At 43.7% G+C, this 143,039-nt stretch overlaps 5 protein-coding genes across 7 annotated transcripts; 4 read left to right on the forward strand and 1 right to left on the reverse strand.

Moving 5' to 3' along the window:
* The first annotated feature begins 5,449 nt into the window (after nt 1–5,449).
* SLC25A30 (solute carrier family 25 member 30) lies at nt 5,450–18,185 on the forward strand. Its single transcript, XM_068424187.1, has 11 exons — nt 5,450–5,525; nt 6,796–6,828; nt 8,876–8,954; nt 10,361–10,508; nt 11,153–11,247; nt 11,524–11,609; nt 12,867–12,962; nt 13,855–13,979; nt 14,501–14,639; nt 15,653–15,733; nt 16,582–18,185. Exons 2-11 carry the CDS (start codon nt 6,796–6,798, stop codon nt 16,621–16,623), a joined length of 924 nt encoding a protein of 307 aa, XP_068280288.1. The 5' UTR covers nt 5,450–5,525; the 3' UTR covers nt 16,624–18,185.
* A 790-nt stretch (nt 18,186–18,975) lies between these two features.
* Nucleotides 18,976–21,270, forward strand: LOC137660449 (endogenous retrovirus group K member 8 Gag polyprotein-like). Its single transcript, XM_068395314.1, has 2 exons — nt 18,976–19,020; nt 19,858–21,270. The coding sequence occupies exons 1-2, from the start codon at nt 18,976–18,978 to the stop codon at nt 21,268–21,270; spliced, it is 1,458 nt and encodes a 485-aa protein (XP_068251415.1).
* Nucleotides 21,271–24,951: 3,681 nt separating this feature from the next.
* Nucleotides 24,952–60,611, forward strand: COG3 (component of oligomeric golgi complex 3). 3 transcript variants are annotated; one of them, XM_068421910.1, is made up of 23 exons: nt 24,952–25,278; nt 27,498–27,644; nt 28,189–28,250; nt 29,955–30,120; nt 30,907–30,981; nt 31,094–31,186; nt 31,492–31,617; nt 33,874–33,954; nt 34,164–34,207; nt 34,411–34,537; nt 35,053–35,144; nt 40,817–40,956; nt 42,241–42,401; nt 44,817–44,922; nt 46,910–47,034; nt 48,460–48,549; nt 50,470–50,590; nt 52,892–52,980; nt 53,080–53,214; nt 54,418–54,493; nt 56,155–56,282; nt 57,160–57,258; nt 58,497–60,611. In XM_068421910.1, the coding sequence occupies exons 1-23, from the start codon at nt 24,967–24,969 to the stop codon at nt 58,524–58,526; spliced, it is 2,625 nt and encodes an 874-aa protein (XP_068278011.1). In that variant the 5' UTR covers nt 24,952–24,966; the 3' UTR covers nt 58,527–60,611. The 3 variants fall into 3 exon arrangements, with proteins under 3 accessions (XP_068278011.1, XP_068278004.1, XP_068278008.1); XM_068421903.1 differs by having other exon boundaries at nt 25,084–25,278; nt 28,210–28,250; XM_068421907.1 differs by lacking the exon at nt 28,189–28,250 and having other exon boundaries at nt 25,084–25,278; nt 29,986–30,120.
* Nucleotides 60,612–62,527: 1,916 nt separating this feature from the next.
* Nucleotides 62,528–90,852, reverse strand: ERICH6B (glutamate rich 6B). Its single transcript, XM_068395315.1, is given in 14 exon segments — nt 62,528–62,674; nt 63,805–64,033; nt 67,238–67,390; nt 68,379–68,422; nt 69,740–69,864; nt 70,487–70,551; nt 72,038–72,192; nt 72,384–72,485; nt 75,247–75,368; nt 81,581–81,712; nt 83,915–83,996; nt 85,438–85,552; nt 87,658–87,715; nt 90,489–90,852. Coding segments are annotated over 14 exon segments (1,893 nt in total).
* A 27,738-nt stretch (nt 90,853–118,590) lies between these two features.
* On the forward strand, nt 118,591–119,569 carry CBY2 (chibby family member 2). Its single transcript, XM_068395565.1, is given in 2 exon segments — nt 118,591–119,288; nt 119,290–119,569. Coding segments are annotated over 2 exon segments (978 nt in total).
* Nucleotides 119,570–143,039: the final 23,470 nt, after the last annotated feature.

Here is a 143,039-nt window from a genome sequence, read left to right on the forward strand (position 1 = left end):
AATGGTATTCAAATGCTGATAGGAAAAGCTGGGTTACCCAAAGCCAGAATGGGGTAAACAGAAGAAAAGCCGGATTATTTGGGTAATGATTTAATGGAAAGTATTCTATAGACCCTATGGGAAAATGATCAAAACTTGGGAGTCGGGAAAGAGAATAGTGAGGCTTCTTTAAAAAATAACAGCACTGAAAGTTTGGAGTTTTGCTACATAGGCATTTCCATGTTTTGATTGGCCTAAATCCTGTACTGTGAAGGACACGGCTCGGGGTCACCTACTGCCACGTCTCCCTGTCCATCATCTTGTATGAGTCACACCGACCTCTCTGTCCTTCGTTCAGCATGGACTCATCTCCTCTTGTGGAAAAGGTTAGGCCAATCTTACACCACGTGCTGCCCGGTTTTTAAGCAGGGCGTAGAAACATGTTTGTTTTTCTTTGCATTGCACCTACTAGCATTCAAATTGGCATCGTTCCTTCCAGCGGCTACTTGTTCAGCTGCAGTGCCATGTTGGACAAAAGCGTCTGTGAAGCAATTCTGACTGATCTTTATTTGGCAAGCAGTCAGGGGACAACAGCCCACTTCTCAGATCACCTGTTGGGGTTGGAAAGTGCTGTATAGTAGTGAAAAGCCTTCTGTAGCGCCTTCCTATCTGAGAATCTTTAACAGCTTTTCATTTGCTCATTCAAATAACATCAAGTCCAGCACTGTGACATATGTAGGAATTATTTTCTCTGTAGAGAGTCTCAGAAATGAAGAGAAATCAATTTCCCAGGACCTGCTGAAAGATTGCAACACTTTCAGAAAGTTTTGTCTGGATTACAGGTTTACATTTACTAGAATTGCCTTGCTGGGAACTCATGCTGTATGACTCTCTCGTCTACTCAAAGCCCGGAATGATCCTCAGTTCCTTCACCCTCAAAATCCGTAACTGTCCTCAGTTCCTTCACCCTTTACACATTAAAAACAAATAACATGGTCCTTTTATATCCACAAAACTAGGATACGATAAAGACCTTTGGCTCTTGCCAGTGCCAGAGCACAAATCAGATTATCAAAAATATTTATTAACAAAAAGGCTACAAAATAACGTTTACTGTTATTCCTGCTTTCACTTTCCTTCCTCCTTGAACTCTGCACAGCAGAGTCTGTTACTAAGTTAGAAACTGTAAGACGTGCTGTCATTGTATGCCTATATGACATAGGCTAGAAGCTGGAGCAGGAAATGTCATCAAATAATTACAGAAAAAAGGGCTGGAAAGATCCTTCAGAGTCCATCCCTATGCTTGGGCTGGCTCATCCAGACTGAAACTACTCCTGAGAAACAGCTGCTTAACAGTTTTTAAAAGCTTGTGATGATGAAGGCACTGCAAGCTTCCCAGTCAGTCTCATCTAGCTCTGTCCATACCACTACAAAGTCTGTTCTAATGTCTAATACAAGTGGTGGAGAACAGATAATTCCTTTCTTCTGTATTTCCACCTTTCAGTCTTGAAGATTATGTTATCCTCAATCTTTCTTTAAATAAACAAGTCTACTTCTTTCAATCTTTCCTTGCAGATCATGTTTTGTATCCCCGGCCTTATTCTCCCTACTCCTCTCTACAGCCCTCCTGAAATGCAACACATGTAGCTGGACGTGGTGCTCCAGCTGAGGCTTTGCCCCAGCAAATACAATGGAAGGACTATTTAATGCATCTTGTATTTTTACACATGCCAATAGCACATTGAGTGTTTATTTTTTCCAAGTATGACTGGGGTCAGATTAACTGCTTCTCAGACAGAAACTGCAAACACCAAAGGTGAGACGGCTGTGCCAGGGCAGGGAGCAGTTGACTTCATGTGCCAGACTTGCTTTCGTCATGCAGCCAATGGGACATGAACAAAGCAAATGAATTATGTGACTAATAATGATTAAATTTTCCAAGGGACAGAGGAAACTCTCCAGTGGTTACAACTAGTGACAAGGCAGTTTGAATAATGCCCATAACTATCTGGGTTGCTTCACTAACCATTCATTTGAGCAGCAGGACACTAGGCAAAACTGTTTTCACCACTGCAGAGAGCAGAAGAGAAACGATTTTCCATTGTAAGTAGCAGTGGAAACAGTGAAACAAGAATCAATGCACAAAAAGCAGAGCTCTCTGGTAGAATTGTTTGAGGGTGACCCTCTTTTGTTTAAAAAAGAAACACAAAAAATGTGTAAGGAAACTCAGGAGCAGTAAGTTTAGGGGTCTGGGAACTAATTAATGAAACCTTAGCCCTACACAGCCCAGCAGTAAAGAACTGGCTTTTGGACAAAACTGTTGTAAGACTGTGTAACCAGGAGCACACCAGCAGCACATGGATCGTTCAGAGACACGTGAAAAGATGTTGAGCACCAAAGTCAACTGCTGATATGGCACTGATGTTAGGCTCAAGGCAGCTTGCCAAAAATAGTCTCTTGGCTGTTGATAAAAGCATTACGTATCTTGTAGTATGAATCGGGTTCAAAATACAGGAAAAGAGGTTATTCAGAGGACCCATCCGAAAGTCACTAGCAGTAACCAAAGTTAGCCTGCATTCCTCTTTATTCAGAACTACACGGTTGAGTACTAACAGGTACTTAGGAAATGTGATCAGGTGCAAGCTGTAATGTGTGAGCAGGAACTGGTTTGCATCAGAGATAATAAAAACCGGCTGCCTGCGGAAGGAGCTGGCCAAACTCCAGGGACAACTTAAGGTCAAACTGGAACTAAAGCCCTTCTTAAAAAGAGAGAGAAATTTGGGAAGCTGGAAAACAGAAGTGGCTGTCCTGCAAAATCACTCAGCGTTAGAATAAGTCCAAATGATCTCTGCAAAAAGAAAGAAAGGAGCCATTCAAAGTTTATCTCAGATAAGATGCCCTCTGCTGCATGTATAAAACCTGGAATGTACTAAACAGTTACTAGGAGTTTCAGGAGGGGGTCTGAACATGAGTACCAATTCTGAGGTGCCAGTTTGTACCCACCTTCCAACAGGCCCATCTGCAAAGACAACTTTGCAACACTGCGATTGGAGCACGAGCTCTGTGGGCTGCCCATGCTGTAACAACTGGAAAGTAAAATTTCTGGGAGGTCTGTAATGGACTTGGATGGTTGTAGAGAACTATTTTCACTGTATGAAGCATTTACAGCACACTGGGACCTAAATTTTGAATTCCTTATGTTTTATTGACAGATTCATGTAAGGCCACAGCCAGCTTCTTAATGAGAGCTGAACGGGCATTACCCCCTTCCTCCACCAGCCAGTAAGCTTAAATAAAGTTTCTGAGCTGCCAGCCTTGCCCTGAGATTAGTGAGGGGAACAATAACACAGGATGTTTTGACCTTTCAGGGGTAAGGCATGCCATCCACTTGCGAGGAAGCAGAGTGACAGCGGCAGCAGGGCTGCACCACGGCGGTAGATCCTACAAGCACATGGGGGTAGGTCCTACAAGCATGTCTGGCAGCTCTTCAGCCAGAAAGGGAAAGCGCAGAGCTGCCAGAAGAGGCTGCCTTTAGGGGCAGAGAAAGAGCTAGTTTCAACTCTTTCACAGGGAGTCCTCCGCTCTGAACCAAGGGAAGGGACTAGTTCTCATTCTCATCCAGTCTTTGTGGAATGGTCATTGTCACCTGTACAGCAGCTGAGACCTGCCCTTTTGGATAGATCCCGTGTTCCTCCTCTAGCCAGGCAGCGTTATGGTGGCCACAGCCGATGTCATGTACAGCACACTGTGATCCTTCTGGAAGGGCATTGGATATACATTTAGAAAGCAATGTAAAGTTTACATGCTGAGTGCATAATTTCAGCATTAGTAATGTGAAGAAACACAGTTAGAATTGCACAAAGCTGCATAATAATAATAAAAAAAAATCACCTGTGGAACTATTTTGTCGAAAGTGTTCAACAGGGTATTTTAAAGAGCAAAGAAGCTATTTAAACACACCCTGCCCCTTTCTGATCCTTCCCAGAGCAGATATCTACGGTTCCTGTACTGATTTAAGGAAGCTTAACCCAGATATTGCTCTCGTGTCACTAGGCAGCACAGGTGGCCATACAACTGTAAACTGAGGGACAGAATCAGTGTCGTTATAGTTAATGATGGGAAGAAACCCTGAAGGGCGAGTGACCTGTTCACCAACCGAGGAGCACTGAAATATCTGAACATACCTGTTCCGGTCTCCTGGGCTGGGATTCTTGGTGGAAAACACCGCCCTGCCCCGCCAGCCAGAACTCTCCCAAGGCCAGCGACGAAGGGAGACTTTTGACTGAAAGGACAAGGCGGTTAATTTTTTTCCCTGGTTTCATAGAATCATAGAATCATGGAATGGTTTGGGTTGGAAGGGACCTTAAAGATCATCTAGTTCCAACTCCCCTGCCACGGGCAGGGACACCTTTCCTCTAGACCAGGTTGCTCAAAGCCTCATCCAACCTGGCCTTGAACAATTCCAGGGAGGGGGCAGCCACAACTTCCCTGGGCAACCTCTGCCAGTGTCTCACTACCCTCACAGTAAAGAATTTCTTCCTCATATCTAACCTAAATCTACCCTCTTTCAGTTTAAAACCATTACCCCTCGTCCTATCACTACTTGTCCTTGTAAAAAGTCCCTCTCCAGCTTTTCTGTAGGCCCCCTTCAGGTACTAGAAGGCTGCTAGAAGGTCTCCCCAGAGCCTTCTCTTCTCCAGGCTGAACAACCCCAACTCTCTCAGCCTGTCTCCATAGCAGAGGTGCTCCAGCCCTCTGACCATCTTCGTGGCCCTCCTCTGGACTCGCTCCAACAGCTCCATGTCCTTCTTATGTTGGGGGCCCCAGAGCTGGATGCAGTACTCCAGGTGGGGTGTCACAAGAGCGGAGTAGAGGGGGAGAACCACCTCCCTCGACCTGCTGGCCATGATGCTTTTGATGCAGCCCAGGATACAGTTGGCCTGGGCTGCAAGCACACACTGCCGGCTCATGTTGAGCTTCTCATCAACCATCACCCCAAGTCCTTCTCCTCAGGGCTGCTCTCAATCCATTCTCCGCCCAGCCTGTATTTGTGCTTGGGATTGCCCTGACCCACAAGCAGGACCTTGCACTTGGCCTTGTTGAACTTCATGTGGTTTGCACAGGCCTGTCCAGGTCCCTCTGGATGCCATCCCTTCCCTACAGCGTGTCGACCGCACCGCACAGCTTGGTGTCGTCGGCAAACTGGCTGAGGGCGCACTCAGTCCCACAGGGTGCACTCAGTCCCACGACTGAGTGGGATTTACAGGCTTATTACAGGCCGGCTCGGCTTCCTCCTCAAAGTCCCCTCACGGCCGCGGCTCCTTTAAATTCACCCTTTCCACACACACCCCCACCCCCGCCGGGGCCCTCAGCCGAGCCCGCCCTTCCCCTCCTCACACACACACCGAGGGGAGCGGGACGGGGCGGGGCCGCGCGCGCTCCAACGGCCGCCCCGGCTGAGGAGAGCGGGGCCGGGCTTTATAACCGGCGGGGCTGGCAGCGGCCGGCACGGCACGGCGGGGCGGGGATCAAAGGGGTTCTCGGTGGTAAGTGGGGAAGGTGGCGGGTGTTTGCTCCTCAGAACGCGGGAGGGTGTGGGGAAGTGCCGGCCGGGTACAGGTGTTTCTCTGTGAGCTTCGCTAAGTGCTGTCTCTGAAGGAGGGCAGGGGTTTCCTGAGCTTTGCTCGGCACCCTCCAGGGCCCTCCACCCCTGAGCAGAGACATGCTGCTCCCTTCTCTTCGTTGTTTTCCCCTCCCGATGCTTTTTGCCTCCAGGTGAAGCCTGTGTTTCGTTTTGTAGGTGGTGGTCGCCAAAGGGGAGTTGGTCGGTGCAGTCGTTGTTGCCTCCCTTCTCCCCTTTACAGGTGTTACTGTGTCCTCCCCGCTCCAGCTGTTTAAATACTGCTGCTCCGGCAGGGAGTGCTGCAGGGCATCCCTCTGTTTGGGGGGGGGGGGGCTTCCACTGGCCTCCAGGCTTGTAAGGCAGTTGGTATTTGGCAAGAACTTGCCACGATGGTTGCTGGCTTTAGCCCTGATTTTTTTTTAATTTCTTTATGATGATTCTTCCCTGCTTGAATACGAAGTCTGAGCTGTCTGTCTGCAGTGTAATCTTTGCAGTTAGAAAGTATTACTGGGATAACTAGCTTATATGTCAATGCTTATATTACAAGTAATAACTTTTTAGGACTAATAACTAGTTTAGCATAAGCCTTTTGTAACATTCAAGGGTCAAATCCATTTTAAATAGTTAAATCTACTGTAAGCTGAAGTATGCTGTGTGCCTAGTATGCTAGCAATATTGTTAACCAATAAAGGATTTGATGTGTGACTTTCAAGGTCTGTTCTCTAACAGGAAAATATCTAAGTGATGCATTCTTTTATGGAACCTGGACTCTTGATTTTGTTTCAGTAATGCTGGCAGTTAAAAGGAATCAAACTTGCTTCTGACTTTTGCAAAAAGTGTGTGGATGAATCACTGTATTAATCTAATCCAGTGTCCTTAAAGGATAGTATCACCTCTGTCATCTTACTGATGTTTGGGGAGCAACAATATATATTTGATAAGGACAATTTCTTTCTAGTAAAATTGGGGACCTCAATTTATTCTATAATGAGGGCTGGACTCTGGTTTTTAAGTAGTTTACCAATTGAATTGCCAATGGAATTCTTCTAAGGGGATGCTTATTACTTTTATCAGTGTAGGGAGGAATTTCTGAGTAAGAAGCAAAACAAGAATTCAGAAAATGAGACAGCTGAGCTGAAAGGGCAAAGTTGCTTGCTGGTATGTTTTTTAGATATTTTTTTTTTTTTTTTCAGATGAGCTCTGCTGCTCGGCTTCGATTTCTTCGTGTAAGTATGGGAAGCTAGAAGGAGGGATGCAAGGTAGAAGTAAGTGGAAAGACTCGGATGGTTAGTTTGGCCTAAATAGCAGGAAAGGAGACTACTAAGCCTTTCAGAGGTATAGACCTTGACAGTGTTGTGTAAGGCCTTCACCTTGGGATATGTCAAAGAAACAGTGTGCTATAAAATTTTTGTATTAGGGTATCCTACACATATAGTGAAACTTCAGCTAATATTAGTAAATCTGTGTACAAATTGAAAACTTGATTTTGCTGTACTTGGGTTCTTCTACACAGTGTCAGTGCTCCAGCATTACATAGGAAAACTGAGTAGCCTGCATTGCCTCAGCAGAATGAAATACAAAACAAACAAAAAGGCAGATATGTTTTTGTTTTGTCAGTGTTATGGTATTTGTGATAGATGAAAATTTGTTTTAATGTGTTAAGGGGGAAAAAGTTAACTCTTCTCAATTTTGATAAGTTTCTCAAAAGCAAAGATCATGTGTGTGGCTGATAATGGAGACAAAGATAAGCTTGGTTTTTCCATTAATTAAATGATCTGCCATTAATCATTGCAGGACAGGAATATGAGGAACTTGGAGCTGGAAGTGGCCTCCCTCTGGCACAGTGTCATACCCACGTGTCTCTGCTGCTTTCATATCGAAAAGCTGGCATAGTCTATGCCTGTGGCTCCTGATCTCTGTACTGCACTCTTTTTGGCAGTGTAGTGGGTGCCCTTACTTGCCTTTTCATTGTTTTTTTTTTTTTTGTTTTTTGTGTTTTTTTTTTTTACATCAGTGGTGTTCTTTACAGCAGCCTAAAGAGTAAGATGGATTTGTGTGCAGTTGGTTGTTGAGCATTTGAAATTGTCTGCTTTGAGGCCCTATGGGTTTTTTATTGTATCGAGTGTCAGAAGACTGAAGACCTGGGTAACTCTGTGTGAAGTAAAGATGATGAAAGGAAGACTAGGGCTGTAGTAACTATTCAGGCATGCTCACTGTCTGCAACTTCTGTTAACTTCATTTGGACGCTGGATTATTGGCACTTGTAGAGCAAATGACCAAAGGAGGTTCATCTTTACAAAAGGCAGTGCTAAGTAGCTGGTGTATTTGCGATATTTTTCCAGCTGAGCAGTACAGGTGAATAAACAAAGTAACAGGGAATGTAAGTGCCAAGGGAAATAGTTTCAAGTACAATTATTCCACAAAATTAATTGGCAAAAGATAACTGTAGAATCCAGTCTTTAGGAGGATATTATAGAAAACAGGAAATAGAAAGTATTTCCATTATGAGGAAGGGAAAAAATAAGCTGTGGAGAGAGCTACTTGGTTTTGGGAAGGGCAATCTTGTATCAGCTGGACTAGTCTAGTTTTGCAGTTCTTGCCTCTTCTTGAAGATAATTGGATTGTTTCAGCATCTTGCAAAGCATATCCCATAGTTAATTACGATTTGTGGTCACTTTGTCAAATTCACTTAATTGACTTCTAAGTTAGAGCAGCCCTTTTTACTGTAAAAGGCCTCATGCACATGATTACACTATTTTCGTATAACGATCACAAGAATGAATATTGTGAACACTTGTGGCAGAAATAGGCCTTAATGGAAGCAAAATGTTGTATGCACCCTTATTTGCTGTCCAAGTGTACCAGCTCAGCTCATGTTAATACCGGGAAAAAAAGGAACAGAAGTTTGGTAATGACTACCTTAAAGTTCCATTTGATTGCAGGATGTAGTCAAACTAATTCAGCTTGGTAAGAATCGTTGGAGGGTGTTCACTGCAGTGCTCCTTTAGATCATGCCTGGGAGAGAAACTACTTTAACGTTTCATGGTGAGGATAGTGGTGGTCCAAATACATAGTAGAGACATTGATTTCAACCCAGATGCCTTTGTGCAGTATTACTTTCTACTGATTGTCAAAGGTATTAAATGTTTTTACCCTTAGTGTGTTTGGAAGGTCCCTCTTATATGGACAAGGCATAAAGTTTTATTAGATGTTAGCATATATATTTATGTAACAGATGAAATTACAGAAGTATTAAATTATCTTATTTCACAGAAAGAAGAATCAATAATGTCAGCACTAAACTGGAAGCCCTTTATCTATGGAGGTTTAGCATCAATCACTGCAGAATGTGGTACGCTTTTCCTTTAACTGTTCACATTATTTCCTTTGCTCAGATAGTCCCTTTTAAAACAAGTTTGGTTCCATGCTATCAGTGACAAAGTAGTATATGGGGGTCAACAGCATAGGAGTTTCTTCTTTAATGCTGACTGCGGAGTTGCTCAGAACTTTGTTACAATGACAGAACACTTCTGTCTGTAAATGCTCATCCCTTGAGTCTTGTTTTTATACAAACTTTGACCTATTCCTAGGCAGTGGTATGTATACACAGCTTTTGTTTTGCTAGAGTAGACAAGTTAAGCTCTTAACTTGTAAATTTTTTCTCTTAGCTTTTCTGAGTAGCTATGTTTCAGTCTAAATACCCTTTTCTTGAATGTGAGAGGGTGATTAGATTTGAACACTTAATTATTCTATGTTGCACACTACCTGAATTTGCTATAGTGAGACAGTGTGTCTGATGTTTTAGTACCTAAAGACAAACCTAAAATACCAAAATCCTTTTAAAGTCTTATCTGAAGTGCATGTACATGAAAATAAAGGAAATCTGGATTTTTGTAGTAGCAGAACAGTCTGACATGTGGTGGGCTTGCATGTGAAGTCTGACTAATAAAGTACATGTAGTATAAAATTACACTTAAAACTGCTATTTTATTTTCCTTTTCTACCTTCTCTTATGAATCTTGTTCAAACTTGAGTTTGAAACCTTTCTTATTTGACTTGATTAAATGTTGCCAATAAGCTTCATGAGGAAGACAAGCAATTCATAAAAGCCTTGCTTGTCTGGTGGACCTCGTTAAAACAGATGTGGTTAATCCTGACTCCTATTAGTGTTTAGGTGAGTACTGGATGTCAAGGTGTTCCCTTTCCTAAACATAAGCTCTGGAGAAATACGCTTTCTAAACCCTTTCGTAAAGGGAGCATGGAGAGTATGAACTTGACACAGCGGTAGGCTACAGTAAAGCAGTAACATAAATGAGCACTGCTGCTATTGCTTTTTTAGATTCTAGGCTAGAACCTGTATAACTTGTCCTATGGAATTTATTTCTTTGCCTTCAATGAAATGCTCTTCAAAGATGTTGGTAGAATACACACGCAAACTCTGTACTTGATTGTGGTTGCAGAGTCCTGTTCAGTGTAGCTGTTCACAACCAGGCAATACCATGTTGCCTGAAAACATGGTGAGCAAAACGTAATTGTAGGAAGTGGGCAGGGCCTCTGACAAGCTTTTAGAAGAAAAAAGGTGACATAAAATGAACCACTTTCTTTTAAAGAAAGTCTCAGTAAGAGACTTTTTTTCCCCATGGGAGTATTTTTATATATTTTGGTATGTCATAAAGGTTTCTGTTTCTTATATCATGTTCTTTGTCTTTGGTTAGGTAAGTACTTTATTAATTTTCTCTCTGTTTTTTTTTCTTTAAGGTACTTTCCCCATTGATCTGACCAAAACACGTCTGCAGGTTCAAGGTCAAGTTAATGATGCCAAATATAAAGAGATCCGCTACCGTGGAATGGTGCATGCACTAGTCAGAATATGCAGAGAAGAAGGACTGAAAGCCTTATACTCTGGGTAAAATTAACTGACTTGTAGTAATGGCTTATGAACAGTCTATTGATAAGTATAAGCCCATAGTGTGGGAATTTCTGGGTTTCAGATTTACAAGGTATTTGGTTAGCATCAATTAATCTGGAAATTGAAAGCCCAAGCTTAGATTGCTTCAGTCTTTGCACTCTGCAATAGCACTTCATGTTTAAAAAAACCCAACAAAACCTACTTGGAAAAAAAAAATAGCTAAGCATAAAGTTATTCTATACAATGCTGCTATGGTTGTTCCATCTCTCAGAAGAAAAGCTGAATTAACCTTTGTGTATGAATAGGCATGCTTTTCTTAAAACCTGCAAGATGGTGGGGGAAAGATGTAATCTACAGATTACATTTTAGGCACGCTTGCAAGCTATTTTATAGACCACAAGTTAAGGCATGCTCTAATAGTAATCCTTCCACAGTTTATTCATGTTCTTGCAGGCTTTATTTAAACAAAACAAACCAAAACATACCTTGTTTTGTCTATCTTGGGTTTAAATTGTTGATTTAAATTAACAAACCTTTCTCTGGTGGATATCTTGTGTTCAGTCTCTCCTGCTCTAAAAATGATTTGCTAATCAATCTTTCGCAATTTTGAGTGTAAATATTATCGCTGCCTATTTTTACAGGATTGCACCTGCAATGCTACGCCAAGCTTCATATGGAACTATAAAAATAGGCACTTACCAGAGCTTAAAAAGAATGTTTGTTGAGCATCCAGAAGGTGAGTGGGTTTTTTCAATTCAATGGAGGACTGTTTTGCTTGAAGCTGTTTGTTTCCATTTGGTATCTTACTGTAGTGGTTTGAACCAGGCTACTGAGAAGACATTCCTTGTACCCATTAGAACAAAGTCAGCAAGGAAAACTTGTCAGAGCAGTTTTTAAGGCTTCTGTAATTGGCACTCTCTCTGGTTAAAGGAAGGGTGGCATCATCCTGCCCTGATGCATCTTAAGCTTTGTGAATCGGCAGCTAAACTATCTTTCTTTGTTTATGGAATAGATGAAACCCTGATGATAAATGTTCTATGTGGCATTCTTTCGGGAGTAATATCATCATCTATTGCCAACCCTACAGATGTCTTAAAGGTAATTATGTCATGTGGAGTTTGTTCTTAGTTTTTGTCTTCTCCTTGAGGAAATGCAGAATCTCCTGATGAATATAGGATTTGTTTTGTAACCATATTTGTTCTCATCTGTTTACTTTTTTAAAATCAGTAACATCCTGAATTCTTGGAACCTCTTTCTGGTCCATACTAATTATTTGGAAGTATGCACCAGGAAACTGATGGCTGGGGAGGTAGCTGGAACCATATAACTTTCTCTGGGGGTGGGGAGAGAATAAATTTAAGATGACTCTTTTTAACCTTCATGCTATACTGTTTGTGTGGAAGCCGTGCTGCTTATTTCATCTATACTTATTGGTAACACTGTTACACTAGGATGTTTCTAGACCTCAAAATAGGTGAAGATCGATTCAGAGGCAAGAGTTTCAGTGAGTGCTACTTGTACTGTATGATTCTTTAAATCCTGTAGGAAGCTTTGCAATCCAGTGTCCCATGGAAATAATATTCCAGCATCAGTCATTTAAAGTGAATTGGTGAAATGATCACCTCTAAGACTGTTAGCTTAATGATTGTCAATGACCTCTTTTCCAGTTACTTGAAAGGGTTGATGGTAGTTAACTTACAAAACTGTAACGTGACTTACATGGCTGCTTCTAATGAAAAATTCAAGAAAACTTCCTGTTCTTCTAGAACTACTAAACCACACTAGCGCTATGAAGGATTATGTAGAGGCATTTCAAACATAAGTTTGTATTTCAGCTGTGGCTTCAATTAGTTATTTCGCAAAATTATGTCCATGTACCAACTTGCTTGTCACTAAACTTGTATTTCGTAGTTACTGTGGCAGCTTCCCAAGGACATTCTTAGAAATCCACAGCATTGAAGACCATGGTTCTCACTAGCTGAAACCGTAATCTTTTTAACCTTTCATTTTAACATGTTCTGTGAGAACACTGTAAAGGACATCCTGCAGAACCCATCTGTCACTCTAATCTAAATGGAGGAGTGAACAAGTACAGAAATAGACATGACTTACTGCAGGGAAGAACTACATCACGTACTTGTTCAAAATTAGCAGCTGCATTTGGGTAGTTAAGGCACTTCAAAAGATTTCATCATGGTTATGATAATGTCAGGTATTAATTTGTATTCAAAAAGAAATTGACTTTACTGCTTGAAAGATTGTTACTTAAAATGTTAGTAAAACTGTATTAAACTACTACCAGTTGTATGTTTGAAAAGTATTTATTTTCTAATTTTATCTTCAAATGAATCTCAGATCAGAATGCAAGCCCAAGGTAGTGTGATTCAAGGAGGAATGATGGGCAATTTCATACAGATCTACCAAAAGGAAGGCACTAAAGGATTATGGAAGGCAAGTTTTTTTAACTATATCCTACACTTTAAGTACACTTTCCTGCTCAACTGAATTTCATGTACTTCTACAGTATTCTCACCCAAAATACGGAGAAGTCAGTAGCTAACGTGTACATGGTTTGTCATAACTACTTCACTGCTGGTGTCTTGGTGTGTTTTGGCAAAGAGTTACTGCCAGTCTTGTGTTCAAGGATTAGCCACTTCTTAAAAAAGGGGAGACAAATGGAGGCTTAAACTAGGGTGACTAGCTCTAGGACAAGTTCAACAGCCCTTTGCAAGACACCTCTCGATCTGTATGCTCTGCTCTTTTTACAACATACACTAAAGAACATTTGGAAGTAAAGGTACTAATGAATATCCCCCCTGCTCAGGAATTCTCATACTCAGTCTTGTAGATTGTCTTTTATGCCAGTTAGTCAGTGGCTGTATAACAACTGAAGACCAAGAATGGACGGTTGTTCTGAAACAGCTGGAAAATAGAAATGTTTTTCTATTAGTGTGCTTTTCTTGGCAAAGCTGCTTCATCTCCTTTTTTTCTGTTCATCTTCCTTACTTGGTCAGTTTTTCAGTTAGCAGCGAGGGGAGCCAGTATCACGTGGCAGTTGAGGTCTTAGCTGACAGTTGATGTAAGAGTTCGGATGTTAAGCAGAGATGAAGTAGCATAAGGGAACTGAATCTGCTGTTCAGTGTGGAAAAGTGATTTATCTGTTAATCTGAATTTGCATTTTTGGAGCACATACATCTAAGACTTGTACTAATTAGCCTTATTTGAATTTACAATATTCTTAACATATTCTTGAGGTGTTGCTTTGTACTATAAAAGCCACGCTTTTCTGGTGTGGTGCTCACAGGTTAGTTTTAAACTTCAACTATATCCTTTCTTTTGCCAGGGAGTATCATTGACAGCACAGAGAGCTGCTATTGTTGTTGGAGTGGAACTGCCAGTGTATGACCTTACCAAGAAGCACATAATTATGTCTGGATTTATGGGAGATACAGTATATACCCACTTCCTGTAAGTTTGTGTAACTAACTGCTTGCATAGCTCATCATTGTTAGTTCTCATGATGGAGGATGAATCTTGATTTTTCTCTCATCAGTCTAGATGTAAATATACTTCTGATGTGTTTATACTTTTTAATGCAATAGCATCTCAAATGGTAGCACATAGCATGGAAGCTAATTTTATTTAGGGTTTGAGTTTCACTTTCTTTTGAATATGGAATTTTGTTTTGTGGATGGTCTGAATAATTCAGCTTTGCAAACTGAGGTTAGAGGAAAGTCCAATCAAATATTTACTATTCTCAGAGGCATAAACATCTGTTCAAGTATACAGAAACTGTATATAAGGGCTATATAGCAAATCTTCAAAATGATGCTTTATAGTAAATTAATTTTTCCACATCTATTAGCTGATGTAATTTTTAACTAAAAGCACTAAGCAGCAATTATTACTGCATGTTTTCTGGGGAGGGGGAATTCTTGTTCATCTTTAAATGTGGTAGGTCAAATTTCATTAACTCTTTCTTTTATTAGCTCAAGTTTTACCTGTGGGTTAGCTGGAGCCCTTGCATCCAACCCAATTGATGTTGTGAGAACACGCATGATGAATCAGAGAAGCCAACAACATGGGGGACACTCAAGCTACAAGGGTACTTTGGATTGCTTGTTACAAGTAAGTAGTTCACCTATCAACATAAAAAGAAACTGGTGCCATCAAGCAATGATTTTGGTATGGAACTCAAAATTGTTCTAAATTTCCCTAGAAATTAATCCAAGTAACTTAGATATGCTTTTTGCCTTTATGCTCAAAAGTACTATACTGCCAATAATGCACTTGGTGTGAAAATTATCTACTGTCTTGACAGAAAAGTGAGAAGAAAGGTAGTATGTACTGCAGGCACTTACTTCCTTTTGGTACTTGGATGAGAAGACTAAGTCTCTCAGCAGCACTGTCTCTTGCTTAACTTTGAACGATGTTGATAGGAAATTATCATTTCATAGGTCAGTTCTTGAAGAACAACATCTGGAGCAGATGTTTTTTTCTGTTGCTTACTGCATAATGGAAAGCCTAGTACAGCCAAAGGCAATGTTGCTCTCTGATTTTGATTATTTTGGCTTGGTTTCTTCAATCCCTAAATTGGGAATGAGGTGGGAACATGATGGTCTCTTACATGGAGAAGAGTGGATAGGAAGCTATTGGTGTCCAAACTGTTGACTGAACAGTCCAGTTTGTATAAGAGTCAAAGTCACACTGTCCAGGGCAATTTTGTGAAGTCCATAAAGCAAACTGAAAAATTTCAAGGGGGTGCCTAACGTGTGCTGCAGGTTTACATGCAGCAAATTTCAGGGAGGTGCCCAATGTGAGCTGCAGTTTACATGCAGTGCTCTGCAAGGTTTTTTTTGAGGGGGAAAAAAAAGTAATTCAGGAATGCAATTTGGATGAATCTGTGGGTACTAAAGGACATAGGCTGCATCTTCACCTGCCAGGTAATGCTGCAGGCATTACTAATCTTGGCTTTATCTAGTGAAAGTTTCCTTGTCCCATCATACAATATGTTTAAATCAAGGTTACAGCGCTAACCCATCCCCCGCAGTGGTATAGGATCTTGTTAGCTGAGATGCTGTCTAGATTTCTCACTAATAAAGAATTACATAAGTGTGTTCTTGCTGTGTATTTTTTTCCAGACGTGGAAGAATGAAGGCTTTTCTGCTCTATATAAAGGGTTTTGGCCAAACTGGTTGAGACTTGGTCCTTGGAATATCATTGTATCCTTTTTCAAAGGTGTGCAAAACTATTAAGCTAGCCATACAACAGCAAGTATTGACAGACAGCTTCAGAGTGCTCTGTGTGGGAAGTGTCAGGTCAGCATAAATATTCCTTTTTATGAATGGAACACTGTGTAGTTGACTGTTTTCTTAGTCAACTGCTGCTGGTCAGATTGAATTTGTGATTCACACAGTGAATATTAGAATGTGATCTTGCAAAACATTTTTTTGTTTCTCCAATTTCATGCCTGTCCATTTCCTTAGTTTGGAGCCTAGTTTTAAATAAAATTGACTAGAATGAGTTAGGAATGGGGGCTATTTCCAGAACTGGGGAAACTGTTGGCAGTTAGCCATGAAATCTTTTTGTATTTATCTTAGTCTCACCCAATTTTCTTTTTGTTTCAAGAGCCAGCTGATCAAAGCTCTGGGAAGTGTGTTGTTTTTTTGTGTGTGTGTGTGTGTGTGGGTTTTTTGTTTGTTTGTTTTTGTTGTGTGGGGTTTTTTTGTGTTTTTTGTTTTTGTTTTTTTACCATGAGTAAACCTACTTTAGCCCATCAAAGCTAAGTGAGTAAAGACTAAGGGCTTTTGTGGTATTCTCCTGCCTCTTCACTCCTGTGTTTAAGATCCTGAGGAATAGGGATGGGAAAGTAATTGGCATCACCAGCCTTAAAGCAAGTTTCATTGTTCTGCCTAGTACTGCATAACAAAAATGGCCAACCAGCAGCATTGCACAGGAGGGAACAAAAAGTGGAACAAGATTTCACACAGGTGCTGCTGTCCTTTAGTAGTGAAGTTGCCATTTTGCACTGTGTGAACAGGAAACAGTTTTCCTTAATCGGCTGTTCCAGTTCTTTGTGACATATGAGCAGCTGAAGAAACTAGACTTCTGACGTGAACTGTGCACTGAATGCTGTTAATGTACTGTTTGAGCTCAGAGCAACTTGTAAGTTATTCTGAGTATCTGCTCTTCGTTGTTTGAGATGTTGGCCACTACAGGACTCTTGTGAGTAAGAACAACCTGGAAGTGATTTCAAGGCAGACTGGCTCCTGTAACAACAGCTTGCTCACGTGATTCAGTGGATGATGTGCACTATTTTCTGGACTGAACCAAACATGGTGGAATACCTTCTGTCAACTGTTTAAGTGTTCTTGAATATGAAGATGTGTAATGTAGCTTTATGGCGTTGAGACTCAGATGCACAGTGTTCTGTAGGTGTAAGAGGTAAACAACAATCTTTAAAGGAAGATAGGTGGTACCAAGGAGCTGGGCTCTTCCTGTCTTCTCAGATGTATACCATTTGACTGTGGTAGTTTATAGTTTCCAATTAACTGGAAGTGTCACAAGACATTTTTGCAGGCCTTCAGTTTGGCAAAATACCTGCTGTAATACAAAATCTGCTTCTGGTTTTAGAGCTTTCCTGCGCTCTAAGTCCTTAAATGTCAGCGCAAGTTCCTGGGAAGAATCCAGCTTCATGTGAAAGTGTGGTTGCTACAGTTGTCAGTTTTAAATAGCTTGAGGAAAGTTGTGTTTTGTTTTGTTTGTTTTCCTGAATGTATCATTCTTGGTTTTCAGCATAAGTGATTCTTCAACATATTCATATGTAAATTGCAATTAGGAATGAAGTTCAAATGAGTCCATGCTCATGTGCCTATCTTCCAGAGAAACTTTCCATGCTGCTTCTGTTGTTGGGAAGAACTACTTGTAATGGTTACTGGCTGTTTGTACCATCTGAAAGATGCAAGTTTTACACTGGGCAGTTCAGGCTGTGCCATGGAGGTGCCTGCGTAAAAAGAACCAAACCCCTCCAAAGGTCAGTCTGCTATGAAGATTGCTTTCCTTCTTCAGAAAGACACCCAAACCCTGAACTACTGAGCGCTTTCATATAGCAAACAGGCTCAAGCTGCTGTTACATGCAAGTAAACTCTGTGTAGAAATCAGCCACAACTTCCTTACATTTAACCCAAAAAGTAATGCTTTATCTCAAAACTTCAGGGCCATTAATTAAACAGTTATGTTGAGGTTCTTACAAATGCTGCTGTTAATTCTAAGAAAGGAAACATGAGATGCAGGTCATACAGTGGTTCTTCGGTGTCCGCGGAGGGTAGCAAAGCAGGATGCATAGCTTTGCATTTTTGTGGCATTGTGTTAATCTCTTAAACGTTTTTGGTTATTCAGACATTCCACTTACAGAAATTTCATTGCGATTTCAAAATTACTATAATCACTTAAAATTACTAATTTTGAATTCACAAATGGATTTTTTTTAAACGCACAAGGCACTTTGTTTCCTAAGGTACAATGTTTTTTGTATGGGTATGCTTAAGTGCAGTGTTTTTCCTTACAGCTGTTTCTATGCTTTAATAGAAATATTTGTAAATATTTTTGTACACTATGTAAACTAAATGTATGTTTTACATTTTTAAGCTTATTAAACGTTTTGAAGATGTGTAATGACTCTGAACTACTTTCAGTTTCTAAGTTTCAAATGATGGGGGAGATGGGTGAGTTTTGAAACACGAAGGTGATAAACAAAGGAAAGTCATTGCTGGCATTGAACTGTGTGATGTTACTGGTTATTTAGCTGAGGCAGACTAAGGTTGCTGTAATGTAAAGCTTGTGTTCCTGTAACATACTGCCTGAATAACATGCATTAACCATAAGTTTTCACTGTTCTTCAGCATATCTTGCACTGCAAGACCATTTCCCTCTCTGATCTGTTCCAGACCATGCAATTTTCATAATACTCAGCTTAGCTTTGTGTAGCAGGAAAACTATGTTTATTGCTCAAGTAACCAACTCGACTGGGGTAATGTTACACTTGTAACCAGAGTGGGTTTCTAGCATTCATATATGGTAGCACAAGTCTGACAGATACAGCTCTTGAGGGGATGAGGAACCTGCCAGTTGGGAGTAACAGGGTGGCAGTACACTGCAGCAGGTACTCAGGGGGGATGCTGGAGAGGGACAGATGGATGAGATGGGCTCAAATTAACGGCTAAGCACCAAAGGCATCCAAACAGTGACATGGGAGTTCAGGATCTCAACTGAAGGTGACTGCTGCAGTGAATACCCCAAGTGATTTTCAAGCTCTTTAAGTCAGACATGCCTTAGTTAAGATTTATCATTACATATTAAAATAAAAGATTTAAGTTTACAAAAACTAATAGTGAACCAAAGCTAACAAAAGGTATTTCCAAAGTGAAGAATAAATCCAGCAGCAGTTTCTGAGGCATGGTGGAAAATGGCTGCAGAACAAATAAGAACCATCCCAGTAATGAGGAAGGGGGTGAGGATGTGTGTGGAAGCCCATCAGCCTGTAAACAGCTGTGCTTTACGTGAAGAGCAGAGGATTTGCTTGGGAATGCTCCATTGAGAATCGTTCTCGCTCGCTTTTAAAATAAAGGAGCTGCGACCAGTTCACAGGGCCCTTTGAGGCAATTAACAAGTAAACGTGTTGAAGGTCAGTTCTGAACACAGAACTGAAAACAAGGAATGGTTGTTGATGATTTGAGCCCAGAACACTGTGGCCCTTGCCAGGATGTGTGATGGGTGCTTAGCGTGTGAATGTTGATGTTATCTTGAACTGCATAGTCCGGCTCCTGCTTGTAGCCCTTAAATAGGGTAGCAGAGTAACAATAAAGGGCCTTTGGTCTTTGCTTCCTTGAGCAGCAGAGTCCGTGTCGTCTTTTCAGCTCGCCGCAGATGGCGCCTGAACAGGGCTGAAGATCAATAAACCGGCGGCGACTCTGCAATCAAACTATTGTCGGGGGATAGGTCGCACCAGCACTGGAGACTCCCTCAGGACCAGTGAGTCCCTCTGGGATGGGTGAGTTCCGCGATCGCAATAAATATGGGACAGTCTAGTTCCCAAGAGCACTAGCTCTACACTGAGGTATTACAGCGTATATTATGGGAACAGGGCTATAAGGTTCAATTAGTGGAACTGGTGCAGTTGTTAGCATGGATCAAAGACAGCTGTGCCTGGTTCCTTGTATCAGGGACCTACGATGCAAAGATTTGGGCGAAAGTTGGGGAAGAAATACAAAAACTAGGAGCAACGTGGAGGGTTGTTTTTACAGCACTCTCTGCACTTCAGCCTGCAGAAGAGTATTTGCAATCTCAGGCATCCACTCCTATTAATACCTTGGTGGATGTGAAGGAGCAACAGGAGTCTGTGTATGAAACAGTCTCTGGAGAATCAGACGATCCTTACGATCCTGATTTCACAGATCCAGAGATACAGTCCAATTTATACCCACCATTAACATCAGTAAAAGAAACGGCTGCTGCCGTCCCTTCGGTTCAAGAGATCTCACAGCCGGCAGCAGCAGCGGCTACGGCTAGAGCACGGTTAACACCAACAGCTCTTCCGCATCCTGTGTCTGCCGAGCCACCTATTGGCTTTTCTGAAAAGACACCAGAGTCTCACGTAATGAAATACAAAACACTAGCAGAAAGATGTAGAGAGGAAGCCGCTCGTAAAGGAGATCTTACCATGCTGATGGCGATGCCAGTAATCTATCGCCCAAATCATCCTCCTGAGTATCAATACCTTACTTATGAAATGATTAAGGAAGTACAGAACGCAGTGAGAGACTATGGTTTGCACAGTAACTATACTTCAAATTTAATAACAGTCATTGGGGAATCCTATACTATGACTCCACGTGATTGGAAGTCACTTTTACGGATCATTTTAATGCCTGCACAATATTCAGTGTGGCTGGCAGAGTACCAGGAGGCTGCTACAGTACAAACTGTGGACAATTTTGAAAATGTGGAAGCGGGAGGCTTAGATGAATATTTGGGAATTAATCGCTATGCGACACCAGAAGCACAGGCAGGGCTATCTCGACAGCGTTTACAACAGATCTCTCCATTGGCTTTAAAATGTCTGAAACGCGTTCCGGAGGCAGGGAAACGCCAGCCCTCTTTTACGGTTGTCAGGCAAGGAGCTCAAGAGCCCTATGTTACATTTATTGGTCATTTACAAACTGCATTGAGCAGGCAGATTGATGATGAAAATGCAGTAGAAATGCTGTTATTACACGTGGCTTATGAAAATGCAAATGCAGATTGTAAAAAAATTTTGGCCCCTCTAAGAAACTCTTCCAAAAGTATAGCAGAATTTATTAAAGCCTGTCAGAACATAGGTTCTGAGGAGCATAGGGCTACTTTACTTGCAAGTGCCTTGGCTCAGCAACTTGTTGTGGGACAAGCAGAAGTGAAATGTTTTGAGTGTAATCAAATGGGACATATTAGAAAGAACTGCCCAAAGCTGACAGTAAAGAAAAAAGATGAGCAGAAAGGATCAAAAGGACCTAAAAAACCCAAAGAATTATGTCCTAAGTGTAAAAAGGGCTATCATTGGAGCAATCAGTGTCGATCAAAATTTGATAAGGATGGAAACCCCGTGCAGGGAACTGGAAGAGGAGCGCAAGGCCCAGTGCCCCCCAATACAACAGGGTCTTGTGCACATGCTCAGTATCTGCAACAGCAAAGTCACAATTGCTGTTGCCAGCATGCCATGACATAAGGAAACCCACATTACTCTGATGAGGGACAGCCTTGAATTTCAGGCTGCTCTGGCTAATTATTTGAATGATATCTGTTTTACTTTGCCACAGAATAAAATCTTGCAAGCCTTACCTTCCCTCTGTTTACAACCACAGAGGATGATGGTGCCTCACCCTATACCAAATGCAAAAAAGGTTTTTACAGATGGCTCAGGTAAAACAAAGAAGGCCGTAGTGGCCTGGAAGGAAGAGGCACAATGGCAACACACTTCAGTTACTGTGGAAGCATCCACTCAGATTGTTGAATTATCTGCAATACATTTAGCTCTGACATTGTTTGCAAGCGAACCTATTAATATTGTATCAGATTGACTATATGCTGTTGGCGCTATTAACTGCTTAGAAGCTGCATTTATCAAAGAAATTAGCAATCAAGAGATGTATAAACTTTTCCTTGCTATTGCAACCCTGCTTCAGCAACGACAGCATCCTTGCTTTATCGTTCATATTCAGTCTCACACTCGCTTGCCAGGACCTCTGGTAGAAGGGAATGTGGCAGCTGATAAGTACACTGTTTTAGCCATAACATCATCCTCCCTTACTCAACGATTTCAACATGCACAATTATCTCACTCCTTTTTCCATCAAAATGCTCACAGTTTACAGAAAGAATTTGCTCTGACAAAAATGCAGGCCCATGGTATTATTCGGGCATGTAACAATTGTCAATTATACAATACTGCAACTTATCATGATGGTGTAAATGTCAGGGGACTGAAGGCTAATGAAATTTGGCAAACAGATGTTACACATTATCCACCTTTTGGCAGGCAAAAATATGTTCACGTTACTGTGGATACCTTTTCTGGTTATGTTGTTGCTTCTGCAGCTACAGGGGAATGGACTCAGGACCTTAAGAAACATTGGACAAGGTGCTTTGCGCTTATGGGCCTCCCCAAACAAATGAAAACAGACAATGGACCCGCCTATGTATCACAAGCAGTGGCCTTATTTCTACAACAGTGGGGTGTGTGTCACGTTACAGGTCTCTCGCACACCCCCACCGGACAAGCCAGAATTGAACGGACACATCAAAACTTGAAACACATGTTACAAAAACAAAAAAGGGGGAGTGTAGCCACAACTCCTCAAGAACAATTAGATATGGCTGTGTTCACTTTAAATTTTTTAAATCGGTCATCTTCTCAATTAGATACCATGGCAGTGGAACGACATTTTCAGGGTAAAGTACCCTTTACACAAAATCCTAAGGTTTGGTATAAAGATCTGCCGGGCCCGACTGATTGGCGTGGACCAGTAAAATTGTTGACATGGGGGAGGGGATATGCTTGTGTTTTACTCCCAACAGGTCCTCATTGGCTACCTGCGAGATACGTGAAGCCATACCATGAGCTGGAGAAACCACAGCCAGAACCCAGTACCAGAAATGCAGACGCTGAAAGTACAGGGACCACGCAAGCGACGTAGAACAGTCAACCCGACACCAGGCATTACTTGGGGAATGCTGCAATGACTGGATGAGCACGCAAGTAGCATGCTGCGAGGGGTCTTGGGTGGTCTCTGGTGGTCGTAGTCCCCCCATAGTTGTGCTGTCTGCTGTGTGACCCCGCTTCCACACAAGCGTGGTTAAGGCCTTTCTGTTGACACATGCAGGTGGCTCCGAGGAGAAGATACTGTTCTGGTTCTCACAGCATGTATCTCTTCTCCTGGTGCCAGAGCTTGTGAATCAAGTTAATTTAGACATTACAAAGATGTTGTTCACAGTCTTGTTTATCTTTGGCCCTTCTTTGTAATTAGTGAGGAATTTAACAGAGACCTTGGATTCTCTGGGAATAAGCACAAGCAAGAGTCAGTGATAGATATAACTTTAAGTGTTATCAGTCCCAGAGGCAGACACTGCCCACAGAACAAGCAGCTGGTTTCGGAAGGTGCAGTTGTTTTGGGTTAAAGGAAAATTGCTGGGGGGGGGTTGGTTCTATCTGAGGGTTGCACAGAGTGGGTCTTTTGGGGTCTGCTCTGAGGCCTGCTTTTGCTAAAGTGGTATCAGATTGAGGCTGAGCCTACACCCTGTAATACCCTTTTAGCTTATTTTGCCTTGATCTCTGCAAATTAAAAGGTGATTATAATAAGTTGTTTGTTTTGGGTCTGTCCTCAAGGGAGTATGGCAGATGATACCCTTTATTGGGCACACATGCTGGAACCCCTATTGTTTGCACCCATAACGTGGTGGGATCCTGAAATCCCTGTTTTGACCAATGATTCAAAATGGCCAAGTGCAAGACCTAAAAGCTGCCCGACAAAATCAATTATCTAATCTTAAGGAATTAGCAAAAAGAGTCTTGGATGATATATCGGACAATGTTAAGTGGTTAAATGTAAAGAATTGGTTTATGGGTCTAAACTTACGTTATGGATGTTTGTAATAGTGGGCGGTTTTATACTCTTATTTTTTTGTTATAGTCTTTCACTTTAACTGGTCTGCAATCAGAGGACTCTGAAAAGCCAAAACCCACATCATGACCACCCTTGTCATCGAAATAAACAAAAAAGGGGGAAATGTGGAAGCCCATCAGCCTGCAAACAGCTGTGCTTTACGTGAAGAGCAGAGGATTTGCTTGGGAATGCTCCATTGAGAATAGTTCTCGCTCGCTTTTAAAATAAAGGAGCTGCGACCAGTTCACAGGGCCCTTTGAGGCATGTAACAAGTAAACACGTGTTGAAGGTCAGTTCTGAACACAGAACTGAAAACAAGGAATGGTTGTTGATGATTTGAGCCCAGAACACTGTGGCCCTTGCCAGGATGTGTGATGGGTGCTTAGCGTGTGAATGTTGATGTTATCTTGAACTGCATAGTCCGGCTCCTGCTTGTAGCCCTTAAATAGGGTAGCAGAGTAACAATAAAGGGCCTTTGGTCTTTGCTTCCTTGAGCAGCAGAGTCCGTGTCGTCTTTTCAGCTCGCCGCAGATGTGTATGCTGTGAAAATGGCGGGCTGCCTCCCTGTACTGTGTCGGTGCTGTCCTGACCCCTGAGGGAGAGACACTAGAGCTTACACGCAGGGAAAGGAACGCTAGCTGCCCGCCCTGGCCTGCCGCGGCGCCGGCAGGTGCCAGAGCTCCCAGCAGGGAAGGGCGGAGGCAGCGGGGTGTGACACAGGGTCACGGCACATCCGGCTGCACCAGGGGCTCCCTTCATCCATGTCATGGGGACTTCAGTTGTGAGGTTAGCTTGAACCAGACCAAAAACACCGCTGCAAAAGCAAGTCTTGGTTATTAAACGTTCTGATCTGGTTGAGTTTGGGACAGAGAACTCCTGGCCCGGAGCTGCGCGGCTGGCTGCAGGGGAGGGTGGCCCGGCGTGAGGTGCCGGCACCGGGGCCGTCCTGCGGGCCCGCTGCCGCCTCGGGAGAGGAGGTTCCGGGGAAGGGACGGGCCGAGCCAGCTGCCAGCCCCGGCCCTTCTCCAGCCGCCCGCGGTGCACCGCGGTCCCTCCGCTGCCAGCCGGGAGCGCCGCGGGCCCCGCCGCGCGCGGGGGAACCTGGGGACACGGAGCGCGCGCCGGCGCCACACGGTGGCCAGGCCCAGCCCGGCGGCGCCGCAGCCGCCTGCGCTCCTCCCTGCCGGCAGGGGGCGCCATCCCGGCCAGCCGCCCCTCGCTCTCCCCCCTTCCGTCCCTCGCTGACGCACTTCTCTCCACCAATGACGCTGCTGCCACGCGACGCGGAGCGGTGCGTGCTGTGCCTCCCCCGGAAGCGGCGCCGCGCTCCCGAGCGTTCCGTTCCGCCCCGCCCCGCTCCGCTCCTTTCCTCGGCCCGGCCCGGCCCGGCTGCCGCTGTCCCCGCCGCCAGCATGGCGGAGCTGCCGCCCGCGGAGCCGGCGGGCAGGGAGCTGTGGGACCGCCTGAGCCTGTGGGACCGCCGCCCGCAGCCCGCCGCGCCGCTCAGCGACCGCCAGACGGATTCGGTGCTGGAGCTGAAGGCGGCGGCCGAGAACCTGCCGGTGCCGCCCGAGGTGAGGCGGCAGCGCTGCCCGGGCCGGAGGGAGGGAGCGAGGGAGGCGCCGCCGTGCCACGTCGCCAGGCGGCCGGGGGGTGGCGGCCCAGCCCGGCCCGGCCTGACCGGCTGGGGCCTGCGGGGCCGCCGCTCTCTCCCGGTATTTACGGGGCTCGGCAGCGGTTTGCGTTCCGGCGGGGCTTGGGGCCGTGAGCCCTCCCCTCTTCCGCTGCGTCCACAGTCGCCTCCCCAGCCCGTCGCCCCGGTTCGCCTCCGTCGGGAGGGCTCACTTCTTCTCCAGCCTGCCCGAGGGGCCTCCCGCCGCCGTGCTGCCCGCCCGCCCCGGCGTGCGGGGGGCCTGGGGGCCGCGGAGGTGGCTTTCCTCTTGAAATCGCCGGGGTTTTCGCTGCCTGTCCTTACTGCTTCCTCCAGTTCATCGAAGTTTGTCCTCTTAAAATTGAGAGGTTTAGTCATGGTTACATGGGCTTGGTCCTCTTAATTTCACCCTGATTAATTCATAGCTGCTGGCACCAATGCTATTTCCCGGTACAACTTACAGGTGATTCAATGAGCCGTATAAAGCCAGGAATAGTGGTAAAAAGCCTAAGAATTTGTTGTTACCATGGAAAACGTGGCCTCCCACCCGGTTATAAAATATCAGACTCTGACAAGGTGATTATTTATGAATGCTTCCTTGTCTGCGAAGGGGAGGGGAACAAAATGTTTGCATTCCTTAACAGCACTTTTCATGAGGTTTTGTGTTTGAACAAGATCGTAGCAGAAGGTACAGTGCCATAAAATCAACACAGTTGCCTCTGAAAGGTCAGAATACCAAAGGGGAGGGGGTAAAGCAGTTCCTTTCAGAAATGCACCCGTTTCATTTTATGCTTCCTGGTGTCTTTTTTGTGTAAGTTGGATGCAACTATACTAAAGTAAATACTGGCAGGCATCCCAAATGATTGTAGAAGGATGTGCTGCTGTTGGAGAATGTTCTTAAGGATCTAAAACAGCTTTGCAACAAGGCATTTGCCAGTCAGGACAACGGGGATGGCAAGACGTTGAGGACTTCAGCTGGTCTTGGCTCCATCTGAAGTGGATTGGGACAGTGGCGCCTTGGCTGCTCTGAAAAAGCAGGCTCTGATGGGCTCGTCTTTTCCTCAGTAGTAGGCAGGAGAGAAACCCTGGCTCCCAGCTGGAGTCCTGCCTGTTTTGGAGGGTGGGGGGCAGAGATAGGTTGAATTTGAACAAAAAAGGTCAGTCTGTGTTTTCTCAGATATCTGAAATCCCGACAGTTCTTTCTTTGCCAGACTAATATTACCAGGCAATGAATATTTTACTGAGTAATTTTGTAGAGGGATACCGATTTGTTTTTAAGTAGTATTTTCTGGTTTTATGCTGCTGATGTTCTCAGCAATAGAAAACATATTGTACTTATCAAGTGAATTAAAAAGGGTATTACGCTAATGAAGAGTATATAATGATATTTGTTTTGTTGAATTAGTTTCTTCCATATAAGATAATTAATAGTCTTCAATCATACTTAAATACAAATTCTTTCAAGTTACTTTTTTCCGTATTTTTCTTGCTTAAAAAATCAGCGTGGACAATAATTCCTGTTCAGCAGAGCTACTCCTTGTCTTCTAAAAAAGTCTTTCCTTTTAGCTTGGCTTCTTCATTAAAAAGCATTTGAAAGAATATGAAACACTATTTCCTGAATAAATTCCATCAGTGTTAAGTCTTGAATTTTCTCTGAATATCTGGCCAAAAAGATCTGACAGTTCCTGTGCGGTGGTGTTGCCATGTAGTGTAAACAATAGTGACATTTATTTCTGCTTCTGCATGTGTTCTGAATTCTTGTGTTCTCAGATAAATTTTCTAGTGCATTTCTCTGAGTATAGAACCAGTTAAATTGGAAATTAAAGTATAGCTCGTCAGTATGTCAGATACATGTACATTCAGTTTCTGTTCTTACATAAACGTGTACTTGTATAAAATGCTGTATATTTTCTGACTTTAATTGAAAAAAAAATTTGTTAGGTGTTTCTGAATATACAGATGTGGTAGTTGTTGGTGTATTATCATACTGATGGATAAAATGTCCGTTGCATTTGTTTCTTCAAAAGTGTGTGCCTGTGATTTTCTCAGGTTGACGCTTTGCATTGTGTTATCGTAGTTGAGATGAATACACTAATTCTTATTAAGTTCTCTAACTAAAGTTTTGTGTTTTTTTGTGAACAGCTTCCCATTGAAGATTTGTGCAGCCTAACATCCCAGTCGCTAACAGTTACGCTGACGGCTGCAGTGCCAGAATCCACAGAGGATGTCCTCTTGAAAGGATTTGCTGTACTGGGGATGGAGGATGAAAGAATTGAAACAGCACAGCAGGTAAGTGGTGCTGAATAACCTCCAAGTTACAGTAATCTTCATCAGAGAATTCTGTGAGTTTCTGTGTCTCTTGTCTAGCTTTTGGTGGGTTTATTAAATTTTTTTGGCTGTTTTCAAGTTGGATGAAGAAACTTGGTGGGGCAATCATTGAAGTCGTAGCTCTTAAGTGACAGATACTTTTCTCATTTCGAGTGCAGTCTTATGTGAAAGTAAGTCACCCCTTCAGTAGGGTGGTGTTGCTCATAATGTAGAAGAATGTCGTGCCCCCTCCTCCCTTTTCTAACGTGACAGCATTGTTCTTGTGCAAATAAAAATAGATGAAATCCAGTCTTTCCCACTTTAATTTAGTGGAGGAACAGAATAGAATATTTCAGTTGGAAGGAACCTACAATGAGGAGTTATAGTTTGTTTCCTTCATTAATAATTAAGTTCTGACACAGCTCTGTTTTTAACGAAAGCTCATCTTCATTTCATAGATCTGATTGTTTTTTTAAATTGGTTGCATGTGATATCTGTGTTGTTCACACCATAAAATCTCTTCTAGTTCTTCTCATGGTTTGCTCAGGTACAAACACAGATGGATCAAGATGAAGGTGCCAAGTACAGGTACGTGTTCTTTCTCAGTTCCCTTCATTGTACGCAATTTAAACCTTGAAGGACTTATCTTGTCTGTATAATGTTATCACGCATTTGGGTTCAGCTGGCAGGGAACGGAGGAATGTGTTGGAACAGCTGAAGGTTTCCAAGGCAGTATGCCCCACTCCCATCCTGAAGGCTATTGCCCTTGTGGCAGAGCAGTTCAAAGGGACACAGATTTTCTTCTGAAACTGCTCAGTATATTAAGACAGACTGAAATTAGTTTTGACTTATAGACAGGGTTGTAGACAAAAGCAGTCTAAGAGTTTTCGTATGCCTTTTCAGCTGCCGCTGCTATTGAAATGGCATCCTCTGAGGGAGAGACTGTAAGCAGGTGTGGCTGGTAGTCATTTCTCCTCTCGTCATTTGGTTCGCCAGTGACTGTGGCTGTGATTCTGTATCTGCATTCCGTGCATTCCTTGACACTTTGCTCAACTCCAGTTTTGAGACTTGGCATTCTCATCTATTTTTTTCTAACTGACTTTTCTGTCAGGCTCAGAAGAACCCCTTCCCACTGACTTTAGCAGTTGCCCCTCAAGAGTCTGAAGTACAGCTGAATGGCTTATCCAAGTCTGCTGATGGCTTTTATGGAAACTGGCCTGTGTTTTTAGACTTTACAAACTTGCCCTTGGCCACAAAGAGATGCTGCTGTATTCCCCTCTTCTGTTTTTTCTGCTTTTCTTTGGTCTGCCTCTTCCTCTTTTGCACTGACTTTGGAGGATGTGACAGTTCTTAAAAGCAGAGGTTTAGGCGTATACTAAACCCATGATCATATCATTAACAAACTAAAAAGAACAGCACCTTTGCACTTTGTCAGTTGATGTGTTAATAATAGCGCACACAGATACTTAAGCGTGCCATGGATGCAGAATGGTTTGTAGGGTGGCCAATGTGTAATTCTTTGCAGGAGGCCAGAGGAACAGGAGGATAATAAGTAAGTTTTTTGCCTGTTGTACACTAGAGGGTGTTGCACACGACTACAGAGAATTGTGATTTTACTTGCTGCTTTATATGTGGTAAAGTAGAGCTCAGAAGTTTTAGCTGACATCCAAGAGTAATTAATTTTAAACGGTGCTTTAGTCAAGCTGAATGTGTGACATATATTTAGTGATCATTTAGAGTTTATATCTGCATTGAGCCTTAGACAAACTTGGTGACATTACATACTGGATCTATTTCATTTAAGCCTCTTTCAGTCCTTACAGTAAGTTTTGAATCCTCTGGATAATTTCAGCTACTTTAGGAGAGTAAAAGTAATTTCTAAATGGAAACTGAAAATTGTATAGAAAAGACCCAAATTAACACCCCTGTTGGAAGCAAGGCAGGTAGAATTTGGCTGCTAGCAGTAGCCTGCAGTAGTCACTATGTTTATGCTGTCCATTTAGACAGTATTTGCGTGCTCTGTACTAGCTGTGGTGCATGCTGCTGCTGTCTGGGTGGGCTTGCTATAAGGAGTGTCGGGGAAATGGAGTTACTGCAGTGGCTGTTCCAAACCCAATAGATCTGTTATTTCTGTGGGTCACAAAACAGCTGCTTATTGTGCACTCTTCCTTGATGCAAGTGGTCTTTTATTCCTAGAGAGGGAAAGGTAGTGGCAGTATCCCTGCAGGCAGCTGCATTTGCAAATACAGCAAGTGAAATTTTACTTGTTATCTGTCAATTCTCTTTTTCTAGACAGATGAGGGATTACTTGTCTGGGTTTCAGGAGCAATGTGATGCTATCTTGAATGATGTGAATAGTGCGCTTCAGCACCTGGAGTCGCTGCAAAAACAGTATCTTTTTGTGTCCACGAAGACAGGAACGCTGCACGAAGCCTGTGAACAACTTTTGAAAGAGCAGGTAATCTTTGATAGGAGGATTACTGGAAAATTCTAAGGTACCATAAATGAAAGTTTCTTTTTCTTAGGCTGGGAAACCTTGTGAGCTGTGGTGACAGTCCCTCCAGTTTGCTTTGGACCTCGGTTTTTGGTGTGTTTCACCTGCAGCTAGGGTGTCAGGCGCTGTGCAGTAAAATGTTCATTTTTTGTTGATATGCACTTTAATCAAGCAGGATAGCTAGCTGAGGGGAGCTTTTGTAAGGGATGCCTGACAAGTGCAAACTTTATCACTTACGGAGGTATTTTGAGCTGGTTATTGCAAGAAGAAAGATTTTTTTAAAGTTAGGAGCTTATTTCCCAGATACTTTCTCCTCATGAACTGCTCCAACAGTGATATAAGGAACATGCCTTTTTAGCATCACTTGGTAAGAGAGAACTTTTAAAGGCTTCAATCCTGAAATACAGGATTTCTACAGTTCTCTGTAATACTGGTGGCAGCACTGCTGTTTGTGTACAATAGTATCCATGGAATGCCGACAAACTTGTAGAATATATGTTTTTAGATAGACTATTGAGAGTAGTGTGTCTTCCTCTGGTAAGAGAGAGCAAGAGAGCACTGCTGTATTCTGCATCTTTTGTAATACTTCCTTAGTTGCAAGTTATCTAGAGCTAGTTAACACTGGTGTGTGCTGAGAGCTGAAAGGGAGGCTGAATAATTCTTTATGTATATATTTTAAAAATATATAAAATATATATTTCAATGACTTGCTAGGTTGCTAATTTTCTTTTATTTGTTGTTTTTTAATAGTCAGAACTTGTTGACCTGGCTGAAAACATCCAGCAGAAGCTTTCTTATTTTAATGAGCTGGAAAACATCAACACAGTAAGTATTATTTCACTGTTAATAGTCTTAGAAAATGAAAGCGTACCAATCTTTTGAACTTCTTCGCCAACATTAAGTTACTCGGGGTAATGCTGTGTCTTGTTTTCTAAAGAAATTGAATTCACCTACGCTCTCCGTGAACAGTGAAGGATTCATTCCCATGCTGGCTAAGCTTGATGATTGTATTGCATATATTTCGTCGCATGTAAGTAATTCTGTATTGTTTTTAGTTAAATCTTAATAGTTTCAAAACTGTGTATTCATACTATTTTTATGGTGATTTTTTCCCTATAAAATGTTCTCTCTGCCAAATGCAGTAAGAAAGCAAAGATGACGGTTTATGAACTTAAGAAATTTTACTGAATATACGTAATATTCTGCTTAATTTTTATAAAATACTGGTTTTAGTTTGTACAAACTAGCTTTTCTAGCTAGTAAAAGAGTATTTTAAGTTTTGATAAATTTTTGGCTTATTGTTTGTATTTCAAATGGATTTTTTATTTCTTTCAGCCAAATTTTAAAGACTATCCTGTATATTTGATTAAGTTTAAACAATGCCTTTCTAAAGCTATGCACCTTATCAAGACGTATACTGTGAATACACTACAGAACCTCACAAGCCAGTTAATGAAAAGGGTAAGTTGAATCAGTAAGTGGTAACTTGAGCTGTACTGAAATGTCTATTGTAACACTATACAGTGCTCTTGTCTTTTATTTTTTTTGAGGGTGGGAGGTGTCAGCAGTTCTGTGTGGAAAATAGGTCAGTCCTATACCACAGTGTTTGTGTAGATTGGCCAAGTTTGAGCCGAATCTGATGGAGACCTAGTAATTACAAAGATTTAAAAATAATAGTAATTAAAAAAATCCTGGAAATTGAAGAAGATGAAGTAGGTGAATTGAAGTAGGTGAATAGTAACCTCAGTGAAGGCCAGAGATGGATAAAGAACTTGAGTTAGAGAGTCAGCAACCAGCTGGCCAGACGGCATGCTTTCCTGAACTAGTTTGCATGCTGTAGCTCTGAAACAGCTGAAGCGCGCGCTGCTGTCTGTGTTGCCAGACGGGGAGGGTGCACAAGAGAAATACAGGTACTGTCGGGGTCTGTTTTGGAGATGGATCATTAGAGACAGAGAGAGAGGTTACAGGGAATACTTGAATGAAGACAGGAGCTGGGTGTCGCAGGATAAAAACTGTTAAAGTACAGCAACTCCGAGTTCATGACGTGACTTTGTCAGTATTGTATTCCAGTATTTTCAGTGCTCTTGGTCATCTAAATATTTCTTTTTGATAAGTCTGCACTGCTTTGTGCAGCTGCAGAGAATAACTGTGACAGGTTCCTACTGGTTTTGGCAATATCTTCTGGTTTTAAAATGTTGACAGCGATGTTAAGAGAGCCACAGGGAAGAGTTGGGTGCTTTACTCCCATTCACTAGGGTGGGACTTAGGCATAAAGGTGAGTAGGGGCATTTTTTGGTCTCATTAAAATGTTAATAATCTCGTGCTGCGATACTTTGGCAGAGGAGAAAGGAGAGGGGAATGTCTCTTTCTACCCACTTCCTTTCTTTCTCCAGTTAATTGTTGTATGCCATATGCTCAGTCTGCTTACAGTCAAACTTGGTGTCATGAGGGATAACCAGTGAAATTGTCAGTTCTCAATTGTAGCATCTTTCGGACATAAAGAAAGTGATTTTAAACAATGTTCATGGAAACTTGCTAAAGGATACTCTGAGACTGAAGATCTTGGTTAAGTGGCATTGAACATTTTTTGTATTTGGTACAAAATTACTTTTAATTTAAAAAAGTATGGTAGCTTGGTTTGATGCCAACGGATTGCCATGACTGAGCTGAATTCAAACAGAATTGAACATCTCCGATAATAAGCATGTCTACAGAAAGAAGTGAAACCTCGTTTGTGCACTTGAATTGCTGCTTAGCAGTTTCAAGTCAGGAAGGGGACCTCTTTTAGGGGTCAGATGACCTCCTCGTTCCCTTCTACATGGGAGTTTTGTGGATGTTTACCTTACTTCTCTGAAATATAATGTCTGCTTTACTGGACCAGTAAGTGCAGTTACTGGACCAGTGGCCTTTAGTTGTGATCAAGTGTTGAGATTTCCTATTGCAACACAACAAGAGGTCTGGTCAGGACTGGAAAGGGGCTGATGAGATCTAGATGTTCTTTGTTACTCCTCACATGTGAGTGGGGATTTTGATCTGTGTTTGTAGAAGGATGATCAGATTGCTCACAGGGATGAAAGTGGAGCTGGGGAAGGTGGAAGAGTTTTCCCGTCCCCACCATGTTTCAAGGGAAGGCCATCTGCTTCTTTCTATGCCATCAGTAGGGATAAGGGGAAGAAAGCCTGGTGGGTAAATTGAGTCTCCGCTCTGCTTTGTTAGTGCTAGAATTTGTCTAAATTCAAACTGTCTGCCCAGATAAGCCGGGGAGCCGCAGGGGAACTGCCTCAAAACTTGACATTCCAGTTGAAGCTTGAATGTGAGCTGAAACTTAGCTTCTCTGTCCTGGGACTGACGGGTAAAAGGGAAATTTTGTTCCAGTTTTGTACTACAGATTAAGGAGCAGCAATCAGTACCACTGTGGCAGGTCCAGAGAAGATTCTTGTCTCTAATGGAGAATGCTGTAATTACTGAAAATGTTACTTTGCTGCAGAGACTGTTGGTTGAAACTTTTGTTATGGGTTTTGTTCTTCCATCTGGCTTTATCTGAGCTCTGAAACAAGCATGCCTTTCTGGATGGAAAGTGGCAAAGAGCTGTTCCAGTGGCAATATAAATGTAAAGAACTAATACCCTGTTTTAGAGCCTAATTATCTCAGCCATTTAATACTAGAAGCCAAATGTAGTATTTTCCTTTTTAACCAATTACTCATCTCTTCTTTCAGGATCCTTCAGCTGTGCCAAATTCTGACAATGCCTTCACACTGTTTTATGTAAAATTCAGAGCAGCTGCTCCCAAAGTCAGAGTAAGTAGGCTGGTAGCTAACTGTTAAAACGGAAGCTATGAAAATGGGATTTGGATTTATTAGTAGTGTGAATGCAAGGACTGCATATTGTGCAAGTGTGAATATCCAGAGATTGCATATTGTGTCCATGGAAAAATACTGCAAACTGTTTTCCAATTATTAGAAAAAATATCATTTGCTGATAATACTTTTTTCTTTTTATTGTGTAGACTCTTATTGAACAAGTAGAGCAAAGATATGAAAAAATGCCAGAGTGAGTACGTCTACATAACTTATTTTCAACAATTTTAAGTTTTGAAAATCTTCACTTTTGCTTAAATACTGTTTAACACATTATTAGTTTAAAAGAAAATTTGAAAAACCAAAATTATGTAGACCTAAAAGTGTTAGAATGAATTGTATGTTTACCAGAAAGTGAGCTTCAGGATGCAGTTACTGTTTTAATTTCTTGGCCAGGTATCAACAAGTTCTCAATGAAATCCATCAATGTTACCTTGACCAGAGGGAGCTTTTGCTTGGTCCAAGTATCGCTAGCACTGTTACAGAATTAACCAGTCAGAACAACAGAGATCATTGTGCTCTGGTAGGTAACAGAGTCACGTGTTGTGGGTTTTTGCTATGTTTTAATCCCCCCTCCCCCATGTAAAATGTACTTATTTAACTCAATTGTTTACATGCAGAATTGTCGCTTTTGTTTGTGGTTTTCAATCATTACAACTTTCCTAATATTTTCAAGTAATGTGTGTTTTGTGGAAGATTATTCTGTAAAAACTCTGCTCTGCAACAAACCTTACAAAGGGGTATTTGCAAAAGCATAAGATGTGGTTACTTAAATTTCATCAGAAACAAAAAGGGACAGAAATTACACAATGAGCTTTTATTTGGCTAGTAACATCTTTTCAGTCCTTAATTTTCTAGTTGATCTCAATAATTTTCAATTTCATGAAGCTTCAATTTAATCCTAGCTATAGTCATAATAATACAATATATAATATAATGATATAATATACAACAATAACAATATCTGTAATACTTCCTGTGGTACTGGTGCAAGGAAAATAATTTAATAACCAAGTATTTGTATTTCTGTGAATACAGGTACGAAGTGGTTGTGCCTTTATGGTCCATGTATGCCAGGATGAACACCAGCTTTACAATGAGTTCTTCACAAAACCAACACCAAAACTGGAGTAGGTGGTACATGCTGGTTTTGTTTTACTGCATGTTGTATTTACTATGCTGTGATATAGCAGACAATGTTATATATGGCAAATAGGGTTGTGTTGAAGAGGTTTGGTAAGAACCAGCAAGAAAAAAACCCTTAATCACTTTATGCGTCAGAATTTGATGTTCTTTTATTTTCTTTTTTTCTTCAAGGGAAGCTGATAGTTTACATTCTCTGTAAATAATCTAAGTAATGTAAATGCTCTGTAGATGGTCTGAAAGAGATAAAGATACACAGTTGCTTTGGAAATAGCTGTAGTTTGCAGCGCTACAGCTCTCAGCTGTTTTTTACTTCCTCTATGCCAATGGTTGAAGAAGTACTTTTCATTTACTTCAGTGTAAAATTAAGCTGATGAACTCCAGCCATTTTTCATCAAGGATATAGAGTTAGTGAGCTACCCTTACTGTCAAGGAGTGTTTGCATGTGCCTGTATGTATCACAGAATTACAGAATGTTAGGGATTGGAAGGGACCTCGAAAGATCAGCTAGTCCAATCCCCCTGCCGGAGCAGGATTGCCTAGACCATACCACACAGGAGCGCGTCCAGGCGGGTTTCGAATGTCTCCAGAGAAGGAGACTCCACAACCTCTCTGAGCAGCCTGTTCCAGTGTTCGGTCACCCTCACCATAAAGAAGTTTTTCCTCATATTTATGTGGAACCTCCTGTGTTCCAACTTGCACCCATTGCCCCTTGTCCTGTCAAGGGATGTCACTGAAAGAGCCTGGCTCCATCCTCATGACACTTGCCCTTTACATATTTATAAACATTAATGAGGTCACCTCTCAGTCTCCTCTAAGCTAAAGAGACCCAGCTCCCTCAGCCTCTCCTCATAAGGGAGATGTTCCACCCCCTTAATCATCTTCATGGCTCTGCGCTGGACTCTCTCTAGCAGTTCCCTGTCCTTCTTGAACTGAGGGGCCCAGAACTGGACACAATATTGCAGATGCGGCCTCACCAGGGCAGAGTAGAGGGGGAGGAGAACCTCTCTCGACCTGCTAACCACACCCCTTCTAATACAGCCCAGGATACCATTGGCCTTCTTGGCCACAAGGGCACAGTGCTGGCTCCTGGTCATCCTGTTGTCCACTAGGACCCCCAGGTCCCTTTCCCCTACGCTGGTCTCCAACAGGTCTGTCCCCAACTTGTACTGGTACATGGGGTTGTACTTGCCCAGATGCAGGACTCTACACTTGCCCTTGTTATATTTCATTAAGTTTCTCCCCGCCCAACTCTCCAGCCTGTCCAGGTCCCTCTGAATGGCTGCGCAGCCTTCCGGTGTGTCAGCCACTCCTCCCAGTTTTGTGTCATCAGCGAACTTGCTGACAGTGCACTCTATTCCCTCATCCAAGTCATTAATGAATATATTGAATAGAACTGGTCCCAGTACCTACCCTTGAGGGACTCCGCTAGACACAGACCTCCAACTAGACTCTGTCCCATTGGCCACCACTCTCTGGCTTCTTTCCTTCAGCCGGTTCACAATCCACCTCACTACCCGATCATCCAGACCACACTTCCTCAGTTTAGCTGCGAGGATGCTGTGGGAGACCGTGTCAAACGCTTTACTGAAATTGAGATTGACCACATCCACAGCTTTACCATCATCTATCCACCGGGTAACATCCTCATAAAAGGCTATCAAGTTGGTTAAGCATGACTTCCCCTTGGTGAAGCCATGTTGAGTGCCCCTAATGATCCCCCTATCCTTGATGTGCCTAGAGACAGCACCAAGGACAAGTTGTTCCATTACCTTTCCAGGGATGGAGGTGAGGCTGACCGGTCTATAGTTACCCGGGTCCTCCTTCTTGCCCTTTTTGAAGACTGGAGTGACATTCGCTTTCCTCCAGTCCTCAGGCACCTCTCCCGTTGCCCACGACTTAGCAAAGATGATGGAGAGTGGCCTAGCAATGACTTCCACTAGCTCCCTCAGCACCCGCGGGTGCATCCCATCAGGGCCCATGGATTTATGGATGTCCAGATTGCTTAATTGGTCCCTGACCCAGCCCTCATCTACCAAGACAGATTCCTCCTCTATCCTGACTTCTTCTGGGGCCTCAGGGGTCCGGGGCTCCTCAGGACAGCCTCCAACAGTATAGACAGAGGCAAAGAAGGCATTCAGTAATTCGGCCTTCTTTTTATCCTCTGTCTCCAGGACCCCCACCTCATTCATCAGTGGGCCTACATTGCCTCTAGTGTTGGTTTTACCTGCAATGTATTTGAAGAAGCCCTTTCTGTTGTCCTTGACCTCTCTTGCAAGGTTTAATTGCAAGGAGGCCTTAGCTTTCCTAGTTGCCTCCCTACATCCTCTGACAACAGACTTATATTCCTCCCAAGTGGCTAGCCCCTCCTTCCATGATCTGTACACCCTCTTCTTCCGCTTGAGTTTGCCCAGCAGTTCCCTGTTCAACCATGCAGGTCTCCTGGTACCCTTCCTTGACTTCCTACCTGTTGGGATGCTCTGATCTTGGAGCTCGGAAGAAGCAGTCCTTGAATGCTAACCAACTATCTTGGGCCCCCTTACCTTCTAGTACCCTGTCCCATGGCATTTCCCCTAGCAATTGCTTGAAAAGGCCAAAGTTGGCCCTCCTGAAGTCCAGGGTTGTGATTCTGCTAGCTATTCTGTTCCTGCCACATGAGATCCTGAACTCATGGCTGAACTGACTCAGCCATGGTCACTACAACCAAGGCTGCCCTCAACCTTCACCGCTTCAACCAGACCCTCCTTGTTAGCGAGAACAAGATCCAGCAGCGCTCCTCTCCTAGTTGTCTCATCCACCATTTGCATCAGAAAGTTATCATCAATGCACTGGAGGAACCTCCCGGACTGAGGATGGCTGGTTGAGTAGGCCTCCCAGCAAATATCAGGGTAGTTGAAATCCCCCATGACAACCAGACCCTGTAATTGAGAGACTGCTCTCAGCTGCCTGTAGAAGGCCTCATCACCCTCCTCATCCTGATCCGGTGGCCTGTAATAGACACCCACAACAGTATCACCCCTACCAGCCTGCCCCTTAATTCTCACCCACAAACTCTCAACTCGCTCCTGATCCGCCCCTGGACAGAACTCAATACATTCTAGCTGCTCACTCACATAAAGAGCAACTCCACCACCTCTCCTTAGTGGCCTGTCTTTCCTGAACAGGACATAGCCATCCGTGACCACGTTCCAGTCATGTGAGGTGTCCATGGATTTCTAACTCCTCCTGTTTATTCCCCATGCTGCGCGCATTGGTGTACAGGCATTTCAGGGAGCGAGCTGAGCACACCGATTTCACCCCAGGGTGATGGGGGGCCTCCTGGTCTACCTCAACACTAGAGCGTTGCCCCAGTGGTGCAAGCCCAGCTACTACCCCATCCCCCTTCGAATCTAGTTTAAAGCTCTCCGAATGAGCCCTGCTAATTCCTGTCCCAGAACCCTTTTGCCCCTACGACATAAGCCTTTCCCATGTATTACAGTCACGCCTGTTGTCTTATAGAACCAGCCATTATCAAAGAACCCAAAGCCCTGCCTGTAGCACCAGTCTCGTAGCCAGGCATTAATAGAGAGAATCCTACTATTCCATCCCACGTCATCACCTGAAAATGGAAGGAGGGAGGAGAAAACAACTTGTGCCCCAGACTCTTTCACCAACTGTCCTAGGGCCTTGTAGTCTTTCTTCATCCCCCTCAGACTACAGGATGCAGCTTCTTCCCCACCTGTGTGGAAGATCAGCAGGGGGTAGTAGTCTGTGGCCTTCACCAGGTTGGGGAGTTTCCTGGTGATATCCCTGATTCGGGCTCCAGGCGGGCTGCAGACCTCCCTGTGATGGGGGTCAGCTCTGCATATTGGGCCCTCAGATCCCTTTAGGAAGGAGTCTCCAACCACTAAAACTCTTCTCTTCTTCCTTGTGGAGGAGGTAGCTATACGCCTGTCAGGTTTTTCTGACTGTGGTGGGACCTTTGATATAGGTTGCCTCTCCACCCCATCCCCATTGGACCGGCTGTAGGCTGAATGGAAGGCAGGGCAGTAGACACCTGACAATAACAGTATCTGTATCTGCTCTGCCTAGATCTGGAAGAGGGACAGGTTGTTGTCACAGAATCACAGCTTGTGATTATAAGGCAATTACCATGTGTTGTCTTCACATGGTAATTGCCTTATAAAAGTATTGCAAGTTTTTTACAACAGATCTGTAACATTAGAGCAATTGAATAGATTATTCTTCTTCTCCGATTTGCTGGTGTGTTTTAATAATGATATTTAATTTTGAAATTTGGGCAGGTCATGTTCACTTGCTATGAAGTTCATAAATAAAGTATATTCCTATTAATATAACCAATACACTGATTCTGAGTGTTGTGTTATCTTAAAATGAAGTGGAGCTTGAATTGAATAAGTGTAACCTGGAAAAAATACCGCCCACTACCCTCCCCATCCTCTAAAGCTAAAGGAAAAGCATAGGTGCATAGAGCCGCACTAGAAATAAGCCACAGCACCAGAGTAGTAGCAGTCTCTCTTCTCTGAGAAATTGAGGTCTCGTGTGAGACACGCTCAGGATTGGCTTAAGAACCAATTTAGCTATCTCAGTCCAAATCCTGAACTAAACATCCCTAATTAAAATCAGTGTAAAATGTTGTTCAGACAGAAATTTTGTCACTATTGCTCTTCACACCAGGAATGAGAATAGACTTCTGATTATGTGTGGAATATATTATGTGTGGAATATATTATGTGTGGAATATATTATGTGTGGAATATATTATGTGTGGAATATATTATTATGATGGAAAGTAGGTACGTTCTTTTGTAAGAACTTGCTTCCCTTTTTTTGCCTATATCTACATAAAATATTTTGAGGAAAATGTTTCAGATAGTACATACTTTATTAGGTTTTTCTTAGTGGCATAATAAATGGCCTCATTTTTTTTCTGAAGTGCTGAGGTGCTCTGAGGACATAATAACTAGGTGTCTATGTACAGATAAAAGAGTTTACTAAAAATCTAGCCAAGAGTAGAGATACGAGGTTGAGTGTTGTGTTTAATAATCGGGCTATCGAAACTTTCTCCTTTGTTTCTACTTTTAACATGGAGAGTTACTGTTTTATCAAGTTGCTTGTGAAGCTATAGAATACAACAGTAAAGACATTAAAAATATTTCTTCTGTGAGCATTTTTTGTCCACGCTCTGAAAGGGACTGAAGTGTCCTTGTCCTGTTGTCAGACATTCTTTGTGAATTAGGAAAAAAAAAATATATAGTGCAATAAACTCAACAACTGTACCACACTGTAAATACTTAAATATTTTTAGTGTTTATATTTCCAAGTCTAAGTGGGAAATCACTTGAATTTTCAGCATGCCCTGCAATGTTGGAATTTGTTACAGAAAAGGTTACCAAAGTTCTCCTGCTGTGTCTCTCTTTATGTATGTGCTCCTAGTTCTAATAAACTATTGAGTACTTGGAATCAGATGAGCCTTTTCTCAAGGGGAAATTGGGGGTATGACTGTGAGCTCAGCAGGAGCATTTCTTTACACAGTAGCCGGGTAAACCAGTTTGCAGTATCTTCCCCTTGTGACAGGCAGAGTTGTTTGTTAATTTTTTTTTTTTTTTAATTTTAAAATGATTTCTAAGTTTTGCTTTGTTTTATTTTTTCTTCATAGTGAACTCTTGGAGAAGTTGTGTCTTTCATTGTATGATGTCTTGAGGCCAATGATCATCCATGTTATTCACTTAGAGACACTTTCTGAACTCTGCGGGATTCTCAAAAATGAGATGCTTGAAGATCATGTACAGAACAATGGTAACTCATGGATGGAATCCGATTGTTTTTAACTGTCATCTTAATTGATAAAATTACTAAATTGCATAGGCAACAAAACCCCTAGATTTTTTCTTTCTAATGGGCCTTAAATGTGACAAAGCTATGGTAAAGTTATTTTAAATAAATGAAGTTTTTTTTTTCCATTTGTATGAGAAAGGTCTGTATTTGTGGGTCTGTATATATCTTCATTTAAGTTAATATACTGATGTTACAGAGTCGTATTTTCTGTAGATTGTACAAATGCAAGCAACCATCCACCTAGTGTGTATACGTGCACCAGGACTGATTTAAATGAACTTTTCAAATGGATGAATTGCTTCACTTGGCCCTGGTAATGCATCATCCATGTAGAGCTTTCTGCATACATGATGATAAAAGAAAGGAAAGCAAACCTGATTTTTTCATTCTCCTTGATGTAGTGTTTCCCAGACTAGAAATTGTAGCTTCAGCAGAGGAGTTACATAGTTAGTAGAGATTTTGGAGTTTTGGAACTGTTCAGAGCTCATAGCCTCATAAAAGTGAGACGATCAGAAAAAAAAGCTGATATCTCATTTCCTTAGTGTGACCAACATGTAATGGAATCGTTTCATAGTCTTAACCTTACACCAAGTGATAAACAGAAATCATACTTGGTAGCTGGTATATAACACAGTGTAGCTTTTTGTCTCTATGCCAATATGATGAGCAATTGCTCATTTTCCTGGAGGTAGAATTGTAAGCCTATTGGGAATGAGGAAAAAATTGGTGACATAATCTTTCGGCTAGTCTTAAGAAGTGTCTTTCTACTACTTAAATTCAGGCTGATAGAATAGTTCTTAAGTTGGACGTGAGCTGCTTTGGATCTTCTCTTCTGGTAGGTAGATGAATTAGCTTGTTAGCTCCTCACAGTCACACTGCAGGCATTGGCTGTGATAGAACCAAAGCATGTTGGTTTGATGTCCAGGCAGAAATGCCACTCGATGTACCCAGGTCTCAAATAATTAGAGTGCTTAATTCTAACATGACGTTTGATGTTATCAGTGTGAGATTGCGTTTTCACAGTCTAATGAAAATTTGGGGAGCTGAAGCAACTGCAATATGGAGTTCAGTAATTCCTTGTTTGTCACAATTCTGTCTGCATGCTGCTGTTCCAAAAATAGTCTTGACTTCATCTGCAGCAAGCCAGTTTTGTGACGGTTCTATGTGCAATACTTCAAACTTTTGTGTCTAAGCTTGTTTTGTAATTAAATTAACAAATTTGTGCCTTTTTTTTTCCTTTCTCAGCTGAACAACTGGGTGCATTTGCAGCTGGTGTCAAGCAGATGTTAGAAGATGTACAAGAGCGTCTTGTCTATAGGACGCATATTTACATTCAGACTGATATCACAGGCTACAAGCCTGCTCCGGGCGATCTTGCATATCCTGACAAGTTGGAAATGATGGAGGTATAGCATCAGCTTTTTTTATTGTCCCTGATTGGTTTTCTTTTTATATGCCGTATATACAATTATGCAGTATAGTTCTTTGCAAATGGGGTTTTCCAGTTCTTAGGTGTATTTAGTATTACTAGCACTATCAAATTAGCACCTGCTGATTAAATTATGACCCTAAACTAGATGTCAGAGAACACTTTACGTCAAACTCAGTAAAACTGGCGATAGTTCTCCCAGTTAACAGTTTTATCTAAATTTGAAGCTTCTAAATTTTCTCTCATAGCAGTAAATTTTTATTTACTTTCATAAGTAGGAGGTGTTAACCAAGTGTATTTTCTAGTTGAGCTGGAGCTGAAGAGAAGCTTTAGACAGGCACAGTTAGCCGTAAGTTTGTTTTCAGAATTACTGATCAACTAGTGTTTGATATGCATGTGTGTATGCTATGGTCAGACAGTATGAGGAGAAACTTGCTTGTACCTTTAGATAATTTAACATGTCAGCAATGGTTTCCAGTAGCCTTTTTCAAGTCCTTATCAGTATTAGCCGTTCTTGTAGTCATTCCAAGCCCTTGGAATCAATGTTCCTGTTGAAAGGAATCAAACCAATTCTACCTACTTTGAAAGGTTAATACTGTATTGATTAAAGATTTCAGAACGAAGCTACTCACAGAAATAAAAAAGTCGCCGATGAAGGACTTTAGATTAGTTTTGACTAGAGCAAACTGCATTTGATATGCAACTGAAAGGTAGCATTGCATGGAAGGGATTAAGCATAGCAAGGATCCCCCCCCAAATAACTGTTGCCATTCATTTCATAGTGAGAGGCCCAAGCTGTCAAAGGATTGAGTTGACCAAGAACAGCAATTCTGACATGGACTGTCAAGATCCAGATTTTATTGCTCTGTTCTGCTTTCCGTCTATCTACCAGAGTAGCTGGTGGTGCTTAGAAAATTGTAGGACTTAATTTGCAGCTGACCAGTTGGTAGAGAAGCTGTTGTTTGACTTCAGAATCAGAGCATTACTTACGTAAAATGCAGAAGCTTTATAGCTATATATATATATATATATATATATATTGCTGTGGGCTGGAAGAATTTAGCATTGTATAACTGTACCTTATTGTGCTCAATTCTTGCCTGCAAACAAACACTCTGAGAAACTCTTAGTACTGAACTCTTGTTGCTATAATTTTGTCTGTATACACATCTAAAGCTTTTATTATGTTACAGTTTATGCTTTGGTGATTATAAGGGACATTCATAGGTTTTTAGGAAAGCATTTACAAACCCTGAAGCTAGTGAGTTTGAGAATAGTTGCCCTTTATACTGAAAATTTAAGGACTAATAAGCTTTTGGAGAAAAAGCAAAAATAGTAATTGAGAAGCCCACCACACAAAATGTAGCTAAGTGGGATCCCTCCATTCAGAACAACTAGTGATCAGAAGTTTTACCAGTATAGCTCTTAGCAGTGCAGGTTGGTTTGTTTGATTTGGTGTTTTTTTGTTAAAATTGTGCAAATAGAACTGGATAAAAAAAATGACTGTGAGAACTTTTTAATGTTAGCTATAACTTCTGTAGGCAAGCAATGCAGATACTTACTCTACACAAGGCCATATTTTCTAACTAGAGTCCTATGGCTGTTCAGTTAGGAAGAAGAAAGTGAGTTTTACAGTTCATTCTGAATCGAGAAATTACGCTGCTCTTCATATGTCCTCATAAGACTTCAGGTTTTGCCTGGTTTGAGATTCGTTTTGCTACTTGATTGCTTTTAAACCTCAAAACCTTGCTATTCAGAGAGACTTTCTGTCTGAGTAAATGAATTATTAAAATGTTAAAAGCACAGGACAGAAATATTTCTTGTGCTGTTCTGCTCAAATATTAATGCAGTTCTTCGGTGGTTCTTGCTGCCTCTTGTTGCTTCGAAACAGGTCAAGTAGTGAAAAACGTTGAAGTGTTGAGTAATGTTAGGGGAAAGCTTCTTGTTGAACTCCTGCAGGGAATAAACTAGAGAGTACTTTGGGGCCATCTGCACATAATCATTGATAGGAATAAAGCCATCACAGAAATTATCTGTATGACCTCCAAGTGGGTCTTGAATTGGGTTCCCCGATTTTGAGCTTCTCTTCCTAGGTGACTTCACTGGTTATTATTTAATGATCAGCAAAACCAGGCGAAATGGAAAGAACAGTGCTTTACACAGATCTGTGTAATACTTGTGAATCTTAGATTGGTATTGAAAGGTTTCTGCTACTGTTTTGGAAACATGCCTTTATTTCTTTTAATGTCTTTGAAACACTGAGGAGCTGAGTCTAGCTGACTCCTTTTGCAATTTAGTATTTTTTTCCCTGTTGTGATAAAAACAGCATAATGCTACTTAAATTGAGGAGAAAAAATAAATTTAAAATTTTGTGGTATATCTTCCTCTGCAGCAAATTGCACAGAGTTTAAAAGAGGAACAAAAGAAGCTGCCATCTGAGGCTTCATTTTCAGATGTCCGGCTAGAAGATCCTGAGTCCTGCAGCTTAGTTAAATCTGGTATGAAATATATCTCATGTTGTCAAATTAAAGCATAAAGCTCATGGAGAGCGAGCAGGAACTTGAACCATCAGTGAGAAACTTGCATGTATCTTAAAGGGTTATTTTCTAGAGAAATTCGTAAGAGATTTGGAGAGGTGCACTTTGTCTCAGGGTTCTTAATAATTTTTTTTGTTTGAAAGAGAAACAACTTCATCTTGTTCTTTAGGTGGCATTTCTTTGTGCTTCCAGTGCAATCCATTCGGTGAAGCAACTACTTCTGTAGCTGACAGCATCTATTGTACTTTGTGTAAAACTGAGCTTCTATATTTTCTACTGCAAAGCAGCCCTACCATCAAGATGTATACTTACAGATGCTACTGTTTGTTAGCTGTGCTAAGATGAGAAGGGTGGTTTGGTGTGTCAGGCATGTCTCTTAAATGAATGCTTGGAGCATCTGAGAGTGTCTGTGTGTGTGCCTTTACCTGGGAAGGTGACTTGTTCCTTTTAATGTGTTCCCACTTACTGAAACCAGTTAGTAATTCTAGCTGTTTACAGTAATTCACAATATAGTCTTTGACTTTTTAAGTATGTGACCCACGTGCCTGTAAATTACAGTGAACTGAAAGCAAATGCCATGAAATGTGGCTCTTTTGATGCCAGTCATTTGAGTGTTACAATCCTTTAAATTTTTGTCTAAGATCCATGAAGAATTTCTCCCTTTATTTCATCATTGTTCAGAATGGTACAGTGTTATTTTTTCACAGCAGCACCTTTCTCAGCTCTTTGTCAGTTGTTTCTCATATTCCTTTTGATTACCTGGTATTTTCTTGCTTTTGGTTTGCAAGACCTGCGAAGATCTTTCTGGCTGTTTCTAGCTGGACTCCACAAATCCCACTGAGAGTGGAGTTCATCTTGCTTCAAGCTAGGTGTGTGGCATTCACAAGTCCTGTAAATCCCACCTGCATTCAGGAGACAGCAGAAACCTATATGGTGTAATTTGAAGATAAATGTCTGAGATAATTGGGATTATTTGCCCTTCAAAGGTGCCTCTCTCCCATTTCAGTGCCCGCAGGAGTAGCTGAACTGACTAATAAATAGCCTAGGAACCTCAAACTGACAACTAAGGTCTTACAGGCCTTCTAATTACTGTGACAATAAATTTATTGTTGCAAAAGGTAGAAAGATTGCTGAATTATTTCAGACAATTCCCACACTGATCACATAAACACTTCACAAGTGCTTGTTCCATCATTAGGTAAAACTTTAAAAATTGTACTTTTTTGAGTGGTTGCTAATTGGAATCAGAGTTCTGATGCTATTGACTCAGCTGTTTTCCAGGATTTAAGGACAAAATGAAAATAATACAAGACTTCTGATTGTCAGTTGTTGTGAAAATCTGTTTTGAGCATATAGAATCATTGCAAAGGTTACCCAGGAGGGGGACTTTTTTTATGTTTACAAACCCCTCATGACAAAATTGGTTTTGCCATTTTTTTTTCCTTTATTAACATGATGTTTAAACCCTACACTTTCTGCAACAGTTTAATCCACATAGAATTATCCCCTGCAGAAAAGAAAGCATGAAGAAGTAAAATGGATGTATTTTTTTTTCCTTTCTTTTCTGACCATCTCCTGTAGTTCCGTGATCAGTAATAATGTTTTTTTCTTTTTTCTCCTATGCTTGTTTTTTTAGTAATTGTTTGACGATTTCAGCTGTTGAGCTAAGGTTGGGAGGGGTCATTGGGGACATGCCTGTAAAACTAGCTCGGTAAAAAAGATCGAGCTGGGCCATCCTGGAAAGCGAATTCATGTCTTTCACAGACATGTGCACTATACACAACAGAAATCTAGAAGGAAAAAAAACCTAACCTTTTTGAGTGCAATAAAATATGTCTTATTACTGTGAGGTCAGTATAAAGTGCAGTTAGTATTGCATATTGCAGTCTCCTTGAGCTGAAAGGGCACATGGGCAAGGTTTTCATGTGTGTGTTTTACTTTTAAACAGGTTCAGCAGAATCCCTCAATCCCAGACATCAGACCATGATTTCACCAGCAGATCTGCACGGAATGTGGTATCCTACTGTCAGAAGGACTCTAGTGTGTCTCTCCAAACTGTACAGATGTATAGACGTACGCAAAAATTTCTTTCTTTTTTTTGAGTGAAGTTATGAAATGTCTAGAACCATTTATAAAAATTGTAATCGAAATTAGGAATGGACAATTACTGACTTCTCTTATGTCTTAGTCTTTTTGCTGCTATCTTTATGTAAAACAAGTGAACTGATGAGTTTAGGTCATCATTTCCAAGACAGTTTTGTATTTGTAGAATTAGAAAAAAGGCACTGGTTTGTAAATCTGTTGCTTTTGCTATTACAGAAATACTTCAGTGTCTGATGCTCAAGATACTTATTGCACCAAAGTTGAGGAGTGAATAGGACAAGAAAGAATAGAAAGTTCTGGGTCAATTAGAGAGAATGATCTTATTGCAAAATTACTGGGTGAATGTGTTTCTTACGATGTGCTTTGCAGAACATCAGACAAAGTGATGTTTCTGGTCTTACAAATGGTGACTCTACTACTTCGTCATTTTGGAAGTGTTCTCAGAATTTTTTTGCGGCACATCTTTTCACCTTTCAAATTGTAGGAGACATTTCCAAAGTTTAAGACAGTAGGAATCTTCACGTCTGACAGAAACAAAAAAGGTGTTTACTTCACAAGTATTTTGAGTCTTGACCGTTAGAATAATATATCAGTCTCATAAAGATAAATGAGTATTTGCCCTTGTTTTCAGCTAGACTTTGGAGAAGAGGTCACTTTTGCATTTTTTTGTGAGGCTCATTTATAGTGTTATCTACACAGTGATTTATTTATTTTTTCACTGAGGTGAACTGGTAGGCCTTGCCTGCACCCTGTAGGTAGGAGAAGACATGAATGAAGTGGCAGTAGCAAGTCTTGGGGCAGTCAGGGCTGTCATGTACTATGTTGGAGTGCTGGTGGAGGCGAGCTGTGTTTCTACAGCTAGCTCAGCTGTATGATCTAGTTGCTGCTGCTTAATGAGTTACTCGGTGTCATCCGGGCCTTGGCAGCTGTCACATTTATTTACTAACCTAGCGCAAACCTGAGGTAATTTGAGTTTGCTTGAGGTTAAACTCACTTGAATGATCTCGCGTCTATTGCAAGTATAAATTGCACACACAGGTAGTTGCCCTGACACATGAAGTGTCTAGCCGGGTTCCCTAGTGAGCATCGTTCATGCCATTAGCTGTGAATGCATTAGTTGTCACTGACCACGTCACTACCCGGGTGCAGATTCAGGGCCGGGGGTGGACGGGGCGTGCTTGAGTGTGCACCTGTATCCAGCCTAGCTAAGTGCTGTAGCAAGCTTTTATATATGAAGGCTCCATCCCATCTGATTGCATTTAGATGGCATGTTTGTAGCTAGCTAATCTAGAGTTTTATATGCTGGTGAGCACATCCTTCACAAGCCACAACTCGTAAATTCTGCTTAAGCTTTGCCAACACCTTTTTTTTGGTCTGATTTCCTCATCTCTGCAGAGGGCAGTGTTTCAGGGATTATCGCAAGAGGCCTTATCTGCCTGCATCCACTCGCTGCTGGGAGCTGCTGATTCCATCAGCAAAAATAAGGTCAGAATCTTGCTTCGGGTATGATTTCTTTTTTTTCCCTTGTGTATATCTAAAGCCATGAAGCAGTTGTTCAGCGTTCTACTGAAATCTCAGTGAAAGCATGTTTCTCTGCCCCCAGAGACCTGATGGATTTGCTAGGTTTTAGTTAAAGTTAATGTATTGTAAAGCAAAGATAATGATTTACATGCTAGCCTATCTGAAAAGGTAGAATACAAATTGTAGCAATCGTGTTTGCAGGCTGTTCTAACTCATGTGAATTCAATCAAGAGACACCTGAAGAAAAATTTCTGCTAGAAGTCTCTGCTCCCTCTATTCATTTTCACTGCCTGTTACTCTTTTCTCTTTTTTCTCTGCCTCCATTGTTTGAATTTTCAAAAATCTTTCTAAGTATTAAATTCACTGGGAAAATTTGTTAAGTATTCTCTGCTCAAAGCTGTCTGTTATCAAAAGGTTTGATCTGATATGTTGCTCAGAATTCAATGCAGTTTTAACAAGTCGTTTTAACTTTGTTACTGTAAGTAGTTGGAGTAAACCTTCATTTTTCCTGTTACAGTTCCTTTAATACAAATACTGTAGTAATTTGCTAATTGCTAACAGCCAGGAAGTGAATTTAAAAAGACAAAAAAACCCAACCAAACAAAAAAAACCAGAAAGTCTTAGTAGGCTAAAATTGTTGGATTTGTACAAGCAGTACATATTTAGTAATGAAAAAAGTTTTAGTTGCTATTAGAAATGAAGAGCTGTTTTGAAGTATTTCTTTTGAGTGTCCTTTGAAAAATATCTGTTAAATGTAGTTTCTTTAAAAAGAAATTGAAACCATGTTTCCTTCTAGGCTGAGCAGATAACTATTTCATATTTAATTGATTCAGAGTTCTACAGTTAAATATCCATTCCAGCACTGTATATTGGGGTCAGCATTGACTTAAAATATTGCAGAGAATGTAACTCATCCTGATGAACTCTAGATAGGTTGGCCCAGGACTATGATCACTTTGTTGTTGATGCATATTAATTTAACATTATCTGGTGAAATTGTGCATGTAAGAATAAAAAAGCCCCAAACCTCAAGAAATCCTTCCACCACTTATTTTTAGTAAACATTTCTACTTGTTAAAACTGCAGATTTAAATCTAATTTTTTCTTTACTGTGTTATTTAATATTATATCAAAGGAAGTTCTCTTCCAGTTTGCATAAGTAAATTTGAATTCTTGAGTCCTCCTTCATTTACCTCAATGAGCCATGAACTTCAAAGATTAAAAGCAGCATGCAGTATAAAGCACATAACTAAAGTAACAAGCAGTGCAAAACTGATCGTCTCGGTGGTGTGAACTTGGCCTTGCTTTACTCTTTGTATCTTTGCTGTACTGTTTAGAAATTAACTAAGCTTTGCATTTAATTACATGAGAAAAATGCCTTGTAAGACCTTTGCACAATAGCACAGTTAATCAAGGTTATAACAGAAACATTAACTGTTTAGCTTTTTTTAAATCATCGTAATGATTAAAAAAATTCTAGAACCTCATGTTTTTCAACTACAAATTATATGAATTACATTAAATAATTCCTGGCTCTTAAAGAAGAATAAATTTGTATCTTTCAAATAGTGGATACCTGTACTTAATGTGGACATTTAGTAATATGGTTGTGTAATCAAATTCTTCTAAGAAATGTGAATAAAGTCTGCTTCTGTAGAGCAATGTGTTAGGAACAGTACTGAAGTGGGATTTGTTGATCCCAGAGTGTAGTTAATGGCACTACAGACAATGGAAAAGGCTTGTTAGTAAGATTATTAGTATTAATTTTGTTATAGAAAGTAACTAATAAAAGTGGAGGCGTTGAAACTTTGCTCTTCATTTAATTGTTTGTTTGTTTGTTTGTTTTTTTCACATGTAATGTATGTTCTTTCTGTTGTGCTGTAGACCCAGGTTGATGGACAGCTTTTCTTAATAAAACACCTTTTGATTCTTCGTGAACAAATTGCTCCTTTCCACACTGATTTCACCATTAAGGAGATTTCCCTGGACCTTAAGAAAACTAGAGGTACTGAACAGTTGCTGGCTACAGAATGGGATGGGATTGTTCTCCCTTAATGTGCCAGCAAAAGTTCTGGGTTTATTTTATGTTCACTTGCAATGACCTGTATGCTTGTTCTAATCTCTTGCTTTGTTCTTATCTTCTCTGAAAAAAAAACAAAACCGTTCTCTTGTTCAGGGCGATTCAAGATGTATCTAAGAAATTCTTTATTTTTGTATGAAATGCATTTGACCGCTTTTTCCTGCTGACCTAACTTATTTATCCAACCCTTTTAAGAACAGCTAAGTAATCTATATTTCTATTGCACAGAGATGTCTTTCCTCTTTTCTGGCCCTTTAAAGGAATATCTTTTGTTACCGCTGTTTCGCACGTGAATTTAACAATACAGAGGTGACTTGCCTAGAACAAATTAAGATTTCCTAGACCTTTCTGTGTGGTTTTCTTTTGGAAAGGATTTCTTATGCTACAAGTTCAATAAGCAGTATTGTTGAATAGTTTTACGTAGCATCCGTGTCTGTTATAGGAAGGGAAAATAGAGAGTAGTGACCATGGCCGTGATTTTTAAAATTGTACTATGGTTCTTTTGTAAAATGCAGAAGAAACCCTCTCAATACAAAAATGAACTGCCATGCACTTGTCAAGTTTATAAAGATAATGGGAAAAATAATTAGAAGCATGTCAAGTTTATCTTCTTCCTGGAAGAGAAAGCTGAAGAAATAGCTTTTCTTTCCTGCCATCTATTATGCTGCTGTTTTAACTCTGAAGCAAGCAATTCTTACACTAACCATTTCACCTGTTGCATTTGAACATCAATGAAACCTCCTACCTGTTGAGTAGTTTCTAGTTGACTGGAGGTTAAAGGGCAAATACATCCTTTTGGTGCCTTGTCCTGGCTGACACACAAGTTTGTTCTCATCTTCATTTACTTGAATAAATTTTTGTGCCAGCCAGTGCTTTGCAGATGGTAGTGGTAAGTAATGGAAAACACTTTCTTTATATTTGCGGTTGGTGGTGGTGTTGAAAAGATGTACATTGTGCTTAATTCTTAACATAGTGTTGCATAGGCCAGTAGAGCTTTTATATTTAGGATGAATTGTAGAAGAAAAATCACATGGCTAATAGGAGTTTTACTGTGTTTTAGCCAAGCTTTCTGCACATAGATTTAAGATTTAGTTTGGGATTTATAGATAAAGGGACACTGTTTAATGTAAAAGTCATGCTTCTGCACAATTTTTTTTTTAAAGTAATATAAAGCTAAGGTTCATGTAACTGAAGCATGCAGTGGGGAGAAGTGACTTTCACACTGACTAACTCATAGGCTTCTAATCAATAGCTTAGGCTCTTTTTGGAATCAGTGAAGTTTCTGGGAAATAATTCAGAGAACAAAATAAATCTTTCTCTGTGGTGTCCTTTAACTGCGTAGGAGTGCAGATTCTTAGTTCAGTGCAAAACATACATGCCTACGTATCTGGTATTCCCTCTTTGTTTAATGCCTTTGACAGCACTTCTTTAACTCTTGTGTCTTGTTTCCCTCCTGTTGTTTTACACAGCAAGAGGGGCGCAGAATTACTTTCGAAATGATGAAAAAAAAGGCAGATGGATGTATAGGATGATGAATGACATTAGGGCAATAAGCCATACTAAACTGTATTGATAATTTTTTTTTTCCCAATTTGTCTAGGTTTCAGGTTGACAACATCCTGTTAATACTATAGGAATAATTTCAGTATCTTGTGTTAATTACAGACATTGTTGCTTTTCTTTTTGGGACTTTTGTAGAGACCATAAACATGAGTGTATATCAACCTTGATGTTTTGTTATTTAGTCCCAACTAAAATAATTAAGCAAAGAGGAAAAATGCCAGTTCTAAGTTATTTCGTGCAACTGTACTTGGTTTTCCCAGACAACGTGGGCCACATTCTGCATATTGTTCTTTAACTGCTTAACTACATAGCTTGTGTAAAAGTCTTTCACTTGTAGACGCAGTTACAAAAGGAAAAGACCTCACATAAGTTGCATGCTGATAGCACTACAGCTAGTATCAATCATTTGCTGTGTTTATCTGTTTAGACTATGCAGCTGTTAGATTCAGGTTTACCATAGGTACAATTAAAAAATAGTGGATCAAGCTTTGTGTGCTTCTAGCATGTGCACTTGTGCTTCCACACCCAGCAGTAGTGGAATCATTAATGTTACAGTCCTAATCAAGCTAGGCCATTTTTTATGTGTGAATGAGTGATGAAAGTTTTTAATTCCTGGAGCTGAATCCCATTGACTTACAGTGTGAGTGACTTTCTGATTCACAGACGCAGCATTTAAAATACTGAACCCTAAGACAGTTTCAAGATTCTTTAGACTAAACAGCAACAACGCCTTGATACAGTTCTTACTGGAGGTAATATGGAGTCTTATTGCATTAAGAAAAATGGGGTCATTTAAGCGGGTGGTGATGTCTGGCAAATAAAAAGGAGAGAATTGTTGTCTTCTCTTCAAGGGTACTCCAGAAATCAGAGAACATTATATTGACTCTAAGAAAGATGTAGATCGTCATCTGAAATCGGCTTGTGAGCAGTTTATTCAACAGCAAACCAAACAGTTTATAGAACAGCTGGAGGAGTTCATGACAAAGGTACAAACATGTTGTATGATCGTTAACGTAACTGAAATACTGGTGGGACAAGGGAATAAGTATTTAAATTGGGTATAGAAGAAGAAACTGCTAGTTCTGTCTGGTTAGCTGAAGATGAAGGCGTTTCCCATTTTAAGGTCATGCTTCCCTTAAAGTTCCAACAATTTTCCAGGCATTCTTGAGACTAATGGATTAAAGGAACATGACATAATATGTTTTTAAAAGCAACCCTTATGCTTTTCAATCAAAAAGCTTTCATGTTTCATTGAGTTGAAACAGCTCTGTGAAAGTTGGCAGGAACTATTATGTTTGGAGGAAAACTCCTACCTCGACTGAATTTGTGAGCCTTCCAGAGCAATCTTGGGTCATAGGTATTCTTGAGGGAGGTCTTAGAGTATGGCTGTGAAAGGTGTTAAAACTTTCTGTTCTCATCATATTTTACACCAGTGAGGTGCTGGCCGAGCAGAACTTTCCTCCCAAGTCCTATTTGTGACAGAAATTCCTGATAAATGTTGGTCAGAAAGATTAGGCATCCTAGGGGATAGGAACAAAAAAGATGTCTTGTTACAATACACTTCTTCCTAGAACCTGCTCTAGAGCTCAGGGTTTCTGGGCGTCTTGAGAAAACCAAGCAGCAGGATCTATTACTTCAGGAAAATGAAAAGTGTGATGTGGATCCTTGTGTACTGAGAAGTGGGTTTAGAGCATGACATATCACTAATTGGGGCTACAGCATTGCATGGACATCACAAATATCCCAGCTGCTGTTTTTTGAGAATTTAGAAGATTACAGTATTAAATTTACTGATGCCTGTCATGCTGGGGTGAGGGGCCAGTGATATGCCTAAAATATAGGTGGGTAACCAGTGAGATTGATAAATTGTCTAAGTGATCCCAATGATTCATTGGGAATCTGAGGAGTTTGGTTAACCTGCTTAAGTCTAAACCTCTTTTGACGTTTCTTTGTATCCTTAGGTGCCTAAGTGTCTTTGTAAATTTAATCCCATTTTGAATTTTACTTTCCAGAAGTGATCAGGATTGTAATTTTGAATTGCATTTCTGTCAAGCTGCTTCCCTTGTGTGTCGTTAAGTAGGGAAGATTCCATACTCTGCAATATCTACGAGACTTATGCAGTTGTTACTTGGTCTCTGTTGTGAATTCACCTGAAAGAAACAGTGTTTTGTTGATTGTACTTGTTTCAGGTGGCTGCTTTAAAAACAATGGCCACTCAAGGAGGTCCCAAATACAGCCTTTCGCAGCAGCCTTGGGCACAACCAGGTATTTGCTTTGTTTTATATTCATGTTACCTCTGAGATGCTTGTAGGCTAATAAAACCATGATCATTTACTACTTTGAGACTTCTACTGAAAACTTCTCATCAAATAGAGAAAAAGACCCTTTCCATTCACCATTTTTAGTAGAGCAATATAAGCTGCATTATATGGGGCTCGAGTATTTCAGAACGTCATTTGTCTCTGTGCCTACTAAAACATAGCAATCTGAAAAGCTGGCCAGATTAATTTGGACTGTGAGACACTGATTGATTTGGAAAAATTCTAAGTACCTAAGAACTGCCTACCTTTTTCTTGGAAGTCCTGGCTTCTATTTTTACCCATGTGCTAATTTAAATGTCTTAAGATACCTCTAAATCAAAACCTGACAAACTTCAGAATGTGCGTTTAATTGGTGCAGTAGATGAATGACTTGAGTATTTCTCGAGCTGTGACTGTTCTTGCATGAAAGCAGCATTTCTGCAACCGTATACGGAATGTGCTTAAGGAATTATTTGATTACATCAAGCTAAAGCTTTTACTTTTGTAAGAAAAAATGAATCTGCATTGAAGCTTTTATTGTCTGTACATTTGGTACCTACTTCCTTTTCAGTTTTCCTGTCACTATGCAAAAATGGAATCCAGCTTTGTTTCTCTCTTCTTAAGAATTCAAATGTGAAAGTTTCGTAGGAACATTTGGAATAGTTTAGATGTTACTGGGTTGTTTTGCTCTTCACATTACAAAGTTGTGCTTCTGGGTGATACTGAGAAATCTGATTATTCCAGTTAATACATTGGAACCTTCTGTTGCATCATGTTCTTAAAATGCAAAGGCAGCCACGTTCATTCATAATTCAGTGCTGCTCCATGGGTCAGACGTTCTCAAGGGCTAACTCGAGCTTCTACTTAAAATCTGCTGCTTCTTCAGGAGTGTTCTTAACGTTTGGAGATGATTATATGTGTAGAGGCAGATCTAAGTGGAGCTTCTGCTGTTTCTTGGAGTCATTTGTTCGGAAAGCAGGAGTAGGTAGAAAATTTAGAAGTTGAGGAAAAAGATTTAGCATAGTATTTTAACTTTTGTAATTTAAAGCTATGAATGGATTTTTCCCCTGCCTTTTAAGCAAAGATCCTGTAAAACCATTAAAATACCTAGCAATAAAGAAGGGTGGTGTCTGAGAGAGGATTCCTGTCTGGTTGATTCAAAATCCAGATGGCTGTGCAGCCTTTCTTCTTACAGACATGGCCTGTGGTCAGTAAGGAGAATTTGTGAAATGCTGTTCTCTTTACCTGCACTGTTTATTCCCCAGCAGTTTCTTTTCCAGGTGAGTTTCCTGGGGAGAAGCATATTTAGAACTTTGTTGCTGTTGGAAGGCTGTGACTTCAGGAACCTCAGGAGGATGTGGTCACTTGCAGAAATGGGTTGGATGCATTTTCTGTAGGGAAAGAAGAGCTGATGTCTTGAGTAGGTCCAAAAAGAAAAGCCTTGTCTGGCATGTTGTGGTGGTGTGATGGGTTGATGCTGCACAGCGCAGTCACCCCCTTTTTCCTTGTCACTCAACCCTGTGGTTATGATTAGCCCCAGTGAAGTGGAGGTGATATTCTGGAGTGTAGATTTCAACTAGCAGGATGCCATTTTAGCCTATTAAGCATGTTTTCTTTTACTTTCAGCAAAGATCAACGATCTGGTCTCTTCCACTTATAAGACAATAAAAACAAAGCTGCCATCAACGTTACGAAGCATGTCGTTATACTTGTCCAATAAAGATACAGAATTAATTTTGTTTAAGCCAGTTAGGGTGAGTATTGCTTGGATGTACTTCAGCATGTTTTCCTGTTGGTGTTGGGTCTTCGTTTAGTGAAAGACTTTAAACACATTTTGTGGGATTTTTCACCTTATATTTCTGTGTGTGTATGGTTGTATGTGTAATATATCTATATAAATGTATGTATGCATGTACTTATAAGTCTATATATACAGACACACATACATACATATATCTGTATATCTAGAGTTATTCTAGGCTACTAATCCAGCCAGTAAACGTAATAGTGAACAGCCTGTTACGGTCAATGTGGTGTCTCTGATCTGAGAAGCCTGTTTAAAAGACACATGAAATGAAATAAGAACAACAAAAAAATCTAATAATACATTTTATAATGAAGCTGTCCTGCTCTCCCGTGTACTCAGCCTCCATAACACACACACGTTGCAGGAAAGCAACTGGTTCTATTCATTCTGCACATCTTCCAGTTGGCACTATACGAGCTACTATAAAGAAAATTAACTCTATCCCAGCCAAAACCAGTACAACTTGGTCAGTTATGTGTGGGCAGAAGCACAGGAGGCAGAGAGGATGATACAGATTCAATGAGAGACCCACTGTAAACACACCAGAAAGAACCAAGCTTGAGTTTTAAGCTTCCAGGTTGGGTCTGTAGGACTCAGTGTTTTGACTTAGCACATCTTAGCTGAGGTTTTTATCTCACAGCCAACTTGGGTTCCTTGTGGCTGTTTTGGGCCTTTTTTAAAAAGAAAAGCTCTTAAAGCTTGACTGCTTCTCCCTACGTGGTTACTTCAGTAGCTATTCCATGTGTGTGGTGCTTATTCTGGTTCATGTCAGAGATGGGTGTTGTGTTTTTTAATATTGAGTTTTTTCTTCTTTCTTTTAAAAGAATAACATTCAGCAAATGTTCCAGAAACTCCATGCTTTGTTAAAGGAAGAATTTAGTGATGAAGATCTCCAGATCATAGGTTGTCCTTCCATGGAACAGGTATTTATTGAGGCTCCCTGTTTTATCAGTTGCTCTTTCATGTGACTGGCTTTTTTTTAAAAATTAATTTTTCATTTTAGTATTTTCAGTGTTTAGAATCCATATTTATTTATTTATTATCCCTGTTAGTCCTGGATGGTTAAACTTGGGGCTTCATCTGAACTCTAGGCTCTCAGCTAAAAGGGGTTTTGTTTGTTTGGTTTTTTTTATGAATATCCAATAGAATTGTTAAACTGAAGGTGGTGATTGATGTTGCTGGGGATTGATTTGTACAACGTCATGGCAGAGTCTTGCCATTTCTGGGCATTGTCTTTTCAGAGAGATATCAAAGCTAGTGAATACGCTTTAAAAAAGCCTCTGCATGTGAAGGCAGTCTTGCTTTTGACAAATACAAGAAGCAGCAACTTTTCCATTTAGGAAGCAAGAGAAAGAATTAAAGGGTTCATCTGAAGTAAATTGCATTGGGAAAATGTGCAGATGTTTATGGAAATGTAACCCTACATGACAGGTCTTTAGTCTCAGAGGTGATTTGGGTTAAGAATTCTCCATGTTAGGATGCTCTGATAGAAACCAAGTAAGTTTTTAAAAATCTTGCTTTGATCTTAGTGGTCTAGGGAATGCGGATAGAATCGTGATTATCCCAGGATGCCAATATTTAAACAGATAATCTGGTTTATGGATTAGAGGATGTTGCCTGCAGTGAATGTTGCCTCGGGGGGTGTGATAACTAATGTGGAGCACAGAGTGGGAGTGATGTACTGGAAGGAGGTGGGGTTATCCTAGAGGAGGTGGCTTCCTCTAATTGTTTATCTGTTAATCCTTAGGATCACTTCTCCTACAAACTGAAATGTGTGGGAAACCATATTGTAATCTGGGGGAAACGGGTATTGCGAAGGATCCCAAATGTGTTTCAGATACTTAAGATGAACCTTAAGGTTTTTTGCCAGTGTGCATATTTTCTGCAGTTCCCTGACAACGCATGAAGTCATCTTAGAAACTTTTACACAATAGGTTGTGACTGCTGATATGACTAGTGAGCATGGTCAACTATTGCATTTTAAAAAGCCTATGAGTAGGCATTTGACTGGAAATTTTGGCCCATTGTTTTGTAGCCATCTTCTGATTTGTCTTAAGACTTTATGTGCTTCCTAGGAATGCTGTTTAAAGGTTAAAATATAAGACACCAGTTCTGAAACTTAGCTGCTCTGTCTAATGCAGGCTTTCCTTTCACCTTTCAGGTGAACTTACTTTTATTGATGTCCAAGTAACCCAACAGTGAGGCTGCTTGAAATAAGCTTCAGCTGAATGCCACACAGTGAAGGGAATGCGAAGACATTTGCTTGAAGTAAACGAAGAATCCCACTGTGCAGTCCAGTCTGCATCAAAATTATCCAGGCTGCTTAACCCTATTTTAGGAAGAAAAGAAAGAAAAAACAGTTTTATTGATTTGTTAAAGGTCTTCCTGTTCATTGGCTTGAGAAGTGTGTGTGTGGGAGAAAACAAAACAAAAACCCTTTGCTGATCACTCTTGTGGACGCTCAGTTACTGCCTTATCCAAATGTTTTCAAAGTTGAACTCCTGGTTTTTTTTTTATGTAAAAACCTTTCTTGCTTTCCTTTAATAAGCTGATATATGCAGTGAAAAGCCACACTTTCAAAGACACACTGGAAATAAAGTGCAGGGGATCAAATGGGAGTGGTAATAGGTATTTGCAAGGCTTGGAGATAAGCACATTGGTATGACGATTTGACTTAAGCAAGCATGCTCCAATTTTTCTGTAACTCCTCCGAAAATCTTGGTAATCCACCACGTGCTTGAACATAATTCAGAGGATCTTAGTTGGGAAAACTTTATTTCCCGCATGTGATGCATTTCTTGAAACACTGGATGTGCTTGTTTTCTTATACTGTTGTGGCTGGGAGCTTTGAGGTCTGACCTGAAGTTTCATGCTCTAACCTTCCTCCATGTAAAGAATCTCAGTTCCTTGGGATTTGCAATGGAAAGCTGTGCAATATAATTTCTCTTGTTTCTGAGGGAACTGCATATTTTCAGATGCTTTACAGCAAAGCTTAGCATTGAGATTCTCAGGTACTTAGTTTTATGTTAGTGTTGCTTTTTTGCCTTACCCAAGATCAGATGGTGGTGTACATTGTTTAAAGTGGGGACTGGGACTGGAACTTGTACAGCCTTTGTGCGCTGGAGTAAGTGCTAATAAGGGTGTGTGGGGATGCCAGAAATTGAATGTGCAAACCTGTCAAATCAGCGTGGTAAACACAGGGGATGAGTACTCAGTAACTGGTAATCAGTACATGGGGTTCAGTGTGCATTCATTGGTCATTATTTTGGAAAGCTGAACGCTAAACACTCGGCCATTACTCGAATGAAACACTACAAGCAGCTTTAGGGTGTCTCAGTGTGTAAGTCTTTATTGTGCAGCACTGCAAAAGAAAAATGTGGTGACTTACATGGCAGATTTTTAACTTATTTACAAAACCTGTTCTGTATTTTTAAATATGTAGAAATTTCCATGCACATCGGTGGTGTTTTGATTTAATAATTTTCCTGTTACAAATCACGTGGCTGGAGACTAAGATGGTGGGATTTGAAGCTACCACGAGGAGTGTTGCAGCAGTGGTGCTGAGGTACATAAACGGTACTCGTAGGACCTTACATGACTCCTTGAAAATTAACTAAAGGAACTAACAAGGAAGAAAACTTGCCCTTTCTTTTTACTTATGTAGAAATACAGGCTGTAAAATAATGTCCAGTGCATTGTAATATATGTATATTTGTTTTTTATAAAGTTTTACAGGACTTAATGGTCGCTGTACAGAGTTATGACTGACAATACAGACGTTGTACAGAAAAGACATGAAGGGTAAACGGTTGCAGTAGTCACTCTTGTGCTTGGGATCTTCTCTCTCTTAGAGTACCCAGACAGCTCTAGGACAGCTGGTTGAAAGATTATAGAAGAGCAATCAGTTTATACAGCCTGTTTGCTAAACGAACATTTGTTTAAACATGTACAGTTTCAGATATTTACGTTTACAAATAGTGTAAATACTTTCAAAAGATTAATTTAAGATGCTTTATATTATCTGACTAGAAACTTGCTGTTTTTAATTTTTTTAAATAAAAATGTTGCCTCCTATTTTGGTCCAAGAGTAAAGCTTTATTCTGTATCCTGAGGCTTGTCTGTCAAGATAACAGTAATACAGAGACAATAAACATCCTGTAAGCACGGGCAGTGCATCGCTGAGAAGAAGTGTTCTTTTTTAGCAGTAAGAGAATTGACTTTATTTGTCACAGATGTATACCTGAGTGCTGAACATACAGCTAATTGTTAAAGTAATGCCTCTTTATGGTTATAATAAAAGTAAATTTGTATTTTCTTTACTGACAAATGATCTTGTGTGACTTAAATGGTCTCTTTGCAATTTTCTTAGGGGGAAGAAACCACAACTGTAATACAAGGACATATTTTAACTGGTTGGCTTTTACTGAGAGAAAACTTGAGAGCTGGTGGCAGAAAGCACAAGTAGTGGTGTATTTGATAGCTGTTCTTGTTGCCTGGTTACTCACAGACTCATCTACCTGTAGTTTATTACCACATACTGTTCTTCTGACCCTGGTGTTGCAGAAGCACATCATCCAACGGCTTGTGGTTTGTCCCCTGTAATGTCAGCATGAGCTTCCCTTCACCCTCTGGCTTTGACAATGTCATGTGAATGAACTAATTTAAGGAAAAACACTCCTTCTTGCAGAATTCAGCTTCATTCTGACTGGTATGGGGCAGCGATGTGTGACCACTGCTTCCTCCTAAACGGGTTTGGCCCCTTGGGTTTTATCTCTCGTAGATTAAGTGAATGCCAAAGCAGCTGGCCATGCATTCACGCTTCTTTTTGTACAACAGTGATGCCTGCAGCGTAGCTTGTGCCGTGCCAGGTGTTTTCAAGCAAAACCAATAGTCCCTTCTTCAAATTGTGTGTGTTTGGTGTTGATAAAGTGATGTGAGTAGGAAAAGGGGAAAAAGCCTGTGCTGCTGAAGCAGCTCGTGTGGTAACTGCAGGTATATCCAGCCCTGTGTCGGGGGTTGGACTAGATGATCTCCAGAGGTCCCTTCCAACCCTTAACCATTCTGTGTGATTCTGTGTCCACAAATGCTGCTTTCTCCTACCCTCATGCATTTTTATCCTCATTGAACACTAAAACCAAGCCACCACTGTGGAGCAAATTAGATCTTTGATATAACGACCTCTGCATTGAACAAAAAAAAAAATAAAAGAATCAGTTGGCCCCTTTCAGTGGTGGCCAACCATGCCACTAAGCCATGGGACTTACTATCTACCAGCAACTGGAGCCCTGATACCCAAGAAGCCCCTCATCTTCCCTCTCTTGTATTACCCCTGGTCACCATACCCAAGCTGCTGTTTGTCATCCCCTCTCCACCAGCATGGCTGTCCCTGGCAGAGAGCCAAAGTGGGCTTGTCGGTCACACTTCACAGAATCGTTTTGGTTGGAAAGGACCTTTAAGATCATTGAGTCCAACCATTAACCTAACACTACCAAGTCCACCACTAAACAATATCCCTAAACAATATCCCTAAGCACCACATCTACTCGTCTTTTAAATACCTTCAAGGATGGTGACTCCACCACTTCCCTGGGCAGCCTGTTCCAATGCTTGACAACCCCTTCCATGAAGAAATTTTTCCTAATATCCAATCTAAACCTCCCCTGGTGCAACTTGAGGCCGTTTCCTCTCGTCCTATTGCTTGTTACCTGGGAGAAGAGACTGACATCCACCTCGCTACAACCTCCTTTCAGGTAGTTGTAGAGAGCGATAAGGTCTCCCCTGAGCCTCCTTTTCTGCAGGCTAAACAACCCCAGTACCCTCAGCTGCTCCTCATAAGACTAGTTCTCCAGAATTGGTACACTTGGTACAACAAGTTCCCAAAGTCCAGTTCATCACCTGTAGGAAGGAAGCCATCTCCTTCAAAGTACTGCACGTTCAAGTTATAACCCCATATGATGATCCATCAAGTGCTTTGCAATGAGATGAGCTTGGTGTTACAAGGACTTGATGTACAGGAAGATAGGCATCATAAGCTTGAAAAAAAAAGCTTTATTTTCATTGCGAAGTGGCTGTCATCTCCTTGGTGAAGGAAAAGTTGATCTGAAATGCTGATGTAACTGCTTGCTACAAGTCTTAATATCTTCATTTCAGTATTTCATGCAGATAGAAGATGATGAAACACAAGGAGTGATATCACTGAGAGAGGGGCTGCCAAAAGTGTTGCAACACTGTCTGTATTTTGGACAGCAGGATCCTGAGCTGAATCTTTTTAGACTGAAGGAACATCTCCTCTTCACTTTGTGGCCACTGAAGTAGGTGACTTGTCTCTGGGTCTTTCAACTGCAAAGAGATCCTGTGTAAAGCAAAGCACGTTAATGCTGAACCCCCTGAAGGGAGGCCGAGTGGGAGAGCATCCCTTGTAACCCAGCCTTTCATGCTTACCTATGTAGCGTGTCCAGGGTGCCCTTTCCCTCCACACTCACGGAGCACACTAACCCTATGGCTCCTCTTTGGAGGTGATCCTCTTCCAGTGGTGGTGGGGGAGGACTGAGGGGCTAAACTCATGACTCTAGCTTCTTTCGGTGCTGCCCAGAAGTAATGGGGCAACGAAGATGACTTCTTTACCTAACGTATGGAATGAGTCCTAAGAGGAAGCCTGAATTTGGGGTATGGAAGAGCAGGTGCTTTATCATTTCACATACTGACCTTGGATTGTTGCCACCGTTCTGAATAGCTCCCCCAGATGTCTGTTTCTATTAGCAGTACATCTGTGGTCATGTATAGACTATTGCAATGAGGGCTGTCAACAATTGGTTTGTGCCAACACCAGAGAAGACAACTCAAATCCTTCACCCTAAGGCTACAGCCCCCAAACACGCATGGGCTCCTGGTGATGTGTGACCTGCGTTTCAGAGGTGACCGGTTGTGTTTGCATCCAGCAGAGGACAGGGATGCATGCCAGTAGGCTAGGACAGTCACACTGTCACTGAACAGGGCTGAGCCCTGGCCAGAACAGCGTTTCCACCTCCAGGGAAGGGTCAGAGGTGGGAAACCTGAGGGACAACAGACGCCAAAGGATTTTGGTGCTACTCTCCCCAGATGCTTGTTTCATGTTGAGGGAAATGCTCTTTAGATAAAATCAGGAGCTTTGTGTTTGTGTTGACATTTAATATAAATGTTTTGAAAAGAAATAGTGTTTCAAAATGAATTTGTGAGACATGCTGTTCTTACCCTCAGCGACAGCATTTCAATCTTATCTAAATGTTTTCCTGAAAGGGAATTCCATTAAGATTCACACAGGCAGGAAATTTGCTTTTGAATGAAACAGTGATTTTTCCACCTGGAACTTTGTGACCAGTCCCATGCAGCAGCCCCAAGCTTATCTCCACCGGATGGTTTCCCTGCTGCTGCTCTCCAAGGAGCTGGTAGTCAGGAGCTGGCCAGGCAGGGCTACCACAGCAAGCGCTCACCTTGAGCTGGGACCCCGTGTTGAAATGGATGCTGTTGCCTCGGCTGGCGAACAATAAGTCAATCTGATCCTGAGCCAGGATTTTAATGGTGATGTAGCCACTCAGTTTCATGGTGATGGACTGGAAAGGAGGGCTGTGAGAGTGGTGGCTTAAGTCATGCCACTTCCAGCACTTCTGGATGGATCCTATCCGATCCAAGCAGATCCCAGTGCGGGGGTCCAGGGTGGCCCTGGGAACAAACGCAAAGCTGGATGAATCCAGAGCCAACAACTTCCCGGTCCCAAATGCCATCTTTTGTCTGCAGTTGGACCAAGCTTCTTATCTTTGCCATCCAGGAGTCACTGCTGGGACCTGTTGTGTCAGGTCAAGGACTGGTTTTTGGTAATAGTTTTTGTCCTACAGTAAAAGCACGCTACAGAAATTGGCTGTCCCCTAGGAGAGCAATGAGCCCCCGAAGGGCAAAGAAAATCCTCGGGCAGAGCGTGGGCTCTGCATGTGTGTGCGTCCCCCTCCTCCTATTGCACGTCTACACCTTCTGAAAGTCACTGGACATGGCAATTTCTTTTCCTCTAGCAACCTTTATGCTAAAAAAAGAGGTCCTCTGTGCGTGCATGGTTGTGTGTGTGGCCGAGTGTGGGAAATGGCCTTGCCAAACTACAAAGGAGAGAAATAGAGCGTGTGGGGGAAAATAGCCCATATTTATGGCATACAGGTACAAATCGATACTCCCCATCCCATGGCAGCCTGGGTAGGCGGCTCTGGGAGCTGGAGCATGCCCCCAGCCGTAGCATGCGGGGAGTTTTTATCATTCACAGTGTGTGTTACATCGAGTTTTTCCTGCCTAAGTGTGAAGAAGTTGATTCTCACTGGGCTGCGAGAGCAGCTCAGCCTCCCCCAGCATTACCTCATGCTGCAACTCAGAAAAAGCAGCAAACAAAGCCCAGGAAAAAAAATATCTGTCTTTGCAGCTGTGATGTGCTACAGTGCCAGCACAGACAAGCCTGAACAGGTCCATATGTGGGACAGATGACCTACCCACAGGCTGTCCTTTTTCTGTTTTCCTCTCATCAAAGCCATCATATCCTTTTTATAAACATCAGAGTGGTCACTTAGCATCTCCCTTGATTTATGGCTGCTAGGAGCGTCATAGAATCATAGAATCACAGAATCGTTTTGGTTGGAAAGGATCTTTAAGATCATCGAGTCCAACTGTTAACACTGCCAAGTCCACCACTAAACCATGTCCCTAAGCACCACATCTGCACATCTCAAATACTTCCAGGGATGTGACTCCACCACTTCCCTGGGCAGCCTGTTCTGGTGCTTGATAACCCTTTCAGTGAAGAAATTTTTCCTGATATCCAATCTAAACCTCCCCTGGTGCGACTTCAGGCTGTTTCCTCTCATCCTATCACTTGTTACCTGGGAGAACAGACCAACACCCTCCTCACTACAACCTCCTTTCGGGTAGTTGTAGACAGCGATAAGGTCTCCCCTGAGCCTCCTTTTCTCCAGACTAAACAACCCCAGTACCCTCAGCCGCTCCTCATAAGGTTTGTGCTCTAGACTCTTCACCAGCTTCATTGCCCTTTGGACTCACTCCAGCACCGCGATGTCTTTCTTGCAGTGAGGGGCCCAAACCTGTAGCAGCCTGCCCCAGCTCAGCAGCAAGCCCGCATATGCCTAAAGCCGATGGGGAGCACATGGTCCAGTGGGACCAGGAGAGCCCCATGGTGGGGTTGGCGATGGTTTAGTGCTGCTAGGGATCGCCTCAGTGCCAGCCTGTAAAAACCTGGCTGCTGCGTGATGGATGAAGGACCAGTGTGTCTGCAGGCGAACAATAGCACTGCAGGAGTCTGATGGAAGCGTTATTGCAAAAGCTATTTAAAATGATTTGTACTAGCCAGTTAGACATTTAAGATGTCCATTAATTAGTCTCAACACAGGGAGGACTTGTAAAATTGAGATGGGATTTACTGATTCCCCAAGTTCCTAGCTTTCTGAAGGGAAACTTTGGATATGGGAGTGAGGTGTAAAAAAATAGTATTTGATGGCTCAGACACCAGCAGTTTTTACTAAAGCCATCGGTCACCTCATGTTATAACTTAGACTGCAAGAAATTGGTCACCTGTCATTCTTTAGTGAGGAACACTCACGGGACATGAGAAACAAACCAGAAGTAATGCTGACCTCAAGCTAACTGACTGCAGCTATTGAGGTTTGCCCTCGAGTACAGGTAATAAGCCCATGTTTTTCCAGTGTGGCCACCTGGGGCTCTGTGAGAAGCTGGTAAAGATGATGTGCCCTTATCCCTGTGCTGTAAACAGGCCAAGCCAGCTCCGTGGTGTCCTGGTTTGGCCTAAACCAGGCCGATTTTCCTTTCAGTGATTTTTACTTTCAGCTAAGTCTCCTCTAAGTAACTGCACTTTCTGAAACTAACTGCATGTTTTGCAGACAGTGTCTGCTTCCAGGACTGATAACGCTCGAAGTTTGTAGTTATCGCTGAGGCACCGATAGGGATGTTGTGCAGAAAGGCTCTTGCTGTACTTAGTCTTAGAGAAACCAAGGTCACTGCTGAATTCCTCACTGCTTACGAGTGAAAAGCCGAAGGGGGGTCGCAGCTGCAGGGGAGAGCAGCCAGGGCAGGTGACCAAAAATTGACCAACGAAGTTATTCCATCCCATACACGTCATTCTCAGTATAAAGCGGGGGGATCACGAGGGTCTCGCTCTCTTTCTGCTATGGCCGGTGTCCAAGGAGGACTCCGTCTGTTTTCCTGCTGCCCCCGATCCCGATCCATGCATCCCTGAATCCAGCTCTCGACCGTCGCTAGGCCCAGCCCGGGCCTTCCCGGAGCCTGCCCTGCAGTGCCGGTGGTGACGTGGCTGACTTCAGGGGAGCTCAATCTTGGTTTTGTATATATATTTGTATATATTTGATTATTTCTATTATTGTTATTATACTCTTTTTTCATTATTATAGTTTATTAAAACAGTTTTAACTTTCCAACCCGGAAGTCTCTCTCCCTTTTCCCTTTCCCTTTGTGGGGAGGGGGGGGGGGGATAACAGAGAGCATCTGCCGCAGGTTTAATAGCCGGCCCAGCTTTAAACCGTGACACATGGCCATGTGGCCAACCTTGGCCAAGACCAGTCCTCATGCCAGGCTTTCTGGACAGATGTCACCGGCAATTGAGATGGGGCAATCTCCAAGTGCCCTTGTGCCTGCACCTGGCACCTTGGTGCACAACGTGGGAAGCCACCACTTGGGTGGGCTGCAGCACAACCCTCCCTCCTTTCATGCACTTTCATATAGAAAAAAATAAAACTGGAACAAAAAATTAAGATGTTTTCAGCATGCCTTAAAGCCCTGGGGTGCCACCAGGGTGGGTTGGGGCTGAGCTGAGACCCAGCATCACCTCTGGGATGCACTTACCAGTTATGGCTGTCAGGGTGGAAGCAGACCCAATGGCTGTGGCTCCCGAAGGCAGCCCTGATGCCCGGGTACCTGCTGTCCTCCAGGATGCAATAGGTGAACAGGGCTTCCTCGGTGAACGTGATGAGAACGGCCACATTGCCCGACGGGTAGCTGAGAAACGGTTAAGGAAAGACGAGCCCATAGAAAGCCCACAGAAAACATGCTTTGGAAGAAAACCATCATGGAAGAGTATCTAGGGGGAAGTGACTCAAGCCTCCCCCACCCTTCAGACAGTCAACCGCAAGGCAACCAGCTCTGTAGACCTCATTTTTTTGCAAGAGCAGCATGAGTTGCACAGCTGACCCAAGAGGCTGAGGTGGGTTACCAGCAGGCAGGGGGCTGGGGGGAACATTGCGGGGATGCCTACCTGGACCCGGGATGGGGATGCTCTCCCCCAGGTCATCCTCCCCCTGCACCAGTACCAACCCCAGAGCACTGCCAAGCCAGACCGTCACACTCCGCGCTTTCCACCTAGCTTTGCTTTTTGTTTGTTTGTTTGCTTACTTTTTAATTAAAGCCTTTTAAATAACTGAGGAAAACTCATCCTTCACTTCTGTGTTTTCACATTTCATGTACAAAGCTCAGCTCTTCTTATTTTATGTTATTATCTGCTCTCTGATTACATAATTTGCCAAGAGCCCTATCTCCATCAGACACACGAATCATTTATCCTGCAACGTACTGACAAGCGAAACAGAAACATTTCTTTGCTAAGGGCTTCGCTCCCAGCATTACACGGGAGCTGGGTTTAGAGCTTTCTAATAGGAGTAAGCAGCCTTACTGCCTGCTTCGCCAGGAAGAGCGGAGAGCAGCTTGGAGAGGAGGGGGAAGTGGAGAGACCTTGCTGTTCCCTTTTAACATCGTCATTAAAAGCAGCAGCTCGTTCTCACACGCAGAAAGGGGCTGTGCTCGCAGGGAACCGAGGGAGTCATCTGCAGCAGCTCCCAGGCGGGGGCATTTTGCACACGTGAAGTGGCCGACTCCAGCCATAACTGTGGCACTAATTTAAAACCTGAAGATGCTCGTTTTGGCTCTGCAGAATAGCTAAGAATTACTTCCTGGTTATAAGGGATGAACGGTAACAAAAAACCCAACAAACTGAAGATTTTGTTCCTGCTTTCGTTTTTCAGGCTTTTTATGAGGCTAAAAAGACAGACGGTCTCAGAGAGGAGGATTTGCTACCCCTGTGTTTCAGGAGGGGAGAGCAGTATAATGTGTTTCTATGTCGAAAATAAAAAAGCCAACAAAATCACTGATTGTGTGACAAATCACGGGTAATTTTCTTGCACACTTGCAGAAACTGCAATGCTTTCTGGTTTGGGAAGGGAGAGGAGAGGCAGCGGAGGGAAGAGCAGAGCTGTGCTGCGGGGGCTGAGCTGGCGGGGGGTCCCATCCAGCCCCCGGCTGATAGGGCAGCCCCCCAATCTCTGCTTGTCCTCCCGAGGTCACTGGGGCTGGCATGATGGGCTCCGAGGAGCTGCTTCTCATGGTAGCTGGGGTGGAGGGGACACCCCGGTGGCCTTTTCCAGTGGGGTCCACGGTAACCACTCGCCCCCGACCGAGGTGCCAGCACCCTTGGGCAGCTCCCATCCCGCTGCCGAGGCACTGCTGAGCCATTGCCAGGTTTTGTGCAGCCCTCCATGACCTTTTCTTGGTCGGGCCTCTGTGATTTATGAGCTGCATGAGCTTGTGCTGGAATGTCTCAGGGATCCCTTTCCTTAGGTGGGCACAGAGACTGTGCAATGTACTTTTGCCATTCTCACAAAAATCAGCTCCTTGACCCATAGTTGTCTTTCTTTTGGTTGCATCCAGCCTGGTTTCCCAGGGAGAGCTGCCATGTGAACCCCCTGCCTCATCCCTTGCTGCACACAGCGGTGACGTCCCTACTAATGATTTCAAGGCTGCCTGGACCCTGCAAAGCTTTTGCCTGTGCTGCTAAATTGTTGAACTGAGGCTTGGCCTGTGACCAGGAGCACTTGCCCAAGCGATTCCTAGCTGAGGAGCCTGGATCTGTCCCCACTAGGCAGTTTGGATAGGGCAGCCTGGTTTGGAGGTTAAGAGGGATGAACAGTACAGAAGTGAGTAGAGCAGAGTCTGAGGCTTCAGTACAGGTGGGGATCACTGACTGGTGGTGTTCAGCCTTCAAGCTGCATAGGATGCTCCATAAGTAAAATCCTTTACACACGGTTACCATCCCAGTAAAACCCCAGGGGTGCCAGGCTCAGCTTTCCACCTCAGCCATCTTCAAACAGCCACAAGTTGGTGTGTCCCATCAGCTTACCACACCCACTGATGATCATTTTAACATATGCTGAATCAGAATCTTCTCCGTATCTCATAGGAGGTATCTAAATATGTTTGCCTGGCCTCTGATGGGGTATGAGCAGACCTAACACTGTACAGCTCTCTACAGTCCCTGCCTGAAAAGCAACAAGAAGAGATCCAACAGGCTATACCCACCTTTAAGTGCTCTGCAGCAAAATCCCTGTCCAGATCCAGTAGGTCTTCTGGAGGTGTTGATGTTGGTCAGTGCTTTTTGAAAGGGGCAGTCTTTGGTCTGCTGGTGTAGTCATTTTGTTTTGAGTCTGAATGAGATTCTGGTCCCTGAAAAAGTTTTAGAAGGCTGTTGTTGAGGAAAAGGTGATGCAGCTTTGTTTCTCCAAGCCTTGTGTCATGGATTATTTGGAAAGGGGGGGGGGGTGTGGGGGGTGTGGGGGGTGGAGGGAGAGACTGAGGAGTTTTTGTGTCTTTTGGTTTGTTTGAGGAGAAATAAGCAGAAAGGGAAAATCTAACCTAATTAGGATGCGATAGGCTCTGTGATGCTGCAGGATGGCTTTTCTAAGAGATGCAAGGGATCTCCTTGCTTAAAACAATGAAATGTCCAGCCCATGAGCAGCTGAGAATTATTTGTAGCAAAGGATGGACTAGACATGAGCTAGCAAGTCTCTTCCATACTATCTCCCCTCTCCTCTCAGCCAGAGGCTATATGGCCTGGAGATGACAGGCCTTGTAGGCAGGGAATTATTCAGACCCATGTTTTGAGAAACTATGAAAGTCCCCGTCCACTTATAATTAGGATTATGGCAACTTTTACTCCACAAAGGGCTGCAGTCTCTGCTTCTTCTCTGGGTGCGCTGAAGCTACCACATGCTTCTGGCTCCAGGTGAAGCCCAGCAATGGCAGCAACTCACTAGCAAAGATACTTACAGGCAACAAATCTCAGATACTGCTGAAATATTTCCCTGTAGCTCTCAAAGCCTCCTTCATCCAACCTCAGATCAAGAAAAAAAAGGGAAGTTAAAAATAAGATCAAATTGTTGGCTAATGACACCACCCACATAATCTAAGGGAAAAAATGTATCATGGGATATCAGGATTCACCTGAAGCAACACAGATGTCTGCATATGAGATTGTTACCATAGATGGCTTTTATAGCCAAAGAAGAGAAATGTGAGATCCATCTCATGACAAGTCTGATGAATCATGCAGTAGAAACTCCCATTTCCCTGCCCTTCAGTCAAGGGGAGCTGCAGGTGACAAGTGAAGGCATGGGTATGGGCTTGCAGAAGTGAGGTGAGTCCCAACCCTTAGGACATCCTTCCTACACATCTCACCACACATGTGGCTGGACGCCCTGCCTCACTCTGGTCTCTTAGGGCAAAACTCAGCTTGCGTGGCTGTTGGGACCAAGGACTGCACGCCATGTACGGTGCTGGCCACTGCAGAGCCAGAAGACAGACCCTACCCAAAAGCCTCAAACCAGGTCCTACCTGGAGACCTGAGTGGCACTCAAACCTCATACTGCCCCTCTGCACCTGAGGGAAATTTCAGTGTCGGCTGTTGCTCCCATGAAGGTATGATGGCACTTAAAGTCAGACCCCAAAGGACCAAAACAGTGTAAGAAAAGGGGAAATAGCAGCAAAGGATGGACACCTCAAATCATGCAGCCAGGTTTCTGCTCACCTTGGCAAAGACAGTGTGCTCCAGCCACGGCCACCTGTGATATGCCCTGGGAACAATGCATTCCCAGGGAGCGAAACAGGAACTAGACCCTTCGTGTGCTGCTTGGCAGCCTGGGATGAGGTTGGGAAGTCACATCCATGTCCACCAAGGCTGCTGGGTGTGGGAATTGAAGCAGCTGCAGTAGGAATCTGTGCAGGGGCTGTGCAATGGGAGGGGGTCCCCAAATGGGATCAGATGCCGTCAGAGTCTCTTGTGAGGGAACAGCTACCTGGGATTGAGCTTGGGAAAACCTTTTGCCATCTGGGAAAGCATCTGGCCCCATTCCTCTTTCTAGGGAGCTTCCTAATCTGTGAGAGTCAAACCTTCAATGCAAATATTACAGAGATGGATCAGCTGATGACTGCTGAGTCCTCACCTCTAGCTGCTCCTCATCAAGCCTACCAGTGCTTTTGTAAGGACCCTACAGTGAAGATGAGCTGCATAAGGACCCTCAGCCAATTATTGCCTTGGCAGCACTGAACCATCCTGGTCCACCATTAATGGCCCCATTCAGTGCTGTTGCCCACTCAGCATGTCCTGCCTGGGGCAGGTGATGGATCTTTCCTGCCAGTGGTACCATCATAGGACTGACATGAGGATGCCTCAATGCATGTTGGTGCACGTGGGCAGCAGTGCCAAAATACCACAAGCAGATTCCCACCAGTGAAACTTCCTGGGACCAGAGTGAAGGGACCTGGTGATGGGGCTTATCTCCTCCCACCAGGGCCACAGGCCAGTCTCCCTCGGTCTCTTACTGCTGCAGCAGTTTCTCCTTGATGCTGCTCCTCAGTTCATCTTAGGATGGGTCAGCATGGGGAGCGATGCCCAGCTCTTCCTCCGCTTCATCTTCACTCATCTGCTCTTGGATGACAGCATCAAACACTTCCTTGTATCTCCTGCAGCTAAAGAGCTGTGGAGTGCAGCACCTGTCAGGAGCGGTGGGGCTGGCATGGGGCATCATGGGGACCGCCTCACCCTCCAGCTCATCTAGTCACATTCCTCTCCCCTTCCTCTCTGCCGCTGCCATGGGGTGGTCACTCTCCCTTTTGCCAGGAAGAAACTTATATTACAGGCATGCTCACACAGTAGGGGTAGACTCACATTTTTCTGGGGTTGTTCCTTCAGGTCCACCACTGTTGGGATTGGCTTTTCAGGAGCACTACAAAAGGTGCACTTTGCAGACTCTTTGGTCCAGGTGGTCTCCTCGGAGGACAAAGGAAATTCAACATCATCTTCATTAATTTTTTAAAAAAAATAAATTGAGCTTAAATCTAGGCTGTTCCCGTAAAAGCAACCAAACCCACTGCATTTAGTATGATACCAGAACTCCGTTTTAGTAAGTATATATATAATGTCGGGAAACTCAGGTTATATTTAATTAGCTGTGCTCCCAAATAAATGCACTTGACATGTGTATGCTTCCTTCCTAAGAGCTTAGTGAAAAGTTACAATGCTTTTTCACGTGAAAATGTGACCAGCTTGTTAATTTAGCTGCCTTCTAACATCCCGTGAAGCACAGCAAAAGTGAAAAAAAAAAAACAGGGAAAAAAAAAAAAAGGCTTTAAGCCTTTTTAAAATGTTTAAAACTTTAAAACATTTAAAACAAGTTTTAAAAAGCAACTCCTGTCACTTCTTTAAAAACAAAACCCTTAGAAACTTCATTAAAAAACAAGTTGCACTCAGTTTTTAAGGCAATTTTGATAGGAGAAACTTCAAGGGAAATTAGAATATTTGCATTTGGGGAAGGAAAAAAACCCTGTGTTTGCAAAGCATTTGTAATGGAAACACTCAAGAATAGCTCTCCTCCTTCATGATAATTGCTCAAAAGCAGCTTAAGTCTGGTTTCCCTTTAAAGGCCTTTTTCCTCTCTGTAGTATTTGTATTAGTCATCCCAATGCCTTCTACCCTGAGGAGTCATGTCATCTAAAGCCACCCCCACCTTGCCCCAGGTTGCTTTCTGGGTGGGTTTTCCACCTCCATCAGCCAACTGTGGGCCAGGGCTGGGTGGGCTGGCTGACAGCACAAACCCTGGTGCCACCAGGACTCATAAATGGCACCTGTACATTTTTGCAGCGTACTCTGGTTTTATTTGCATACATTGCACGTTTGTGCTGGTCCGGTCACTGCTGCTTATACAAAAGTTGTGCTCTGTCTATGATCCACATCTACCTTTCTGGTGGTGGGAAGTTATTGTTTGTTACTCGTTCCTTCCAAAAGCCTCTTATTGGAAGAGGAAGGCAAAGAATCTCCAGCTCTGACCAGAATGAAATGGGAAATTTGTAACAGCGACTGAAGGCACTGATTTCATACCTCCTATCAGTGCCCCAGGGCACTGTTCACCAGCAGTGGGCTGGCACCGGACACACCACACAGCCATTCCAGCCCCAAACCTTACCCTTAAACAAGCGAGGGGTGAAGGCACAGCTGAACCCCTCTGCCGCACCAGGGAAGCCCCCGGCACTGACCAGTCCACAGCTTCAGTTCCTGGAGCGGTCAGCAGCATGGCCATCAGCCAAAAGGCTGGGTTGGAAACAGAGGCTTCTACCTTCATGTTTAAGGTGACCGAGCACCTTTCCCACTCAGACGAGGAGGGGGTTGATGGCTGCAGTATCAGCAGGTCTGCCACTGGTTTTCTCTTGAATTTCTATTTTGCTTTGTGGATCTCTGAAACCAGTGGGTATTTTTTCATGCGCGTGCACATTTTTTTTTTCTGGGAGACACATGTCTTCCCACAGCTCAAGAGACACTTTGTGCCCGAGTCACTGACGTCTGCTCTTTTCTCATCGAATGGGCCCTGGTTTCCTGATGGTCAAGCTTAAGTCTCTTAAAGGGGAGAGCCTCTGCCCTTTGGAGCAACTGTCACTCCACTATCAGAGAAGAGACACTATCTTCCTTTCTCCCTTCGCAGCTGCAGGAGCATCAGACTGCCTCCACAGAGCATTTTTCTGGAAGCCGAGTGCTTTTTCTGAAAGGTGTCTCGCCAGAGAGCTGGCAAATCCTGCACTGCCTGGCTCTAAAGGCTGCAACAAGAAATTACCAGGGTTGGGGAGGAGAGGGAAACATGTTTGGTGCAACCCTGTGGCTCTGAGGTTCACCACCGGGCAGGGATGAGGAACCTGCCACTGAAACTATTCACTTTCTTCTCTGAATTAGTTTCACCCTCACCTCCAGTGAAGCAGTGATGCTCAGCCTCCTTTTGCCTACAAACAGCAGTGACAACTCTCCAGCCTCTTCCCCCAAACAAGGATGCCCCCAGCAGAAAGAAGTGCCCCTTGGTGTTGCCTCCCAGCACCGACCACCATCCAGGCACTGCTGTAAGGTGCTGCTTTCTGGGAAAAAGCAGCCCCCTACTCTGTTCTCATGAGACCCCCCCCGGAGTACTGCGTTCAGCTCTGGGGCCCCCAACATAAGAAGGATATGGAGCTGTTGGAGCGAGTCCAGAGGAGGGCCATGAAGATGATCAGAGGGCTGGAGCACCTCTCCTATGAAGAGAGGCTGAGAGAGTTGGGGCTGTTCAGCCTGAAGAAGAGAAGGCTCTGGGGAGACCTTCTAGCAGCCTTCCAGTACCTGAAGGGGGCCTACAGGGAAGCTGGAGAGGGGCTTTTTACAAGGGCATGTAGTGATAGGATGAGGGGTAATGGTTTTAAACTGAAAGGGTAAGTTTAGATTAGATATTAGGAAATTCTTGACTGTGAGGGTGGTGAGACACTGGCACAGGTCCCCCAGAGAAGCTGTGGCTGCCCCCTCCCTGGAAATGTTCGAGGCCAGATTGGATGAGGCTTTGAGCAACCTGGTCTAGTGGAAAGGTGTCCGTGCCTATGACAGGGAGGGGTTGGAACTAGATGATCTTTAAGGTTCCTTCGAACCCAAACCATTCTGTGATTCTATGAAAAAAACCCAACTGAAAAAGTGCTCTGCATGGTAATTCCTGGTTCCTCTTGCTAACTGGCCAGCTCAGTCTCACCTTGCCCAGACGGAGGTCAGTTGCAATCCTGTCATCCTCACACTCTCCTCCTGTGGACAATGGCTCCTCATCCGATTCCAGCCATGGACTCCCTTGGGCAAGCTCAACAGGCTCACACGTGGCTTTTGCAAGGAAGAGTTGCCAGTTAGCTCCTCTTCGTTCAAAGTAACATCTCACAACTTTGTGCAGAGGTTTTCTCAGAGAAAGGCTTTGCCATCAATTGCTTCCCCTCTGCCTCCTCTCCCCAGGCCTCAGGACTTCTGTACACCTCTTTGTTCCAGGGCCCAGCTTCAGCAGGAGAAAGGGCCACCATAACCCTATCCATCTCCCACTGGTCCCATACAGTCTAGTGGGACTAGACACATATATCCCAGCAGCTACATAACCCCTGCATCTGTTTGTGCAAGGGGAGAGGTAGACGTACTGGTTAGGCACAATGCCATCCATTCCCAGAAACGCCAACTGATCTCCAGTGGCATCCCCAGAGCTTGGGAAACTGTATTTCTTCCCTGTTGTTGGGACCTGGCACTTCAAATTTGAGAGGGAAAGCTGCTAAATTAGCCTAAACATTGTCCCATGCTTTTGAAATATTCATAAGTAGTCTCAAAATAACAGTGAGCAGGGAGAGGATAAGTTTTGTGATGATATTCAGGGTGATTGAGGCAAAGGGCTGACTGTGAAGAGTTGCAGAAAGACCCTTGTGGCACTGAATAAAAGGGTAATAAAATCACAGATGAAATCTGCTGTAGATAAATGTAAAGTGATGCGCATGGGAAAAGACAATCCTAGCTTTACATATAAAATAATGGCCTCTGAGCTGGCTATTTCCACTTGGGAGCGAAATCTTCAGGTGATAATAGATAGCTCTATGCAAATGTCAGCTCAACACTCAGTAGCAATCAAAAAAGCAAACAGAAAGCTAGGAATTATTAGGAAAGGAGGAGAGAGCAAAACAGAGGAAATCATTATGCTGCTGTATAAATCCGTGGGCTCCCATCTCTTGAATACTATTGTGCAGTCCTGATTCACCAATCTCAAATATGATATGGAAGAAATAGAGAAGTTACAGAGGAAGGCAATTGAAGATGATCAAAGGCTTAAAAGGGCCTCCATTCAGGGAATGACTGAATAGATTAAGACTTTTTATCTTGGAAGAAAAAATGACTGAAGAAGAAATATGACTGAGTTTTGTGATGGGAAGAGTGGTGTGACTGGGGAACAGCTGTTCACATTATTCAGTGCTCTTCAAAGGAAGAGAGTGATCATCAAAGAAAACTATCAAGTGACAAGTTCAAAATAAACAAAAGAGATTTTTAGCTGTGGCACTCCTTGCCATAGGGTACAGTGGATCTTTAAAGTTTGCGTTGGTTCAGTAGGGTATAAACTAGTCAATGGAAGAACAATCCATCAAGGGCTGTTAAATGCAGAGACATTGTCTACAGTTCAGGAGGTTCCTGAGTCACAGACCACTAGGGGAATGGAGAATATTCTGGGAAGTATAAACAAATGTTTGCTCTACTTTTGTGTTGCTTCCTGAGCATCTGCTGGCTCTCATACAGGGCAGGATGCTGGGCCAGGCGAGCTCTGGGACTGACCCTTTGCAGTCATCCTTATATCCTTCATTTCACACCAGGCCGTGCCTCCCACTAAGGCAAAGCAGCCTTAATGTAGCCCGAGGTGTCTGGTGCTGCTGCTTGTCACTGTTTCCGACGCAGCCCCCTGCATCACAGAGATAGAGCTGCTTGGTGGCTTTCCAGCCTGAACACACCAGGTGCCATTTTCAGCTTAAAAACCCTTCTGCCAAGACCCGCAGGCAGGTACATCCTCTTTTCCGTTAGCTCCCAAAGCAAAAGCTTCTGTAGGCCAACCACTTCAGAGCACAGACCCCTTCCCTACTGTGAAAGACAAAGCCATGACCTCTGTGGCTGTTGGTGGGAGCCCTGAAGCAGACTGTGGTGACCAAGGGAAAGCATCAAGATACCTGAGTGCTGACTATCCCCTTATGGGCACAGTGACAGCAAAAGGCACACACTGCAGAAACTGGGCTCACACCATCTCCTCCCATTGCCATGTCTGGGACCTGAGGAAGCCTGTCCAGTCCACCTTCTCCTGCGTGGATAAGTCTTCTCTGCAGGTCCTCAGCTAGAGGTCAAGTCGTTCTGAATCATGGCTGATAACCAAGGGATGCACCTCATGCTACGTGCAGACCTCTAATGTGCATCTCACCATGTGGTGGAAACATGACCTGGCAGTGGCTGTGTCTCGGAACAAGGATGTTTATGGCAGTCAGCTCACCTTCCCCCAGCCTGACCTGGATCATCTTGGTTTTTATTGTTCCAAGGCATCATCAAAAGAGAGCGGCTCCAGTTCTGCTTATGATGCATGATTATGAATGATGGGAGAGCAAAACAAAGAAAATGTACAGCAGTGGCTTGAATGGTCAGTCCAAATCTGAGTGATTCACTCACGTTTTCCACATGTAAATTAAAAACAAACACTTGGATGCTCTGATGACATGATGTATAAGTGTCTTTTCTGGCTGAAAACTCACCACCTTAATGACAGGGACTTTGCGTCCCTGTTCACTTTACTAAGACTGCCTTAAAAGCCATGCCTTGGCTGTTTACCAGCTGATGGATCCAAATGAAGAGGTTCGCTTTGCACCTCCTTTCCAGCTGGAAATGAGAATGAGGAATAGTGGCTATTAGAAAGTAATCACACCCCAGGGAGAAATTCCTGAGCTCAAGTATCTCTGTTCCTCAGATCAGGGTAATCTTCTTGTGCTCTGCTAGCCATTGGCAAAGCTTGCCAAGCCAGGCTGGCTTCTCACTCTCAGCGTTTAGGAGCCTGCTCTTTTTCTGGAGGCTGCTCCATTGCCCAAGCAGCCTCCTATTGACATTGAACGCTCAGTAATGTGCAGGTGAGGCTTATTTTCTGGAAACCTACCATTTTCACCTACAAAGCCCAATTTAAAGTAAACGTAAGGCTAAATTCTATTCTTATTGACACGTGTGCTATTTTGCAGCAGCTCCGAAGGAGTAATGATGATATACATCAAAACAGGAGGACAATCAGACATCTGTCTGGTCAATTGATCTGCAGGAGAGGGAGCACAAAAAGCTCCATTAGGGACATTGAAGCAAATAATCTGATAGTGACTGTTATGGGAAAAAAAACCCCACCCACATTTCTTGCCCCTAGATTTCCATTAGGAAGGAGTCCCTGCTGTGTTTGGCTCTGTAGGATAGGGAGGAAGATGTGAGTTTTGAATGTTGCGTGCCAACTGCAAGTAGGCAAGAGCAGGAAACCCCAGCTCCTGGCTGCAACTTGGGGAAACCAGGTGGCTTCCTTGCTCTCCTTCCTCTTCCTCTTCCTCGTCCTCATCCTCATCCTACTCCTCCTCTTCCTCCCCTGTAGTGGCTGCCCCTCTCACCCACTCCTTCTCCTCCTTGGGGCTCCCCACCCATCACCGGACAGGGGTCCTTCCTCCCCCAGGGTGCCCCTCGGCACCGCAGCCAAGCTGATGAGCCAGGACAAACCCCAACCTGGTTCCCAGCACCTGGGCTGGCCCTGTCCCACCAGCTCTGGTTTTTAACCACAGAAAGGCAGAACCTGGGCACCCTACGGCCACATGCCTCGTGCATGGGCTGCCAAGGCAGCGTCGCTGGCGCAGGCTCCTCACTCCCACAATGGCTTTATTTTAATATATTTGCACTGAATAATACATATTTCTTGTGAAGAAAGGTGGGTATTTCTGTGCAGGGGAAACTTGGCAGCTCTGAATTCTGAGCAGCTATTTCCTCAAAGCAGTAAGATTCAACCCAGTAATCAGCCCAATTAGCATTAAAAGGAACTGTCTAAATGTCAAGCCAGGTTCAATAAATAAGCACTAACACATTTAGAAATGGCTTAGAAAGGGGAATTAAAAGTTTTGCTGCTAATTATATTTCTTATTTTAGATTTTCTGTCAATTCCAGCTCTTCCATTCAAATGAGAGAATCATTTGCTGCCAAGATGAAGGAAATGAGATGGCCTGAAAGTTGAGGGTGAGTAAAGCTGTTCATACACAATAGAGAGCTAATGGGGGCCTCAGCCCCTCTCACAAGCCCCTGGAAGCACCCTAAGGATGGGGTCAGCAGACCCTTCGGTCAGGGACCCTCCTGTTACAGTGTGTCCCAGCTCCTCCGATGCCTCTTGATCCCACTGGAGTTGGGAAACACCAGGAGATGCTCCAGCTTTTTTTAGTCCACAGCTTCCTTCCTGACTGCGAAGTAGCAGAGTGATGATGGGGAGCCCCGAGAGCCTGCGTGTGAATTTGGCTTCTGAAAAATCACGTCGTAGGATGATGTTTTATGGGCAGCAGCCTATATATTGTACTGCAGGACTCGGCCCTTGGCTTAGAGCCGGGGAAACCACTGCCAGAGGAATATAATGTGGGTTAGGGGAAAAGAGAGCGCAGCGGGGCAGGGAGGTGGGATGGCTGGATCCCTGCAGTAGCAGTGAGGAGGGCTGGGTCTGGCCATAAGAGGACAACAGAGGGGAGGACGGGGTCCTCTGGTGAGCCAAAGGCATGCAGCATGCTGCCCAGGAGGCTGGCAAGCAGAAGCAGGGATCACAGCTTGCTGGAGGCACGTTTTATAAACAGTTTCAGAAATCAGTGCCGGTTTTAACAACCAGCCCTACTCCTCCGGACCCAGCCACCTCCAGCGCTGCCTGAATGGAGGTGGCTTGCCCACGTCTGGTGCTTTGATGCGGTAATGACATACAACTGATACTGATAGCAAAGGCTAATCCACTCTGCCCCATAATGTCCCCAGTCAATCATGCAATATTCTGTTATTGGAAAAACTCATTTTTGCCCCTCTGATAGTAATCAGTGTATGCCCTGAAGCACAAGGCTTGATAGCCTGTGTAATTTGCAACCTAGCTAAGTGTAACTGCAGATGTTAATCCTATTTATACAAATGCCTGACAAGAAAAAGTAGGGATGGGGGGACGAGCTGCACGGCAGGGGAAGGCACAGAACAGGGTTTTAAGAATTCTCCTCCTGCAGGTTTCAAGCCACTGCACCCCAGTGATGGGAGACTGAGAGGTTTGGGGTGGGCAAAGGGAGTAGCACAGGCAGCGACTCTGCAGTTGTGCCCCTCCATTTGCCTGGTATCTGTTCTGGGAAATGCTGGAGCATACCTCAACGCGGAGCACGTCCCCTGCTCCGGGCAGCCACTCTCTACCTAACAAATGTGTGTCAAAGCTTCTTGTGGAAATAAAAAACTAAAAAAAGAAAAAAAAAGAAAAAAAAGGGAAGAAAAGAAAAATAAGCACCCATTCTTTCTGCCCTTTCCCCTTTTCTCCTCAGAATGAGCGCTTTTTATCCCAAACAGAAAGGAAATGCTTTGCAGTCCTAGGTCTTTCTTTCACAGCCTAATTCCTCTGGGGACTGCAGATATCCAGACAGAAGAAGAACAGAGGAGTTACCTTCTCTGCACTATTTTGTCACCAAACTTTCAATGAACAACCAGGAGTGTTGTCTTGCCGAGCCTGTCTCCTCTGCTCTCTGGAATCAGACGCTCTTCACTTCGTTGTTTTCATTTTGTGATTTTGCTAAATTTCTTCTCCTCTAAGTTTTGCTTCTAATTTATATCCACCTCCTCTTTCAATGTCCCTCCCTCTGTTTTCCTACCTTCCGCCTCCTCTGCCTCTCTCCTAATCCGTATTCTTGGTTTCCTCTCTTCCCTGAGGTCCGTCCTCCTTAGTTTTTCATTCATACCTCCACAGCTATTGAGATCTTTTCCTTCTCTAATCTCATATTTCTTGCCCTCTTTCTCAGATTCCCAATTTTCCTTCTTTCATCCCCTTTCCCAACTGCTTTTTTCTCCAAACCACAGGTTTTTCTTGCCTCCTGCAGTCTCTGACATCCCATGCCAACCCAGATGAGATGTGGCAGAACCAAAAGCCACTGAAATAGAGGAGGAAGACCATGGGAGGAAGAGGGCTGCGACCCTTTGGTTTAAGGCTGATGCTTCCAGGCATCCTCTTGACCCTTTCCTAGAGGTTAACTCTAGTATTCTGACAAAAATGGTCCCATTCATATTTCCCTTGTCATTTTTATTATGGCTGTGGATGACTAGACAGGATCAGTTGTCCTCCATGGCCACCTAACAGTGCTAATATCTGATCCACAACGGCAAAAGGAGGACTTCAAATGCTTCAGTTGTTCTTATGAACAAAATGATCTTTAGTTCAGCCTGGGATTTTCAAAGGATGGCAGATGGGCACCTAGAAAACCCAGATTTATCTCACAGTGGCTGTGATTATTCCAAATATCACACTGTACCTTGCTCCCACAGTTTTGCTTGGTTATTCTCCTCTCCGTCCTCGGCCACTGCCTCTTCCTCGGTTTCAGCTGTCCCCTTGCTCTCTCCTGCCTCAAGATACACCTCGGTGTCACTGGAGAGCACCTCCATGGCTGTAGGGAAGAGGAGAATTTCCCACAGCATGACACAGTGCCGAAACTGCTTCTGCACCATCGCAGCCTCCGAGGGGTGCCAGGAAGGATGGGGAGCACATACCCACCCTGCGGCCAGCTAGGGTGCAGGAGGGTGGTGGGCCAGCTGAGCGTGATCTGCCTCTGCAAATACCTTGCCTGGGCCTTTTGAGAAGGGTGTCCCACAGGTCAGGAGACCTGTACAAGCTGCACTGAGGCCCAAGGTCATCCCTGCAAGGGAAGTGCCTGAATTAGGAGCCTAATATTGTCAACAGCAAGGAACAGGCACCTCCAGCAAGTGATTCGGAGGTGTAGGCACCTACCTTAGGGGGGAAGAGACGAGGACACAGCTCTCTAGTTACCCACTTCTAAAAAGGCAAGAAAAGGCATTTTCTCACCTTGCCAGGGTGCAATGAGACCTAAACAAGTCAAATATATTCTGTGTGAACTGCACCCTGAAGTGATGCTCAGTTTGTCTGCTTGGCTGCTCAGTACTGAAAATCCCCTCCTGAATGCCTGATGCAGGACTAAACTGTGGGAGGAAGGGTTGTGTATTCAGAGAGGCACCGAATCTACTCCCATCGCAGGTGGGTACTCAAAACACACTTGCACTGGTGATGGGTACCTGTGCCTGCGGTTGCTCACTCTGCTTATTTCGCTGAGGAGGGGGAGGAAGGGAGGTCGCTGCTTTGTAACTGCAGGAAAGCCCCATTTTCTAGGAACTCATGCCTTCGGGTGCAATCATCTGGCCAAACAAGTCTCTCAGGCCTCGAAGAAGAGGAAGGTTTAATGCCAGCAAGGCTGGGCTTTGCAGGAGCGGTAACCCGCTGATGACAACAGTCCCATCAGGACAGGAGGGACCCAGCATTACAGGGACCCAGCTGTCCAGACGCAGATTTCCCTGGCTTTTCTCCCCTACCAACAGCCCCACAACACCCAGCATGTGCACCTCGATGTGTTACTGCTGGCATCATCCCTTGTCCTGCAGTATTAGTGAAATAGCAGCATTTCACTGGTCTTATTCCAGATTTAGCTAACATAAACTGAACACCAAAAACACCCCCAAACACAAAACAAGGAAAACCCAGCTTCATGTCTATTTAACTAAGAATGATACCTCTGGAAAACACAGTTATAGACTACACTGAGTTTGTTTTCCTGCTGTTCATCTCTAGGGATATCTTCCACTTGGGCAAGAAACATCAGATGTGCTAAGAGCCCATACTAACAGGTGCACACCAACGCTTTACCCCACCAATGCAGCCTCTCTGCCTGGTTACACTGAGTCTTGTTTGCTTTTTAGAGAAAGGCTGTGACAGCTTGGCCCGGTTGCACATTTCCATAGCTGCAGAAGCTCCAACCGTGGCCAAGAGCCCCCACTTGCTGTGGTTCCAGCTGCAGGGTCTGGAACCTGGACAGTACCAAGGATGGGCTGGCAGGGGATGGTAATATCTTTAACTGTATCCATTAATACAGATGGAAAAGAACAGATGAGCATTTGGGCACATTTGCTGCTTTCTTTCAGACCTGAGAAAGAGTTGGTACAGCCAAGAACACATTTTCCACCCCAGCTGTATACTACAATTGGTCTAATAAAAAAGTATTTAATTTGCCTACAAAAATAACTTCTCTGGGCACTCTACAGTCATAAAGCATGCTGTTTTCTATTCCTGGCTTCCTTTAAAAGGCCAGGTCTTGCTGTTTATAGTAGTGAATGCACCAGACACATGTTACAGCCAAGTGAGCACTGCTGTAGGAGTCTTCACATTATAGTTTTCTAGGCTTGATCCTCCACGCACTTAAATTGATTTTACACTCATGGTACTCCTGGGACACTCAGGTTTTTGCCAGTTTAAGTAAGATTAGGATCGGGCCTGGGAGCTTGTATGCCTTACAACAGCCTATATGTTGCATGCACTTTTACATCAGTGAGCTCGTATATGTGTTTCCAGAGGACAAAGAGTAGGACTGGGATCCACAACAGGGATATGTGCAAAACTGATGGTGAGCTATGGGAATGGGCAAGCAAACCCAGATGAAAACAGGTAAAACTGGTTTAGGATCTGATTGTGATGCACACTCCAGCAAGTAGCATTTGGTCCTTCTGGCATCCCTGAGACCATGTGCAGAGGATGGTTCGGTCAAAAAAACGTGTATTAAACCCAAAATCATGATGCCGTTTACCTCGGTCTTCTGTGGGCTTAAGGCTGCTCCCCCTACCCACAACCTCTGAGCACTTCTTCTCCTCTCCTATTACTGAAACAGCCTAAACATCATGTTTTAGTTATAAAGTGAGTTTAGTGGATGGAAGGGTGGGAGGGGAAGGGGGATTAAATTTACTGCTTCAGTGACTACAGATCTGAAATAAATCTCCGATTCAATGATAGATCAATAACACCAAGATTGGGTTTAAATTATTAATAAACTATGAGAAACGAGGATAATTATTCTATGAGTCACAGCTCTCTAATGCACTGCACATTTTTTCCCCGAGACATCTGCATTGAAGCACGGCCTGCCTATCTTTCGGCAGAAAGCCGTAGCCAAGAAGTTAATGCTTTTTCTTTTGCTAGCTAAGCATTTCATAAACCCTTGTGGGCTGAGACAGCCTAGTGACAACATTGTGCTTCACTCACAGAGGGCCCTTAGGCCAGGATCCTCTAAAACATTTAGGTGTCTAATGTACTCCTGGAAATCAATGTGACTTTGGCCCTCAAATGCCCTTCCAAACCTGGATGACTGGAGATGGAGGAGTTGCATTAACCTAAAAGGAGATGCTGGCCTTGAAAAGTGACCTTGGATGGTTGCAGGTGGATGGCCTGTCTTGCTGGTGGCAGAAAGGAGGGGCAACCTCAGGACTGCGGGAGGCAGGGAGGGGAGGAACGGCTTTTCCACATTGCTGGCAGCCTGCAATGACAGCACCATCAAAGTGCTCATGAACTTTAAGTGAAGTTCACTTCACTACCTCTCTTTGGGCAGTAAGAGAGAGATTCATCAGCCCAAGGAGGCCTGTTAAGATCAAGAAGCTGAGAACAAGAATATTCCTCCATTCTAGGTTGTGACCATCTCTGTTTACAGAGACAACCCACACCGACATGGCGTGGGCTGGAGATGCTGAGCACTGCTGGGCATCCTCCCAGCTCAGTAGGTGTCATCCCTCAGCTCCAGTGTCACGGCTTAGGGTGGTGATGGAGAGCAAGTTCGACTTCAAGGGGCAGCTCACTGCAAATCAGCTCGTCCCTATGCCTTGACAGAGAGGGCTGGGGTCATACAGGCTCAGAGCACTCTTGCCAATGCTCATCAGCTACTGGGCCATCAGATGAGGTGCTGAGGGTGGCCCTGGCTTCCCTCTGGGCTCTCACTGGTGTCCGACTGGCTCTGTGTATGGGTTTGAGAGTTTGCCTTTTGCCAGCTTCTACACGAAACCCTTAATAATGTGGAAAGTGAAACAGAGCTGGATCTAAGGAAAAATGCCATGAGGCATTTTGTGCCATAATAATAGGAGGGGAACAGAACTTAGGCTGTTGGTAATGAGAGGCATTTATCCTTGTCAAAGTGCTTCAACTGAATCAACGTTTCTGTTGAACAAAACCTACCCTGTAAGTATTTTTTTTTTATTAAACTGATGCCAAAATCCACTTTTTAAAAAACCTCTAGAATTCTGAGTACTTGGGATGTCAGATGGGGCTGCTTTAAATGAACTCACCATCCTCCCTGGCAACTAGGGACTCTTTTGAATAGCTCCACTCCATCTGGGTCATTTAATCCTCGATGTCATGCCTTCTCCTGCAGCAGGAGACAGGAGAGCTGTCTACATGCCATCTGCAAAGAGGTGACATCGGGTAGGATGCTTGTAGGTAGTTCATGGCCAGTGAGGAAGAGGGCTATGGGGTTTAGGAGCAGGCAAGGTTTCCCAGCTGCTTCCAATGATTCTTGGTGGCATTATTTTGGTCAGGAAGCACCAGTCACCTTAAATAAGTTCTGGCTCAGAAGATGTGAAAGTTAGGTCTTGCAGCATGCAGAGGGGAGAGATGTACTGGCAAAGCTAAGGGCAGCAGGACACAGAGGGGTAACTGGGGCTTTCCAGACCCTCTCCCACTCTCTCTTTTCACCTGCAGATGTCTGGCAGGGTATGAAATAATTCCCAGCCTACAACACGGAACTATCAAGGTGGCCAGCTGCTTCTATCTGCGTAACACAGAGATAATTTTTTGATTGCCCCTGTGATATACTAATTTAAAGATGCCTGTGGCCTTGGCAAATGAAAAAAAGCATGAAAAGAAAAAAAGATGCTGAACAAACTGTGGTTGGGGCCTGACTTGATCTGATTCAAGGGAAGGAGTGAAGGGCTTTTGATTTTTTTTTTGTTGTTTATCTACATTAGTAATTCAACAAGGCCTTTACACATCACTGCTTTTTTATTAGTTACCTACAAATTTTAAAGTATTCTGGGCACAGCGCACACAAATTAATGCATCCGTGGATAAAAACCTTTGAGGACCAGGGGGAGCAGCGATGCTCTGGTGCCTCCATCGCGTGTTTGCTCTCCCAGCTCTGCTGAGGTAGCAAAACACCATCATTTCTGCCTTACATGTGAGGAGCGGAGACCCATAAAGGGCCACGTGCAGGTTAACTGGAACAGGTATCAAGCCCAAATGTCACAGGATCCCCTGTTCCTAGGACTGGGGGTGTTGGTGGGTGACTCGATCTGCTCCACATGTCAAGCTGGTGTTTGGTCCAGGATGAGACATGTGCTCAGACTGAGCAACCTGCCTGCCCATGAGGGGCTGTGGTGCAGCCCCAGTGATGCGTGGGCAGCTGGCTGCATGAACCCCAAATCATGACTGGTCCCTTAAGTACACCTCAGGCCAGCCCCATGCAGAGCTGGGCTGCTGGGTCCCCTCCAGTTCCCGCAGCAGCAGTTCCACACCTCGCGGGAAGGCACAAACCTCTCAGATGGGTTGCAAATCTCATTTTTCTTGCACTTGTGTAGGGACTTTCTGTTAGCCTGGAAACCATAAGACCAATTAATTTCTCTTGATATTGCAACAGAGGTTTTACCTCAGACCGTAACATTTTCATAATTTGGGGAAGAAATAGAGCCTGCACTCTTTCAGGCTGCAAGTTATGAATTTATAACCTTGTAAAGAAAAAACCACCTTCCTGCATGTGCATGTAGCAATACAACAGCCTTCCCTGAAACAGCTGCTTATATCCATTTCCCTTGGTGCCAAGCACATGTGGTAACGTCTTTAAGGAAAAAAGCCAAAACATCCTTCAGATTTTCATATAAGGAATATTATCAATGAACCAAGTGCCATTTAAAGTACGCTGCAGAAGAATTTGGTCTTTATTTGTCTCTTGAACAAGTGTCTCTATTCAATTTCTCTTCTCTCTCCTTCTCTCTGTCTGCAAGCAAGATTAGATATGCCTAATGTTTATATCGGTCAACTGAAAAGAGTGAGCTACATCTCCGGCCAGTGTAAATCCACGTTGCTGCAGCATCGGTGGTGTGAAGGGTGGTATTATGCTGATTTACCGTGGCTGGGGAATCGGACCACGCTTTCCTCCCCAGCTGGAAGAGCAGCCTGCAAAATAAAAATCACACATTGCAGCCACTTCGAGAGATGCTGTGTGGGATTTATCTGTCTAACAAAAAAAAAATTAAAAAAAAAACCTCTGCAGAGCCTGGCAGCATCCCTTTTAATATAGCAAATGTTGGGAGGCCCAAAGACAACCACTCAGACAGACATAACTTCCAGTTTATTAATAGCAGGGGGACAGCAGCGGCTGCCAGGCTGTGGATGTCTCAGGCACACTGTAAATCTCCAGTTGTTAGGTGTTCCTGCTGCTCACCCGTGTATGGCATAAATACATCCTAACATGACTGAATTATATAGAAAAATGTTACCAATTACTCTCCTTACTTGGATTCCTTCGGTTTAGAGCCAGTGGGCTGAGCTGATGGTGAATCTGTCGCTGGTGCTGGAGGGAAGAGAAAAAGCTTTCTTTTTAAAAAAAAAGATGATACTCTTTTTGTGTAGAACAGCAGGGGTTTTTTCCTGCCTTGAGATTTCTTGCCATTTCATTATTTTGTGTTTCAGATAAAACCTTCCCACCTTAACGAGGAACATTTTTTCCCCATCGGTTTTAACGGTATAATAAATTGCAGGAGAGTGAAGAAAAAGTTCCCAAAAATGACTCATTAAAAAAGTTGCTGGAGACCGAGGGCAGGCTTTGCAGAGGAAGAGACAAGAGTTACAAGCTAATTTATTACTTTACCTTCCTGCTCAGGTTTCATCTGTAAGCAGCTTGGGTCTCTTTATTTTACAGCTCTTTGGGAGGACATATTCCCATGCATGTTTCACCTTCACTGCTTGTGCCAGTGCGGCTGCACAGGGGTAATGGGGTGAAAGGGACTGGGTCTGCCCCTCTGAGGGATGATGCTACAAGAGTGGGAAGAAAACTGGGGATTTTGGCCCGAATACCTCATACAGGCAGAAGAAGTGCCCTGGGCGGGTTTGCTACCAGAGCAACACCTTTCTCCTCCAGGTTTGCATTAATTCAGTGGCCCCAGGCTGCATGTTTCCCTCTGTGTCTGTTGCAGCCCCCATACAGGGTTAATTGTACAGCTCAGCTCAGCAAATGCTCTATCAATCAGATAAACTACCACTTATCCAACCTACTTCAGAGCCAACATCCCAAGTGGCGTTATTTCCAAAAAAATCAGAGAGGAGAGAGGGAGAGGTTTAGGTCAGGCATATGCAGAAGGTGGTGGAAGTGAGGAGAGGCACCTGTGGGCATGCAGAGGTCTGGGGAAAGAGCATGGACAAGGAGGCATTTGGGGAGGGCTGTAGGGTGGCAGAGGAGATGGTGGAAAAGAAAATGTAGAGGAGTAAGAGACATGGAAAAAAAGAGAAGCATGGCTGTGACAGGGAGCCAGAAAAAGCATTGAAATGAAGGTTACTGCTCAGATTACATAAGCCACTCTTACGAAAGACAAAAAACAGTGTAAAGAGATTGAAAAAGGCCAAAGAAGCCCTGTGAATCACTGTACCGTACAATTCTTGAAGACATATTAACTGTTCATTCTAGGTCCCTAATGAGGCATTCCCATATTTGATTTTCCTTGATAAACCTCCTTCTGTCTAAATACTATCCCTCTACTGAAACAGGCTGAAAGAAACATCATATTTCATCTGAATTTTAAATTGTGATGTGGAAATCCAACAAGCAATTGCCTGGGATAGCAGTGAGAGAGTTTTCTGCATGCATTTTCTTCCAGTTACTCGTGACGGTTTCAGATCCTCAGGCTCTTGCTGGGGCAGATTTATCCTCAAGGATGCAGCTCACGTGTACGCCTGCTAAGAATACTTGATTTCCACGTGGAAAGCTCTTAAAAATAAACCTTACGTGTGCAAACAGTCATTTTTTCTCATTCTTGGGGGCTGGCAAATTTGCATCAAGAAAAATGCAAAAGGGAGCAGAAAACACTTCTGTTGGGCAACCCCCAAGGAGAACCAATGCACGAATTCTCTAGCAAATAGGTAACCCTTTACTTTAAGGATTAGCCTGGCTTTTTCATGCTGTCTGTGCCTTTCTGGCTATGCCAAGGCAGGCTTAGGGTCCTGGCTATGCCAAGGCTATGCTAGGGGCTGTCTTACAGCAGGTGGAATGCATGCTCCTAGCATGTTCAAGGAAGACATATGGAAAAAGTCCAGTCTTTCCTCTAAAAACCTGATTTATACTTAGGATAAGGCCAAGTTGTCCTACTTGGACCCTGGTTTGGGATCCAGTCTCTGTTGCAGAAATCCAGACTCTGCCTATGTAGGGAACCAGTTGCCATTCCCCACGGATGCTGTGTGGTCCCCTTCCAGTGGCTTTTGATGGGGTCATTTGTCCCTTCTTCACCCACCCTCAGGGGACAGCTGTGACCCTATCCTGCATACAGCCACAAACCACATCCTGGCTTGCAAGCAGAGGAGATGGTCTGTGCCACCACAGGCAGCCAGAACCAAAATGGGACAAGTTCTTGCCATCCCTAAAAAAGTTTTTTTTTCCTGTAATTTAGAGGGTTTTCCTTTCCATGTATTAACTACATTTTTCTCCCTGCTATCTGCCTCCAAACATTGGCTGGGTTACTTAATGAGCTGTAAAATATTATTAAAAGCAGGGTATGTATATAAAAAGAAGGTAAACATAGCCTGAGATATCTAATAATAGGTAATTGTCTAATATTAATTTGGTGGCATTTACATGCAACAGAGCAACTCTGCTCCAGACAAAACTAAATCACAGTGTTTGAACATCTCGGAAAGTCAGAAGTGTTGCCTAAAATGGATGGGTGGGTTTTCTGTTTACGCTCTGTCCTGGTTTCACTCTGCTTCTGTCTAAGTTACTGGTAAAATCCCATTTTTTTCATCTGGGACACTTAGACTAGCATCCTGCATTTGTGATGAGCTCTCTGACAAACTCCATTGTTGGGATTCAGGTCTGGGTGCTGGTGCTCCTTACTGTGCTCTCACAGCTCAATACTTTTGGCCAAAACATGGTACAAACCAGCCCAGTGGTCCACACAGCTGCAGCCCTCACTGGCAGGCAGGGAAGGGCAGGCACATGTTGCTCCTCAAAATCCATCTCCATTTTAGGTGCCTATGCATGGCACTCTCATTTACCTTATGCAAACAGAAATGTAGAAAAGATCGAGGACAGCTGTCTTATTCTCTCTCCTTCCCTCTAACAGATTGCTGAAAAATACCTGTTAGTAGCTTATCTTTGCTTGAAATTTCTTCAGAGGTCTTCCAGCAATCTTCTTTGCTATTTTTGTTCTGCTTTGCAGGCAAGGATGAGGAGGCTCCTTCAGGCTCTGCATCCCAGACAAGCTCTCTGCTGGTTTTCCTAGTCGTCTCTTTGTTGAAGAGAGCAAGATTAGTCTGCTTAATATAATCTTGTATTCTCTGCTTATTGAAGGCTTCTTTAGAAGTCCTGTACTCCTTTTCCAGCCTTTTCACATTTTCCAGCGTGAGAGCAGAGGTGGAATCTGATGACCCAGTCCCAGGGGGAAATATTTTTGGTTGGGACTGGTTACTGCCAGACCCTGACAGCTTGCGTCCATTAAGCATATCTGCAGTGCATTAAGGAGATGAGAATCTTCAGCAACAGGCAGTCAATTCATCATTCTGGTAACAAAGAAAGAAAGAAAAGAGAAATCCCATTAGTCATTTACTCCTGACGGGCATATTGATTGATGTAGTTAAAATGTTCACACTAAGATAACCTTATTAGATTGAAAATCTCTTTCTTTTCAAGAGGATCTTCTAGGCTCCAATTCAACAAAGCACTTAAACAAATACCTGATATTAAGGGCATGCCCAAGTCCCATTGGTGGGATTTTCTTAAACAGGTTCCACCTAACACTTAACACCAAAGCTTAAGATAGCTAAAAAAGACGGCATAATGCCTATCTGTGCTCAGATAGGCCCAAAGTTGAGCAACCAAATACCTTGCATCATAACGCGCAATGGTACCCTCATCCCCATTAAGGCTGTACTAAAAATTGCATCAGTGATTTCGTTATTAACCCAGTTTGCTTTAGCTGTAAAATGCTGTACAGATGAAACTTACTGTATGCAGGCTGGAACAGAGTGCACTTTATATTCATTACCAGTACTCAGACAAATTATTTTGGACATTTTATGCTACACACTGATGAAGAAAAAAATAAAAATGTACAGTGGAATCTATTGAATCTGTTTAATTGGACCTGCTGGTGGCCATCCGACCATGCCAATTAAATAAAGACAAACAAAAGCAGCTCTCAAAGGACTTGTAGTGAATAAACCCAGGGTAAATGCCGCATGATTTTTGTTATTGCATTATTCTGTATAGCTGTGTGTCTGAAACATAAACATAAAAAGCAACTCGCCCTCCTGTTTGCAATATCTGGTTAATTGTGTCTGCATCTTCCCTTCATCCACTCAGTCTGTTTAATGTCAAAAGAGAAAGGAGGGAAAAATAATAAGGTTAGTTTGGCAGAACTAGTGCTTCACAACGTCCTCTTCCCTGCCCGCCCCTCCCTGCCAGTTCCCATTGGGCATGATGCTCCTCTGCTCTGACTGACTGCAAACTGAGATGGCTCTTTCCAGGTGTTTTACCAATGCAGGAGGCCCAAAACCTTCCAGTGCCCTGGGTGTCAGCTTTGGTGCACCCATGGACCACCTCCAGACCATGCAGCCCTCTCCGTCCATGTGGGCAGAGCGGTCTCTGCCAGCTGTGGGAGCCCATGGACACACACGCATGTGGGCACTGTGGATGTGCAGGGGACTGCTCAGTGGGATGTGCTCCTCGCCTCTCGTCTGGGCTTCCCCGGCGGGACAATTTCTGAGAACAGAGTAGGCAAACGCCAAGCAGGAACGGCACAGCACTATCCATGGTGAAGACACTGAGTAGGCGAGGTCCCAGCCAGCGCTGCTTCTGTAGTACTCTGGCAATGGTCATCCGCTACGATTTGTTGTGTATTAAAGACCATAGGTCTGAGACCTGCTGGTTAACGCATTTTAGTCCACAGGACTGATGTAGTTTAGTTTCTTAATACAGTGCCTGGCAGAATCAACTCAAACGCCACAGAAAAGAACATGTATAGGGTATCAATACTTTTGCCTTTGTCAATCAAACTTACAAATCTCATTAAAAGAAATCATTGAGCTAGTCTGGCAAAAGCCATATTCCCTATCTCTGTGTTGGTTCACATTAAAGACTATCTTTAATTGCCCCTCTTGCCCTTCTCTCAGGATAATTTTTTCTGTTCTTGGAACTTCTCTTCTTATCCAGGACTTCTGAAAACCAATACCAGTGGCCCAGAGAGACCCCAAAGTTTTCCTTTTACTACTGTTTTCTTTAGGCTAGCTGTCTGCATCTGATTTTAAAGCACCTAGCTTTACCAGTGGCAGTCTAACACTGCATCCTTCATTGCTGGGACAGAAAGTGTCTCATTATCATACAATCTAATTACATTGCTTAATTTTCCTCTCCTTAGAGAACTAGCTTTGGAAAAGTCTGTCATTTCTGCCTTTCATGAAAAATTCTACCATTTCTCTTGTAACAAATCAATGTTAAGATTCCTTTGCTTCTTCATTATACTTTAAAGCATCTCTGATGTCATTGACTCTACTGATCATTGTACTGCTGTCCTTCTGCTTCTTATGTCAAGTTTTTGGGGCCACGGACCTGTAGAGCAAGCCAGGCTGGAAGGTCATCTGGTCCAGACTCCTCCTCAAAGCAAGTCAACTAGATCAGGGGCCTCGGGGTCTTGCCCAGTCAAATTTTAAATATCTCCAAAGGATGAGATCCTACAGCCTTTCTGACTCCAGTATTTAACCACCTTGATGCTGGAAATATTTTTGCCAATATTTAATTGGGATTTCTCATACTCCAGTTTGTGTCCATTGACCTTTCTCCTAGAGCTGCACAGTTCTGAGAAGAGTCTGGCTGTCTTTTCACCCTTCCATTTGGCAGCTATAGATAGCAATGAGATGTCCCTGAGACTTTTCTCCTCCAGGCTGAACAGTTCCAGCTCTCTCAGCCTCCTCTTATGCATGTAGGCTCCAACCCCTACATGTCTTGGTGACCCTTTGCTCCAGTACGCCCGTGTCTCTCGTACTGGGGAGCCCCAAACTGGACATAGCACTCCGGATGTGCCTCACCAGCGCCAAGCAGAGGGTAATAATCACATCCTCCACCCGGGGTTTGGAAGTCAAGTCTCACCTGGCTGTTTTGGTTGCTGCTTCCAAACCAGTGTTGCCTTCTCTCCTGGCTCTCATGTCCTGTAATTGACATTTGCCTTGGATTGCAATGCATGGATCAGTGCAAGCTCAGAGACTTCTCTGGGGCAAGCCAGTGCCATTTTCACAATGTCTGCGTGGCAGGGGCTGTCCTGGCCCCATGTCTGTGTATGGCACTTCTCTTCACTTCCGGCCAGGTGCCACGTTTCACCTAGGTAAGTCCTCGTGCACCATCACCTCTTAAAACTGGCTGTCACCCTTTAACTCTTCCTCTTTCATGAATGTTTTAAAGGACATTTTATAGTGTATTCTTAGTGAGGCTTTTTAAAAATTTTCTCTTGCAACCTTGCAAACAGGCAATTTGAATTAATAAAAGCACAGCTGAAATGAGCACTTTTCAAACCCAGCAGAAGAGCGTGAGCCATGGACGTACGGACTTAGCTCACCTGTCTGGCTCCACACAGCAGCAACAGCAGTGCCTAGGGGTAGGATCTCATCCTTAATATATAGCTTGTCTATGTTGCCTTGTCACCGTTCCTATCCTGACTTCACCCTAAATCAAAAGAGAAAAATCAACTTATACAGCTAGTGTGGAGAACTTCTCCTCCAGCAGCGGAAACGGACTTTCATATCAAACAGACTTTCATGGTCTCCCTGTGCCACTCCACACAAAACCATGTAGCTAATCCTATGGGAATCTTATATCAGGAGGGTAAAGCCTTCAGGACAGATGACCTCTGCTCTCTGGTCCTACCATACCTGCCAAACTGGGCTCTCACGTTCATTGAGATGGTCCTACTGAGTAATATGAATTACAGTAGCTTTTAGAGAACCCTCTCTTGGCACATCAAAGCTGCAAAACTCACAGATCAGCAGTTTCCCCACAATTTGAAGAAATGCAGTACTTGAATGTTCATGTCGAACTTTTCCAGGAAACTGAAGAGGATCAAATGAAGCGTTTTACAGAATTCTAAATAGGGTTTTTTTTTTTGTTTGCATGCTTGTTTTCATCACAAGAAGTGTCCAAAACAAAAAGCCCATGGCAAATTAGAGGGATGAAATGTCACATTTTGAAAGTGCCAAAATTAAAGGTTTCTGCTTTGGAAGTTTGCCTTCCCCTCTCCATCATGAACCATTCTGGGATTTTGATATCAAATCGTCACATTTTTCACTTGACCTGCTACATATTTTTGTTACAAAGCCCAATTTTTTCTGCAAAATGCAAATAAACATTTTGCTAATCTGGCCAGATAGGATCGCCACACAAAGAAGAGTGCTCTTGCTTTTGTAAGCTCATAGTTCATGGGGACCAGTATTAAACTGAATCACAGAATGTTAGGGATTGGAAGGGACCTCGAAAGATCATCTAGTCCAATCCCCCTGCCGGAGCATGATTACCTAGACCATATCACACAGGAACGTGTCCAGGCGGGTTTTGAATGTCTCCAGAGAAGGAGACTCTACAACCTCTCTGGGCAGCCTGTTCCAGTGTTCGGTCACCCTCACCATAAAGAAGTTTTTCCTCATATTTATGCAGAACCTCCTGTGTTCCAGCTTGCACCCATTGCCCCTTGTCCTGTCAAGGGATGTCACTGAGAAGAGCCTGGCTCCATCCTCATGACACTTGCCCTTTACATATTTATAAACATTAATGAGGTCACCCCTCAGTCTCCTCTTCTCTAAGCTAAAGAGACCCAGCTCCCTCAGCCTCTCCTCAGAAGGGAGATGTTCCACTCCCTTAATCATCTTCGTGGCTCTGCGCTGGACTCTCTCTAGCAGTTCCCTGTCCTTCTTGAACTGAGGGGCCCAGAACTGGACACAATATTCCAAATGCAGCCTCACCAGGGCAGAGTAGAGGGGGAGGAGAACCTCTCTCAACCTGCTAACCACACCCCTTCTAATACAGCCCAGGATGCCATTGGCCTTCTTGGCCACAAGGGCACAGTGCTGGCTCCTGGTCATCCTGTTGTCCACTAGGACCCCCAGGTCCCTTTCCCCTACGCTGGTCTCCAACAGGTCTGCCCCCAACTTGCACTCATACATGGGGTTGTTCTTGCCCAGATGCAGGACTCTACACTTGCCCTTGTTATATTTCATTAAGTTCCTCCCCGCCCAACTCTCCAGCCTGTCCAGGTCCCTCTGAATGGCTGCGCAGCCTTCCGTTGTGTCAGGCACTCCTCCCAGTTTTGTGTCATCAGCGAACTTGCTGACAGTGCACTCTAATCCCTCATCCAAGTCATTAATGAATATATTGAATAGAACTGGTCCCAGAACTGACCCTTGAGGGACTCCGCTAGACACAGGCCTCCAACTGGACTCTGTCCCATTGACCACCACTCTCTGGCTTCTTTCCTTCAGCCAGTTCACAATCCACCTCACTACCCGATCATCCAGACCACACTTCCTCAGTTTAGCTGCGAGGATGCTGTGGGAGACCGTGTCAAACGCTTTACTGAAATCGAGATAGACCACATCCACAGCTTTACCATCATCTATCCACCGGGTAACATCCTCATAAAAGGCTATCAAGTTGGTTAAGCATGACTTCCCCTTGGTGAAGCCATGCTGAGTGCCCCTAATGATCCCCCTATCCTTGATGTGCCTAGAGACAGCACCAAGAACAAGTTGTTCCATCACCTTTCCGGGGATGGAGGTGAGGCTGACCGGTCTATAGTTACCTGGGTCCTCCTTCTTGCCCTTTTTGAAGACTGGAGTGACATTCGCTTTCCTCCAGTCCTCAGGTACCTCTCCCGTTGCCCACGACTTAGCAAAGATGATGGAGAGTGGCCTAGCAATGACTTCTGCCAGCTCCCTCAGCACCCGCGGATGCATCCCATCAGGGCCCATGGATTTATGGACGTCCAGATTGCTTAATTGGTCCCTGACCCAGCCCTCATCAACCAAGACAGATTCCTCCTCTATCCTGACTTCTTCTGGGGCCTCAGGGGTCTGGGGCTCCTCAGGACAGCCTCCAGCAGTATAGACAGAGGCAAAGAAGGCATTCAGTAACTCCGCCTTCTTTTTATCCTCTGTCTCCAGGGCCCCCACCTCATTCATCAGTGGGCCTACGTTGCCTCTAGTGTTGGCTTTACCTGCAATGTATTTGAAGAAGCCCTTTCTGTTGTCCTTGACCTCTCTTGCAAGGTTTAATTCCAGGGAGGCCTTGGAAATCACTCACATCAAAATGACAGGCTTAAAAATCTAATAGATAATGGTAAGCTGCCCATTACAATGTCACAGGAGATTGTCCACTAAGTATTCACAAACACATCTGCAGCACAGCGACGCATCTTCTCCAAAGCCATATCTGTCCCTGACATCAGAGCTCACCATAAAAAGTAAGTGAATTCAAAGCAACATTTATTGGCTATTTCCTCTGTGAAGATTCACTTTCTCTATAGCTCTTCTGTTCTCATAATAATATGCTGAAATATAGTCAGAATATTTGAATCAAACACACAAAGAAACAAAACACAGCTGAAGTAGCTGGAAGGCGAAGGGCTCAGGAGACAATTTCCTCTGATTCATCAGGAGACAAAGGCAGAGCAATTGCTGTGTATGTGTTAATAACAGTTGCAGTTGCCTCGCTGGTGCCGTTACCCCCATATTTCTTTGGCTCTTGCTGTCGTGCCCCATCTCACAGCTGCCCAATCCTCCGCCCTCAGCCATGGCCGGGCTGGACATGTCCATGGGAAGTCACGGCAGGACCTCCTGCCATTCCCATCCTGGGGCGCTGCTGAGCTTGGTGGGGCCAGCAAACTGAGCTGCCTGTCCCTGTGTGTCTATTCCCATCACAGCTGCCTGCTTCGCCATCAAAACCTTGTTTTCATTACTCTGAGCTGTTCCATAATCCCCCATTAAAAATCAAGCTGAATTCACCTTTTCTATGACCATGGACCTTGGGTTGGGGTCCCCCATTGGGTGCAAGGATGGCCAGGAAAACATTGGCAAGCTCTTTCGCTGAGAGTGGCTGGTGGGACCCAGCATCCCCAGCAGCTCCTCTGAGTGCTGCAAACACACAGTCAGAGATAATGCCTTCCCCGTGGGACCATCCCAGGGGAAATGGTATTATTTGCATGTCTGTAACTCCCCAGGCAGTGGCAGAAGGCAGAGAGTGCTATGCCATCAAATGAGGATTAAACTCCGCACCGTATCTCAAAATGCCAGCTAAATTAATTCCAGTTGTAAGCTGCCTGCACATATGCCAAAAGGTAGAGGAGTGCTATGTACACAAGGCTAGAGAGACTTTCATACACAGACATTGCAGGGGAATTTCCACACCACAGTGGGTCTGGAGAGAATATTATGTAAATATGAGTTTAGTCAGCCTCTGCTTTCCTCTGGTATCTTCAAGATATTTGTGCTTGTAGAGGGAATCTTTCCCTCTAAGCAATGCCGGCTTGATCCTACGGGATTTATAATCTCCTGCTCTATAGTCCACTGCAATGAAAAGCATCTGACGGTGCCTCTGCTTTGTTTAGATGTGACTTTGCAGCAGGACTTTATAATGCAATATCTGATCTCAGAAACTTTCAGACCCACAGCCCAGGAGGGACTGAGGCCCCCAGAGAAGCACTCCTGTCACTGCAGTCACCCTGTTTTGTTGGAGCAGAGGGGTCAGCTGGCACAGTGGGCGCTGTGATGCCCAAATCTATGGCTTAATACCACCCACCAAGGGCAGGTTGGGCTGGTAGGAGTTTACACTTCCTTAAGTGCTAAAAAAGCAGCTATATGTGTGTATATATGCGTATACATATGCATATATGTATATATGTATCTATTTACAGGTCCAAAGAGAGTAGTTGTCTATTTACCTAATAGTGCGTACATTATACACACTATTATTATTATTATATACATTATACACACTATTATTATTATATACATTATATACATTTTTATATATAATATAATACAATATAATATTTTATATATGTTAAAAAACATGTACAAGCTTTAATTGCAGAACAAGCCCACTAAAAGCAAGCAGGATGTTTCCCCTATTTCTGCCATTGCAGCTGTGTCCAGACTAGATCTCCAAATTCTGAATTATAACCGCTACTCTTGTAGAGAAAACAATCAGCTCCTAAAATAACTCAGTTTCTACACTTTACACTTTCAAAGACATTTGGAGAGCAATTGGTCGCCGTAAATTGCACAGAAGACTCTTGAGTGGTCTCCTGTTGCGCAGTCCTTATGCCTGTTGCATCCCACCAGTCCCATAGGCACCAGCAGAGCCAGCTATACTCATCTCAACAGCATCCTTCAGTTTGAAGCGCTGCATCCGAAAGCCTGGATCTCACCATAGCAGCGACATCAGCTCTGACCAAGGGGCTGCCTACCTCTCTGTGGCCGTTAACAGGCGTACAGGAAATATAGAAGAATATGGCAAATATGCAGCGATCCAGGGCCTGGTGAATTCACTCAGCCTCCAGGTTGTAAAGACTCTGCTGTTTCTGCAGGTGTATGGATGAGAACCAGCTGCCTCTGCTTGCAGACACTAGCACCCGCAAATTAAGAGTTAAAACCGTTTATGCTGGTAAATCAGAAAAGTAACTTCTCTGCCTTTGCGTTTGTAATATGTAGACATAAACAGCTTAGGAGGGGCATGCAGAATCAGACTACCAAACTCTAATGCTGGCATTTTAAAATAAACCTGATTTTAGCAGATCCCATTGCCTGGGCTGTGGAGAGGACAGGACACACGCCCTATGCACAGCTGAGGAGCTACAGTCCATGAATATTCTTCAGAAAGCCTGGCTCTTCAACAGGATAACAATTACACGACACAGTAAAACAAAGCGGCTCAAGATGTAAATCAGGGTTATTAGTGTGTGTTCTGGGATTTGTGTCATGAGTGATAAGTATTAAACTGAAGTTAGATTGCCTGAAAACACAGAAATCCACGATTAACACTGCCAGTTGTTCTGGCTCTTCCTTGCTCTGGAAGTGCAAAGGACTTGTCCAACAGCGCTGCCAGAGGTTTACTGGGTTTGGCTGTGGGTAACACAGAGCTGAAGTTACAGCCAGCTGCGGTTTTGATTTCTAACACTGCAGCAAACCGCAGGCAGAAACTTTTTTGTGCTCGTTTCGGCACGCAGGACCTCATCCTCTCATCCACACAATGGTCCCTCGGCAGAAGAGTCCCTCCTGCTTCATGCCCAGCAGTGCAAGAAGGAAGCCCAGGCACCACTGCCTTTCGCCCTGCCCTCTGCAGAAGCCAAATATTTTAGTAGAGATCAGAACGCCATTTATTACAGGTAGCAAATAATGCATAACTAATCCATTAGCCCCTAAACACAGAGCTAAAGGTTGTAGTCACGACACACCCAGTGAAACGCCAGTGGTGTAAATTTGCAGCAATACTGAGTACAGATACTGTAGGTTTAGAGCAGAATAAATCACAGAATCACAGGTGACTTCACTCTGAGAAAGAGCTGAGAAGCTCTCTGATGTCTCCTCCTTCCCCTGAAGGAATAAACTATATTTTTGTTACCCAGCTGAGCCTCTTTTTTTTTTATGCTATGCTCTCTATGCATCCAGAAATAAAAACGTTATGGTAAGTCTCAGGAAAAATGCATATATTCACAAAACCATCTATTATAACCACAAGTTCTGAAGTAGAAATTTATGATGGCGTAATCTGAAAAAAATAACGAAAAAGAGATAAATGAATGTGAACATTGTTTATGAAGGGAAAACACAGAATGAGAAAGAAGCCAAGAGCTAATGCTGTCAGTGTTGACATTGCTGAGGCACAGTCTTACCAAATGCCCTAAGAACCACCTGCCTGCATGCTACCCGTAGGCACCTTGGCAAGAAGTTGCCTGCGAGGCTGTGCTATCCCTGTATGCCATTTGTAGGGTCTGCCAGCCCGAGGGTCTGCACCGGCGCCCTGGGGATGGAGGCACAGGGGGGCACTGACTTCAGCTCTCACCAGGACCAACTCAGCAGATTTGGAGAAAGTAAGTATTTCTTTTTTTTTTTCTTTTGCTTTTTCTTTTTTTTTTTAAATTAAGGTATGCTATAGTATGGTCTGGCCAACTGTTGCTCCTATATTTCAGGGAAGTCTGATTTCAGGGAGTGTTGGAGGTCCTAAGGGGGAGGCTGTCTCCATATCTCTCCCCCTCCCATCACCCACCCTTGTGTTTCCACCCCTGTCTGCTGCAGGGAAGGGGGCAGCCCTCGGGGCACCCTGCAGCTTCCTCCTCCTTCCTCCATAACCCCCTTACAGTGCTGGCGTTTTTCAGGCAGTGATTTGGTTTTCATCTGCCGGGAGAAAGAGAAAACGGGAGGAGAGCAACAAAAATGGGAGCAACAAGGAAACACAGAGGAAATGGTAAAGCAGCATCTTTATAGCCACAGCCACAGCCACAGCGGGGTCCCAAAAAAGCTTTTGCTCCCCCATAAAACCCCAGACCGGCATCCCGGGACAGGCTTACCACTCTGGGCAGGAGCATCCAGGAGAGTGGGAGAGGAAACCGCCCCACAAGGGGCAGGCAGAGACCTGCTGGTGGGGAGATGCCCAGGGCACCCTCTTGGTCCCCAGTCACCCTGAGGGTTGGTGGACCTCTTCCCCTTGTTGTTCCCTTGTCCCATTGTCCCCCCGTTCTCTCTGGCCGCTGATGTCACAGTTCCCTGGCCATAGCAACAGAGCAGACAGGGAGATGGGTGCTCCTGCAGCTTGCAACTCTCCCTGGAAATTTCATCAGGGCTGCAGGAGCCTGGTGCAGGGCTGGGGGATGGAGGGGACAGGGACTTGCCGTGGTGGAGGTTGTGCGAGGCTGCATCCAGTGCATCCAGAGAGGTTGGGACTGCCGGGCTTGCTGAAAGCAGGATGCAGACCTGCGAGCTCGTTGCAGGGAAGGATTGGTACCACCAGCACCTGAGGCATCTTGCCCCAAGCAATATCTGAGAGGAGGCAGGTGAATTGCCCTTGTGTGTTTCTCCACAAGGAGAGCCTGGGCATCTCACGCTTGGACCCATCCATTCCCATCGCAGTGGACAGTTCCCACCTGAAGTCTCCCTCATTGGTGCTTTTTCACCATGTGCTGCATCCTGAGCCCTCTCTGGCATGAGCTGCCCCCATGGTCACCAGCACACATCACCGTTGCCTCATCTGGCTGCTGGGGCTGGGATGTGGAGTGAATTAGTAACCCCTGCTGTCCTCAGAAAGGGCTCTCCAGCTTGGTGGGTTTTAGGTCTTTCATATATACACCTTTTTTTCCCCCACCCAGAGGTGAAATAAGGTTGCTTCTTATTCTGGCAGCCGAGTGTCTGAGCTGAAAGGGCGTGGGGTCCTGGGGAAGTTGCAAAGGCCAATGACTCAGGCAAAAACTGCTTCTTCAATTCATTCAGAGATTTCTTGAAGGGAAAGCCAGGTTTAAAGAGAGGGCTTGCTGAAGTCCAGCTGTGAGATGTATCGGTGTCATCAGGAAGTTCGTGGCTCCGTCTCTGCTGTCTCCAGCTGTGTTTTACCCTTTGCAGGCAATTCCTTTGAACCCCTCCGTCAGACTCTGCGGGATATTTTCCATGCTGGCGACTGTGCTTGAGGTGGGCCCGGGGGATGACCTTACAAAATGCACGGAGAGGAATTCGCCTTGTGCTCGGTGGTGTCTTGGTGGGGTTTTTTTTGTTTTAAAGGGAATAGGTGAAACAAAACAAAAAGTGACAAGGTCAGCAGCCGCACAGCCAGACTGCCTGCGGAGCCCTCTGCTTTATGTGCCCTGCAGCTTGACACCGCAGCCTGGTTTTCCTCTTTCATGTGACCAGTGGTAAAAATTGAACCAAAATGTCAGTGGGTTTGACCTTTGTATGTGGTCCGAGAAGTTACAATTCATAAGCTGGCGACTGGAGGGCCAGTGGGGCTGGAGGCGCTTTCCTCCTCCCGGCCCCTGCTGCAAAGGGCAGGAAAAAGCACCAGATGATGGTCAAAAACATGATGTCTGGGGCCAGGGGCAGTGCTTGCCCCCTCTCCCAGACAACCATGATTTAGGTTTTCATTTTGTGTCCCCAGAATTTCCCTAAGGGCACCCAAACACGGAAGTTTCTCATGCAATGGTGCTGTCAGACAGGGGCTGGGGCTTGGCTTCCCATTGCAAAAGAATGAGTGTTTTTGTGGAGGCAGGGGGCATTCCCTAATATACAGTAATTTAAATCAAAATTGTGTATTGTACAGTATATACCTCTGATATTACTATAGATTTTATAATTGACTTTAATTTCTCACTAGGAAAAAGTCAATTCCTGCATGGCAGGGCAGACAGAGGAAAGAATGCTTTAGTCTGCTCAGCAAACAGGGACCTGTTTTTAATCCAAAGGCCCTCTGTTAGTTCTTACCTATTTAATGTAAAAGCAGGATTTACTACACATGCAACTTAATCCCCTTTTTATATTTGCATAGAGATCCCGGAGCATGTGTATGAACAATTTTTGAGATAAGAGAAGGAAGGCCTCAGGAGTCAAAGTCATTATTTTTGCATGAGGTATTTAATGTTAAATATAAATACTGAGAAGTCTGAATTCCCATGCACTTGCAGACTTCACTCTTGTGCTCCTGAGGATTTTCATTTTACATCCAATTATTAAGAGCACGGTTGTAAGTGAATGAAAAAATATTACAGGAGGCCTTTATAGCAAAGACACTTACAGTGCTTCATTTTCCAGTTAAAAGGAGAGACAGATTATAGACAAAACAGAAGCAAAGGTGGTATCTTTCTCATCTCCCCCAAAAGAGCATGACTAGGGAGTGGATGTGTCAGGCAGTAGAAACCCAGCCCCAGGAAAGGACTTTCTCCAGTGATGGCCTCGAAGGGGATTGAAGCTGGAGTTCCTGTGGTGCACATTCATTCAGTCCCACTCATTGTAATTCGCATGTTTTACGTTCTCCCAGTCATGATTAGGTGATGGAAAAAAATTATCTACATGCCGGTTGATTTCAGAAAGCGACATTCTTTGTCCAAATCCAATCAAGCCCCACGGCAGGCAGTCCTTTTGATTTAGCATTAATTTTAATACGCATGGCCCTGAAAATAATCCTCCTGGCTTTGGAAACCTTGGGGATGAAAAGACTATCGGGTAAGTGCTGGGCAGAAGATTATCTTCGAGAGCTGTCATTCCTTCCTCCAGAGGCAGTTTTGCTGGAGTGAAGAATGGGATGCTGCACTGGCAAGAAATTAATTTTAAAAATGTAGTCAAAGGCAACTTGATGGGGAAATTTACTTCTCCAGACATAAAAGTGGTCCGGAGGAACTCTACCAGAATTGTTTGTGGAGTTGTGGGCTCAACAATGCGATCCAGTAAAGAGCAGACTTTTGCCTTACTGGGGGCAATGTAATCATATTAATTTTTGCTCTTTTGCTTCTAATGGCTGTAATAAGACTGGCAAAATGCGTCTACCTTCGGATGTAAAAATCCCTGACTCACTTGATGTCGTCATGACTTCAATGGGCCAAGATTTTATACTGAAACCTCCTGTTGCTGCTACTCAAAGCTTTCCAAGATAGTCAAGTAATAGCCTGGTTCTTGCCTGCCGACAACTGGGCTTTCCAATGCAAATGGAAGAACAGAAATCAGCAAAATGCATAGGTATTGGTCTGATTCCCACTCCTAAACCAAGGAAAAACAGGAGGGTAAAAACCCAGGCAGCAAAAGTCTCTCCAGCATGTCTTCCTATATCACTTTGGTACATCAAACTCCAAAAGCAAATCTTCACCAGCACTAATGAGCAAGAACAGTCTATGGCCAGTCATTCAGGCAAGCGGCTCATGGGTAAAGGGGAGGAGGAAATCAGAAGAAATGTGTTACTTAACTACTACAGGCTGAGAGAATTATTTTAACCCAAAACTTGAGTCCAGGTTCAATCAGACAGACGAATGAACAAGAGCGTTTTTATTAGTGTGCTACGTACCGAAATTAAGGAACTGTTCTCTCCTAATAACGTTTTTGAAACCATTAACCAGTCACACTACGCTGGTGACAGCTCTTTCCTATGCTCTTGAGTGGTTCTCCCACCCTATAATTTTTCTCCTATGAGCAGAAAGCTGTAGTGCTGATTGCAAAGGACAGGTACCTAATTATAGGACTTGTTATTAGTAGAGTCTGGGAAGTAAAAAGTCTGCAGTTCATATAGTGTAGAGAATGATGAAGCATCTAAAATCACTAATATGACTTAAAATGGGGTCTGTTGGAATTTGCACATTTTTTCCCCCATTAAATCTGTGGGAAAGCCTATCTGCAGCAAGATTTGGAAGGCTTTGCAGTTATTTTTCTTGACTTTTGCTGGAACTAAACTTTGAATATTTTCCTGATGGCTTTATCCCACCAGTCTGTCAGTCAGGCTCACAATGCCCTTCAAGCAAACCTATCAGGTCATTCTACAATCCGGTGTTTAATAGATGTCTTGAAGGAAGACAATGTTTGACAACACCTCAAAGGCTTGAGATCCCACTACACCCAGGTACATCCCAGCAAGTTTCTGGGACACGTTGTCCCTTTGCTGCCCTTGGTGCACGCTCATGGCTGATCACGGCCTTGCAGGCTCATTGTCCTCACGTGTGGCTAACAGGGAATGACCTTGGGAAGGGACGTGAGTGGGGCTGTTTCCAGTCGGCACGCACCTCTGTCCCTGCTAACAGTCTGCTTTATTGTTATGTTCAAACCAGATATATTGTTTAGACTAAAACGGGGAGAGAGAGAGAGGGAAAAAATCTCCAACAGTAAAGATGTGAAGTGAGGGGAAACAGACACTTCTTTCTCTAGTGCTGAAGGCTTCGTGAAGATAACAAGCCATTAAACTTTATGACCAAGGTCTGGTTTGTTTCTTTATACTGCGGTTGCCTGCAGAAGTTTTGGACTGCTTTTGACCCCTCTCCTCCCCTCCTTCATTTTCCTCCCTTCCCCCTGCCTTTCTGTAAGATATTCCGTCCTTTGAATAAATTGCACCTATTCATTTCTCACGGGCTCATTGTGAGTCCAGCATCTGTCTCTTAAGGACAGTCCATCAGACTGAGCTAACCTCATTTGGTGATGGTGTAAAGCCCATCTCAGCTTGTCTCTTCTCAGTGGGTGTTCCTAGAAATCTTATGTGCTGGTACTCACTCGACTAATGAGCACTGTGTCTTTATGGCCTGAAATACCAGACTCCAGAGTCCCTGTTACGTGACACGTGGTATGCATGGAGATAAAACTGTGAATTTGTCCACAATTTGTGTCTGGGAAAAAATATAGAGGGAAGGGTTATTTCTAATTCCCGACTTTTCAATTTGCACAAGAAAAAATATAGATCCTCCAACCCTTCTTCCTTCTCACACCCTCTTTCAGGACTATTATATCTTAGGCTAGTTCTACAGTTTCGCCAAAACCCCGGAAGAGACATAGCTCATAATCAGCAAATTATGACTTGCCAGACATAGAAGTATCAAATGCAAAAGGAAAAAAATTAAGAAAAAGAATAAAGAAGAACAGTACATTCTTGGAACTGGATGAAAAGAATTAGACTTTAACGTAATGTGCAAAGGAATAACAGAACAACTTAGGTTAGAAGGATGTTGCCGCTGAACCCGTCTAAATATTGGAAATTTTGGTCCTTGTAAGTTTTGTGGGAAACCCAGGGCAGTCTCCCAGAAGAGGAATAATGTGGTCTTGATGTTGCTAATGAGCTGGTGGCTGTGGGATTCTGAAGCAGCTGCAAATGATATAAAGAGGTTACCAGGGAAATTAAAGATGGGAAGAAAGCAGTAAGTAGAGAGAGTGTGAGCAAATTATGTTTCAAGGGTTCTGGTTCTCCTTGATATAACATGTCAAAAGCTAGAATAATCCAGACATGGGCTGTAAACAGCTTTGACAGTCTGATTGATGTGGTCATTAACTGAAGTTACGACATAAAATATATGATCCTGCAAGTGCTTATTTTTCCCCATGAAAATGATTACCACAAGCACTTTGCCCAGTGACATGTATGTGAACTTCTATGTGTGGTTTCTCAGACACACTGCAAAAAGATCTCAGTATAACGAAGAGCCGCTATCTCTATCATTTATTTTATATGTATATGCAAGTGGCAAGGCATTTAAAACAAGTATCTTAAACAAACTTCACGGTCAGACCAGATTTTAGTTCAACTCTTGTTACCGCATCTGCCTTTTTTTACTTAGGAAGTTTTTCAGTGATTCTGTCATTTGGGAAAAAAAAAAGCTGTGTGATGTTACTTCTAAGGCATTGCTGTTTGAAGCCTTAGAAATTTGTAATTTGAAGGAAATGCTGCTTCAGATTTCTGTGAGTGTCTGTGCTTCCAGTGCTATGTGTTTTTCCTCCCTAAGAACACAGGTATCCCACAGAAGGATGCAATTTCTCTCGATATTGACATTCACGTATATCAGAAGCAGCTTTTTTAGCAGGCCTCCCAGGAGATCTGCAGCTCAGCCCTAGCCATCACCCAGGTGTGTCTGTGCTTTGGTGGCAGTCGTGCATCCGAAATGTTGTGTTTCAACAACAGGGCAAGCAATTTCTGGTCTCATTTGCTCAAGCATGTTTATTACATCTGAATTTTTGCTTTTAAACTGCCTGGGGCTTCCTCAAAAGAGGAAATGTGAGGATTATGTGTAGGTGTAAATGGAGATGGTTGGAGATGGTTTCTAAGGGCTCGGTGTTTGGTGGGGTGGAGCTGGTGCAAAGAGAAAGAAACGGAGATAGTGGCAGGTGACAGAAGTGATAGGACTGTCAGGGCTGTTAATAATCACACTGGCCAGAGGAGCTGGAGGTAGCTAGCTGTCTGGTCGTCTGTCTGCTTTTCTCTTCTGAGGCAGAGATGCATGAAGTAGGTGCTCACAGTGTGGTCTTTTACTCCCTGTATAACAAGGAATCACATTCTGGGAAAAGAATCACAGAGCAAAAGTAAATATGACAAAACAAAGACAATAATTAGGCAGGTGACTCAATATTTATAAGAGAGCATCTGCTGTCATCAGAAAGTAAGTAACTTTCTGCCTCCCAGGGGTGTGAAGGAAATTTGACTTCTATAAAGATCCAGAATCCAAATGTCAAATAAAAAGAACTCCTCTTTTGTTTTTTTTTTTTGTATTTTTTAAACTGTCTTTATTTTCAGCAAGTTTTATGATTGTTGAAGTCTTGGGGTTAGCAAGGCTGAACCTAATCAATGAGACTGTAGAGTACAGCAGATAACAGTATCTTTGATTAATCAGGCAAAGCAGAAAAAGACGCACTGCAAAAAATTGGCCTGCAAGCCACATAAATATCTTTTTTCTGTCATTCATCAGTTCTTGGGATGAGACCTGTAGAAATTAATCAGCATTGGGGTGGAAGGTGAGGGAGATATGGGCTGATGACAGGTACTTCATCTGTAAGCTTATGACAGGCTTTGGTTCAGTCATTTCAGACGAGGCTTCCCAGATCACTGGAGTGACCCTTTCTGCCTCAAAAAGACAGTGGTGGGCCTCTGTCTTCTTATTAGTGTCAGCCAGAAATCTTCTCTAGAAATAGGAGGACAGTCTCCAGGTACCTTGTTAGATACAGAAGATGTGACAATCACAGCAGCAAATAATGGAAAGCATTTCATGGCTCAGGAAAGACTTTGCTGTCTCATAAAAAAGTTTGCAGAGATTCTACAGCCAGAGCAACTGTTCTTTTCTGTGCAGTTCAGACTTGTGAATAAACATGCAAGCAGGCACATGTTTAGAGGAGCAGTTGTGCAGCTTTCCACATGCTACAGACTAATGACAACTTGGCTTCAGACAGGAACTATTGGCCCGTTATTGTCTTTTTACATAACCAGTGTCCTTGGTATTTGTCCATTCAGCAGTGAGCACCATGGTACTCGGTCTGAGACAATTTGCAGTGCACTGACAACTGTAAACAGTAAATGACATTCCTGATACTCTGTCTATGCAGAAAGTGACTTCGGTAAGATAGGAAGAGTAACGTCAGCACAATGTGTAACCTCAGTGTTCATATTATGCAAAACGGTGTTTCAGTTAATGGGCTGACTGTCACGTATTTTATGTTTATCTTGTACAGAAAGTCCAGGTGGCTTATGGTTTCTACTACAATGCTCAGGTTAAATACTGTGCAAAATATTTTAATCGGCACTGTGTATTTCTGCCACCTCATCCCTTCTTGCAGTTGGAAAGAGATGAGCTGTCTTTTCCCCAAGTAGAAGAGGCTTAGTTTTGCTTCTTGCCCAGCCAGCACTGCTCAGACCAGGAGTGATGCCTGGTGGTGTCTGAGATGGCTGGCAGCTCAGTCACATAACATGACTTATGTCATAGGAGACACCTTGCAGAAGAGACAGTGTCCTTACACTGTAAATTACAGATCCAAAGCTCATGTATACATAAGTGAGTCCATTGGACAGTACATGTGTTATGATGTTCTGCATCCCAGGGCCACCATATCAGAAACCTTGCACAAGGGGTGGTTGCCATCGCTTGAGTGCACTGGAGAAGAGCTGATGTAAAAAGGTCACTGGAGGGGAACCAAGGACATGTGCAAGCTAGTAGCCCACAGCTAATGTGCAGCTTCATGGTCACAGAGACTTACACCTGGTCCCAGAAGAAGGTTCACCTCCAATACTCTTCCCATCAGTCGTGGTAGCAATCTGACTGCAGTTCACATTTAGCAATGCAGGGCAAGGTTACAGCTGTGTTTGAGGAGTGTCTCTCCCCATCTCATCACACACCTCACCCCACCTAAGCCTTTTTCTCAGACTTTGCTCACTGAATCATTGGCATTACAGTAATGTGAACATCTTCAGGGAATTTTCCCTTCACCTAGCTGAGATCTGTGCTTTGACTGAGATCTGTGCTTTTTTTTTCATTCTGGATGGTTGAGTGAAAGCGTTACACAAAGTAAGGAACAACAATAGTAATGAAAAGTATTGTAATATTTTTTAAAGCCCAATAACTCCATACTTGCTCCTGCTGAGATACACCTTACTATGAAGCTTATTCCACTGGTGGGACTGTTCATTTGAGAGAGGCAAAGCAGCAGGGACATTATAATTAATAATGCTTAGCAGGAAACAAGTTATTGTGCTTGGGGTGAGAAGGGGGAAAACTGTTCTCTATTATTTTTTGAAGAGTTAATTGGTAGTAGGAAAGATTTGCTGTGTTGAGCCAGCAGGTGCTGCTTTATGACTGCATTAATGTTAATGATATCCTCTGGACACATACAAAGACAGTTTAACCTATTTCTTTCTCATTGCATTTCTCTGGGTGGGTGCGTTCCAGTTATTTTTCGAGTGCCACTGCAGAGCACTTGGATAGACAGTGACCCCAAACTTGTACAGATGTTTGCCGGTGGTTTTATAAGACCAGGTAACTTTTGTAACATCCATTCACCCCAGGACAGAATTTGCAGATTAAAAGTTGAGGGAGATGGGTAAAAAGGTCTGTTTCTCTGGCATAAAGTCATTCCTAGGGGTTGCATAACATTTCTACAATTGCCTGTTTAACTGTTCCTAGGTGTGCTTAACAATAGTACCTGGGATCTAACTGTTTATTCTCTTCTTTTATCACTGAAACCTCTCTTCTTCTGGCATACCATAAAAGAAGTACTCTGGCAGCAATTTAAGCCCTGAGATGAACAGGTGTTAAAACTGTGTTCCTCTAAGCAAAGCATGCCGTGGCCCATTAAAGAATGATACATGCTAGAAAAGGTAAACCAGTGGCTCCACAGGGCTTGAAATTGTCTTATTTCAACACTGCTCCACATTTGAAGATTTCTTATGAGCCTATATTCCCTTTTTCTTCTGTACTTTATGCATATCTACTTTAGCAAACCTAGCAAAAGGCTTCAGAGACCCTCCAAGATATTTATATTTTTCATAAGACTCTTGTTTTGCACAAGCCCATCAGCTCCAATCAGAATCTGGGTGCAATTGCAGCAGGCAAAAATGCTGTGGAAGGACAGTCCTTGGAGCTGGGTGTGGAGCTCTTTGCAAAACTCAGGTGACAAAGCTACCGTTACAGAAACCCACCAGGTAGAGAGAGTTTCTGAAAGCCAAACCTGATTTTTAATAAGATTACCAGGTGGATCCTGTGACCCGTTAGAAGTCTGCCCCTGCAGATGTAGTGATAACAAAATGGGAGAACAGATCTTGCACGCCTGTAAAGACCAAGAGAGTTGTAAGCAGCAGTGTTTGCCCATTACAGCACGCATACAGCTCCAAGTTAGATATTTCCTAATTTCTTCAAGAGTGAAACATGGGTATTTGATGCATGTAATTTTACGGAGACAGGCCAGAAGTAAGAGGCAGCAAGGGGTGGTACATGGAGTTCGGAGCACAGGTTGGTTAATGAGGAAGGGAGGGAAGAGGCTGTATAAAATAATAGGAGGGAGAGCGGGACCCTACATATTTGTCTTTTTTGGAAAAGGCATTTCTAGGACGCAATGCAGTTTTGTGAACTATAGGAATAGGAGAAAGAAACTAAGAGCAGTAGTGACTGGGGAAGACGAAGAAGAGGTACAGAGTAGCTGATGGAGCTAGGCTATGGTGAAGAGCTACTAGGAAACCCTGTCCATTCCACAGACCCAAACCTAGTGTTTTGAGGTCTCCAGGTTTCTTGGTAGTCAGCACATACCTGTGAAACCCATTGACAGTACAGCTATCTCTTTGTGGCACGTGTCTCCCTATAGTATGGCTTTGTGTATAAAATAATAACTTTTTATTGCTGAAATACATCTTGTTTAACTCAAATGGTGGAGAGGTTACCAATCCTGCAGATGACATATGTAGAGATCAATGCGGTTGTATACAACCAAATGTTCTTTAAAAATGTCAGAAAATGCACATGCACAAACACATGTCAATTAAACATTAAGGCTGTAACATCAAACAGTCAAGAGACAGGTAATACCTGAGCTTGCCAGTATGTCTAAATGAGAGGTGTGTTTTATTCCCTAGTAGGTTTCCACCTTTCTCTGCCATTTAATCATCTGGGTTAGCATCTGAATGGGGTTTTTTATGTTGCTTTCATGATTGTTCATGTAGTATTGTTTATAGTATACTACCTAATAAATCCTAATGGAATACAAATTTTCTAAGATCTTAACTTCCTCTTCTTTACACCTTTTAAAATAAAATGAAATGGTTAGATTTCAGTTAAACAGATCCTTATTAAACCAGGAGCTAGTCTGATAATGACTTAAATTGGTGCTACGTGGCCGTCACATGTTATTTGATAAGCATTCCATTACAATTAAGAGGCTAATAGACAATTAATACACAGGATTACACACTTATCTAATTAGATGATTTAAATTTTTTTTTGTTAGATTAAAATGTACAGGACACCATAAATCACTATTAGAGATCGTTTAATAAGCCGGAACCTTCAGTTTTCTCCCTGTCAATCAGGAATGGAGCCGTTGACTTTTCCTCTCACCCAGCGAGACTTGTCACGTGGAAGAAGCACGGCGTTCGAAATAAGGTGAAACACTCTCGACTCCCAAACCTCACACCCATTCACAGGACATCGCAGCTCAGGTCTGTGCTCTCATGGTCTGCTCCACTCGTCGAGACTCTCGACTCCTGCCCTTGCACATGAGATGGGATGTTCCTTAGTGTTTCCCTCTTCCTCTCACCTTTTGCAGTCTATTGCTTGATGCCTGTGGGGAGGGAGATTTCGCACATGGCTTTTTGTAACCCCTGTGAAAAGAGTGCTTATTTTTAACCACGAGTCTGTCAATTCTGCCAAGTTGACCCCCTTTAGGTGACCCAGGCCACGCAGCAGTCATTGCTTGGCAGCACCTTCCCTTGCAGGGTGTACATGCGAGCCAAGCTGATCTGGAGCGCTCTGCTTTAATGACCTAATCAAGGAGGCTAACCACTGCAGACGACTCTGCATCCGTGCAGGGAGAGACAGCTACATCTTTGGGAGGTGGCATATCATGTCCATCAATGCTGGGGGCCACAGCGGATTCACCTCCAAACTGTCAACACATATTTTGAGATGTCTACGTATAGTGCCTACAGGACAGTGGAGTGTTTAAGCTCTCCTGCAGTCAGCAGAGACCAAAGCAGTGCAGTAATGAGGGCTGGAGCATCACTTGACTGATGAGCCACCAAGGGCTCAAGTCTGGTGCCTATTGCTGTTTGGTGTTTGTGGGTATCAGAGATCAGGGCCAGCAGGTTTGGCACAGCCTGGGGGCAGGCCTGCCTCTTGGAGTGGCCCCTGGAGGCCACACGGGATGCCCCACAGTCACACGTGGCACGTCGAGGTGACCACATCCATCTGATTTGTCCTGGTGGAGAGGAAGACCAAAGAGCTCCTTTGGGTGCGATGTCAGCTCTGCCCCTCCATCGCCCTTGACAAGTGTGCCTCTGCCCTCACAACAAAAGAAGTGCACCAATGATTATTGTTGCTAGTATTTACTCAACAATAAACAACTAATGGGCTGTTTCAGCAACACAGAGTGCTCTGTCACGTTTGTTCAGACAGAAGCTGGGGAGTGATACGGTAAGCGGGCTGTGAGTATTTCGTGTGCAAGTCTCACAAGCAGTATATCACAGTGACACAACACAAAGGAATAATGTTGACAGGCAATGGCTTAGAGTTGACCAAGAGACTGTACATGGTTGTGATGTGTTTTTTTAAAATATTCATAGCTGAAGTAGAATGAAAGCAATGTGGGAATGAAATCTCAGGTGGAACAACACAAAGCCTGACATCTCTGTAAGATGTCACTTACTAGCAAAAGTCAAATGTTTTCCTTCAGTTTGTAAACAATGTGTGTATTACAGTCATGGGAATAAATAAGAGTGGTGTGTAGGGCTTCTTTACCGTAGTGCTCTTCATGTTCAAAGCACTTTACAGGTAAGAATTAATTTCTCTTGACAGCTTGCGTCAGAAAGTTAGTATCCCAAACTCACTGAGAACCCTAGGAAATAGGGGTATGTGAACAAATGACTTGTCCAATGTCTAAAATGAAATTAGGACCAAAGGCAAGGTATAAAAATAGATATTTCCACCTCTCGTTTCAGCTCTCAGCTGACCTAACCATCCTGGCTCGTGTTGACATGAGTATGCGGAGTTTGGTGTTTTAAACAGCATTGCACGCGTGAGGGTTACACTGAGGCACACTGGTAGCAGTGCTGTGATGCTGTCGCTGGAAGGACAATTAGTCTGAATAGGCGGTGACATAGGTGTGTCCTTCAAGCCATTTATCTGTCTGAAAAAAACCTGCTCTGGAGGTTTTCATTACTGATTTCCACACTGCTGACCAAGCACACTCATCTCTTCCTGGGCAGAATACAACGCTGAGATATCACCACCTCTTCCTCCAGACACTTCACTGCCTCACAAACTGAGAAAGCAGAATTTTTACTCCCTATCCAGTTATTCAGGTCAGGATGTGATTCAAGATTGCTCAAATATGCAAGAATCTTTTTAGTGACTGCGATTTGCATCCAGGCTTAATTCCCTGGAGAACAGTGGGTGAGTGTGCGGTGAGACCAGCCTGCACTGACATGAACAGAGGCTGGCGTTTCAGCAGCACAAACGTGTCTGGGGTGTTAGAAAGTGGCAGTGGATGCCTTTGGTCTTATCAAAGATTTGGGAATATAACACACTTATAAATAGAGAAAAAGAGAGAAGATGCTCCAAATTCAACGCAGCATTATGCTTTTACTAAAAATCCCCAGATTATTGTGATTGCAGGCCCCTTTAACAGGTCTTCTAAACCCAAAAGCAAAGGAAGAAAAGGGCTGAATTTTACTGTAGGTACATGCCACCATTCCCAGTGGGAAGGAGGCTGGGATGGGATCTCCAGTGTCCTTCCTGCAAGATCTTCATGGCAGTAGTTCAGACCTCACTCTCCAGTTCCCCTATCAGCCCATCACTGGATGGTGACCTTTTACAGCCCAACGTGGAGCTGAGTTTCCAAACTGGAGAATATTATATGAATGTGTGTAGGATCATCCACTCTCTCCCACTGGATCCTTTCTGGAACAAGATGATCTCCAAGGAGGACAGCAAGATCAGCTGAACAGCCTGGTGTAAGGTGTGCAGGTAGGATGTGGGATGTGGCTTTAGTTCCAATTAATATTTAATTCTTTGTATAGTGAAACAGCTTCACCTGGAGAAATTGAGAGTCTGAAGCTGTGGACAAAGCACTCAGCTGGGAAGTTAGTTCCAACCCTTCTAGCAGAGCAGGAGTTACTTGTCTCTTGGCAGGGAGGGGAACACACTCAGCATTATTTCTGCCTTTGTAATCATGTGAATGACATCTCAGTCCTTTTGAGAGTTCAACTCAGAAATCAGTGTAGCTGCTATAAAAAAGTCTGCAGCGAGCTGTTGCAGCATTTCCAATTCTAATGTGCGTCTCCTTGTGTGCGTACACACACCTGATATTCACTAAATTTGATCCAAATATATTAGTATTTGAAGTAATAATTTTCAGCAAATAAATGACTTTCCAAAAGAACTTTATCCAGCTTTAAGAAAAATATTGCACAAGAAAAGGCGAAGGTACACTGCTAACTTAGTTCTCAACAGCTCCTGATTAAGCATGCCTTGTCTGCTCATCAGTCCTATGCTGCACTTGTCTCTATTAACTCAGTTTCCAGTCAGCTCTTAGACCTTAAAATGTTCATCAAAGGTCTGTTTCAGTGGTCCACAGCCTCAGTTCTTCAGATCGGCCATTTCAGTCACCTCTCCTGAAAACTAGCTGCACCTGGGTAGCACCCTTAAATTCCCATCTGATGGAAGGCCAAGCACAAGCACCCCATGATAAAATCTTTTTCTTTCTCTTTTGAGGACATTTTCCTGCTTTCCTTTGCAAGATCCTGGAGCTTGAATAGAGGAGAATGCTCCCTGGGGAGTTGCCATAGTAACCTGTGATGTTTTTTGTTGTCTAAGATTAAATATAAGCAAGGGAGAAATTACAGAAAATAATTTTATACCTGAGTTTATAACCTTTGTATAACACCAAGGCTGAACTGTACCTCCAACTTCCTAAAGCAATAATAGTCACCTTGAGGCTGATGTCAAGTCGGTAATTTTCACTGGAAAAGAAATTAACTGCTGCATTTATTATTCAAAAACCCTGATTAGAAAAAAAAACTTCCACATCTGAAAGATGTAGAAAATAAGAAAGAGAATGAGATCATTAGAAATGTAAAGACATGGAAGTGGGAATAGCTGCTACAAATAACATCTAAACTTGCAATGCATGAATGCCCTGCATATTATAGTTTCTTCTTAATAGGGTTCAGTGATAGTCTGCTCTTAAGCTTATAGTCAAAGAAAAACTCCAAACCAATGTTGTCCTTGGAAAATGACTTCAGGTCTCATAGCACATACAAGGAAGTGATTTTTGAATGTTATCAATATCAGTTCAGCAACAAACATATTTTGAAGATTTGGAATGAAAACAAAATCTGTTTTAAGAGAGTGTGATGCAGAAAGAATCCACCCAAACTGCTCTTAGTTGTGAGCATCAAAGGCAGACTGGGAAGTCTGGGATCAGGAAAGGGCATGAGAGCCACTTTACCAGAAAGGTCATTTCCATGAGAAATAACCCAAAAGTGAAATGCTGGGAAAAATCAAAGATAATCCTTGGAGGCCAGTGGGGAAGGAGCGCAGAAGTGGGTTGTGCGAGGTGATTCTGTGATTCTGTGAGGAGGGTGTGCAGGAGCTCCCAGCCTCCGTGGTGGGGGGGCTGGCTCTGGGGCGAGGTCCCCCCCCAGCTCTCGCATCACAGTCGGTCCCTTCTGTCCCTCGCTGCACATGCTGTCAAGTTTAATTGTCCCCAAGATAATGTCCTTCCATGCCGTATATATTATACGTTTCTGTTTATCCTGAAAACATGCTATCTAAACACTTTAAATATAAGTGACTTTAACAACTCTAGCTGCCCGCCCAGGATACCCTGTGGCAGGTGGGTCTGGGTTTATCATGCTGGATGTTTTCTGCTTCTTGTCTGGATATCTAAGGGTCAGTCCCCCCTGTGGCAGATTTACCTCCTCATCCTGGGGTTGATGATGGAAACACCGGGACTGGGGCATCCCAAGGGAACGGGACGGGTCGGAAAGGCTGTGAGGGAGAGGGTGCAAGGGAGGGAGCGATATACGGCTCTGAATGTGGTATAAGTGAACAAAAAACTCCAAAACTGGGAGTTTTGGGGGAAATCCCTTTTAGCAGAGGAACGATATTATGAAAATATGAGTCTGAAGCGAGATAAACCAGATGGTGATGCAGAACCCTGTAAGTCAGGAGATCCTATTGCAATAAAATCAAGTGTTACCACAAACAGACCTATATTGCAATTACCCTCTTCTGCACTAAGGGATTTTGGAATTTAGATGTAACCAATAATTCTCTGAGCTTTTGGAAAGACTTGGGAAGGGGGTGAAGGAAGCATCTATGGATGTTGGCTCTCAGAAGTAACGTGGAGGAGCCCGGAGATGCAGTGCTGCATGGTGGAGATAGCAGAGAAAGGGGGGAGACACAGGTTTTGGAAAGGAGAGGGTGAAAAGAGGACAGGGGAGGTACAATGTAACAGCAGAGCTGGAGGGTATGAGGAGCTTGTATGTGGTTATCACCCCATGCCTAATGCTCAGGGCAGAGACACAAGGGCAAAATTAATAAAGGTAAACCTCTCCTCACTGACAGAAAGGCAGAACTGGGTTTCGCAAGGGACAGGAGGGCAGCTGGGGGACCTCATGGGGGGGATAGGGGTAGACCTGGGTGAAATTTGACAGCTAATATTTTTTTTTTTTTAAACTAGAAAAAGGCACGTCTGTGCTGCTTGCCACACTCTGCAGAAACCCTAAGAATTTCAACAATTTGGTTATAAAAAATAGTTCAACCTCAATTCAAATTACTTCATCTTGGAAATCACACAAATTTAATATTGGTAAAAACTGCAGAAAATAAGATTTTCTTTAGCACAAACCATGTTTTTTGATACTTTTTTCATGCAAAAAGACTGAAATCCTTCATTTGCCCAGGTTTACTTACGACTAGAAGATGATTTAAGCCACAATATTTCAAGTAGAGAGAAGGAGGGACGAGTGTTGAGCAGATAAGTTTGAGGTTTCTGTGACTGAAATGAGAAGCATTTGAGATATGGCCCCGCAGTATGGATTTTAAAGAGTTCGGTTTTCTGGTGATGTGAAAAAGAGGCAGATGGATTGTAGGAAAGAGATGAGCAATCACTGTTGCAAGGCTAGAAAGCAAGAAAAATAATGGAGCTATCAAACGATATAAAGAAAAGAGTGACTGGGGAGAAATGAGAAGGAAAGATGGAGAATTACCTATGGGCTATGACAGTTTTTGGACCATGGTGATGGGAACTTGTCAGAAAAACATGCAAAGGGCAACAGAGTTCTCCTGGTTCTGATGTCCCAGGGCTGTGGTTTGGAGTTTTAATTATTTGTGGGTATTGTATCATTTGGTGCTCTCCCTATTCACAGTTCTGTGGATTTTAAGATCAAAAAGCATAACTGCCACAGCACTTTTGTGGCATCCTGTTAACAAAGACTACTGAGCATCAACAAGAAAAAGCTGCCCTTGAGGCCTGTTTTTCACTGTCATCCTTTAAAAATGTTTTCTTTTGAGAAGTTGGTTTCAGCCCCGTAACAATTTTTAATTCATTTGCCTGTCACTCAGTTGGGATGGGCTATTCTGAGGTGCAAGGTACTCTTACATCTTACCTCCTTACATGTCTGTAAAAATGAGGTAGAGAAATAAAAGGAGAGTCAGGGTTTTTATACCAAAGCTTGTGGTGCTGCCATAGAGCTACTTTATCTACCGATGCCAATTTTCTCAGCTTCTGTAAACTATGTTTCTGGTGTATTCCTTACCTTCCAGAGTCAAAGAGGCAACACAGTCGACTGTGGGTACTGACTTATTTTCTTGTTCCTATCATCCAATGGACATAAATTCTGACCTTGAATTATGACAGTAATTCTGTGCGTTTGTGTTCCGTGTTCTTTCAGTCCTGCTCAAGATTCTCCAGCCCCCTATGTCACCTACTCCTTGCCAGTGGACAGTGGTCTCTTGCAGAAGTCCTGGAATAAGTCTTTTCCCACAGTCCTCCTCAATTTGCTAAAGAAAGACCATGTCTACTTTTGATCTGATGAACGAGAACATACAGTGTACAGAGCCTGAGACTGACTATATTGCCCCACGGATGAAACTGAGGGATGAGCTGTTTGTCTTTATTGATGGTAAATGGGTGAATGAGCTCTACTGCCAGCCACTCTTTGCTTCTCACCAGAAACTCTTTAGCACGGCACAGAATGAGTGGAACGTCTGGGAGGAGAACAGAGTGCTATGGGAGGAAGACCAAGTCCTCAAGACTGAAAACAGGATGCTCTAGGAAGAAAACAAGGCTCTACAATGTCTCCAGTCACAAAACAAACCTGTCCAGGTTATTTACACTGATGCCATTCAGCAAAGCCTCCAGAAGAAAAATAAGCTGTTCCCATTCCGCCAAGAGAGGAACATAGGCTTTCAGATCAGCCCATGCAACAAAGCTCTCCAGGTGATCCAGGAAAAGAATAGAGTCTTGGAGGATTTCCAGCACAAGAATAAAACAGTCCCCATCATTTGCAAAGACCAAAAAGCTGTCACAGTCCACAAGGAGAGGACAGATGCCAGCTCAGACCTTCAGGAGGACACTGCTGCCATCACAGCTGTGGAAGAAGGTAATCCTGGCCCAGCCCCTCAGCAGGAACATGAAGCTAAAAAGAAGAGCACCACTCCAACCCAGAATAAGATCAAGTCTGTCCCAGTCACACAGGGTGAGTATGAAATCCAAGGCTCTCTAAGACTTGTATGAGCTCCTCCACATCTTCCTGAAAGTGAACCATCTCCTTTGGGAGAAACAGGGCTGTCACGTTCTTGATGATGTGAACAGATCCTTCCAAGAATATTACAAGAAATTGAAACTGCGGCTGAATGCTGTGAAAAACAGTGTGTCTGACATTATGGCTCTACTGGAAATGTTGGAAAAGGAGCTCATTGCCATCACTTGCCCAGTGTATGAAGAAGCAGGACAGAAGCTGGCAACTGAGCGTCAGCTTGGAGATATGTGAAGGTTGGTGCTAAGACCTGATAGGTCAATTTCCTGGAAAGCTTCTCTCCTTGTTTCAGGGAACCCAATAAAATCCCAGTAGAGGCTGAAGACATCTGGGGAACATTGTGTATTCTGAAACTTTCTCACGTTACCTAGATGTATTTCACCTTCTGATTATACAGTGTGGGTGACTGTAATGAATTTGCCTGGTGTCAGGAAAACATGTTTTTCAGCATTTTTTCTCAAAGTTTCTGCTAATAAGGCCTAGATTTTAAAAAGATAATTCATGTTTTTCACACTTAATTTGAGGTACCTTATGTTGGCCACAATTTTCAGAGGGCTGGGCACTTCCTGAAAATGAGGATCTCAACTGTGAGCTGAATTCGGATCCCCGATGGTCCCTTTCTTTCTTACGGCTGGCCAAGTTCAATGGCTGAACTGTGTCTTCTGACACGCACCAGCCTTCCCTCTCTCATATAGGGTAAGCAGTGGGTCACGGAAAACGTAGCCTGGTTTTCCTGTTTTGCAGGACCAGTGACCAAACCCTCTGCTACAAAGTGCTGATGAATCAGGCATCATGGTGGGGCCACAGGAGTGAATGGAGCAGGCAGCAAGGCCACATCTCCTGCACAGGGCAGTGAGGTCCCTCTTAATTTCTTGAATGATCAGATAAGGCAGGTTATCAGCTGCTCCATAGCAAGCAAGTAGGTTGCCAAAAGCAGTATTTCGGTAGCTGTTCCACAGCTTAAGCTGGTACTTGGACATGTATCTGCTCACACTGTGAATGGACATGCCAGCCTCAAGTGATCTGCTGACACAGGAGACAGAGAGCCTGTTGATATGCTCATGTTTAAAAATCGGGTCTAGTCTCAGTTGTGTGGCCAGAGTGTCTGGAAATGCATTTTCCTCCATCTTGGACATCCCTGATGCAGTGCAGTTTGTCATAATCTTTCAGGCAGAATGCCGGAGTCTTTAGGTAATCTAACAAGACAGGCGCAAGGAGACTTCTGCAGAGCAATTGTAGGAGCATTACTGTAAAGCAAAGGGAAGGTTATGATGAGGTTTACCTCTTGCAACAGGACACCAGAAGCAGCTTGTCACTCTAGTTTATAGGTCTCTAAATGATTTGGCACCAAATTACCTAAAGGATGAATTATCTTTCACCTTGTATTTCACTCAGACAACACCAGGCCAAATACCAGCGATGACTGTTTACTTCAGAGGCTTAAAGTAAGGGGCATTTTCTTCTGCTGTTGAGGCTTCAAGATCATAGAATCATAGAATGGTTTCGGTTGGAAGGGACCTTAAAGGTCATCTAGTTGCTGAGGCAAATCTCCTCTCATGGTTGAGGGTAAAGAGCTGGCTCTCAGTGGTACAGGGGGAGGGAGAGCTGCATGTGTAAGGACCAGGCAAGAAGAAATAGGCCTGGAGAAATGGCAGGATGTGCAGACAGCAAGTTGCTCCTGCTTAATGACAGGATTACAACTGTGTATAGACAAATACCTCAGCCGTGTGCTGGTGAACACGTTGATGCTTCTGTGCCTTCAGACACACTCCTTTTCTCCTAGCTGTTTCCTTCATTGTAGTGTTTTAATGTAATATTTGTTAAGAGGCAGGAGCGGGTCTATGAACCCTAATGCTGAGCTCTGGAGGGGAGTATCAGTAGTGACTAGCTTGCATGTGTGTTTGTATTTTAACAGTGTGATTTGTGTCCTGTTAGAAGAAGTAAACAGCTCCTTTGCCAGTGGTCAGGGTACTGACTCCTGCCATGTCCCTGTACATGGGCAGGAAAGACACATGGACGTGCAGCTTTCCACCAGGAGCTTGGGAGGAGTCATCACACCTAACGTCAGGTGCCCAGGAAAGGACATTCAGATCTCAGCTAGTCACCCTGGGCTTCCTTTCTAGTCTGTAGGAAGAAATGTACACTCTCAGTCTGTGATTTATCTGACCTCTCTTAGATATCTTAGACATGGGCAGAGCTTGTCAGGAACACATGTAGGATCCTCAGGGAAACAGGATACTTCTCCCGAAAGCTAATGATGTTCCTGGGGGAATTAGGTTTTGTGAGCCCTTTGCACTTTGATCGTTGCTTTAGATCTTTAACCTTCCTGGTTATAAAAACTCTAGACCTGGTGCACATTTTTGGCATCTCTCATAGAGAAGTTGAATTGTCTCACGCCTTAACGGTTTCTCAAGTCTGTCATGTGCTGAGGTAACAATACCCCTAATGACTGCCCAGTGCATAAACCTGCAGAGGACTGTGTGATAAGTAAACTCTCAAAATCCCAGAAGGTACCAAATCTCCAGTCTGTGCTTATTTGTCTTACAAACTTGTCCTGGTTTGGACATGAACAGAACCAATTTTCCTTTCAGTGATTTTTACTTTCAGCTAAATTTCTTCTAAGTAACTGCACTTCCTGAAACTAACTGCATGTTTTGCAGACAGTGTCTGCTTCTAGGATTGATAATGCTCAAAGTTTGTAGCTGTTACTGAGGTAATGGTAAGAATGGTATGCACAAAGGGTCTTCCTGTACTTACTCTTAGAGAAACCAAGGTCACTGCTAAATTCCTCACTATCTACAAGTGAAGAGCTGTAGAAGGGTTCTACCTTTCAGGAGGAGCAGACAGGGCAGGTGACCCAAAATTGACCAACGATGTTATTCCATCCCATACACGTCATTCTTAGTTTAAAGCTGAGGGATCACGAGGGTCTTGCTCTCTTCTTCTATGGCCAGCATCCGAAGAGGACTCTATTCGTTTTCCTCCTGCCTTTGGTCCCAATCTGTGTGTTCCTGAATCCAGTTCCCGTCTGTTGCTGGGCCCAGCCTGGGCCTTCCTGGAGCCTGCCCTGCAGTGCTGGTGGTGACGTGACTGACATCGGGGGAGCTCGATCTTGGTTCTGTATATATTTTTATATATTTAATTATTTCCATTATTATACTCTTTTTCATTCTTATTGTTTATTAAAACTGTTTTAACTTTCCAACCTGTAAGTCTCTCTTCCTTTTCTCTTTTCCTTTCTTTTCTAGGGAGAGGACAGGATTAATAGAGAATATCTGCCATGGGTTTAATAGCCAGCCCAGCTTTAAACCATGACAAAACTGAACAGAGTTGGTGACAACGGTGGAGGATCGCTTCTGGATGATGATCATGAGTATTGCTCGGTCCACATGAGTATTGCTCGATCTATTACTCAATGTTGAGAGCACGGATGGTGTTGGATGAGTTGCCTGCAGAGTGTCACAGGACTGGATGAGGACAGTCCTAAACACTGCCCATTCTCTGCTTTGCTCCATGTCCCCAGCAAGAGGCATTTACTGTGCTTCCTTACCTTCAGGGGGAGAATTACAGTATCCTACAGGTCTCCATTCAGGGTGGATGCTGGTGAGGAGGGCTGGGCCCACAGATCTAGCAATCTATTTAAAGTACAAATGGAAGATAAAATGCAGCAGTATATATTTACAGGAACAACTTGTTAATTATCATAACATTTAGGTAGGTTGGGGAAAAATGGGGTAAGCTTAATTTTTTTTTCTAGCATGTTCACTGATCTACAAGTCCCTGGAAACTGATAGCTATCCTGGGTTGAAATGGAGTGATGTCATTCTTATGCTGCATAATTTACCTTTTGCGGAGAGACAAACTTTCTGACTCCCCGCTTCTTATTGTTGCTGATTAGCTCCTTATTTTTACACCACTCATTTGTCAGTGCTATTTTTGGAAAGCTGGGTTTTTGGCAATTAGTCATAAGCGTACTTTCAAACGCAGAATATGGTGGAAGTCATTCACTCAGCCTTTGTGCTGAAAGGGGGCTAGTAATTTTTTCGTTGACATTTGAATTTGAGTGCAGACTGCTCACACTATTCATGAAGCGAGATGTAAAGAAGGGAGGGGAGCAACTCTTCGGATAAGGTGCATGAAGAAATTGTTACCTATAGAGGCCATTGGCTGGTTTTAAAGCAGACAAATTTAAAACACTACCACAGTTTCCAAGGTGGTATTCATCGCACCTAGGTGGAGGCACTTAAATGAAAGAACTAATTTAGACCCAAGGCCACCTGAGGTGGCTCCTGCCATAGATGGAGGAAGGCAGGCTTGCCGGAGAGAACTTCAGCACTGAGAGGAGATGAGCCCCTCTCCAGGGGTGCAGGTCTTTTCCTGGTGGCTGTGGAGATCCTGGAGTGGCCAAAGCTAGGTGAGAAGAGCCTGGTTCTGAGCGATGGTCACATCCCTTAATCCATTTGCCCAGGTAGCACCCTGAAGGGTACTGAAGGAAAGGGAGGTGGGGGAGCAGTAAGTGACTTGGGAGACGTCACTTGCCTCAGTCTCCATGTAAGCAAAAAAGCAAATGCTCTTTTCCTGAGCTCAAAATCAGCTCCCCATCACGATCTCAGTGGCTCACAGCCGATCACTCAGCCTCAGAGTTAGGGATTTAGCCACCGAGATGGTTTTCAGCATTGCATCTGCGTGTTCAGTCCTGTGCTCCTTGAAGCCCATGGCAAAACTCCAGCTGAGCTGAGCTTCAGCAGGACAGAGGATAGTAGTTAGACTGCACAAATAGCACAACCAAATCTCACCAAACTCATTGTTAATATCTACATTTTAACTTTTCAGCCTTTCCATGCCTCTGGGTTAACAGGTTTTGTTGTGATTTGGAGTGCAAAAGGTAAAATCACAGAACTTTCAATTCTTCAGAAACATAATTGACATAAATATTTTCTAAATGCAAATTGAACATCTTCCTTCTGATTATGGGCTATGCCAAAGCTCTAACATACATCTTTGATCTTATGGCAATGTCTGGAGAAATTATGGGATTCTAATATGGAATAATAGATTCTCATCAAGAGTTCTAGCTTTAGGAAATTGTTTAATCTTCAGTCTCAGTGGCTGTTTCTTTGATGCAGCTGTGACTGAAGGGTCCCAAGTGCTGGAAAAAGCAGCTCACCAGCTCAGAACAAAGCTGATTATGTAAATTGTGCATTAAGATTCGGCTTCAACTTAATTTTATTCTGTAAATAAATATCCCATTAATATCCATCTGTTAAAAGTCAGGTAAAACATCTTCAAAACCTCCATTGTTATGGCAGATGTGACTGTACCATAAATAATGACAGGGTGGTGGCATAAGGACATCAAAGTATAAAGTGCAAAGCACATTTTAAGAAGCAAAGAAGGTTGTAACATTTATTTGTAACATTTATTATAACAAAAGGGACTTTGTCTGATTGTTTGAGACAGACAGTGTTTCCATTTGTAGTTGTACTGTTTGCATCATGCAAAATGCTTTCTCTGATCACTGTCTCAGAGATTACTAATATTAGCTCATTAATTCACTTAAAATATAAAAACATTTCAGCTGATGAAGGCCATTACTGAATGATGTCCAAGCCTTTTACTTAATATCTTTTTATTTCAGCAGTTTACATGTGAGTAGTCATCTTCCCTTGGTCTAGCTGGTACTCCACTGCCAATCTTGTAAAAGATTGTATTGATCAGGAACAGAATGATGAATCCTGTTAGGTTTTCTAAATTACTCTTCGAAGAGTATGAAAAGGTTCAAGTGCTCTTAACCCATAGTTATTTTTAACTATTTTAAATAACAAGAGATTTCATGGGCCCTGCAAAAGAACACTCGACAAAGAAGCAGGTGGGGGATTGGAGCAGATTTCACTTGTGCCGGAAGTATAAAACTGCGTCTCTGTCAGCTGGAGATCAGAAACAGATTCTTTATATATTGTTTAACATCCTAAAGGAAGAATTGTAACAGCGCTAATTAATTCCACAAAGAGAACAGAAAAGTTATTTTCTGTGGGACACACTGTAGGGAATGGTTAGATGTAGTGCATTGCTGTATGCCTCCGAAATGGACCAAGCAAGGGAGAAATTGCAATTCTTCAGGGTACTGTCAGACTTTAATGCAACCTTCGAGTGCTCTCCTATTCCGCCTGGGCTCCTTGTTTATAGGAAATCGGCACCGTATGTGCAACCCCTTACTGCTCACTGGAAGCTAGCCTCAGGCATAAAATTGCATGTCTGTAAATACCTAATTGTTGGTACAAGAAAATACCATATGCCACGCTAAAGCTGACAGTCTAATTCCCAGTAAAACCAGTGTTCATTAATGCTGCACTGGAACATTTTTAGCAGAGCAAATAAAAGCAGAGTCTGGCACCAAGTTTCAAGGATGGTTTACTGCTCAATTTAAATGTGTTTGCAAATCTGAGACAGCTCAGCGGTTCTCCAGGTGTCACATACCACAAGATGAGGCCTCATTCCTGTCCAATTTTCCAAAGAAAGTGTGAAGTCGTGGGGACTGTAGATACAACTGAAGAATATGGCTGATGTTACGGGCACTCCCCATCTATTGATGTGCAGCAAGTCTGATTTGACTGTACATTTTCTCAGCTGAGGCTTTCATGTTCAGCTGTATTTTCTGGTGGTGTGGGTGTAGGGAAAGAAGAGGACCATGCAGCTTTGATCACCTCCCACATCCCCAGCTCTCATAGGTGCAGCCAGATTAGAAAAGGGAGGTTATCCCACCCCACCAGGCCAGAGCTAGAGCTCTGACCAGGCAAGAGTGACCTCTGCAGAGGACATGGTCGGAAGGGGTCCTGAGATTTGCTGTATTCAGCATTGCCTCCCTGCCCATTGCTGGGTGAGGCTAGGAAGGCCAGCGTGTCTCCCTCCTTGAATATCCATCCAGCTCTCCCCTTCTCCCCCCATGTGAACACAACCGTCCTCAAGAAGGTCAGACACCTCATTCACAACATTTTTCAGGCTGATGTGCTATGCCAAGATGAGGTGGGGGGAAGTAGCAAGGGACCCTGCTAAGAAATCTCTGGAGCTGGAGCATTAGATTGACCGAGACTGTCTAAGAAAGTATTATTTTCTGGCACAGACACCAGCTATTCTGTAACCAGAAACTCAAGTTCCTTCTACAAATAAACACAGATAGAGCGTGGATGCACACAGTCCATGGAGTTGTTCTTCTCCAGGCAAATGAACAGCCACAAACAAAGCATGTGTTGTATCATCTGTACTCCTTTACATCATACAATCAAAGTTTCACCTGGTCTGGTTTTCAGAGGATTCAGATGCAAAACTTGAATTAGCCTTCAAAAAAATATTTGTGTTTCTCTCCTATTGACAGCCCATGTCACGGATTTTCTCTGCCCCTTTGCCCATGATGTGGCACCATGGTTATCCATTTCCTTACTATAGTCCTTATCTCTCTTCAAATCCTTGCCCACTCTCATCTCCTAGACCCCAAAAGCCTTACCTGAAGCCTTACCTGGGACAAGTTACTGTAAGTCATATAACACACATGTTGAAATTGATGCTTTTCTGAGGGATGAGGTTCCTGGGGACTGCTTTTGCAGTGTGACTGCTTTTGCTAGTATCTAAAACGGCTTGGATTTCAAGCCCAAAACTGGTTCCAGGAAATGACTTGAATACAGGACTGATCAGAGCTATTTCTGTTCCACTTATTTACTTTTGGCAGGGAAGAAAAGACTTGCCATAGCTGATGGGTTTTGCACCTTACAGCAGGCAGACAGTAGCAGGACTCCTGGGGCTGGGTGGGCTTGGTGAATGCCCCCTTCACCCCAAGTTCACGAAGGGTCGTTTCCGACTCATTACATGTTGCCTATCCAGAATGAAAATATTTTTAAAACAGGATTTTTAGAAGACATGCATTATTCTGATCAGATGCCTCTGTGATCTTTGCAGCAGAGAGGCCAGGGATTGTTGGCAAGCTTTATTGAGTATGACTTAAATGCATTAGATTAGAAAGCACTCAATTTAGCTGGTTGTTTTTCCTGATTTGGTTGGCTACTCCAACCATCTCCCCTCCCGCTTCTTTATTGTGATGAAGATGCCGTGAGGCTGGCATGCAGAAAAGACTACATGTCAGCGTATTCAGGGTCCTAAAGGCGAGATGCATCTATGATTGCATAGCACAATGATGAACAGAATTCCAGGGCTTCCTAATTAACCTATCTAATTTACCTTCCCACCATATGGTAAATTGGAAGTTAAATATAAGAGAGGAGTAATTGAAGGCCTCATTTTCAGAAGGTCAGACTTGCAATTTGTGCTGACTCTTTCCACCTGGGATCAAAAAGCAAGCTCAGATAAAACTGATACCACCTCCAACTATTCACTGGGGTTAAGGGGAGTGGAGAGAGATGTAAGTACACAGGGAGGTGTTTTGCAATCACAAACATGGAGGTGCAATTTTTACAGGTGAAAAATGTCATCAGGCAAAAGGGAGGGTCAGGCCTTGCCCTGTTTGAAATGTTTCCTCTTAATAATATAGCTTTGGGATTTCTACCACTGAACCTTGGAATGAATTTGTAGGGTGGGTGCAGCCACATGGCTGTCGCTCCAACACGGTGGGACTTGACATAGTTGTGGTTCAGAAGTGCACAGTGGTAGAGGGCTGTGCTATGCTAGTAAGACTTGCCTTCTCCTTTTAAACCTCTTTCTTAGGTCTCAGCAGGACAGGCTTGCTCAGACATGGAGCTGTCCTAATTTCTTTGAATAGATGTTTAGGAGAGCCAGGTATGGCTGAAGTCCCTTCTGGTTGTCTGTGGTTGCCTGAGTTCTCCACTAAAAGGGGGACGTCATGTTAGCAAAGTTGTTGCAATGAGATCCCATATGGATTGTAAGGAGTCTTTCCTCATGAAGGAAAAAGGCAAAAGGCATATTAGTTCTGGCCCTGCAAGAACTTTTGTAGGATGTGCGAGGGAGGGGGGATTTAGGCAAAGGACCTGATGACAGGCTCCTTTCCCAGGGCTTGCACCGTCCTGGAGTGTCAACCATTGGTCCTCAATCCTTTACCATATCCACTCCCTCCCTTGAGACCCCTGAGCCTACCACCATAACAGCACCCAGTAACAGCTCTATGCCACTCTGCTTCTTTGTTTTCAATAGAGAAAGGAGGCAAAGGAAGGGAGAGGGGCAGAGAGGGAGCCGTGGGCCATCCCCAGGACTTCCTCCCAGCCTGGTGGCTATGACAGAGAGGCAGGCAGCAGACCCTTGCTTTGGCAGACATGGGGTGAAGGCAGAGACCAAAAGGCAGCTGCCTGGTAATTTTTTTTACACTGGTTTAATAAAAGATATCCTCAGTCACAGAGTCTTCAGGAAAGGGATTTAAACACATGCAAAACAGTCTGAAGACCTGCCCATCTTACTTTAGGACTTGACATGCCATGGAAGTGGGTCAGGCTCCTTGACAACTGCTTCTTGGTCTGCAGAAAATCACTTAACTGCCTGCTGTGCCCAGACTTGGAGAAATGAGTCCTGGGACTTGGACTGCACCACCACTGCAGCCTCTACCAGAGCTCGAGCATTGCTCTGGGATGTCTTTGTCTGCTGGCAGATTATTTATCTACAGCTATGGCTTTCCTTTCTGCCTGGCCTCCAGCTCTCCTGCTATTAAGCTAACCAGTATAAGTGCCCAGTAGATACCCCAGGAAACACTATGGTTGGAGATGTCCCAGTCACTCAAGGAGACAGGAACCCTCTTGTTTCCTCAGCACCGTGACTTTGCCATCCCACATCTGTGTTGCAACAGGCTGAGGTGTCACTAACACAGGCAGCAACAGTGGAAACAAGGCACTTGTGCAAATATACATATCAGAGGGAAAATGAAGGTGAGGAGGCACAGTTCGTGCCTGGTTAATTATTTTTCTGGATCTCCTATTTCCAACATAATTTCAAGTTATTCCATATATATTTATATAAAAGAAATATATAAGACATATATACACCTGCGTATGTGCACACACACACACACACACATATGGAATTCATTATAATTAATTTCCAGATTCTTTAAAGGTGTCCAGGAATGAACAAGCAATGCCCTCTCACAAGACAGGTTTCGTGGATGTTTACAAAGGATAGTAATATGCTCAAGCATGCAGCAATAAGGTTGGTGATGGACAGTCTTGAAAACATGGTCCCAACGATACTTAGATGGCACTTTGAAGCTTCGGAGTGAGCTGAAAAAACAAATAAATCCTGTGAGCCGAACAGTTTGGTAGTGCTATCTGCCTCTTTCAAATGGATTACGAAGGAAGAAGTGCTGCCATTATCATCAACTGGCTAGAGTTTTTCACTGATGAAAGAAATCAATGGCTTGAGATCAAAGCTGAAAACTTGGGGGTTTCAAGTTTTAAGGAAAAAGGAGGCTTACCCTTGAGGCATAAGTTGTGGTGACCTGTCGTGGCTGCTGTGAAAGTCTTCAGCGCGGGCACAAGGGTCTCCTCTCACCACTGCCTGCACAGGGGACCTGCGGCAGCACCCCGTGCATACTTATTTCCTTGACTATAAAGGAAGACACAGGAATTGGCTTAGATGTAAACATCTACATCTTCAACTAGAAAGCTGAGTGAGAGATCTATGATTCCTCATGCTACAAGATTTACTGCTGCGAAGTCCAGCTTTCCACTTTAAGAAAAGTCAACGACAGCAAAAAATTGAAGAGGTTCCACATTTCCATTTGTTTCTTTTCGCTATGAGAAGAGATGGCTTTAGCACAGACACATTTTTCTATCCCGAAAATGTTTATGGACTGTTTTGCTAATAACCCATTGAGTATTAAATGCATGTTTAAGTACTCTGCTAAATGAGGACCTAAAGCAAACAAGTTCAGTCCACAGAAAATTTAGCTGGTGAAATGAAATAGTCGGAAAAAAACCCCCCGACTAATCTGTTTTTGTGTTGCCTGTGACAATGACTAACATGAAACCCTGTGGGATTACATTCCACTAAAATGAAACTCGCAGGAGAGGTTGCAAGAAAACGTCAGTGACACACATTGCAGGCAGGCGAGAGCTCTGCACAACCCCACCATTTCCATGTACTTCTGGGACTGATGATACTGCTGACACTGAAAATTGTTTCTGCATGATCTGTGTTTGCAGTGTTTTTTCCTAATATGCAATTTGCTTTTCGATTTAAACTGTTGGAGAGATTAAGTTGTGAGCAACAAAGCTTGAAGCAGTACTGCAAATGGCACTAAAGTTTGCTTGCGATACGGTACAACTTTCAGAGTAATACATTCTAGTTTGAAGGGCAGGTGACAAAACAGTACCTTCATTTTTTCTCTTCTGCTTTAGCAGCTCAGATAAATTATAACATGTCCTGCATTCCTTTCCCCTCAGAGCAGAACTTTAATTTTAAATTTCATAATATGCTGGAAAGAAAACAAACTAAAGCAAATGATAGAATAAATCTACTGGAGAAAAGAAAACGATGGAGAGTCGCTCCAGTGAATTCTGAATGTTAGAGGTGCCCACTTGATTTAATGGGTATTACAGTCTCGAAGTGGTCACAGCTACCTCAGTGTATTACAGTCACTGCAGTTCAGGCATGATGGTTTGGCTTCCAGTTTTTACTTTAACCTTTCTAAATCCAGAATGAAAAAAATCTTAAAGAAAAACTCAGGTAATAGCACACTTCCTGGACTTTGGCCTGCCAAAGCACACAGCCCATGTTGGGAGCTCCCATATCATTTGTCTGAGTGAGCAGTAGCAGTGGGGACAGAGCACTGAATAGAAAATTAACAAATCATTTCAGTCTGACAGGGTTTAAGTTTACTTTTGCTGCAAAGTGTGACCGGCACTAAAGAAGAGCACACAGTAAACAACACCCCTCCTGCATACCCTCACCTCTTTTTTTTCCTCACTGGTGACCTCAGGAAGCAATTGGATGTCCTCCTAAAATGCATGCCATAACTCAGCAAGGAGTTTTGAGCTCAGTGTGAGAGTTACTGAGGGAAATCAAATGGCCCTTTAGTCTGCCAAGGAGCTCAGACTAAACAATTACTTCCTTTCTGGCCCAAAAATTTATTATTTTTTTACCAGCAGTGGCTGGCACCAGGAGCTTTAAGCCAGGAGAAAGTGTTTGTCACAGGGGATTTCTCCCCTGGCTTACCTCCATGATCCAGCCCTTTACAGGAGACCAGAGACTATTTGCCTTACAGGGAGTGGCAGAAGTTCTCTCTTTATAACAGCTGCAGGCCTGGGAGAGGCTGAGAAGATATTCTGGATGTCAGACTCCAGGAGCAGCAAGAAATGTCTCTTTTGAGGCTGTGTTCTTTCAGATCCATAAGGATTTAACTGGTCTACTCAGATATAGTTTCTCAAACAGTGATTTATGTGGTGTTCAGGGACACATGATCCAAGCAGAGGATCGTGGTGATGTCTCTTTCGGAGAAGGGAGAAATCTTCCTTGCCTGAGTGCCCTCTCTACCACTGAGGTGTGATAAGGCAGGCTCAAGCTACCTAAGCTGGAACTGCAGTGTGGAAATCATCCTGATCCATCCCTCAAACAGCAACTCTCTTGCTCTTTCTTTGGGCCCCTGGGCATTTCTGATGCTATCAGTGGAGAAGACTGATGTAGATATATGCACTGGCTTCACCTTAGGAGGATGTTGGGTGGACTGACCATGCCTGTCTGGATTCAAATGGAAGTTTGCAACATAGGTCTCAAGCTCGGATATGGTCAACATTATCCCCAGTGAAGGCAAATAGGCACCTTGAAGGTGCAAGACCTCTCTTAGTGCAGAGGTCCAAAAGAGGTCAGATGGGTTAAATGCTAAATGCGCCCATGTCTCCCCACAGATAGTAAATGGAGCTGAGAGCTCAGGTGGAGACAACTGCTCTGTTGGCACCCCAAGCTAGGTGAGGCAAATCCCTGGCCCTTCTAGCCCAATTAGCTTCATCCCATCCCTCCAGATCACCTTCACTGCTGGAAAGTTGTGGTGGTCTCCCCATGTCAGCACATCACAGAGGTGGATGAGAGTATCGGTCACTTCCTAGCAAAGACAAAAACCTCTGAAAGATGTGCACAAGTATATATGCATGTGCAGTAATAAGATCCAGTGTATTATTTGGTTTATACTGAGTGCCTAATTAGGTGCACATGCTCTTGGAGGACAAGGTGCACTACCTACGTCAAGAGCCTCAGCTCCAGCTCCAAAGGAGAAGGGTAGGTGACTCCAAGGGTAGATCAAGAGAGCTGAGATGTGATATGATGAGTGACTAGCAGCCGGTAGCCAAAGCATGTCCAAGAGCATTCCCTGCTCTTCAGAGCAAAGGAGGTGGTCAGGCTCTAGCCCATCATCCAGGCAGGCAGTAAAATCCTGAACCATGTTTCTTTTCCAGGACAGTCACAGCTGTGTCCTGTAATGCATGATTTGCTGTCCTCACGTGCATACCTTGCAATCAAATCCCAGCAAAGACAAAGCTATTCAGGCTAGTCAAATCAAGGAAATAATAATCATTACTTGTAAAATTACTGCAAGCTGATTTTCTCATTAAAATTTCATTAACGTCTTTTTTTTTCCCTGACTGTGCTAAATCCCATACTTTTAAAAGCATTGCATTCTATTATATTTCCATTAACATTAGCCGCCATATTAATAGCCTGAAAACACAGGTTGGTACATTTGTGCTGCTAATGAGCACTGCCCTCCCCTTCTCAAAACATACTTATGCCGTGCAAAATAAATATTACGGCTAATGCTTTGCATTCCTCCCATGAACGTGTTTTAAAGACATCAGCAGGGTTTCCAGTTGATCTCAAAGGTCTCATCCGTGTTTGGTTTGGAAATAAAACGAACCGAGTTATTATTGTCTCCATCCGAGCACAGTCAGAGCCCAGCTGACAGAAGAAAAGTGCCACATTAATGCTGGCTGCTGCTTTGTCATCTTCTCCAGGCTCTGAGAAGGGTTGTTTTGAACGCAGAGGCTCATCCTGGTGCCCCTCAGAAGGGCTTGCTGAGCACTCCAGTGGCATGAGTGGCATGCGGTGGGTCCCCTGCCCCGTGGTGGCTGCACTTCTCCAGGAGGGTTTCTCTGCTCCACCTCATCCTCCAAAACTGGCCTTTTCCTGCTGAAAGGCAGGAGGCACTGGTGAGCACAGTGGCTCAAAAAGTCAAGGGAGGGAAATTCACCATAGATGTGCCTTGCTGTGAAAAGGACCCATTAGCACCTGTGGGAGCTGGAAAAAGCCCCTCTTCTCTGTCTGGTTGTTCCCTGTTGGTTGTGCAATGAAGCCTTGCATGCCTGCCTCTGCTCTCACGGGGGTATCAGCCAGGAAAAAATGCACTGGGGACTTGCTGGAGTGAAGGATGGTGGGAGGACACCAGAGAGGACAGTGTTTCACCATATACCAACTTTGAGCATCTTGTGAACCCTTATCCCTCTGCCTGCTGCCTCTGTTCCCATCCCCAGAGGATGTCAGCCGTCACAGGCCCTGGCTGTGGGGTGTGAGCTCCTTAGTTCAAGACACGTAAATGCACCCCTCTGGCGTGTTGTCGAGAAAGCAGCCTTCATGGCCCGTCTTGCTGATGTTAAAGGCAGCTTTTAGGGACGTGAAGATTTGGCTGGATCAGGAGCCTCAGAGAGATCAGGATCACCCCTGGTGTGAACAGATCATGCAGAATATAATCCCATTTAAAAAACTTGCTCCTAATGACCAGAGGAGCGTGTGAGAGCCGAGCAGGCGGACGGGCTGCAGTGCCCTGGCACGCAGGTGCTCTCCCTGGCAGCACCCCCGCCTGCTGCAGATTCGCACCGGTGTAGATTGGAGCAGAAGTTCATGGATTGCTTCGATGTCTTGCAAAACACCATATAACCCCCAAGGGCTGGAAAAGGCCTCCCTGCTGTGTGGGTAGGCTTAGTGTGCTAATAAAGCAATCAGAGCACAGAGGCAGCCCGCTCCACTATGCCAATGACTGTGCAAGCAGCAGTGTTTACTTTCTTATACTTTCCTAATTAGGGGGAGAGAAAAAAAGCAATATCCATTCGTGCTGCCTTCTGGGAGGAGATTGATTTTTAACATGTAATTTAAGGAAAAGATAGAGTTATCTTTTTTGGGAGCCAGGTTAATCTCCCCTTTCCACAGCGGGGGATTAGGGTTAGGGTTGTAGGATTTGCAGTTTTAATCAGAGGAGCCTCGATAACTTTCATTGTCTGTTCCAGATTACTCTGGCTTCTCCATATCCTCCCATCCCTTTGAATAATGAGGAGCTGCGGACTGAATCCTATCTTACTGATACTGCTGGACTTCTATGGCTTTATGTAAATTGGTAGCAACTTAGACTGCTGCCTCTCTTTTCAGAGAAAAAATGAAGGTTTCATTGGCCCTGGTCTCTTGCCCTGCTCCCCTCAATGACCCAAAGGATCTGGAGAACTTAATGAACTTTTTTCTCATGGTGGTGGGAACATCAGGTCTAGTCCTGCCTGATGTGAGCGACGGTGGATAGATGGCCCAGAGCAACAGCTACAGAGGAGAGGAGAGGAGAGGAGAGGAGAGGAGAGGAGAGGAGAGGAGAGGAGAGGAGAGGAGAGGAGAGGAGAGGAGAGGAGAGGAGAGGAGAGGAGAGGAGCTCTCAGCGGTGGAGTCTGTCTCGCTGACCTCATCACTGATTTAAGCTCACAATCTCAGAAAGCCCAAAGATTTGAGGGGGAAAAATAGCATTCTTCAGGACTGGATGAGTCAAGAAATGGATGAATTATTATAGAGGTTTTTATTTTGTTTTGTTTTGTTTTGTTTTACCTACAAGAATAATGTTATTACTAGAGGCGAATGTGTTTCGGCAAACCACTACGTGTTTACAAAGGATGGAAATGAAATCCCCTTCCCCTTATTGAAGTAGAAACAAACACACCTAGCATTTTACTGGCTCAGAAATCCCGTTCTGGTGAGTTCTGTGATCAAAAAATCTTGTCTCTGTCCTTGCACGGCCAACCTGCCACTGCTTCACTGACTTACTGCTGCCGATGCCCTCATGGGCAAATCTAAGGGATCAGCTCTTGCTTGTGCAATCAGAAAACCCCATGACCTGCATTAACCAGCAATGATCAGACCTTGAGATAAAGATGATTTTCTTGGTTGAGGAGATAACACAGTGTCCACCTACCTGACAACAGAAAGAAGCTTAATTTTTATTTCACTTGGGATGTCTGGGAAGAAAATGTGCTTAGGAGAGTTGCAGAGAGAACTTTTTTTAATTGAAAAACGTATTCTTTTTCTAGCTTCTATTTTTTTTTTTTCCCCAAGGAAGACATTTGTGGTCATATATTGATTTTGACAGTGTTTTTCCATTCTGCTTTAGTGAAGTTTGAGGTGGACTTCTGGTTATACTCTTGAGGGACGGAAGCAAAGGGGGAGAAATACAAAAAGACCTGAAAGCCCTGACCTTTTAAGTCTTCCAAAGGACCTTTTCAATCTGTTTTGACATAATCCCCTGCTGTGAAAACCATCAGAAGCTATGGGATTTCTTCTAATGGGAAAATTAAAGCAGTTTTCAGAACTCCAAAAACTCTTGTCATACCAAAGTCAATTACCACCCTCCAGCCGTCCCTCGTGCCTTGCGCATCCAGGTTCTTCAACCTGACCTACAGCTGGTCTTGAGTCATAGCTCGCCTGCTGGCCACCACTTATCCCTCTCACCCTCATAGAATGAGTACTGTAGCTTATGTTTAGCAGGTCTGTCCCAAAGATGACAATAAGCAGCCCCAGAAGAGGGCTGAAGAGAGAAGGTAGGGGCTCCCTCTGTGCAGGAAGTAGAGTGTGTGGTTGGGAAAGGGCCTAGCTTGAGACTTTTGGAGGCAAGACACATGCAGATGTGCACCAGGACCCAGCAGCTGGGGACACTCCTGGGTCCAGTTATCTAGATGTAGGCATGGTGAAAAAAAAACACTCTTTCACCTTGGGGTGGGTGTGAGGGTACCTGGTGTCCCACATGAGGACCTCCTACTTGCTAGGGAAAATAGCCCTGACTGATTTCTCAGGAGCAGAAGTAATCCAGAAAGAGGGAAAACACGTGCACAGAGGTTTTATGAGTAACATATTAATTATTCCCTCTGCGTTGCTGTTTTTATATGGATTGCACACAGATGTGCTTATGTTTGTGGCTAGATAGTCTCAGCCTAGGGATACCGGGAGCTCCATCCGCTGATGCATGGGGGCTGTTCTGTATTCCCTGAAGTGTCCTGATATGGCCAAAAAGGGCCCTAAGAAGCCGGCATTGTACTTCCTGGGAGAAAACCAAAATGTGCACAAGATTCTCTTGTAGTTGTGCAAATTGTTTTGGATTAATCTCAGTCATGTCAGTGATCCTGGCGCGGTGATAACTGGCCTTTTTTCAATTTCTCCTGTATTGCATGATGTAGGACTGATCAGCTTTCAGTCAAAGCTGATATTCTTATAAATAAATCTGGAAGAAAATTGAGTTTACATTCAGTCTCTTTGTCTGTAATGCAGTTTTCATTGATGCAATAAGTTTGCAGAATTAATTTTTTCTGAGAGCCTTTATTATATTTGTTAACAAGAACAAGGCTATTCCACTGGAGCATTTCTACCATAGTATTTTAAATACAGAGACATTTTAATCTCTTTGTTGCTCTCAAAACTTGACTCCATGTGGACAGTCACAGGCATGAAGAATTTATCATTTGTTCAAAAATAAACCCTATCCATATCCTTCCTGAATCCACCCTTGTTTTGCCTGTAGCTCTGGGAAAACCACTTCTTTTTTTTTACAGATGTCTGCAGCCTCCTGCGTTACCCTGTCACTTCCAGAAAATAGGATTTCTCACCTACAGATGGTGAGGAGAGAGGAGGATAGCCATGAACATTAGGTTGAAATTACTTGTCAAGTTTGATCAATTCATAGGAAGACAAAATCCCTTTTGAAAAGGCACAGTTGATTTTTGAAGATTAGTAGCAGTATCCTCACAGCTCGATTTTTGGGGTAAATTATACAAGGGTGGAGTTTGTTACCTAAATGAAAGATATATTTGCATGTAGATGGTACATAAGTTATTTCGTACTCTGCTGGACGGTGCAATAAACAACTCCTCTCATATACACACTTGCGCACAAATGCACACATGCATTCACCTACCCGGGACTTATGACAAAGGAGGGGCTTCTTTTTTTTGTGTGTATTTTCTTTTTTCCTTTTATTGTCTTGTAAGTATTATTATTTGACAAAGCACTAGAGAAGGAGTACATGAATCTGTTAAAGATAACAAAGCTCCAGTATGACCTGAAACTCGAGAAAGCAGAAAAATAAATCTTTCATAACGTGGAATAGTTGGTCCCTAGCTCTTCAAGCAAAGGAGTTGATCTCGAAACGAACACTAATCTGAATCCTGCTGTTCTTGTGGTGACTTCTTGTTGCAGTGATTTCTTCTTACAATTTAGTCATGTCATGATGCATTAATTACCATCTGTGTGGTTCTGTTTAATGGGAGCATTAAGAGACAATACCTGTTTTGTTCCCTCACAAAGTAGTATTTATAGGAGACAAGCATGCGTGTGCCAGAAAACAGCTCCTGATCTTCTGCATGCTTTATGGTCCACTGATGTAGGCTGCTAATGGGCAGGCAGTTGGCTGTGCCTGACAGGAAAAAAAAGATATGTTTCATAAACACTTCTAGCTTCCTGCTCTGATTTTCAGCCTGGCTTCCTTCGGAGATGTGGTTTATGCAGCCACATGCGATGCAATGCCCCATCATACCTGAACCGCTGGGTAATTTTGCCCAGGTGCACCAGAGCTGGGGGCAGCTCATTTTCACTGCCAGCAGCTGCATCCAAAGGTGGACTTCAGTTCTGCTGTGCCCATGCTCCTCACAGATGTGGGGTGAGGGTGAACAAGTCCTTCCCTCTGCCCTGTCTCTCTCACAGGGTGGTGGGATGTCTCATCCCCAGGGAAACCCTGTGCATGAACTATATGGGCAGCTGGGAAACCAGGTGTCCCACGAAAGTGAGTGTCCTGGGATAACCTGGAGCTGCCAGGTGCATTTGGGGAGGAGGGATGACCAAGCTGAGGACAGAGAGCTCCCAGCAGTGCCTGCAACAGAGGTCAGGCTGCATCATGCATGAGCTCCTGGGGGACAGTGTAGAGCCTGGGAAATGGCCGGAGACTGCAGCAATGTCCCAGGCTTGTGGAAAGGTCCAGCTGGAGCTGACAGTCCACCTCTTGCACAAGCCGCGTGTCTAAGCTTTGGGCTGCAATAAAAAAAGTGTGGGTGCTTCAGCCCCCAGTACCTAAAAACCATGGAAAATCAAAGTTCTTCTGTGTAAGAAATATCCCTGTCCTCCATCTTGGGCTGTGTGGAAATCCACCTGAAGTGTTATGAAAGCACTCTCTGACCCACTTTGTTTGCTGATCACGTGAGAGCAGCCTCGGGAAAAGTAAAGCAACTCTTGCTTCTAGTTGTTTTCTCCTTTGTCCATTAACATTTCATCTTCCTAAGATTAAGGAGAAAAAATTGAAGACCTAAACAGCCTCATGTTTCTGAACACTTTGCAGAAGCAGAAAGAAACAAAATGAAACAACCCCTGAAATTATTGCATTTTCAAAAAGAATCATTGTCTCGTTGTACAGACGGTGTGTGCCAGGCCCTCATTAGCATCCTGGCCTATTTTTAGCCCCTGTTTTTGCTGTGCATGAAATTTGGCTGTATTAAAGGAAGTACCACACCGCCTTCCCCAAACATAATTTCAGTCCACAAAAAGCACTCTGACCATTCCTGCCTTGGGTTTTAAGGCACAACTGCCTTCTCCGCAAACTAGTGACTGCTCTGCAACAACCAGTGAACTTGTTCAGGGGGAATCCTAAGCACAAATACAGGCTGGGTGGAGAATGGATTAAGAGCAGCCCTGAGGAGGACTTGGAAGTGATGGTTGACGAGAAGCTCAACATGAGCCAGCAATGTGCACTTGCAGCCCAGGTCAACCGTATCCTGGGCTGCATCAAAAGCAGCGTGGCCAGCAGGTCGAGGGAGGTGATTCTGCCCCTCTACTCTGCTCTTGTGAGACCCCACCTGGAGTACTGTGTCCAGCTCTGGGGCCCCCAACAGAAGAAGGACATGGAGCTGTTGGAGCGAGTCCAGAGGAGGGCCACGAAGATGATCAGAGGGCTGGAGCACCTCTCCTGTGAAGACAGGCTGAGAGAATTGGGGCTGTTCAGCCTGGAGAAGAGAAGGCTCCAGGGAGACCTTCTAGCAGCCTTTCAGTACCTGAAGGGGGCCTACAGGAAAGCTGGAGAGGGACTTTTTACAAAGGCAAGTAGTGACAGGACAAGGGGGAACGGTTTTAAACTGAAAGAGGGTAGATTTAGATTAGATAGTAGGAAGAAATTCTTTCCTGTGAGGGTGGTGAGACACTGGCACAGGATGCCCAGAGAAGTTGTGGCTGCTCCTTCCCTGGCAGTGTTTAAGGCCAGGTTGGATTAGGCTTTGAGCAACCTGGTCTAGTGGTAAGGTGTCCCTGCCCATGGCAGGGGGTTTGTAACTAGATGATCTTTAAGGTCCCTTCCAACCCAAACCATTCTATGATTCTGTAATTCTATGAAGTGGAGGAAAATCACCTGCCAGATCTCCCTCCTCCATCATCAGGTATTTTTTTTTTTGTCTGCCATGAAGAAAATCACAGAATCACTGAATGTTAGGGATTGGACGGGACCTCGAAAGATCATCTAGTCCAATCCCCCTGCCGGGGCAGGATTGGCTAGACCATATCACACAGGAACGCGTCCAGGCGGGTTTTGAATGTCTCCAGAGAAGGAGACTCCACAACCTCTCTGGGCAGCCTGTTCCGGTGTTCGGTCACCCATTGTTAATCCCAATTGTTAATCCCAAAAGAGGTGGAGTCCTCCTCTTTAGACCCTGTCGAAACTGCATCTAGGATTGTGCTGTCAGGCCAGAGAATGTGAGGACAATGAAAATTAAATTCTCTGTTTGCTGCTGAACTGGAGACTGTTGCTAATCCACAGCCCAGGATGTTCCCGTGGTAAACTTTTGCTATTGCCAGCTGGTAAATCAATGAACTCCCCAGGGAATTTTAGGATAAGGCAGGAGTGCAAGCACAAGGCACCCTTCACTTCTAGCCTGCAGTGTTTGGGGTAGGTTTCGCTCTGGTTTTCCTGGAGATTTGAGCCCCCAACAAAGAGCGGATGTTGATGTGATCCATGTAACAACTTTATTTCTTTCCTCCCGAAGCAGGTGTTTTAATAGCTGAAATGAGTTACATCCTCAAAGTGCCCTACCTCCATCCTCCAGAAGGGAAACTGTGGGCAACCTGTGCAGACGCAGGCACTTACCTTCCAGATGTCTAAATTCAGAGGGGACAATATCCGTGCTTCATGTCCAAGGGGAGAAGTTGGTTCATGTAGTCCCTTCAAGTCCACTTTCATTTGCACATATGGCAGGTAATTTCAGGTGCTTCCATTCTGGATCAGACACAGTTTTGCTGAATTATTTAACATGAGCTTGATGTCCCTTGCAGCTAGGTTCCAGAGGAATGAGTGGCAATGAGACAGTAATTTGTATGAGACACAACAGGTCAGCTGAAGGTACCGTCCTCTGAGAAAAGGGTGGAGGTTGCTCCAATAAACCATGAATATTCATCTTGCACATCTGGTCAGTTTTGATCACTCAGTTCTTTTCAAGGCAATTTCTATCAGTCTTCATGAGTGCCTGAAACAGGTTTTGGCAATAAGAAAGCAAAGAAAAAGATTGATGCTAAAAGGAATTGACAGGCAATAGGGTAAGAGATCCTGCCCAATTCTGATCTTGCAAATAAGCAACCTGAAATTAAATAATTAATCTGTGAAGGTCCTTGACAACTTATGGGGTAACACTGAAGTGTATTCCCTGTTGATTGTCCAGACAAAAAACAACCCCCAAAGCCTGCAAGCAATGAGGAGCAGCATAGTGGCTTTTCAATTTAGTGAAATGACAGAAAAGTTAGCAAATACCAAGAACCCCTTTCTTTGTTTCCCCACGTGACCAGCTTTGGGCTAGACGCAGGACCAAATCTCCGATTCCCACATGGGTTTTTCAAGCTCCTGCCACTAAATGCAGGCGGTGCTGAATCCAGCTCATGAGAGCAACTGGGGACAGCCCAAGCTGGGAATATCGGGACCTATGTTTTGCCTTTGGTGATGCTGACACTTTTCTTTTCAAACTGGTTGTGACTGTAAAAGATTAAAGGTAGGCAATAACAAATTGTAAGGCAAGCTTTAGCAGGCAGTGCACTTTCACAATTGTTCTTTTCTTCCTCATATTTCATTTCTACCCTCTCATGATGCACTACTGTCTTCATAAAAGTAGCCCTCCAACACAAGCTGAGAATGCCAAATAGGATTTAATGGCATTTTTCATGGCAGACATTGTGAAATGTTTTACAGATACCAATAGAAGGGTTTATTGCTGCTCTTTCAGGTAATATATCATCATAAGGTTTTCTAGAAAATTATATACATTGGTTCAGATTAAGAAAATCTCTCTGAGGTATCATTGCGTGTTAAAGCAGAGCACTTCATACAAAGTAATATATTAAATCTATGTCAAATATTTGGGGAGGGCAGTGGAATACAAATGCTAACAAATCCAAGTATATGTCTAAAAACTGGAAGAAAACACTGCTTAGGGTTTGCACAGTAAATTTCTTATCTATTCCTATGCCACTTTCTTTACTTAAATTCCAATCTGGCATATCTCACCTGGGTTCAGGCAGGTTGCCCATGCTTATCTTCAAGTCTGTGCTTAGTCCTTCCCTGTCCATTTAAATGCTTAAGCATATACGTAGATCTCCTGACTGAAGTCCTAGGAAAAAATTGCTATGCATTGGTCCTTAAATGAAGTAGCTGCTTTAGGAGCTTTGCCATCATAAGGGTTTCAAGTGGCACAGCCATGTATTGCTCATTCAAAAAGTAACAGTTTCAGTTTCTCAAAAGATTAATTTTCTTGAGGCATTAGCAGAGTGATATTGCTTGAATTTTGGAAGAAAAGATGGGCTTTTGAAGATATACTGTCATTGATGCTCACAGATGGACACACCTCAGCATTAACCTCATAGGTTAAGCTAAGCGTTTGGATTGAGTGACCTGAACTGTAATTAAATCATGGAGTAGCCATGTTCCAGAAACCCCTCTTCTCCATAGTCCTCTGCTGAGCTTCAGGGATGCTCACCTTGCCAGCCCAGCTCCAAGCACTCCTTATTATGCTCCTTGATGCTTCTTTAACTGAAACTGGAAGCCTGTCTCACAGTCTCTTGCTGGTTTTCTTCCTGCTGCACACTTTGCAATGTCTTGTGCTAGTTTGCCTTGGGGTTAAATGTGTCTATCCTGGGAAATGACACTGTGTTATGACATGTGGCGTCTAACACAAGGCTGAAGAGATAGCCAGGATCCCCTAACCCTTTGGGAATATGAAGTCTTGTGCAATTATGTTGACATAACATAGAGGTGGTTTGGGTTCACTTTTTCAGCTGGAAAGTTTGCTTTTTAGAAGAATTGAAGTGAGGGCCTTTGAGTGCTGTAAGGGGATGGGATTGCTGCCTGTGGAGGAATAAGGATAGTTTTATGGGGTGTTTGGGCTGGAGGCAAGGTTGCTTGGCAGGGAAGAAGACTGCTTTAGGGTAGGATGGTGAGAGGACAGCCAGCTTGTCT

Source organism: Nyctibius grandis, chromosome 2, assembly GCF_013368605.1.
Source record: "Nyctibius grandis isolate bNycGra1 chromosome 2, bNycGra1.pri, whole genome shotgun sequence".
NCBI lineage: Eukaryota > Metazoa > Chordata > Aves > Nyctibiiformes > Nyctibiidae > Nyctibius > Nyctibius grandis.

What these genes read in the sequence shown, in the direction of transcription:
- COG3 (XM_068421910.1), top strand. Translation starts at nt 24,967, where the DNA reads ATGACGCTGCTGCCACGCGACGCGGAGCGGTGCGTGCTGTGCCTCCCC. An exon ending in AACAACTTTTGAAAGAGCAG is followed by an intron (nt 30,121 to 30,906) that starts GTAATCTTTGAT and finishes GTTTTTTAATAG; the next exon opens with TCAGAACTTGTTGACCTGGC. An exon ending in GTTGTCCTTCCATGGAACAG is followed by an intron (nt 57,259 to 58,496) that starts GTATTTATTGAG and finishes TTCACCTTTCAG; the next exon opens with GTGAACTTACTTTTATTGAT.
- SLC25A30 (XM_068424187.1), top strand. Translation starts at nt 6,796, where the DNA reads ATGAGCTCTGCTGCTCGGCTTCGATTTCTTCGT. An exon ending in CTGAAAGCCTTATACTCTGG is followed by an intron (nt 10,509 to 11,152) that starts GTAAAATTAACT and finishes CTATTTTTACAG; the next exon opens with GATTGCACCTGCAATGCTAC. An exon ending in ACAGTATATACCCACTTCCT is followed by an intron (nt 13,980 to 14,500) that starts GTAAGTTTGTGT and finishes TTCTTTTATTAG; the next exon opens with CTCAAGTTTTACCTGTGGGT.
- LOC137660449 (XM_068395314.1), top strand. Translation starts at nt 18,976, where the DNA reads ATGGCTGCAGAACAAATAAGAACCATCCCAGTAATGAGGAAGGGG. An exon ending in TCCCAGTAATGAGGAAGGGG is followed by an intron (nt 19,021 to 19,857) that starts GTGAGGATGTGT and finishes TTGCAATCTCAG; the next exon opens with GCATCCACTCCTATTAATAC.